This window comes from Perognathus longimembris, chromosome 24, assembly GCF_023159225.1.
Source record: "Perognathus longimembris pacificus isolate PPM17 chromosome 24, ASM2315922v1, whole genome shotgun sequence".
In the NCBI taxonomy this organism is placed as follows: Eukaryota; Metazoa; Chordata; class Mammalia; order Rodentia; family Heteromyidae; genus Perognathus; species Perognathus longimembris.
In genome coordinates this window covers 14,388,440-14,532,618 of record NC_063184.1, presented here as the reverse complement: position 1 = coordinate 14,532,618, position 144,179 = coordinate 14,388,440, and the positions used below count along the sequence as shown (strand labels likewise).

The window sequence follows — 144,179 nt, the reverse complement described above, 5'->3', positions numbered from 1 at the left end:
ATGTGTAAGGTATAAGAAAGCAAACTTTCCACTTTCATTTCCCATGATCACTCCCTTTCACAAGCTGTTGTTTAGTAGAAAATGAACAGAGCTGACATGATGAAGTTTTAGAACTGATAAAGGACTTCCACGCCTATTTTGATTTTTCAAAATCAACTCATATGGCACCTTGAGATACTATTCTGCTCCCACCCCATTCCCTTAACCCAACCTTTTCTAAAGGACAAGAGAAGTCCAATGTTTTGGTTTTAATTCTGCATGGCATTCGTGCCAATGTGCTACCTCAACTGCATCTTGGGATGTTATTTCTAATTGTGGAAACATACTTTTTTCTCCTAAGGTATCTGTAAGTAGAATCTGGTTGGTATGAGGCTGTACACAGTCATCAGGATGAAATCTACTCTGTCCAGCAAGGTCTCAAGTCCATCCTATTCCAGATGATGAGGAACAGTGTGAAGAAGAGACAGCTACAGTCATGGTGTATGCTTGTCATGAGCTCCACTGAGCTGGTTGCTGTTGAATGCTACTCAAGCATCTTACAACAGCTGAAGAAGTGCGTGAACTTTTGCTACACTCTATCCAAGAATATACCCCTAATGGCAATCAGATCACACCAAGAAAAATGAGGAATAAAGTTTGAGAGGTACTAAATAAAACATGGAGGAGAAAAACTCATATCAAGACTCTTAACTCAAGGTCATGTATGCGGAAAGCTCACAGAGCTCCTTCTGGGTGCCAAATTCAGTAGCCTGTAGAGTTGAGTATTCACTCTCGAGGGAAGATTTAACATGTATCCTCCCTTTAGCTTTGGGTAGCAAATATTATCATCCTAATTTAAAAGACAAAAAAATTATAATGTTAATTATTTATTTGGTTTATGTGGTACTGAAGAATCAAACCCAGGGCCTCGTGCATGTGAAGCAAGCATTCTGCCACTAAGCCAAATTCCCAGCCCCATGTTTCTTAATTCTATTTGCACTAGTACAATGGGATATCTTCAAAGGGGTAATTCCTTTTTTAAAAAATCAGATATTTATTTCTCATCGTTTCAGAGGCTAGGATGCACCAGATGAAGATGGCAGTAGGCTCCATTTTTTGTTTAGTGAGGGCTGCCTTCTGCTTCCTAGTAAGGTGCCTTTGGGTTGCATTTTGTGGAATGGAGGATGCTGCATCCCCTCATAGTAAAAGGATGTATGAAGCATCTTTTATAATAGATTCTTTATCTCTTATCACCCTTAATCCCATCCACAAAACAAAGAAGAAGAAAAGAAAGAATTAGACTTTCAGGCCTAATCACCTACTCAAGGCTTCACCTCTTCATATGATCACATGGACAACACTCAAATTTGGGATTTAAATCACAGTAGACTCTTAGAAAGGTCGAGTGACTCATTCAGGTGTACATGCTCACTCAACTTGGTGCACCTACTAGAAATTTAGAAATAGCATTCAGCATAGATTTTTGAATCCTGACTCTAACCTTTAAAAGTTTTGCAGGGCACTAGTGGCTCACACCAGTAATCCTAGCTACTCAAGAGGCTGAGGTCTAAGCATTGTGGTTCAAAGTCAGCCTCGGCAGAAAAGTCTGTGACTCTTATCTCCAATTAACCACTAGAAAACTGGAAATAGCTCCATGGCTCAAAATGGTAGAGTGCTAGCCTTGAACAAAAAAAATTCAAGAACAGTGCCCAGGCCTTGAGCTCGAGCCCCATGACAACAGAAAAAAAAAATATATGTAGCTAAGTGCAGTTGCTCATGCATGTAACACTAGCTACTAAGGAGGTAGAGATGAGAAGACTGAATATCAAAGCCAACCTGGAGAAAAGTTCACAAAACCCTCTTAACCAATAAAAAGCTGGGCAGAATGGTACATGCCTTTTGTCTCAGAGCAACATAAAGGTCACAATCTAGCCCAGCATGGGCAAAAACTAAGACCCTACTCAAAAAACTAACAAAAATAGCCTGGTGGCAGTGGCTCACACCTGCGATCCTGGCTACTCAGGAGGCTGAGGTCTGAGGATTACGGATCAAATCCAGCCTTGGCAGGAAAGTCCTTGAGACTCTTATCTCCAATAAACTACCCCCAAAAAAGCTGGAAGTAGAGCTGTGGCTCAAGTAGTAGAGTGCTATTCTTGAGCAAAAGAAACTCAGGGACAGCACCGAGGCCCTGATTTCAAGCCCCAGGACTGGTAATAGACAGAGAAGGAGGGAGGGAGGAAAGGAGGGAGGGAAGGAGGAGAAGAAAGAAAGAAAGAAAGAAAGAAAGAAAGAAAGAAAGAAAGAAAGAAAGAAAGAAAGAAGGAAGGAAGGAAGGAAGGAAGGAAGGAAGGAAGGAAGGAAGGAAGGAAGGAAGGAAGGAAGGAAGGAAGGAAAAAAAGAGAAATTTTGTCCACAACAGTTCAACACAATCTGATTCCTCTTACTAAGTTCAACTTTCAAATAGCATTGGAATGACTCCATGAGAAAGATCAAAAATCCAGTGCACTGATTTCTATCTTATAATGTAAAGCACTCACAAAAAATACAAATTTAAAGATTCATTGTGTTGCAAATTGTAGGGAAAGAGTAGCCATTGTTTACTGAATTTATGGTTCTAGCTAAAATAATACCTGATATTTGATGCTCTGGTGCTTGCTCATCAAAGGGACTTCTTTTAAGGTAAAGCTAATTCTTTTCAGATTTGCATATTAGGTTCTAAATATTAAGGGGATAAGGTCCAGAATGAGAAGCTATGACCTGGGATAGCCTACACTGATAAACTCCCAAAACGTGGGGAGGTAATTTCATTGGAACAGCAATGTATCAAGTTGCCGTCAGCGTTTTATGCTTACAGCTAGTTAACGTGTTTACCAGGCATAGGCTATAAAGTATACATGACTATCTACCTGTGGAGACAAGAAATGTACAAAAAAGCATGATTTGCCCAAAACAGTTTAGGAAAAATATGTGCATACATGACATGTTTGACAAGGCTGTCTGACACAGCTGCACATGGATACAGCTGTGTCACACAGAAGAGTTTTTTTTAAACACAGTCCAAGAAACAAACTGTTAAACTTTTCAGCTGTTTCTGTAACAAGTAATGTGCGAAACAGACATGTTTTCCTACTCCAAAGTCTGTCCACAGCCTTGAACCTCACTGTGTGATAGCACCCCACCCCCTGGAGTAGCAAAGCAGGGATTAAGTAGGGAACTGGAATGGGGTGGGGTCAAGGATGGGTTGAAGATGAGGGATAGGGTGGAGTAAGGCATTATCTGGCAGTCAAACAGTATGTGACCAGAAGTTATATGTTCACCATACTTACTCATTTCAGAAAAAACTATTTATCATGTCTCACAAAGTGCCTGCTTATTCTCTGGGAGTTCACTTGCGTTTTAAGCCGTCTGCTAAATGTCCAATGGTCATACTGCTTTATATTCATGATTAGACAGGATTGGCTGCGGGAAGATAGCAGCGCATCTGTTTTACATTTGAATACCTACAGACCTAGGTTGTGAATACCTCTGAGTTCGGAGGCTTCCTGATTATCCAAAACTTGCTTAGATTGAATGAATATTGCATGCTGACAAAAGAAAAGATATTTGAACTATAATGACTCCCACACGGAACATGTTGGATCTGTTTTCTAACAATTTTCTTGATTCTCAATTCATTTTTTTTCTATTTAAAAAAAGTGATGCATCTTTAGACAATTTCCAGGACTAGCCATATAAAAAAGAGAATAGGATAATAATGGCCAGGGATCTCTGTTGCATTAAGTAGAATAGAGAATGTTACTTCCTACCTATCAAAAGTGGTGGTTGCAAAGGGTCAGAGGTTATAACACATCCAACTTAGAGAAATGTCCATGTATGATCACACCTGACCTCCTCTTCTCCAAAGTAATGAAGATGTGCCTCATTTCTAATCATTCTTTTTGTATTTTTTGTTTCATCTGCTTTACTGATGTCACCAAAGAGGAGACTGTACTTTTAAATAGAAATAGAGCCAATAGGGCTGGGAATATGGCCTAGTGGTAGAACACTTGCCTCATATACATGAAGCCCTGGGTTCAATTCCTCAGCACCACATACATAGAAGAAAAAAAAAGCCTAAAGGGGCTCTGTGGCTCAAGTGGTAGAATGCTAGCCTTGAGCAGAAAGAAGCCAGGGACAGTGCTCAGGCCCTAAGTTCAAGCCCCAGGACTGGCAAAAAAAAAAAAATAGAACCAATAAATTATAGCCATATTCCCCAGGAAGCTGTAGTGATTGATATTAGCTATCTTGCTGGAAAACAGTGTATAAAATTTTCCCACTGCTGTAAAAAGGAGCTCCCTATTACCTGATTGAGTAGTACTAATTTAGCATGTATTCACGGTTAAGAACACATCATTGGTGGGTTAGGGGATTCCTACCTATCTTAATTATGCTTGTGCTAAGACAAAGTACATAACTAACCTAAACATGCCCATGTGGATTCATACATATCTAAATATGTATGCCCATTATGCAAAGCAAAGCTCTCAATTAAAGGATCTATACACAGCAATAGGGTGAAATTAAAACATGGAGGCAAGATACCATGCTATAAAACCAGAATTGTATTTCTAAATTTTTAAAGTCAAGTCTGAGTTGTCACGCTAGAAATAAAGAAATGCAAGTTAAGAGAACCAAAGACTGTGACTGATCTGCATAAAACTGAAATTAACATAACTCATTTTTGTTAGATCTGGAATCTTATAAGTCCTCCTTAGTCTATTACTTTATTAAATATCTTTCAAATCTTACTAAATGGCAGGCAAGGTCTTCAGCATTAGTGATACAGTGTTACACAACAGACCAAGACCAGATCCTGAAGAATCTTACCATTTAGGGAAGTAAACAGATACACCGGGGATGCCGGGTAAATAATTAGACCATTTCAGATCATGATCATAATTTGAAGAAAAATACAGCAGAGCCAGGAAGCATAGAATCCCAATCTTTCAGCAGAGACTAAATGAAGTCAGCCTGCTGGTTGGTGTGTAAGGAAAAAAGTGTGCCAGAAGGAGAGAGAGCAAGTATGAAGAGTGTGAGGCAGACAAGCATGGTGTGGTCATGAATCAATGAGGTCAGTGTGGCTGAAGAATAAGAGATAGAGAAATGTGAGTAATAATAGTAATAATAATAGGAAAGTTAAGAGAGAACTGGATGATAACTTTTTAGGATAGGGAAGATAAGAAGGGTAAAATAGCAAAGGAGGAGGAGAAGTGGGAGAGGAGAGTACAGCCTCCCAGAAACCTAGAGAAGAGAGTTTCCAGAAGGGAGAGATGAAGCACTCCAATGAAACTCTAGGACTCAGCTACAGGACCTGCACAGTGGCATTCTTTCAGCGGAGGGGGTGGAGATCTTTTCCATGGAGTCTTCCTTAATAAGAAGCAGAAACAGAGAAGTAGTTGAAGGGGAACAGGATATCAGGATAGGTATGTTTTTCTAAGATGGGACACAATAAATGGCCAGCAGAAGATAAATAACAAAGATTATTATGTTATTGTTACAATAGAGATTATTTATTAAACTGCATTATTGTGCAAGTGTCCTACATACACAGACTCCCACATACTGAGTTATTGAGTAGTGCAAAGTCAACTTTTGATTCCTCTTCTCCTTTATCCTATACTCCAGAACCAACAGAGTTAATTTACCCCCGAGGGATACTTAATGCAACAACAACATATATTATTATAGAAATCCTCACAAGTATACCACCTTGACGAGTAACTTTGTATTCCTCAAAGTTCTGTAGGGGAATGGAGCCCATACAAAGTATGTAAAATGACAAGAAAAGATTTATTAGATTGGCTGATACAACCAGACGTTGGATAGATAGTTCCACAATGGTGGAATTGGAGAAACCCATGACCAATCTAACAAGCGGGACACCTCAGAACAATGGGGACCAATGACATAGCTCCTTTCAGCCTGGCAAGCCTAAAAACTTCCTAGAGCATAGCTGGTGTGAGTCTCTATTTCAAAGGTTGAAGAATCTGGAGTCTGATGTCCATAGCAATAGCAGCAGCAAAAATCTACCCACTCATGGAAGTCAAGCATGTGTGTGCTTAAGAGTTCTTCTTCCCTTATTTCTCCAGCCAGGACTCAACCTATTGAAGGTGCAGAATAATTAACTGCTGTAGGTAATAATTTGCCTGATTTATCTATTTGTAGAGTAAGGGGAGATATGCCTAATTGTAAAACCAGTGGATTTTTTTCATTGCCACACACTTCAATATCATGTTCCAATCTCTAAAGAACAACTATAGTATTACAGCCCTGTATTTATCTTTGCACTCATTTTCTGAATATTTATAAGTACTTCATATGTTAAGAACTTTACTAGGGACTTTGTTGTTCCTAAAATGCTGGTAGGTTGCTATTCAATTTTGTCTTTCTACTCTCCTATGCTTATCCCTTTGCACTTTTACCTTATTTTTCAATTATGCACAAGCCAGTATCTCACAAAGAACAATCATGGCCCATGTATTTTTTTAAGTTCTATGTGAAACAATAAGTCATATACATTTGAGATTGATGTGTGGTGACCACAGCAATCAAGATGCACAATGAACATTCACATCATTAGGCTTTGAACCATCTTGCAGGAATGTTTATAGAGATGACCATCTTATAGAACTCCATTTCCTCCCATGTAAGGCTTGTCAAAATCCTATGAAATTACTGCTCCAAGCAGCACATTTAAGGAGTACTAACCTAGATTACTATCTAGCTTATCACTTCACCAACTTGTCATACTCCTTGCAGCAATATGCAACTCATGCTTAAAATGTAATTACTCAAGTGTTTATAATGCCATCATTTCAAAATGCCAGGCATGTCAATGAAAAAATAAAATATTAAGTTTTATTCTATGCTTAGAAATTGATGTTTCCTAAAGGAAACTTATAAACATAAAACCAGAGATAATCAGGAGGCTATCCAAGCTATGCCAGACACTAGCATGTTACCTTGGGCTTCCTGAGCCTCAGTCACTTTATTTGATGGCATAATAATTAAATTAGAGTCCAGTGTCGGTGACTCATACCTATAATCCTAGCTACTCAGGAGGCTGAGATCTGAAGATTGCAGTTCAAAGCCAGCCTGGGAAAGAAAGTCCATGAGACTCTTATCTCCATTTAATCACCAGAAAAACTGGAATTGGTACTGTGGCTCAAGTAGTAGAGTGTTAGTTAAGCTGAAGAGCCCAGGCCCAGTATTCAAACCCCCACGACTGGCAAATAATAATAATAATATATGTAAAAGATATTGTGCAAAAAAGAAAGTATATTTGTCAACAAAAGAATCTTAAATTAGTTTTAAAAGGTAGATAGAGTGTCTGGCATACAATGAGCTGAACACAAAGCAAAAGTAATTTCCATTATTAATTCAGTTAAGTGTGCTTTGATTTGGATTACTATCGCTTTTCAAGCTTCCTTCCAGAACAGTGAGCAGTAAGTCTCTCAGTCCTCAAGAACTCATTTCTCATTCAACTAGAGCTGGGTAACCCATGAGAGCTATTTTCTGTTGGATGAAACCATTCCTTCTAAAAGAATAAAGGGATATACACAATATAATTTTTGCCAGAATGAAAATGTGAGAAATTATTAAATAGTAAATTCATCCTATACAAGACTTGAATGTCTCTGAAACAGTAGTTTTAAAGTAGGTTCATCAGGAAACTTTTACTCCTAGAAAGTCAGCCAGAGTAAGTTCTAACAGTACAGGGATTCTGGCCAGGAAGAAAAAATCGACTTTGCTCATCTGAAAACACAGATTTGAGCTCCAGGCAGCATCCCACCGCTGCACCAGTGCCAGCGCCGGCACAGCGCCCGGCACAACAACCCACACTCCGCGCGGCTAAAGCACTCAACAGAGACCAGGGAGAAATCCTCCAGATGGCGGCTGAGCACGGACGACCTGAAATCACAGAGAAAGCGTGAGTACCCCACGAAAGATATTCTCACTCGCGCCCACAGAGCAGCTTCTGGAAGGCAGCCCTTCCCCCACCGCCAGAGCAAAGCACCATCTTTGCCACTGGCATAGGGTCAGACCAGATTGGAACTAAAGCATGCCTGGAGAAAGCGAGGACAAAGGAGCCATCTTTGAAAATGGCAAGAGGGACCAACCAGTGAGAGCCAGCTCCGCCCAGGAGAACGCCTCCTGCCCAGGCAGGAGGCGCATCCTGGGACACGGCTTAGCCAGAGGTGCCCTGCCCTGCCCATGGGAATTTCTAAATTTAAAGCGAAAGCGACAAGCAGCTACTGGCAGCACAAAAACACCAGACAGGGGAACAAAGAGTTCCTGAGAAAGTTAAACAGTCCCGTCACAGAGGAAGCCCAATTCCCAGCCCCAAACAGAGCTGCTTTCCATAGCCACCTCCGCCAAGGAGGCCGCCCCGCCCAGGAGGGAGGAGCCTCCCCAAGGCAAGCAACTCTCAGCCGGGTAAACCAAGCCAGAGGCGCCCCACCCTGCTGAGTCCACAGCCTATTCAAAGTCAGGTGTTAAAGGCCCACGGTCCCACAGCAGACAGAGGAGCTACGGTTCCCGAGACTGCTCATGTCCCCATCTACAGAGGACGCCCAAGGCCTACCTGCAAGCTGTGGGAACCACAGAGACCTAGGATTGCACAAACACGGGAGAAGGGTCAGAACAGATCCACCCCCTGCAAACTGAAAGCACGTCAAACCAGCCAATCAGGAAAATAGACTGCAGACCATCGCAAGGAAACCAGAGTCTGGGGAAAGACCCACCCAAACAAGGAGGACTCCATTTTTTTTCTTTCTTTTCAAACATTTTTAAAACTTAAAAAAAATTTTTTTTTTAATTTTTTCACTTCTGAAACGTCGTTGGGTTTTGTTTTTTTGTTTTCCATTTTTACCTGTTTGTTTTATCAAGTTTTTGTTTGTTTGTTTATTTTGGTTGTTCGTTTTTCTGGTTTTTTCCTTTTTATTTTTTTCTTTTTTAAAGTATGTTCACCAGAACTGGGTCCTCAAAGTGGGTCAAAGGCCACCGTGGAGTGAGGGCTGGAGAAACGAACTTAGGTTGTAGACAGCAGCACCATTTTCATTCAGGTAGTTCCTCTCGCATCTGTGCATACACTGTGCTCTACATCTAAAGGAATACTTGAAACCCTTGCCCTAAACGAAGATGATTTTGTCATTACTTACTCAACTATAATGCTATCAGTCAACAACTTTGATTTAAATAATTACTGAAGCTGGACAGAAAATCAAATTACATCCCTCCATGGTGGCACATGCCACTAATCAGCAAGAAGGATGAGGCAGGAGGATCAGGAGTTCAAGACCAGCCTGATCTACTTTTGTCTTTCTTCCCTAGGGTTTTACCCCTGATATCACTGTTATTGATTTCAGTACCCTGGGTATTATATATATGTTTATTGGGACTAGGGAAGGGAAACATCAAAATGGAGAGACAAAGGGTAAAAGGTGAACCAATGCAACAGCAATACTTAACAAAACTATATGCTCTAATCCAACTGTACAATTCATGGTGGGGAGAGAAATGGGTGAGGAGGAAGAAAAATGAGGGAGGAGGTAACACATTTGAAAAGAAATGTACTCACTGCCTTACGTATGAATTGTACCCCCTCTGTACATCACTTTGACAATAAATAAATACAGAAAAGGAAAAACATTAAAGTACAAACACAATGCATAGTCCAAGTTGTATATGACATTGAAGGGAGACTCAACAAACATTCCAAATTGTTTGTTCATGAAACATCCTATTACTGGGGACATGAGTAAAAATGTACCTAGCTGTCTATCTTACACACTCTCCTATACAGTAATAGGATTTCCTCCTCCTCACCAGTCTCCAGTGTAATGGTGAGCTAGAAAATTAACTCTAAATTTCCTCTTCTCAAATGCTCATAACTCATCTAACCCCTGAGGGAGAAATTCACACACACTTTCCCAGACTGAAGGCCATGTGATTCTCATTGTCTTTAATAGAAATCACACTTCTCAAATCAAAAATAAAAAAAGGCTTTAGCAATTGAGGTATCCACATTTCCATAGCTAACTCTTGCTTTTCATTTCCTCTGGGAGTTTTGTTTTTCCTCCATGAAAATGTTGGGAGATATTTATGGTGTGTGTCCACAAACAAGATACTCTGTAGCACTTCCCTGAACTTCTTCCATTGTAACTGAGCAAAGCACTAGGATTCCCCAGTCCAGGGGGGCCCTGATTCCATTTAACAATATAGGACCAGGCAGGTAATGATGGACAGGCATAATCATGGAGGTTTACAAATGCTTGTGACTCCTTATGTCTAAACTTTTTCAAATAGAAGAGGTCTTTTAGCCTCAAAAATACTCATATATTTCCACTTAAGAATCATTGTTTTTGGTTTTTGTTGTTTTTGTTTTTTTGTTTTGCCAGTCTTGGGCCATGAACTCAGGGCCTGAGCACTGTCCCTGGCTTCTTTTTGCTCAAGGCTAACACTCTGCCACTTCTGGCCGTTTTCTAGATATTAGGTGCTGAGGAATTGAACACAGGGCTTCATGTATATGAGACAAGCACTCTTACCACTAGGCCATATTCCCAGCCCCAAATAATTGTATTTTTGACGCAAAGAGGCATAGGAAGTGTTGTGGACAGTATTTGCATAGCCAGAGTCCCTCCAGAATAGTGGTTAGCAATTCTGACCTGTTATGGATAAATGAGCACTGAAAAAAACAAACCAAAGACCCACAGTGTGTGGTCTCTAACTTTTGTAGACCATGCTTTATGGGTAACCTTTCCATTTCCCCAAAGGGCTGATACTTTTCAACATTTTGAAAACATCAGTGTTAACATTGAGTTGGCAGATGCAACCTGACCAACTATTGTTTGGTACCTTTTAATAAAATTATTGAAATGCAAAGAAAAATCATTATATTTTAGAAACCAGAACATTGAGAAAAATACATCATGGCAAGAACACACCATTGATTAAATATCTTTATTAATGAACAAATATTTCCTTAATTACCAGAATAGGCTTATGAAACCATCATGTTAAGCAAAATAATCCAAACTCAGAAAAACAACTAAGTTTTTCTTCGTGTGTAATTTAGATTTAAATTGTTTTAAGACATGAGATTAGAAAGGAGACAATTTGAGGAAGAGGAAACTGTTCAGCAGGGATAGGGAAAGAAATAAGAATGGCAATGGGGGGAATATATGTATGACCAAGATATATATGATTGTATATGTGTGAGATGTGGAATATATCATATGTTCTGTCTCATATATTCAGCACTCTGAAATTGTAGCATCTCCATACTAATTCTAGACACACACACACACACACACACACACACTTACCTTTTCCTTAACTGGTAATTCTAATTCTAGGCTTAAGACCATGTATGTTAAATATACCTATAGTAGCTTTTGCAATAGTAATAATAGCTAATAATTACTGTATTATGCACTGTTCTAAGTGTATCACCTTATAAAGGCAATGTACAGAGGGGTTACAGTTACACTTAAGAAATAAGCTTGTAAACAGTGATCCCCTGAGGAATATTGTAACTGTCAAAATAACACACTCTGGTTGAGCCCAAGGACCTAAGTTCACATACAGGCCCTGCACTCCAACAGCACCTACCAAGAGACATTGGTTTTTTGAGTAATATCTTCCTTTGCATTAATGATGATGTTTTTTGCTCAGTGCCTCAGGTCTTTCCATTTGACAAAATTATCATCTAAGAACTAAGTAAAGGGACACAGCCTCATTGAGTGACAACATTGAATGGTCAGCATTGGCTTTATTAGTAAGTAGTACTAACTACTAAGATTGTCAAGATCATCTTTTGAAGAAATTAGAAACACACATAGTTTTCATTGCTGAATTGAAGGGACAGAGCTGGTTCAAAGAGAGTTCCCAATTTTTTGAAAGGTTATTATGAACAGGATTAAAAAAACACACACACACTACTAAAAAAATGTTGGCACTGCCCCCCTTGAAACAAGTTAAAAGACCAAATAAGCTGAAATGTGAATCCCATCACCCGGGTGCTCAGCCAGCCAGATGCTTGCCCAAATCCCTGAGCCGCACATCTGCTGCCTTACTCCTGCCTTTCAAGCCTGCAGTGTTTTCCTTTGATTAACTCTCCAGTCTACTCACAGTACTCTTGGTACTTGAGACTGTCCCAAGGGTCCAAGAAGGGAGTCATTTTGTGTGGACCTTCGAGAAGAGGTGGATGAATTAGCCCATTGGAGAATTCTTCTCCCAGAGCCACAGGATCTAACAATCAAAATCAACAAGAGGCAACAGAAGATTCCATTTTAAGGGTGCACTCAATAAAAGGAATGTTTGTTTGTTCATTTTGCCAATCCTAGGGCTTAAACTCCAAGCTTGGGTGCTGTTCTTGAGCTTCTTTTGTTCAAGACTAGCACTCTACCACTTGAGCCACAGCTGCATTCCTGCATTTGTTTGTTTGTTTGGTAGTTTATTGGAGATACGAGAATCATGGACTGTCCTGCCCAAGCTAGTTATGAACCTTACTCCTTAGATCTCAGCTTCCTGAGTAGTTAGGATTACAGGCATAAGCCACTAGCATCTGACTAAAACATACTTCTTTTAAATCTCAGCATAAACACAAAACAGATGTGTAGCTTTTATTTTTTAACTCTCTGAACTCTCTTTTTTTCCTCTTAGTCATGGGGCATGAACTCTGGGCCTGAGCATTGTGTCCACCTTCAGCTCAAGGCTATCACTCCACCACTTTATGCCCTAGATCCACTTCTGGTTTTCTGGTGATTAATTGGTAAAAGAGTCTCACTGCTTCTCCTTCCTGGACTGGCTTTGAACCATGATTCTCAGCTCTCAACCTCCTAAGTAGCTAGGGTTACAGGCGTGAGCCACCAGCAGCGCCTGGCAGGAAATTTTACTGTTTTTGTAAAGGTAAAGTACAGAGGGGTTACAGTTACATAAATCAGATAATGAGTATGTTTTGGGACAATGTCACCCCCTTCCCCTCCAAGTTTTTCTGTCCCAATTTTCTGAGAATGGGGATTCTCAGTGTAGTATCCAGTGAGTACCACTGCCACATTTCTTCACCTTTGTCCCTCTGTTTCTGGCTTCCAAAAGACCAATAAATGAGCAAGCAAGACAAAAAGAAAAACAAAGGATAAAGTCTCTTATTTCCATATCCCGGAGTTCATTTTGATAAATATTATTTTGTATGATCAGAGGCACATAGGGCACATAGGTATTGCACCTTTGTGTGAGGCAGGAATTTTGAAATCTCACAAGGAATCAGGTTTCCAGGCAGCTTACTTGGTTAAACAAGTGCAGAGCTGTCTCAATAGTCTCACTGATATCCCTTTGTCAAGGTTAAGAAGAGAGAGCCTTAAAGGAAGCAAGGGATTCAGAGGAAGATGGCTTCCTAGCAAGTTTCTTTCTAAACTCAATACTGTTTCTGTGTGTGTGTGTGTGTGTGTGTGTGTGTTTCTGTGGGGCACTGGCTTTCAGCTTTAAGAGGCAGTCCTAGCTGGCCCGCCTCTTCTCCAGCCCTGGGGCCGCATGGCTGCTAGCCCTGCCTGCCTTCTCCGGGTCTGGAACTGGAAAGGCGGCTCTAACCAGCCCCGCCTCCCACCTCAGACTGCGTGTGCACCAAGATGGCCGTGGGTGATGAACCCAGAGGCCATCCTGTTGGCTGTGAAGTCCGCCCTTAGGAGAAGTCCCATGATGTCACCTTTAGTGGACAGCCCAACCAGCCTATCACAGCGCCTAGCTAGCCACTCTACATCCCTCCCCTTCCTGGCGTCATTCAGCCTATAAATGTGATTGTTCCTTATTAAAGAATGGGAAGACTGCGTGACATTTTCCCCAGAATTGTCTGTGTGTCCTGCCTTAAATGTAAGGGGCGGGGGGGGGGGGGGGGGGTGGTTTCGCTGCTCCGCCTCTTCTTGGCTAGTCCCCGCGGGTATGATATGCTCCCCGCTCCTCCCGCGAGTTAGGAGGAGCACTGGGGGCTGAGTATCCCGACATGGTTCCAGTACTGGGACTTGAATTCAGGGCCTGGGTGTGTCACTTAGCTTTTTTTCACTCACCACTGGCACTCTACCACTTGAGCCACAGATACATGTTGGATTTTGCTGGCTAATTGAACATAAGAGTCTCATGAATTTTCCTACCCAGGCTGGCTTCAAACCTTGATCCTCAGATCTCAGCCTCCTAAGTAGCTAGAATTATAGACATGAGCCACTGGCAAGCAGCTACTGTAAAACTGTGTGTGTGTGTGTGTGTGTGTGTGTGTGCCCTTCCTGACACACACTTTTCTTAACCAGCTAGTCCATTTCCCGATTAATACCTATCATTTATGGGGCACCAGGCCAAATTTTTCTAATATGATTCCTTTAAATCTCATACCACCACAGGAGATAATTCTTCTCTTCTTGTTATGAAGATCAATGGAAAGCCAAGGCAGAGTGGAACAAGACAAGGTGGGAGGTGTAGGTGAGAACCCAAGAGCCACAGAACGTTTAAATGCATTCTAAAAGCAATGTGAAATTGCAAAGATGCTAACTTATCTGGTTCCTAATATATTTCTGGCTGCAGTGTGAAAAATGAATTAAAAGAGGCAAATACGGAGAAACATTAGAGACTTTTGCAATAGTCTGACAAGACAGGGTGGTGGCTTTGATGATAGTTCTCAGATGGCTGACTTTATGTTAATATGGGCTAGGCATTGTGGTCCCCACTTAGGTGGATAGTCTACATATGTGTTTCATGGGGGTTCTGGATAAAATTAACAATAGAATGGGTAGACTGAGTTAATTAAATTCTACCCCTAACATGAGTGGGCTCAAATAAGTTGGAGACCCAAACAAAATGAAAAGACTAACTCTTCTTTGTATAAGAGGGCCAATCTCTGACCTGAGTGCCTTCAAGCTGGGATATTGGGGTTTTCTTACCTTAAGACCCAAACTTGTCATGAGCCTTGAGCCTGCCTATCTAAATGGAACTGGAACTGAACTATCCCATTGTGCTCCCAGGGCTCTAAGTGGCCAATGGTAGATGCTTTGAGAATTGGTTGGCTCTTCTAATTATTTGAATCAAAAGTGTAAGTGTATGGATCTTCTTGTTCTGCTTCTCTGAGGAATCTTAAATGATGAGAATGAGTATGAAGAGATATGACAGGATGGAGATTTGACTTGAGAGTAATATGAAGGCGATGAGCCATTAACAACCCTCCAAAGTTAGAAAGTGAATAGACACACAGATACATAGGAGATTTCCTCAAAGCATGTTACCTCTGTACAGAAGGGTATTCTGCCACTCTCCCCAGAAGTAAGGGAGTCACACCAGCAGAACAGTCTGCTCAGGTTTTATCCCAACCCAAGGGGTGACATCGTCCCTTCTCTATGTTGCTAAGGAGTCTGGCTCATATTTTCTTTACAGTTGGTTACCAGAGTTCTGGGGTGAGTACAATGAAGTTAGAAAGCACTCTAAACACCAGTGAAAGGTCCTTGGGGGTGGGGCATGTCCTTTTGGAGGCATGGGCACACATCCTTCTCAAGACTGGCTGGGAATGGAGCTGGAAATGGACACCGTTGGAGGAGGTTGGTAAAGTCAGTGGAAAGTTCCCACTCAAAGTCTATTCCTTAACTCTGTTGCTAAGGACTCATACCCTTGACATGACTGACTGGTTACACACAACAAAGATGAGAGTTACAAAGGAAGGCAAGAAGCAAATAATTCCAAGAAACATCAATCCCTGGAAATATTAGTACAGAATGGTGACTGGTTACAAGATGGACACATTTTAGTTTGACAGAAAAAAAAATGGCTCTCACATGAGGAATAGTGTTCATATTAGCATCTTTAAATAGCAAAGCTCTATCTTCACCTGCCAGTGAACATATATTCTTAACCCATTGCTTTAATGATATGAAAGAAAGAACTTCTGGCCAATCTTCAGCAACCATTTCCTATGTCTGTCACTCTGAAACCTCATCTGACATCTCTCCAAAAATTAGGAAGTAGGGGAAGTATGTACTATTGCTGCTTAATGATTAAATATTACCCGACAAAAGGCCACAAGCTATTTCTTCATTTATTTCACAATCAAATCCCACAAAAGCTTGAACACAAAATCGAAGCCTCAAGCAATTTCTTTCTTGCTATGCTGTTTAAAAAACTATCACTCCCTAAAAGGCCACAAAGACAAGTGACTTTGTGACTGGCCATGAAGATAAGACATAGCACAGTCTCCAAAGCATAAGTGAGTGAACAATAGAACGTAGGCCCTCCATAAACCAAGAAACATGCTCCCTTTTGGAAACTACCCCTGTACATGCTGACAGACATGTGGCATAGTCTTTTCGATCATGAAGAAATTTCTAGTACCATCCTATAAACCTTTTGTGAAATGAGTCAGGTCTTAATTCAGGGAAGAGAGCTACTGCTGCTCCCTTGGGCTCTTCCTTTAAAACTTAGTCATTTGAATTTCATATCTCAACAGGAGCAGCTCAAAAAGTAGCTACATCAATTTTTAAATAGTAATTTCAGGGAAAAAGTACTACTTCTATCCTCTCAAAACACTTCACGCTTCACTAGGAGTTAAAGAGAGATAGAGGATGATTCATTTAGCCAAGAATGGAAAAGAAAGAAAACTCAGAAGCTAGGATTTCTCAGACCATGAGTGTGTTTTGGGTTGTGTTGTGTTTACTCTTGGAAAAATGTGGTATCCCATTTTTATTTCTCAAAGGGCTTTAAATGCTTATTAAAAATGTTCTTTGAAATCAAATAGCTCTTTAAAGGCTGTATTGTGATGATTTGATTGTAAATGAATGAAAAGCATATGGATGTAGTCACACATGGTTTTAAGGAATTACAGGCAAAAGTGTCTAACAAGACACATTAAGGGTTCACCAAATTCAAACATTTGAAAGAAGAAGTCACAAGAAAGGGGAAAGCAAGCTGTGTTTTTCATTGAAAGACTAACCAATTAAATACTTGTAAGTTAAGACTTTTCTGATGGCCATTAGATATCAGTATGTATCATTTCTGGAACAGCCCAGTATTTCATCATTGGTAGTGTTCTAGTGTAACTAACCACCCCAGTGTACAATTATTTGGCCTTTATTACAAGTAAATGTCGGGCTGGGCATATGACCTAGTGGCAAGAGTGCTTGCCTCATATACATGAAGCCCTGGGTTCGATTCCCCAGCACCACATATATAGAAAACAGCCAGAAGTGGTGGTGTGGCTCAAGTGACAGAGTGCTAGCCTTGAGCAAAAAGAAGCCAGGGACAGTGCTCAGGCCCTGAGTCTAAGCCCCAGAACTGGCAAAAAAAAAAAAAAGATAATATGTACATATCCTTCATATTGACATTTTCCCTCTTGTTATTCCTTATATCTGTACTTTTTCTTTATAAATTTGGCTACTGGTTTTTGTATTCTAATAAATTTTTCAAAGAATCAGAAATATTATATGTTAATTTAACCTGCTGTTTCTCTATTTTTTGCTTCACTAAATTCTAATTTGCAATTATTTTCCTTTTCCTTATACTTTCTTTTCATTTGTTTGTGTTTAATTTGTCTGCTTCCATTATTTTTATTTGTGTTTATGCAAGTGTTTATTTGTCTGATCCTTGCTTTGAATCTGTCTCGCAGATAGGGAGATGTAGTATTTACTGTTATTATTTTCCTGAAATGCTATAAATTCTTTTTGTGTTTCTCCTTTCACTCAAGACTTGTTTAACCAACCCAGATGCCCCTCAGTAGACGAATGGATCAGGAAAATGTGGTACATATACACAATGGAATTTTATGCCTCTATCAGAAAGAATGACATTGTCCCATTTGTAAGGAAATGGAAGGACTTGGAAAAAATTATACTAAGTGAAGTGAGCCAGACCCAAAGAAACATGGACTCTATGGTCTCCCTTATTGGGAATAATTAGTACAGGTTTAGGCAAGTCATAGCAGAGCATCACAAGGCCCAATAGCTATACCCTTATGAACACCTAAGATGATGCTAAGTGAAATGAACTCCATGTTATGGAGACAATTGTCATATCACAGTTGTAACTATTTTCAACATCCCATGTGTATCTGTAGCTTCTATTATTGATGATATTCTTGTATCACCTTCCTGTGGTTGTACCTACACTATCTCTGTAATCTTATCTGAGTATATTGGAAACCGTGTATCAACTGGTATTAGAAGTAGGAAATTGAAAGGGAATACCAAAATTGAGAGACACAGGGTAAAAAAAAGACAAACAACTACAAAAGCAATACTTGCAAAACTGTTTGGTGTAAGTGAACTGAACACCTCAGGGGGGAAAGGGTAAGGGGGAGGTGGGAGGGGGGTATGAGGGACAAGGTAACAAACAGTACAAGAAATGTCTCCAATGCCTAACATATGAAACTGTAACCTCTCTGTACATCAGTTTGATAATAATAATTTGGAAAAAAATAAAAGACTTGTTTAATAAAGGGATTTTAACATCAAAATATAAGGATCTTTTTGCTTTTTTACTTTATATTTCTAGCTTTATTGTATTGCAATTAGGAAAAATTATTTAAAATGCCTCTCCTTTATGGAACTTACTGATGTTTTCTTATGACCTAAAATATGATTTATTTTATTAATGAAACATGCAGGCTTGAGATAATGTCCTCCTGTATCAGTGTGTTACATCCTATATATTTTAAACCATCTGCCTTATTATTTATGTTCCTTGACTGTTCTGTAACCTTACTTTCTTCTTGTCCACTCAACCTATTATGTTTTGAACTCTAATCCAGTGTGTATGTGTGAGAGTGTGTGTATGTTCCTTCTTTTATCTCTTGAAGATCCTGCTTTATAACCTTGAAAGTTGTGCTATTTAATACATACATGCTCACACTTACCTTGCCTTACACATAATTTTGTCTTTAAGTATTGAAAAATGGTTTTCTTTGTCTTGACTAACGTTTGAGCACAAAATATACTTTTTCAGAGCAGCCTGTCAGGTTATATTTTGCCTTCTTAACTTCCACTGATTTGAGTATCACTGTAATAATCAGCATAAAATTGAGATTATAGTAAAGCCTTTTTTCATAAATAAGTTGAGCCTGATTACATTTATTGATAATATTTATTTAAACAGTTTGATTTTGTTGCAATTACTCTACAAACAAGCAGAGTGAGAGTGCAAGGCACTTAGTTTAAGCCTCCCAAAAAGAAAAGCAGTTGATTTAGCCTCACGGTTCTGGCCCAAGTTTTGAGGAGAGAATATAGACTTCTTTTTCTTGTTTTGTTTTTCTTTTCTTCTTTTTTTTTCTTTCTTGCCAGTACTGAGGTTTGAACTCAAGGGCCTGATGCTCGCTCTGCTTTCTCACTCACAGATGGCTCTCATCACTTGAACAATGCCTCCAACCCAGCTTTTTTGCTGGTCAATTGCAGTTGGAGTCTTGAGAACTTTTCTGTGTAGGCTGGTTCAACATGATCCTCCAGGTCTCCACGTTCTGAGCAGCTATGATGATAGGAGTGTGTGACTGGCACCCAGTGTGATGATGGATTTCATATGAGCAGAGCACCAAGTCAGGGCAGATGGTGAGAGATTAGAACTGTATTTGGGGAAGAGGAGAGAAGGCAAGAGGAAAATGGGTAGAGAAAGAGAGAAACTTCTGGTCTCTCTTCTTTGTTTTTTTTTGCCAGTCCTGGGCCTTGGACTCAGGGCCTGAGAACTGTCCCTGGCTTCTTCCCGCTCAAGGCTAGCACTCTGCCACTTGAGCCACAGCGCCGCTTCTGGCCGTTTTCTGTATATGTGGTGCTGGGGAATCGAACCTAGGGCCTCGTGTATATGAGGCAGGCACTCTTGCCACTAGGCTATATCCCCAGCCCTGGTCTCTCTTCTTAATCAATGATGCTTTTTGATTCTACCTAATCCTAATTACCTCCAAAAAGCTCTACCCCATATATATGTGTATATGTATTTATGCTTATGCATATATATGTATATATGTATATATACGTATATATGTATATATGTGTATATATATACATATATACATATATACGTATATATACATATATATACATATATATACATATATACATATATATATATATATATATATATATATATGCTTCCACTGCTCAGCTTTCAGGGTAAGCCACAGACTTTCTTATCACATGTGGATGGAAGATATGGCTACTGATGTGTCTGTGTATCAAAACAAATCCATTTGTTACATTCTGTGAAAATGGTAATAATAAATTCAAGAATATCTATCACATTCTTTGTGGATTTCATTCAAAAGCCAAGTAGCGGGCTGGGGATATAGCCTAGCGGCAAGAGTGCCTGCCTCGGATACACGAGGCCCTAGGTTCGATTCCCCAGCACCACATATACAGAAAACGGCCAGAAGCGGCGCTGTGGCTCAAGTGGCAGAGTGCTAGCCTTGAGCGGGAAGAAGCCAGGGACAGTGCTCAGGCCGAGTCCAAGGCCCAGGACTGGCAAAAAAAAAAAAAAGCCAAGTAGCTATACCTTTCATCCACATGTGATAAGAAAGTCTGTGACTTATCCTGAAAGCTGAGCAGTGGAATTTAGATCTCGCATGCCCTGAGAATATGCCTGGGCTCTGTCTGTCTTCCCTCTTCCTGGATGATTCCTTTGCAATGTCCTAGCGCGGTCTAAGGTCCTGAGAAGGTGACTCTTGGCAGCGAGCTGCATGGGAGGATTGGAGGACACTCCCACAGCAGATGTGTGCAGATCCAGCTTAAATGCCCTGAACATAATTTCTCTGCACTGCCTTTTTCCCAACTATCCAAAAGGCCCTGCATTAGAAGCTCATACTCAAATTCCCTTTCAAGAGCTCATTATTTCTATCTGAAAATAAGTCATCAGAACCACAAAATAGCCAGAATCAAATTGCTAACCAATAGAAGATAAGAGAAAAAGAGGTGATCTATGAAAAGGGAGAGGATAAACTATTAACAATATAGTTAAGGGCTGAGAATGTAACTTAATGGTAGAGTGCTTGCCTAGCATGCATGAATCCCTGGATTCCATTCCTTGGTACCACATAAACAAAAAAATAAATGAAATTAATAAAAGTAAAAGATAAATATTGTTTTAAAAATATACTGTATAGTGTAGAAATAGAAAAAATTTTATCATCTCTGCTGTTGGTCAAAAGTCTTTCTTCTAAGATTTCTTTTCTAAGCCTTGTTGGTCAAAGTCAGCCAGGCTGACATTGATGGCTCACACTGTAATCCTAACTCCTAAGGAGGCAGAGAACTGAGGATAGTGATTCAAAGCCAGCCTGGGCAGGAAAGTCCCTGAAACACTCATCTCCAATTTACCACTAATAAGCCAGAAGTGTCATTGTGGTTGAAGTGGCAAAGTGTCTTGAGTGAAAAAGCTAAAGGACAGCAGGCAGACTCTGAGTTCAAGCCCCAATATTGGTGTCTGTGTGTACACATGCGTGCGCACACACACACACACACACACACACACACACAGTAATATGGAAAAAGAAGAGGACTGGAGAAACAAGCATCACACTTAGAAACAGATAAGGAAATTAATGAATTTCAATGCCAAGACTGAAGAAAACACTTGGATTATGATAATCAGCCTTTCTCAAAATGAAAATGCTTTGATTTAATCTTATTTGTATTTATTCTATCTTATATTGCTAAGTGAAAGTGCTGAGTTTTGCATGAATCTCCAAGTGAGCTGAAAAGGATCCTGTGTGGACATGAGAAATACTTTCATCTGGATTATGATAGGAATTGAGTCTCAACATAATAAAAATGTTCCTACAGCCCAGGAACTCGTAATCCTAGCTACGCATGAGACTGAGAATCTGAGGCAGGAAAATGTGTGAGACTCTTATCTCCAATAAACTCTGAAAAAGCCAGAAGTGGAGCTGTGGTCCAAGTGGTAGAGCACTAGCTTTGAACAGAGAGAAAGAGAGAGAGAGAGAGAGAGAGAGAGAGAGAGAGAGAGAGAGAGAGAGAGAGAGAGAGAGATTAGAGATAGTACACTGAGGACCTGAATTAAAGCCTGAGGACCAGCACCCCCCCCCCCCAAAAAAAAGAAAATTAACACAAACAGTGGGAAGAAATAAACTTTTATGCAAGGAAAGAGGGAAACCTAAACAAACAGCATTACAAAATGTTTCACTATTGCTTTTTAGCCAGTCTCTATTCATGATGCCCCTGGCAGCTTTGGTGAGAGACTCTGGCACTGAATGCTTTGGGGCTTTGGGTGAGTATTAAAAGTGTGTGTGTAGGGCGGGGGGCGGGGGGGTCCTCTCCCAAGACCTCCATCAGCAGGAATAGCATCAATCCTTGCTAATCATCCCAGCATTGAACTGCCTTAAGCAGTACAGGTGGCCAAATCGAGATGAGATTCATAAATCACACATCCCTTCTATTCCTGTGTGTTCTTACTTATTAATCTGTAATTCTCCTGGCTATAAACTGTTCCTTCCTAGCAAGGATATGCCATGATTTCACTGGCCATTCTTATTCATTAGTACCAGCTGTCTAGTAATGCCCGAAGGTATCGGAAGAAATATGTGTAGATTCTTTTTACCATATGGCTTGTTAAAAGCCAATGAAACTCTTTCATGTGTGCCGGGGTTTGGCCAGGCACAACGTGTACAGAGCAGAGTCAGGCAATGTGGAATGGGGATGAAGGCTGCCACAAAAGAAGAGCTCCTTTCTCTTCATCATCTTTGACTTAGCTTTTTTGTACCTGGGTACTGTGAATGTCGAAAAATATCTTAGACAATGTCACCACTGTGGACTTAGAAGCTGTGTTCAAAGGCCCAAACACTGAAAAGCAAGAATAATAAACTTTTATTTTTGATGAAAATAAAATCTCTGAAAGTTGGAAGAGTGTCTCAAGTGGTAAAGTGCTTATTTCTCAGTTCATATCAGAAAGAAGAAAGAAAGAGGAAGGGAGGGAGAGGGGAGGAAAGGGGAAGGCGAGATACAAACAATCTGATGAGTCTTTATTAATTTGGGGTTATTAATCATTTTTTTAAGAAAAGGCCCAGTCTAATACTGAAGATAGAATGACCAAAATAACAGTTACTTTAAAAATAGACATTGTGCCAGGCACCAGTAGCTACTTGAGGACCAAAAGTCCATGAGACTCTTATGTCTAATTAATCACCAAAAATAACCAGAGAGAAATCTGTGGCTCAAGTGATAGAGCACTAGCCTTGAGCAAAAAGAAGCTCAGGGACAGCACCTAGGCCCCGAGTTCAAACCACAAGACTGGCCAGAAAAAGAAAGAAAGAAAAGACATTGAAGCTCCATTATCTAAACAAATAATTCAGATAGTCATTACTTATTCAGACACACAGACAACATTTACCTGCATGGGATGTGGAGAGGAGCTGGGGCCAGAATTTGGTGTTCTCCATCATCTAAGGATGAGGAAGGTCATGAAATGCCCTCAGGCCATGGTGTTTGCTCTTCTCATGGAAAGCAGAGCTGTTAGACAGATCACTAAACTTGCTTCCATTGAGGTCCCCATGTCCCTCTAGATGAGTTTGAAAGACCTATCAAAAGCACACAATTTCTTTGTTCTTGTCATTTCTTGGCCTCTATATAAGCAGCTCCATTGGTCAGGCTAGAGAAGGAAATCCGAGGTGTTTGTCTTTCCATTTTCCTCTGGCTATACTAGGATAACATGTTGTTCCATAGAGTAACTGTGGGAATCTAGAAATAGTCCCCTGCCCCTCTCCCCTTCTTCCTTTCCTGAGATAGAATCTGATTCACCTCCTCCTAAATCTGGGCCTAGCTCTCAACAACGCTCACAGAAGAGACACTAGGCCCATCACCAAGGCTGGAAAACACAAGCAACTCCTACTTCTGAATTCTTCAAACACACCAGGGAATACAGACATGGTATAAGAATCTTCATTTCCCAAAATGGCCATACTGGATGAAGAGCCAAGCTAGTTATATGCAGAGACTGCTGAGAGAGAAAGAGACATACAGAGGAACAGACAGACAGAGAGAAAATATGCCTGGTCAGTCTCCAGCTGCTCCAGCCAAATCTAGCCAGGGCCCTAGATGTGGAATGGAAGTCATTGTGAGCATCTGTTCAGTTGAGTGCTCTAACGGTGCCAACCCCATCCAGTACCTGACCACAACCATTTCAAGACCCTAGGTAAGAAATGGCCAAGCTGAGTACAGGCAACCCACAGAATCTTGAGAAAAGATAGCAAATGACTGCTCCTAACCACTAAGTGTATAGTGTCTTGTTAACAGGAGTAGGTAGTGGGAATCATGGCATTTTCCCACAATCCCAGTGAAATTGTCAAGAGTTGAATTCTGTACATTGGAGCTGTGAACTATAATGGTCCGTAGTCAGGTACCTACTTAAGTTTGAGTTAAATTAACCTTATATTTAACCTTCCATTTCTCAGCCACACTAGCCACATTTCCCAGGCTCAGGAGTCACAATGGGTAATGGATACCATACTCTGCAGAGCAGATTACAGAAAGGTTCTAAATACAAATTACACACAATCAACCCATAGCTCTGTCCACACTTTGCCAAAAGACCTCTAGCTGAACTGAGGAAAGAAAAGGTAATCAAGGCTTGAATTTGAACGAAAGTTGGTGGCCTGGCTCCCCCGACTCATTCCTATAATCTTAGCTATTTAAGAGGCTTAGATCTGAGAATCAAGGTTTGAGGCCAGCCTAAGTAGACAAATCTGAGACCCTTATCTCCAATTAATCAACAAAGAGCCAAAAGTAGAGCTGTGGCTCAAGTGGTAGGGCATCTACTAAAGTCAAGGAAGACACCAAGGCCCCTGGTTCTAGCCCTGGTATTCACACACACACACACACACACACACACACACACACACACAGAGAGAGAGAGAGAGAGAGAGAGAGAGAGAGAGAGAGAGAGAGAGAGAGAGAGAGAGAGAGAGAGAGAAAGAGAGAGAAAGAGAGAGAGTTGGTAAAAGTTAGCCAGGTAAAATATATCTACTCATACATTTTACAAGGAAAATATGAGTTTTTGTTAATTACTTTCCCTTGGCAGTAACTGATCTCATTTTGTCACTGATTGTGGGACAGGAAAATTGGCACTTCGCCTGGCAAAGCTGAGATAGGCATACCGCTGTGATTGAACAGGACATTATTCAGAATTCATGAAGGCTTTTGCCTGACAGAATCATTAAGATAAGTCAACTGAAAAGAACAGTGATCCAGTATCTTGGCATGAATCCATTAAAAAAAAAAGTTGCTTTTCTTTATGAGAGTCCCTTTGTTTCCTGGTGGAAAAATCTGAAGCTATACAATGTATATGTGTATATCTGCATAGGAGACATACAGGAGGAGAATAGACAGCTAGGCACCTAGACACTCAAACCAATTACATATATATGACTTGCATTTATATATATATATATAAAATACAGTTATATGTGGATATGTATATATATATATGTCAGATGTCATCAGAGGCAACTTAATGGTTCTTTCCTTAAAGAAAAGAACCAAGCTACATAATCTCAAAAATGAAGACTTTCTAACGACATTTCGGATGAGAATACAGTCTAAATCATGGTACATGAGGTTATAAGAAACAGGATATGTCAGGTTCTCCTGTGTGGGCCCTAATAGAATTTCTACATGTGCCTCCCTCGCTTTCTTTTTTGCTCTCAAGAATGCTGTTTCTCTTTGTACAATGAAACCTCCAGGAAGGCTGCATTTACCCTTTGTGTTTGGATATAAGGTGGGGGACGGGGATGTTACAGCTATGTAATACCTGCAGGACAGCTTTGAGATCTGTTTGGCGATATGATGGCCACACTAAATTTAAAGGGACATCATTTTTATGTAAGCACATAAAAAGTCTATCATCATCTATATCTTCTGATTGGAAGCCACTTTTGACTCGTTAAAATAATGTTCCACAGAGTAGGGAATGGTAGGAAGGACATGATAAAGGCCCGAGCCCCATCTTCAGAGCCACAAAGAGACAGGAGGCATTGTATGCAATTTGTCACAGCAACCAACAAGCTTGACATACATATTTCGATGTCACAACTATCAAATCTCTAAGGATTTTTTAATCATCTGTTTCCATTCAAAGCACTTGTCCCTGCAATCAGGCATAGCAGATAACAGCAAGCATGCTCCGGTTATTTAGAAAATGAACTGAATTAGACAATCTTAGGTATAGGCCATGCAGACCTTTTTATGGTTCTGGTTGAATACATAAGTACCATATTTTTATATTAAAATCATTCCCTTTTATTTTCTCCTCTTGCCCACATTTCAATTAGAAGAGGTTTATATGATAACCAAAAGAATTGCCCTGCAACTTAAAAAAAAGATTCTTAAATACCTCTGAGCTTAAACCAGGCATGGAAAATTTTAACCTAAAAAAATCAAATTTGGAGAAAGTTGCTAGCAGATGAGGACTGAAGTTATAATGAAAACCACATTGTATAGATACTCTTATACATGAGTCATCACTGAAAATGTTGTGTTATACAGATAGTAAGTTTTCTCTACTGTGTGCTCAAATGTACTGTGATCAGATATAGGAATTATCTTGAAACTGTCCACTAATGTTTGCAAAATATTTTAACCTTCATAAAAAAAGATATTATCCTTCCCTCTACAAAGCATTTAGTATAAATTTGTGGCATTAAATTAAATTTGTATGCTATTATTTTAGTTAGGGATACACTTACCAGTACTACAATTTGAGTCATCTTTTTCAACTTCAAAGAAAAGCTCTAGTTTCCTTAAACTGTGCCAGAAAGATGCTAGATATGGAAGCAAATATATTTAAGTTAAAAATCAATTTTTTTAATTTAGTAAATCATTTGTGTAGAAATATATGTTGCTGGTAATATAGAAATCAACACTACCAACATAAATCACCCAGCTATTTTCAAAGGACTTAGCCCTCAAAATGCTTCTTGTTGGGTTGGCATTAAAGAGCTATATACAATTCTGTTTTTTCTTTGTTTTTGTGCTGATACTGGGGCTTGAACCTCAGAACCCAGGTGCTGTTCCTTAGCTTTTCCTACTGAAGTCCATTGCTCTACCACTTGATCCACAGCTCCATTTTCCATCTTTTGCTGATTAATTGGAGATAAAAGTCTCATGGACTTTCCTATCCAAGCTGGCTTTAACTCAAGATCCTTAAATCTCAGCCTCCTAAGTAGCTGTGGTTACAGGCACAAACCTCTAATGCCTGGCCAATGCAGGAGTTTTGTCCAGTTATTACTGTTACCTCTTCAGCAACAATAATAACTCACACAATTGCTACTAAATGGGTATTTGCTGTAACCATGAGCAAACTGCTCAAAATGCACTGGTCTTTTCACAAGTTGACCATAAAAGAAGGGATTTGACTCCCTTCCAGCCTCAGGCATTTTCTTATAGCAATGGAAGGATTAAATATTGCACTACTTTGGGGCTGGGGTTAGGTTAAAGAACTCTGGAGTTTAGGGAGAATAGAAATAAAGAAAAGTAACTGTTATGGAACAGTACCTGCATATCTACAAATATAAAATGTTCTTACAGACCACCCAATGATTGTAAACACTCAAATACCAGAACTTAATCAATTCATGATTGAGTAATTAAAATAGAATCTTGTACAGCCTTGCTCCTCAGAACATGTCCCTGGCGAATGTTTTGTGGTAGAACATCTTTTGGTTTTAATATACAACCTTTAGAGAACATATGTATCTTTCAACACAACTTATTCTGGCTGATGTTTACGTAGAAAGGATTTATATTTATATCCCTAAATCTCATCACGATGTTTTAACCAAAATGATGTGTGGGCAAATTCTGTGATTCTAAAGACTATTGTTAAATGCCAGACTCCACATACTTAAAAAATAATGTTGAAGAATGGTAACAGAGAGAAAGTGCCCATGTGTATTTCATGAAAACCAACTGCTCATACCCATTACTTTTGTTTGGTGATAAGGAAGCAATATTGTAAGCACTTTCTAACCTATTAATATACATAATGTCTGCCTTAGTTCCACTGAAAGAATATGGTAAAAAGACAGTGAGACATTATCCTTGTGGATCCATGTGCCATATTATAACCTTGTAGTCAATAATAGGATTGCCTGAGAGTTGACACAGCTGTCTCCCTCAGCCTTGTATATAGCTAAAGAAGAATTCAGACAAGACACAAAATGCAGTGAAAGTGAGAGGAAAGTCTATTATAAAGGGGTTATGTTGGCCTGGACACTTGCCTCTGTGTGCCAAAGAGACATGATGAAGTCCAGGCCCTGGAGGCTCATATTTATGATCCTAGCTGTGCAGGAGGCTGAAACCTAGAGATTCACAATTTGAAGCCAGCTCAGAAAAGTCCTCAACCCTTCTCCATTGTTGGTGGGAGTGCAAATTAGTACAACCACTTTGGAGAACGGTATGGAGGTTTCTCAAAAAGCTCAATATAGACCTACCCTATGACCTAGGCATCTATCCTGAACAGCAGCTCCCAAGATATCAAAAAGACATTTGTACTTCCATGTTTATCGCTGCACAATTCACAATAGCCAAAATATGGAAACAACCCAGATGCCCCTCCACAGATGAATGGATCCAAAAAAATATGGTACCTATACACAATGGAATACTACATAGCGATTAGGAATGGTGAAATATTGGTATTCGCAGGGAAATGGTCAGAACTTGAACAAATAATGTTGAGCGAGACAAGCCTAGAACACAGAAAACAAAGGGGCATGATCTCCCTGATATATGACTGTTAAGATGGGGTGACGGAGAGACAGTAGAGACCAGGTCTGTGAAACCAAAAACTGCTTGTCAAATGGTATTTCCCACAGGATTGGGTCAGCGACCCAACATTATGTAACTAAAACCAAACAACTACTCAACATATAAAGGTCAAAAACTGACCTCTCAGTGAAATACAATAGCTCAAAAGCTATGTATGTACGTTCATATAAGACTACTGTCGACATATTGTCTAATATCGACATTACATTTAAAGCCCTAGGCGAATTTTCTTGGGCATAGGCCACGTGGCTACTGTATATGTTCTTGGTACATTGTGTATTGTATATATGTCCACCTGACCTAGGGAAGGGAAAGAAAAACAGGGTGTAAGATATCACAAGAAATGTACAGACTGCCCTACTATGTAACTGTACCCTTTTTGCACAACACCTTGTCAAAAAAATTGTGCTTAATTAATAAATAATTACAAAAGAAAGAAATGTATCCAATGCCTAACCTATGAAACTATAACTTCTCTGTACATCAGTTTGATAATAAAAATTTGAAGAAAAAAAAAAGAAAAGTCCTCAACACTCCATCTAAAAAAATAATAAAAAAACACAGGCTAGAGGCATGGCTCAAGTGGTAGGGCACCAATAGTGAAAGCAAGTGATGCAATCGTGATGTCTTGAGTTCAAACCCTGGGAGAGAGAAAAAGAGAGGGAGGAGAGAAAAACAGACAGATACAAGCATATGATGAAGGTCAGAGAGAGGTAATATTTGGGGGCTTGGGTGTGCCTTGGGCAGACAGTACTTTGGCTCATCTTCAGATATCTTCAGGTATAAACATGTTAGTTTTAACTAGAAGGAAGAATTAAGCATTGAATAAGGGGTATGCATAGTCTCCTACATCTGGTTCTCTGGGTTCCTGAGTCCTTGTTATAGCTGTCTTCACTTTAAGTGAGCAGTCTGCTTCCAGTGTGCAGCCTTCTCATTAGAGGTCATTGTCCTTATTTTGGGTGTTCTATTCTGCAAGGTTCTTCTCCTCCTGAGGGGTAGTTTGGTCCTTTCTCATGGAACATTATCTATCAGACTTCTCTTCCCTGGAACCCAAGATGATTGTCAAGTGACTACAGAAAAAAAAATGGCTCAACAACAAATACAAAAACTGGATACAGGCATGTTAGTTTATTCATAGGTACAAATAAGGAGTCAGTGCTCTTGTGCAAAAACTGTTTTTGCCTCTATTATAGATACACTTCAAATAGTCTGAAAGTGAGTTGTCTCTAGGGAGCAGATAGCAGCAGCAGCATTTGGGGTTCAAGTACTTAGGGGATGCCCTGTAAACAGTTCCTATCCCGAGGATGAGTGTGCAGGGCTGATATCACCTGTGTGTAAGAAGTTGTAAATACAGCACAATGTTTTCTCTCTGAAATTTTGTGATCTCTTCCTCCTAACATCACCAGTTATGTCTCTTAGCTAGCTAATATGTCTTCCTTGAAGAACTGGAGGTCTTTACGTATTGTAGGCTGTTTCAATATTTTTGTCCATCTTCCTCATTCATACTAGCCGTTGCCTATCAATGTCACAGCCATCTTTGAGTAAATACATTTTATGATGTACAAACATTGTTTGTACATCATAAAATGTTTGTATTTCATTTACAGTACCCGTTATTAAGCAACATACGACCTTTACCCCCTGTGGAAAGCAATAGAGAATAAGATCCTGGTCCCCATTTGCTGCACAAAACCTGTGAGTTTCAGAGACAAATTAAAAAGGTTATGGGGATTTTGTTCCCATAACTCCAGTGGCAGCAAAGATTTACTAGAGATCACCCAGGCCGAAGAGAATGTGCAAGTATCCATTTCCTTTCTTACACCCTGGAAATCAGCAGGCTCTCATGGTTTCCTCATTGGGGGACTTGGTTCCATTGAAATGGTGATTGCCCAAGGATAAACAAAATCTCAAGGTTGCTCCATTTTTCCTCTTCCTGTCAGCAAGCACAGAGCTGATGAGATGTGCAGGAAGACCTCTGTCACGCTGCCAGACTCTGGGAGAGGATTGTGGTGTGGTAACAAATGTTGGCACAGATGCTAGGTGCCAGGACTGGGAAGTCCAGAGTCAACTTACAAATGTTCCATTTACCCTGCAGGGAGATTGCATGAATGGTGTCACTACAATAATACACAGTCTGTTTCCTCTTCCTTCATGATCAAAATTGAACACACAAGTGTGGACATGGCAAGATACTCCTGTTTCATTATGAAACATATACCATGTCACCATAGAATAAGTAACCAGGATTTCATTTCATGGGAGTTCTAATTTATGCCAATGTACATATATGCACACATGCACACACACATACATCATTCTTCACAGTTAAAGGGAAAATAATAATAATAGTAGAGGGATGTCTATTTGCAAATATGACCTGCAAAAAGGATAAGCCTATCATGAACCAATACATAAACATATCTGCCTGAAACATGTAGACAAATAAGAAAGGCACTTATTTCCAGATATCTGTACCTTGCAGATGCAAAAGGTTTTATGTCTCTGCTTTAAAATCACATACATATGATCTAGTGGATCTGATGAACAATCACATTTTAAATGACCTCATAGCAAGGAAGCAAAATAGCTAATGGCATCCATTTGTAATATGGCAAAGGGAGTTGCTACAAAAGTTCTTTCTAAATATACAAATACATCACACTGGGTAAAGGTAGTGACAGTCTAGTAGGAAAACTTATCTCTTCACAAGGAAAAAGAAAGGTTTTCATAGGTAGATAAGTGAATACGCACACATGAACACAAGCAAACATAAACACATGGGTGACCTTGCAGTGTGAAAATATGAAGCAAAGGGGCTGGGAATGTGGCTTAGTGGTAGAGTGCTTGCCTAGCATATATGGGGACCTAGGTTCAATTTCTCAGTACCATATAAACAGAAAAAGCCAGAAGTGGCGCTATGGCTCAAGTGGTAGAGTGCTAGCCTTGAGCAAAAGAAGCTCAGGGACAGTGTTCAGGCCACGAGTTCAAGCCCCTGCACTGGCAAAAGAAAATATGGAGCAAATATTCAAAGTATAGCTATCTCCCATATGCTGGGTGTCAGTTATCTTCATATTAAAAGCTGGAACACACACACCAACCTTACTTGTTCTTTTCTTACACAAGCATTCAAATTAGTGATATCTAAACTAATGTTGATACTTAAATATTTTGCTTATTTTCTTTTTTTGAAATGAGAGCCCAAATATAAAAACCCCTTCAGTTATAGGAATGAGGGTGGAATCCATTTTAATTGTCATATTTAGAGACACCATTTCAGTAAAAATGACCAACTTTGCAACTACAAGCAACAATATAAATAAATATCATAAGCATAACCAAACACTAGAAGTCAGAAAAAATCCAAATACTCTGAGTGTATTTATACATATTTATACATTAAAAGCAGGAAAGATGAGCTCTAGTATTTAAGGATGTATGCATCAATGATAAATCTATTAATAAAAGAAAGATGTGATTTTCTTTGCAAAGAAGGCAGGCTATATGGAGGACATTTTATTACTCAAGGGAAGTGCAAAGAAATTAATATTTGCTCTGTAATAAAAAATAATCAGAAATGAACTGTACTGTTAGGCATCTTTTTCTATTTATATATCTCACTGAATATTGTTAAATATTGAGAAAAATAATTGTGGGTACAATTACAGGTAATAATCTTTTTTTTTTTTTAGCTAATACTCTCTAATACTAATTCCAGTAATTCTACCTTGACAAATCTACATATGGACATCTATAATCTGTGTGTGTGTGTGTGTGTGTGTGTGTGTGTGTGTGTGTGTGCTGCTACTAGACCTTGAACTCAGAGCCTGGGTTCTGTCCCCTAGCATTTTCAAGCCTGACACTCTACTATTTGAGTCACAGCTCCACTATTGGCTCTTTTTTTTTTTTTGGCCAGTCCTGGAGCCTGAGCACTGTCCCTGGCTTCTTTTTGCTCATGGCTAGCACTCTACCTTTTGAACCACAGCACCACTTCCGGCTTTGTTTATGTGGTGCTGAGGAATCAAACCCAGGGCTTCGTGCATGCTAGGCAAACACTTTACTGCTAAGCCACATTCCCAGCCGCCACTATTAGTTTATTTGCTGGTTAATTAAGGTTAAGAATCTCTCTCTAGGATAGTCATAGCACTCCATTTTATAAAGCAGCAGTTGACTTATTGTATTTATTTAGGTACTGTTATTGGAGCTTGAACTGAAGAGTCTCCTACTTCTGTTTGGGCTTTTCCACTCAAGGATGGTACTCTACTACTTGAACCATGCAAACTGGTTCCAGTTTACTCAATTTTGAGTGCAAATATGAGGAAAAATGATGGCATTTTATTTGTGCAAGCAACCAATCACTATTTATCCAGCCTAAATCAAAAGGGAAAGAAAAATGAGGGTGTAAGATATCACAAGAAATGTATTCACTGCCTTATTATGCAACTGTACCCCTCTGCACAACACTTTGTCAATAAAATTTAATTTAAAAAAAAAAAAGAATCTCATGGACTTTCCTTTCCTAGCTGGCTTCCAACCATGATCCTCAGATCTCAGTCTTCCAAGTAGCTATGATTACAGGTGTCAGACACTCACAACTGATAAACATCTATAATCTTTTTAAAGACTTGTCCCTAATAATAGCCTCTGAAAATGAATATAATCTGAAGTCTAACAGTAATAACATGAATTAAATAAGTAATGTTTATAAACTAGAAGTTCTTATTAGAAATACACTGCCACATTTTAAAAATTCCATTGGTGAAAATAAGACTTGAATGATATACATAAAACATTAAAGGTGAATTTGGATATGGAATTATAACAGATTACTTCTTATGGTCTTTTACCTGATTTCTCCATTTTTCATTAATAAGCATGCATTATATTAAAATTTTAATGCACAGCTGCACACAATGGGAAGATCTTTTATATAGTTGTGACTTCTGTATAATTGTGTATACTTCAGCATGCAATTTGTTGGTGTTTCAAAAGCCCTAGTCATTCAAAGCTTCCTATGAACCTTACAAAGAAGAATGATTCCTTGATCAAAGGAAAACATGGAGGCACATAGTGTTTAGATAACTTGGCTTAAGTCACATATCAGCAAGTGAAAGGGCCAGATTTTTGAAGTCATTCTTGCCAATTTTAAATTCTACAGTTAACGTCCATTAAATGATACCATACATCTCTGTGGGATTACAGCAACAAGACTGGCTACAAATAAGCATAGCTGTAACTAACTTCCTCTTTAAAAAATGGAGATAACAATGTCCAATGGTGAAATCAGGCACTGCCAAGCTGATGCCACGCTAGCCGGTGACGATCAACACTTTGCAGAGGACAAAACAGATGTCAGTGAGAATCTGCTGAGTACAACCAAAGAATGCATACACACACATGCGCGCGCCCACAGTCATGAGTTCATGAAACCTATATAGCTTTTCCACACAGTCCAAGCTTCTGCCTGCAAGAATAGGGAATATGATGAAAGAGCAATAGACTTTCACCATCTGTCTGAATGGCAATAAAAATATTGCTTGATGACAGAGAATACCAAGAGCAATGGTTTCTTTTGCTTTTCAATCGCCAGAAACTTCACAATGGAGGCAGTAGAAATGGCCCCTCTTTGGCTGACTAGAAAAGTATCGTGTATCTAGAAAAGTAGAAGTCTTCCAGAGAGTTCCTCAAGACCTGTGCATAAGTCCCAACTGCCCTTTTGATTGTACAAAGGGAAGCTGAAGGCTCTCTGCAATTGCCCCTTCCCTTGCATATTCCTGATGCGCATGGATGAAAATTGAAATATGTGATGATGAAAAAACCTGAGGAGAAAGCTCTAGGCATGAGACCAACCTTTTTTGCTCAGCACTTTCCTGGCAAGTAGATATGAGAGAACAAAGGAGACCCTAGAAGCCTTGAGTTGCTCCTTGCCAAGAAGCTTCTAGCACAACACACCAGGCCAGATCATTTATCCATTTGGCTGTATTTTAACTCCTGGCTCCTAATCCCAAAATAGACACTTTGGATTATGAGTATGAACTTATTTATATTGCCTCCCACCCACAATCCTTTCTTCCTCCATGAGACTGAAATTCTGGCTTAAATCTGGTGATATTGGAATGCTACAAATTTAAAAAATAATACTTGGAATCCCATGTCGCTGAATGAGCCAACTGCGTTGTGCTGTGGCACAGAATTGGGGGACCAGGCTGTCATCCTTTCCCTTCACCTAGCCCTGAGCAATATCACCCAGCCCTGGGCCCCATCAGAGGGGCACAGGCTCTGAACATGAGATACAGACCTCCGCCCAGAGTTAAATGAAAGACTGTGAATCAATTCCTACATGTCAGAAAGGATGAGCTTACTACATTTTATCTTACCAAACCTTAAATTTCTCTGAGTACTTCGGGTTATAGATGAGATTTAGAAGTGACTTTCCTAAACACATCTGGCTTTCACTCTTGTTGGAGAAATGGAGCATTTGACTTGCTTGGGTTGGTGGAGTAAGCATTCTACCATGACTACCACATCATAGCTATCAGGATGAGCCGAAAGGCAGGATCCTCAGCATTTGGCCAGAAGATCCCTTCCTTTCTCATGTTCTGTGTGTCTCAGGTACCTAAGCTCTTTGACAGGGACTTTAAAGAGAGTCAAACTCCAAGTTTCTATGCTGTGTTTCATATAAAATAAAGAAGTCACCATAGAACTCTTCCTCCTAAGCTTAGATAAAAACAAAAGTAAATGAGAAGTGGAGGTATGGCCCAAGTGGTAGACCACCACCTTGCAAGGGGCCCTGAGTTCAAGCCATGCTACCAATAGAAAGATATAGATATATACATAGATATACTATACACACACACACATATATATATATATGATGTGTATAACATATATATCTACATCATGCCTATAATCTTAGCTATCTGAGGATCTTGGCTCAAATCCAGCCTGGGCAGGAAAGTCCATGAGATTCTTATCTTCAATTAACCACCCAAAACAGCCATCAGTGAAGATTTGGCTCAAGTGTAGAGTGTAAGCCTTGAGTGAAAAAGCTAAGGAACAGTGCCCAGGCCCTGAGATCAAGTCCTAATACGAGCACACACACAAACACACACACACACACACACACACACACAAACACACACAGAGTAAATGATGTGGGTGACACTAATTAAACAGGAATTCCTTTCTGATGCCTTGTGTGGCCCCAACATAGGAAAACTGATTTGACATATGAATTCTGAGCTGGCACAATGAGGAACAAAATCCTGACGCTGTTTGTTTAAGTAGCACAAGTATTTCAGGCTCATAAAATACAAGTGCGTAGTAGATGATCTCTCTCACTCTCATTTTCTTATTGTCCTAATTTCTATACTTGAATGTTTTATAATTTCTCATATGAGTCCTCATTACTGAGAAACATCTATCTCAATTTCTTTTTTCATTAACAAAAGCAATAGTTAAGCCAGACACCTGTGGTCCACACCTATAATCCTAGCTACTCAAGAGGCTGAGATCTGAAGATTACAGTTCAAAACCAGCCCAAGCAGGAATGTCCATGAGACTCTGCTCCTCAATTAGCAACTAGAAGCTGGAAATGGAACTGTGGCTCAAGTGGTAGAGCATTCACCTGAGCAGAGCAGCTCAGCAAAAGACCTAGATTGGCACAACAACAACAAAAAATATGATTTATGTGTGTATGTTTGTGTGTGTGGTACTGAGGTTTGAGCCCAGGATTTTGTTCATGAGGCAAGTGCTCTACCACTTGAATTATGCCCCTTATTTTGTTTATTTTGCTTTTGAAGCATGTTCACATTTCTACCTGGACCCAGGTTGGCCTCAAACTTGAGAACTCCACCTCCTGAGAAGCAGAGAAATTTTTTTAAAGTTCTGATATAGATTCGTTAAATGCTCAATAATCTAACTGTTCCTGAGAATTCAGGGCAACTCCATGTCCTTAGCTTTCCTTGAAGTGAGATTTGAGTCACGTGATCCATATTGACCGAAGGAACAGACATGGCCATGATGGCAGCCATTTTTATTCCAGAAACCCCTGCCTGAACGCCCTGGCTGGAACTTCTTATCCTCTGTGATCCAGAGGACCAGGCATTGAGAGCAGTGGTGTCAAAAGATGGAATGATCTGCATTTACCTGTAGACTGCAGAGGGTACAGGAAGTCACTTAGTTGGTACTAAGCTACTCATGTGGAAATTGTTCTTGTAGTTGGCACTTTTGTGACATTTTCTTTATTTTCTTTAAGTGGTACTAGGATGTGAACTTGGGGCCTCTCACTTGTAAGGCAGATGCTCTACCACTGGAGTCATGCCTCCACTCTTCTTTTTTTCCCCACTGGATTTTGTTTCAGGGAAGGATCTTGCTTTATGCCTGAGCAGGTGTGGACTGCAATCCTCCTGTTTGTGCTTCCCCACTTCACAAGGGACAACAGGCAGGGGCCACCTTGCCCACCCCTTGGTTGAGATGAAGTCTCAGGCATGTTTTTGTCCAGTGCCGACCTAGAGCTAAAATTCCCTCATAGTGCTTTCCCAAGCAACTGGGATTACTGGCTTGAGCCACCATGCCCAATGTGCAATTTGCATTGTTTATCCTGACTGTGGGGTTTTAAAAAAAGTCATTTGCTCTGCTTTTGAGGAGAAGCAAGCAACAGACAAAGAAATAACAGCTTTGAAACTCTATCAAAGGGTTATACTATGTTTCTGGTTCAGGCAAAATTCCCAGTATGACTCTTTCATAGTCATTCCTGCTGCCATGCATATGCCTTCTCTTCTTTTGAAAAGATGCCAACCCCTTTTACTATCTTGAAGCTTAAGTGGGAACCCACCTTCTCAAAAAAAGAAAAGAAAAGAAAAGAAAGGGGTGGAGGGTGGAAAGCATATGTTCATAACTTAATACACGTAACCTGTGAATGTGACCTTTATGGGGAAAGTGGTCTTTGCAGATGGAATGAAATTAATGATCTTAAGATAAAGTCATCTTGGACTGCCCAAGAAGCAGGCTCTTAAATCCAATGAAAAGAAACAGAAAAGGAGAAAGCAGAGGCAGGCTATGTGAAGGAACTGAATATCAAAGGGATGCAGTGAGAAGCCAGGAGCCCCTAAAGCCACTAGCAGCTGATGGGCAAGGAAGGCCCACCCCCTGGAACCTGGAAGAGAGGGCTGCTCTGCCAACACCTTAATGTCAGTCCTGACTTGCCACGCTGCAGAATATGCTTCTGTTCCTGTCAAAAGTCACCACGTTTGTGGTACTTCTTTTACAGCAGCCCTTAAGGATGCTAACACAGTCTCTACTGCCCCTAAAGATGAACCAAAGACCAGGCATTCTTGCTTATATGCCTGTCACCCCCAGGTTACATGGGAGGTGGTGTGTAGTATGATCAGAGTCCAGGCTGGCTGGGCAGAACACGCAAGCCCCTGTCTGTAGAATAAATAAAAGCAAATGAGAGGGGACATGGCTCAGGAATTGAGGAGGCAGAGGAGGAGGAGAAGGGGGAGGGAGAAAAGGAGGAGAGTGGGAGAAGGAGGAGGAGGTAAAGGAGAAGCATTGAAGAGAATAGCACAACATCCTTAGTTTCTGGTCTTCTGAAGACAACCTAATGTTCTTCAGTCAGGATGAGTTTTTTCCTCAGTCAATATTAGAAATATACCAGAGATGACCAAAAACAACCTCAGAGAAACACGTAGTTTTGGTTCCTGACTGTTACTCTCTCACACCTTGACTAGCACACAGCTTCCAAAGGCTCGCCTATTTTCTGTTTATCAAGGTGGAGCTCACCCATCTTTCAATCTTTCCATCCCATGCTTGCCTTTACTGCAATTTTCAGTACACATCCCCACAAATGTGTTTCACAACTTTACTATGATAAACCATACATAACTTAACATTTTCCATTTTAAATATCTATAGGTTATTTTTGTTGCAACATAATATCTAAGTATAAGCACCACCACTTATCCACATTAAGCTTTTTTCACATTTGTAACATTAAACTGTAATATCTTGGGCTGGGGATATAGCCTAGTGGCAAGAGTGCTTGCCTTGTATACACGAGGCCCTAGGTTTGATTCCCCAGCACCACATATACAGAAAACGGCCAGAAGGGGCGCTGTGGCTCAAGTGGCAGAGTGCTAGCCTTGAGCCGGAAGAAGCCAGGGACAGTGCTCAGGCCCTGAGTCCAAGGCCCAGGACTGGCCAAAAAAAAAAAACAAAAAAAAAACTGTAACATCCTATCTTCCCCTAACCCCTAGTCCCTGGAAATTATTGTTATGCTCTCTGCATTTGCCTATTCTAGATGCTACATATAATTTAAAGTATACAACATTTGTCCTTCCATAACTTTTTTTAATCCAATTAGCATAATTTTTTTTTTTTTGCCAGTCCTAGGCGGTGAACTCAGGGCCTGAGCACTGTCCCTGGCTTCTTTTTGCTCAAGGCTAGCACTCTGCCACTTGAGCCACAGCGCCACTTCTGGCCATTTTCTGTATATGTGGTGCTGGGGAATTGAACCCAGGGCCTCATGTATACGAGGCAAGCACTCTTGCCACTAGGCCATATTCCCAGCCCTCAATTAGCATAAATTTTTGAGAGGGTGTATACTGAGGTTTGAATTCAGGGTCTACAACTTGCTAGACAGACACAAAAGCATAAGCCCAGCACAATGTTTATAAAGTTCATCTATGCTGTGGTATAGGTCTGAATCGCATTCCTTTTTAAAGCTGAATAATATTCCATTGTATGTTCATAATATTCTCTATGCATTTGTCAGCTGATCGTATCTAGATGTTTCCTGTCTCTACCATAGGTCTATACTGAAAAAGGCTTCTTTGAGCATTGGTGTATATTTTTGGTTGATCTTATTATGAATTATTTCAGAACACACCTAGGAACTTAAAGATGAATCAGATACTGAATCTATATTTAACTTGTTTTAACTGACTTTTTTTTTTTTTTTTTGGCCAGTCCTGGGGCTTGGACTCAGGGCCTGAGCACTGTCCCTGGCTTCTTTTTGCTCAAGGCTAGCACTCTGCCACTTGAGCCACAGTGCCACTTCTGGCCATTTTCTGTATATGTGGTGCTGGGGAATCGAACCCAGGGCCTCATGTATATGAGGCAGGCACTCTTGCCACTAGGCCATATCCCCAGCCCCTGACTTTTTTTTAACTGACTTTTTTTGTTTGTGTTTTGGATGGTGCTGAGATTTGACCAGGAACTGTGTTTACTAAACAAGCACTCCACCATTTGAGCCATATTCCCAGTCCAAGTACTTTCTATTTTAAATGAATTCTGATTTTCTGCACTGTCTCTCAGAGTATTATCTTTTTTTTTTTTTTTTTTTTTTTTTTTTTTTGGCCAGTCCTGGGCCTTGGACTCAGGGCCTGAGCACTGTCCCTGGCTTCTTCCCGCTCAAGGCTAGCACTCTGCTACTTGAGCCACAGCGCCGCTTCTGGCCGTTTTCTGTATATGTGGTGCTGGGGAATCGAACCTAGGGCCTCGTGTATCCGAGGCAGGCACTCTTGCCGCTAGGCTATATCCCCAGCCCTCAGAGTATTATCTTTATATTGAAATTTTAACATTAGTAGTCCTGATTTTCATAAATATATACACAGACATACTTCATTATGTTTTAAACTATACTTCAATAATAAACCACAGTTTAGTAATTTGTAATGTTACTGAAATTTTGTTGTTGTTATGCCAGTACTGGAGTTTGAATTCAGCCTAGATGCTGTCTCTTAGCTGTTTTGCTCAAGGCTGTTGCTCTAACATTTGAGCCACAGATCCACTGATAGCTTTTAGGTGGTTAATTGGAGATAAGGGTCTCATGGACTTCCCTTCCCAGGGTTGGCTTCAAACTGTGATCTTTGATCCTCAGGTCTCAGCCTCTTGAGTAGTTAGGATGGCAAATAGGAGCTACTAGGACCTGACTGTTTTAATGACTGTCATTTTTTTTTAAATGCAACAGATAGACCTCTATGTAAAAACTACAGGATTGGGTCTGGGAATGTGGCTTAGTTGTTGAGTGCTTGCCTAGCAGCATGAAGCCCTGGATTCGATTCCTCAGTACCACATAAACAAAAGAAGCTGGAAGTGGCACTGTGTCTCCAGTGGTAGAGTGCTAGTCTTGAGCAAAATATGCTCAGGGACAGTGCCCAGGCCTTGAGTTCGAGCACCAGGACTGGCATTAAAAAAAAAAAAATAAAGGAAGGGAGGGAGGGAGGGAGGGGGGAGGGAGGGAGGCAGAAAACTTACATGATTGGTTACAAATCCTGAGCTTATTTTCCAGTTTCATCCACTACTTTTCAGTATTTGTCTTCGTATATACCCCTAGTAAATTTCTGTCTATTATAAGCCCATTTCTTTTTAAATAAATCAGAAAGGATCATATTTTTTTCTTATTACCAAATCGTTTTAAAACACACTAAAAATTTTTGGCCAATTTCATACAGAAGTTTCAGTTTCCAACACTAAATAGCTTAGCTATGAGAAAAATGTGTACGTGACATATTTGCATTGTTGAAAATCAAATCACATAGCAAGGGAAATATTTTCAAACACTGGATTTCCAATGCTTTGTTCAGTGCAGGACTGGACTTTGCAAAACAATTACTTTCTCATTCATTGTGAAAGCAGCACTGAGGACATGGGGAATGGAGAAAGTATGTTTGTACATTTAGAAAACATTTAGTGGGTAGAAGCACATACTGACAGCAACCTGTCATCACAGAAAAGGAAGCAAATTCAGAACATTTGTGTTTTTGTTTAAACAAAATATGCAAAATACATCTCAAAGTCCAACAATTCTTCAGTACTTTGCTATGAGCAATGAAGAGGAAGTTTTGTAGTACAAAAGAATTTCAGTCTCTTCTCGCCTCATTGCAAGACCTACATTGTGGGTTCTAAAGTTTAGTGCAGAAATCTCCCCTGTTCGGTGGAAAGGGGCAACCATCCAGGTCTGGATTACAATCACTGAGCACATAAGGGGGTCATTCTCAAGCTCACTACTTGGAGAGGATCCCATTTTTAATAAACTAGGAAAATGACCAGGATAATCTCTCCCACCTAACATACTTCTCTGGGTCGTCATACTCCCATGGCACACATGGAAAGACAGAGCTAAGTGCCCCTCCCCTGAATCACTCAGTTTTTTGGCAGCAGTACCACATGCTGGGGCAGCAGACCATGCACCCTTCTGCATTCTCTTCTCAGGAAGGGGATCCTGAGAACTACAGACCCCTGATTCCTCCAGAGCTCTGGATTTATTGGGAATCTATACTTTTGTCCAGCATTAGTGTGATTCTGTTCCAACACGTCATCTGATGACCTCCACAAAACCCTTGAGTCTGGAAAGGAGAGTGGAGCCCCCTCAATCCATTATGAGATCAGAAAACATACATGACACGGGGCGCTGATGGCTCACTCAGGAGGCTGAGATTTGAGGATCATGGTTCGAAGCCAGCAGGAAAGGCCATGGTGACTCTTATCTCCAACCGACTGCACAGAAAAAGCCAGAAGAGGGGTTGCGGCTCCAATGGGAAAACGCTAGCCTTGAGCAAAAGCTCAGGGAAAGCATCTAGGCCCTGAGTTCAAGTCCCAGGACCAATGCAAAAAGAAAAAGAAAACACATGTGAATGTAGGTTTGCTCTGAGTAGCTTAAAATGTGTGCCAACTTTGCAGGTTCCCGAAGACCTAGCTTTGGTTTTTGTTGGATTTATGATAACTACCTTAGTTTCTCAAAGCTTCTGTTTTCCTACCTATCAAGTTTACTTAAGATAAGCTGTGCATACTTAGCAAAGAGAACCTGAGGTACAGTCATGTTCAAGTATTTATCATTCATTTCATTATGACATTGTTTTCTTAAGCATCTACTTCTCTCCAAGAGCTTAGATTTCTGGACATCTCCAAATCCTTAGCTGTGTTATACACACACAGAATCTGGAATTGACTAAACCATGGGTCCCCACCCCAGCTCCCCCAATTGAGAGCTAGTCACTCCATTTTAGAATCCGTGAAACTGGGCAAAAGATATGGCGCCTGTTGCTATGGTTCCAGGAGCAAAGAGTGGAGTGGAGCTGCTCACCTCACTGGCTACCAAAGCCAAAGAGGGAGGGGTTAGGGTGCCAATGAGCAGAAGGTCTCTCATCAGGCCCCACCCAGTTCTTAGAATCTCCACAACTTCTCAGTAGTGCCAAGCTGAGGGCCTGGGGTTTACCATGCGGACCTTTAGGGGACAGTTGGGATTCCAGACTACAGCAGAGGCCCCACCCCAAGGGAAACTGGCAGTGTTGCTTTGTGTTCTATGAAAACAAGTTGTGGGGGGGAAAGGTCAACAGTGAGAGGCTTGCATTGAGGCCTCTGTGCTGAGCAATTTGGGGGGAATAAAATGTCCATCTACCAGGAACTGGTGGCTCATGCCTATAATCCTAGCTACTCAGAAGGCTGAGATCTGAAGATCGCAATTTGAAGCCCACTCCAGGCAGGAAAGTCTGTGAGACTCTGATCTACAATTAATCACAGAAAAACCTGGAAGTGGCACTGTGGCTCAAGTGGTAGAGTGCTAACCTTAAGCAAAATGGAACTTAGGGACAGCGTCCAAGCCTAGAGTTTGAGTTCGAGGACTGGCAGAAAGAAAAAGTTCCTTCCCCTCATACTTTTAACCTTCCCTTGTAGTAGGAAAGTCATGGAGAAAGAGATGGAAATGCTCAGGGATGGGGAGGCCACTTGGCCCAAAGAGTAAAGTGTCCATAACCCTTGAAACTAAATGGACAATAAAAATCTTACGCCACTAAGTGAGGTGGGCCATGCCTGTCATCGTAGCTATTGTCAGGAAGATCAGACAGAAAGCTCTCAAGAGCCCATCTCAACAGAAAAGGCTGGGCACACTGAAGCTCGCTTATCATCCCAGCTACCCAGGAAGCGAAAATAGGAGAACTCAAGTCTGGGCCAATCTAGGCATTAATGGAAGACCCTAATCACAAAATACCTAAAGTAAACATGGCTGCATGGAAAATGGTTCAAGAGGTGGAGCACCTGATTGGACAAAATCATCTTAACATGATGTGAGCCTGTACTGGCTTCTCCTCTAGTATTGCGAGGTTTTCTGCAGGATCAACTTTGAAGTAAAGATGTGTAGAAGTACCTCATAGTGTCTACTAACTTTTCCTGTTCAAATTTAAAATCCCAATCAATTGATCATAATTCTTCCAACTGGGGAGATTTTAAGGAATTCCTGGAAGGAATCCAGATAAACAAACTGCAAATCCCTAAAACCTTAAGAGTCTGAAATTAGCAGAACATTTTTTGTTCTCTTGCTTTTGTTAGTGGTGATCTTACTGTTCTCTAAATAATTCTATGAAATCCCTTAGGATTTCAAGAATCCCTGACACTTCTTCGTAGAAATGCTCATTTTGAGCATTATTAACAAAGGAGAAATCATTTATCAGCCTCCTCATTATCTCCCTCTAAATCTTTAGGGGAGGCTAGATTTTCTTTTTGCCTCAATCCAGAAATCCAGACTGGGAGTTAGGTGGACAGGACTTTTGGAACAACTTATATATTTGGAACAAGACTGTGGAATAAGGGAATGGAATCCGAATGGAAATGAAACCAAAGAACCTTGCAGGCCCTCTGAGAAATATACACTACACATAAAAGAGGCCTGGTGGGCAAATACCTCCTTGTGTTGGGAGCCAACCCCACTCCTGGATCCACATGTGCTAATAAAGACAGGCCAGATGTGGGAAGCATAACTTCCGAATTTTTCCTGATAAAATATTTGACTGCTGACTTCCAAGAGATAGATCTAATTGTTGTCCTCATGGATGGAAATAAATCTCCAATCTGTGGTCTTGATTATCATAGTGGAATAGGAAACTGACAAATTAAGACACCCCATTTCTGCCAAGATGATTGCACTTTCTTTTCCTTCCTCCTTTAAAAAAATAAATATTTTTTCCATTCACTTCCCCAGCTGATGGATAGATAAAAATGCCATTTAGATTTCCAAGACCACTTGGCAGGGGAGGTTTAATGTAAGGGTTGAATGTATTAAAGATTGATTTGGACTTATTTTTATGAACTAGGAAGAGGGGAAGTAAAATTTCCACCTATATACGATTTGGAGATTAAAGAAATACATCATAACCTGTGAAATAGTAGAAGTTATTGGTTGCCTTTACTTTGCTCTCTTTCTGGAATACAGAAGTGGGTGGCTAATCCTATCGTTATGGAGGTCTGGAATCATGTTGTCACCATGTCCCTCTCTGGGGGAACTCGAGTTTGGGGTCACAGTGCAGACTAGACTCAGAAAGAACAACTGCCTGGTGAAACTCACAGTTACTTTTTAGACCACATTTACTGCAGTGTTGTTAATCATTTCTTTTCTTCAGATTTTCCCAGTTTTACAAGTACAGTGTATTGAAAATATGCTATATACATTCATTATCAAAATGGAATAGCATGTGTCAAACACTATGAAAATGGAGTTGGTATGCTATAAAGGGGGCAGGGACTTCACACATATTTGCCAAAGACCATCATAAAAGCCAGGCTCTAGTGGTTCAAGCCTGTGATCCTAGCTACTCAGGAGGCAGAAAAGTCCTTGAGATTCTTATCTCCAATTTAACCACCAGAAAACCGGGAGTTGTATGGTGGCTCTAAGTGGTAGAGCACTAGCTTTGAGGGGAAAAAAAGCTTGGGGACAGCACTCAGGCCCTGAGTTCAAGCACCATGACCAACTCCCCCACTCCCCCCAAAAAGGAAAGAAAGAATCCATGACAAAGACTCTGCAATGGGATTGGAGGCATGGGTTAGTGGTAGAGTGCTGGCCAATGAGCAAAAGTCCTGGTCTCAGACCTGAAAAATCAAAAACCTCTACCAAACCACAATATTGCACATAAAACAAATACTTTTACAATGATATCTACCCAGCAACCGCCCCTTCAACCTTGAACGGACACCTCAGGCTAAAACCTGATCACTTTTTTACCTTTAAAAATGTAGCTCCCTTTTTCTCCCAGAACATGTCCAGGATATGCATACCCCAGATTACCATCCCTTCATTCCTGAGCAAAGTCATTATTCTGGAGATCCAGTGTCCTTGCCATACATTTTAGGTTGACAATGCTGTTTCTAGGTGACATGCCAGCGGGGGGTGGGGGGAAGAGGGGGGCGAGGAGAGGAAGGAGGCAGTTTTGGGATTTTATGCTTCATACTGTAGCTGGAATAACAGGTGTGCACCTCCATGCCCACCTTTGAAATGGAGTCTTTTGAACTTGTCTGTCCAGGCTGACCAGGAACTACTATTCTCCTAATGTGCCAGGCTCTTGTAGAGCTGGGACTGCAGACATGCAACACCATACCCAGCTCTTGGCTGAAAAGGGTTCTCACACACTTTTTGTTCATACTGTAATCCTCTCTGGCCTAGCCTAGCAAGTAGTTAGGATTACAGGTATAAATCCAAGAACATGACTTTTCCTACATTTTCCTAAATAAAGCAATAATACCCATCTACATGCTAGATCTTGATTGGATCATTCCATAGATATTCAAGAACAGTAGAAGCTGAGCACAGTAGCTCACACCTCAAAGCCAGACTGGGCAAAAGTTTGCAAGATGTCTCAGTCAATAAGCTAGGTGTGAAGCACATGTCTTGTCAGTCCAGCTATTCAGTCAGAGTAAAGAGAAAAAGTTCAATGCAGGCCAGTGTGGGAAATAAACTTGAACTCTACTTGAAAAATGAAGCCCAAAGGGCTGGGGGCATGGTTCAATGGCAGAGCATCTGCCTGACAGGCACAGGAGCCTGAGCTGAACCCAGCCATACTAACGAGAGACATGGTTGGAGAAAGTATTCAGTATTTAGGTAGACTAAGAATACTTTACTATTTTCTTACTAAACAATATGCAATACAGGCTCACAGTGTTCTGAATTTCACTGTGTGGAAAAAAAAAAAAGCCTGGAGGGCAGAATGCTGTACCCCTGCCACATACCTGTAGTTTCCTCCTCTACTGGGCATTTTTCACAAGGAGGAAACATTACAGAAAGTACCATATAAATAAGAAGCCAAAAAAATTAATTTTATTGAATAAAGGAATTTGTCCAGAGCTTACACAGATTGTAAGAACACTTTAGATTATAAGAGCTGAAAGATCATTAGCTGGAAGGCAGAAAAGAAGCAGCTTACATTTTTAATGTAGAAAAAAAATTAATTGTTACAGATGTCTTGTAAAATTCCCAGAAACAAGTTCTAGCCAAGTTTCTTGCTTAGTGACTTTCCCCCCTTCTCTTTCCTAAGTAAAGAAAGTGACATTCTATATATCACTAGTTAGAACTAATAGGATAGCTTGAAAAAAAAAAGTTATGAGACAGAGGCATAAATATAATATAAAAAGACAAGATTTAAAAATCGTATTGTAAGAATATTAAGTAGAATAAGTGGAAAAGATACATTAAAACCAGCAGTGGGTTACATAGTTCAAAACAGAGCTTATAAGGCATAAACAACACAATAGCAAGTAAAGGAAGAAGATAAGTCTGTTTTAGTAACACATCCCAACACGCACACAACCACAAAGAAATGCCACGAGTGGCTCTGTGGTCCCTGTGGTACTCTGTGAAGTGTCACAGGTGGAGTGACAGGTTAGCCATCTAAGCCTTCTCTAAGGACTTATAGTACTCCGTCAACACAGTCCAAGCCTTGGGAGCCATGAAGCCTTCTGGAGGTTTCTGTCCTTCTCGGGCAAGTTTGCGCATTCGTGTTCCTGAGATGAATTCAAAGTCTTCATGGCTGAAAGGAGAAAATAAAATGAAAGTTTGAGGCAGTTTACTGCAAGACTTTTTTAAAAAGCATTTGTTCTCTCTGTGCTTATTGGATTATTAGACTAGTTCAATGGAAAAAAGTATCCATCTGATGTCAATTTTGTCATTCAGCAAAATATCACATTATTGAATATTATCCAGTTTTAGAACTAGGAAAAAAATTCTTACAGAATTTTTTTATTGAGATCATTGTAGAATCTTATGAAACGGGAAGGTTCAGAGTGAGATAAAAACATGAGTATGGTTAAAGAAGGAAGGGAGTCTTAAGTACATGGGAAAAGAAAATAAATGTCAAGGATGAGAGAAGAGAGGAGGGAAGTCACAAAAAAAGGAGGGGGTAATGAGGGAGGAGGTAACAAATAGTATAAGAAATGTACCCATGGCCTTATGTATGAAACTGTAACCCCTCTGTACATCACTTTGACAATAAATAAGTAATTATTAAAAAAAAAAAGGAAATGAAAAGGAAGAAAAGCCAATAAAAGGGTCTGGGATACAGAAGGAGGGGCTCTAACAAGGAGAGGGGAGAGAGAAGGATCCAGAAGGAGAAAAAGACGGATGGTTACAGCTGGATGGGCTCAACCTAGCACAGATGGCAGGCTGCCTTGTACAGATGAGAAGAACCTGTGTGGGAATCCATCTGTTACATAGTCATCTTTGGGCCAGAGATGCTAAACCTCGGGGTGGGGCTGGGCAAGCAAAGGCTGACCGGAAGTGTTGTGTGGGTGTGCATGAAAAGGTTCTGTTCATCTTGCCAACTGTATCTAACAATGCTTTCTCTAAAAAGAAAAACTTAGGAGAAAGGAAGGAAAGGGGTGCCCCCAAAGAAATGTACTCTGTACCTGGCAAATGTAACTGTAACCACTCTGTGCATCACCTGTATAACAACTTAAAAAAAAATCGCTCCCTCCAGCCTGATAGAAAATTGCTTAGCTTTGCTGAGAATCATTTAATTAAATACTGATTGGATGTTTCACTTATCCGCTTCCTAAATGAGTTTCACTGGGGGAAACTATGACCTGAAAGCTTCAGGGCGAGATAAATTTTAAACCTGCTTAGTTTCAGAAATAGAAAAAACACGCAACACACATTAAGTGCTTGCTCTTGATGATAGTAAGAAGGAAGCAGGCAAGCAGCTTGCTGGACAACTCTGCCTGAACTTTTTGATTAAAACAATGAAGCCAAACCAATTCAAGTCCTTTCTTTGCCCCAGAATGCCAAACGATCTGAAATCCAGAAGGCTGCCTGCATTCCTCGTGAAATTGCTTTTCTAAACCAAGGTCCCTGGGCACCTCTTTCCCTGAAGCTATTTCACACTCCATCTGCCCTGCATGCCACAGCATTTCTTCACCAAATGACACAAGTTTCTGTTTCCACATGGTACGGGTTCCACTCCGCCCAAAACACATTTCCTTCAGCCTCACTCTGGTGTGTCTTTCCATCTCTGTTACGTAAGGATTTTTACTTCCCATCAGAAGCTAGGCTCCAGGTCTTGACACAAGCACCATGATACTCTATAATGAAATTTCCTAATTTTCGCATGTAGCACTACATCTTTAAATGGTCATCATTTTGCAGAAATAATTCAATCAAATAAAAATTGAGAAACTTCTGGCATGGTTTTAAAAATGAACTCTACAATGTTACCTATGAATAATCAGGAATTTGCCAGAAGCAGAAAGGGCTACTAAATAAAGGACTTTAGGCTTTCTCTACAAAGAAATTCTAATTAGGATCATTTCATTGCCCTGATTAACCAATCCTGCAGGGCACCTGGAAAAAGAAACACAGGCATGTTTGGGGTTTTTTTCCTTTTTCAGAACCACTTGGTTACAGCTTCCTATAATCGACAGCAGACAGAATGCAAGTTCTTAAGAAACAAAGGGGAAAGGGTTAGAACAGCAGGGAAGGAAAAATAGAACATGACAGCTCACAGCCTACGTGGAACCCTCAATAAACACACTAACCACATGTGGCCAGCATCTTGACAAAACCCACAGTGCAATGACTCTTGGCCACTTGCTGACGATTTTAAATCTTCACAACCATCTGCTGTCCCTCCATCCACATACGTGACCAGCAGAGCCACAAGCTCAAGCTGTTCACACGGACGAGAGCCAGGGTGGGCAGATGGCCCCGCAATTGTAGCTTTTGAAGGTTCACATTCAATTAGCCCAGCTTCTTAAAGATCCTAACTAGATGATAAGTCATTCAAGGAAGCCAAAAGGAACTTCTCCTTCAACAGAACTATAAAACCAGTGGTGGTAACTGATAAATGAATCTAGTGAATCATTTGGGAATTCCAATTACCTGTTCATTTAATGTGAAGGAAGGTTATTTAGAATATATTAAAATACTAATTTTGTTGTTTGTTGCACTAAGGAAGAAACTCAGAGCCTCATGAACATTAGGTACTATATCCCAGCCCAAGAATTCTGAAGTCTGAGATTTAAAATGTTCTCTTTGAAATTAGATGGATAGTTATTTGAAGCTTTCTTTCAGAGAATTAAAAAAAAAAAAACTGGGGCTGGGGATATAGCCTAGTGGCAAGAGTGCCTGCCTCGGATACACGAGGCCCTAGGTTCGATTCCCCAGCACCACATATACGGAAAAACGGCCAGAAGCAGCGCTGTGGCTCAAGTGGCGGAGTGCTAGCCTTGAGCGGGAAGAAGCCAGGGACGGTGCTCAGGCCCCTGAGTCCAAGGCCCAGGACTGGCCAAAAAAAAAAAAACTAAGTACTAGCTGGGAGCTGGTGGCTCACGCCTGTAATCCTAGTTATTACTCAGGAGGTTGAGATCTGAGGGTCACGGTTCAAAGCCAGCCTGGGCAAGAAAGTCTGTAAGACTCTTATCTCCAATTAATCACCAGAAAACTGCAAGTAGCTCTATGGCTCAAGTGGTAGAGCACTATCCTTGACTTGAAGAGCAGGGATAGTGCCCAGACCCAGAGTTCAAGCCCCATGACCAACAACAACAACAACAACAAAAAAAAGCACTGCTTGGTATCTGCTTGGTATGGCAATTTTGACAAATATTATTTTCTAACCTAGATCAACTGAAAATATATGAAAAATTGAATGATGTTGAATCTACTTAACCAAATTCTTTGATTCATCATGCCCATCAGCACCTATATTTTATAAAGGCTACTGAACAGCTCCTATTAGATATTCAGTGAACAATGAAGTCCCAGAGTCTTCCTAAAGTGACATCAAAAACTGACTCAATATCCTTCACCGCAAGTGTCATGAAATCTACAACCTATCATAGAATAACACAAGGGGTATGAAACTGTAACCTCTCTGTACATCAGTTTGATAATAAAAATTTGAAAAAAATAAAAGAATAACACAAGGGTTTTAAACTGAATGGCAATGGGCAGGTCTGAAAGGAGCCATAAATATTCTATGTGTAGAATTTAGAGCATCTGCACTTTCAGATAAAAAATCTACATGTCTGGCAATGGTGACTCACGCCTAGAATCCTAGCTACTCAGGAGACTACAATCTGAGGATCGCTGTTCAAAATCAGCCCAGGCAGAAAAGTCCATGACATTCTTATCTCCTGTCTCCAATTAACCACCAGAAAACCAGAAGTAGTGCTGCAGCTCAAAGTGGTAGAGCACTTGCCTTGAGCACAAGAGCTCAGGGACAGCACCCAGGCCCTGAGTTCAAGCACCACAACCAACAACAACAAAAAAGGCCTACACCATTGTACATCTTCTAGAACAAAGGCTTTGCTTACTCAAGAATGGACCTTGTCTTTTAAAAAGCTACTCTCAAAAGCTTTCAGATAAAGACTTAGTAGGGTTTCCATTGCCATTGCTGCCAGTAGCAGAAGATTTACAAAACCATGATAAATTTCACACAACATTCAGTTTAAATTTGATGTATGAGTGATTAAAATCCTTTCTTAAGGCAATGGTGTTTCCACAATGTGAGTACACACACTTATGCTGATTCTTCCTTATATATTCATAGTTGTATTCCAGGCTCTAGTGAAAGGCCAGAAGAAGCAATAACAACTTCTCTACTATCTTCCAATCAGAGCAACCTCAAAGACATCTGGTATACCATGATTATTTCTGTTGCTTAATCACTATCTTTTTTCCCCCCTGGACCTCTAGAAATATACTGAATGTTAATAATACTCACAGAGTATATAAGCATTTTAGTAGCTATATATGAGTAAAGTTATGAAAATCACTACCTCATTCATTAATGAATATAAACCTTCTTTACAGGAGCTCTTCTTTTCCTTTCTCTGCTAATTTATTTGGAAAGATTCAGAGATAAAATGAATGTTGCCTTGCTTTTCACAATTAATTTAATATTGAAATAATAAAATCATTATTGTTTTTTTTTTTTAAAAAAAAAAAGGTTTCAGATGTCCAGTCATTTAACTCTTGAGTATTTATTTGCTAGGAGACAATGGCTAAATTCAGTTGTGCTACATTTTCCTCTTTTCAGACTCTGTGGTCTACTGGGAGGAGCAAAGTATTGCTCAAGGTGTTACTTCCTGTGTACTGCTTTTCACTGAAGATAGGCCGTTGTATAGTCTGAAAATGTATGCTATGATCTGGGTCTAGAGTACCTCCCAAAGGCCCAGGAAGGCATGGTTCGGTTCTCTGCTTGGCACCTGGGCAAAGTTGTGGAAGCCTTTGGCAGGTGGAGCCAAGTAGGAAGTTTCAAATACATCACAGCCAACAGACCATGGGCTGAAACCTCTAATGCATGAGTCTAAATAAACTTTTCATCTTTTTAAGTTGATTATCTCAGGTGTTTTTGTTACAGGAATCAAAATTTGACTAATACATTCCTAGAATTTTGAAAAAAAAAATGATAGTCCAAAGAATTAAATTATCAAGAGTTACACCAGAACTCATGTACTGAATTCTAGAGAAAAAGAACATTGCTTTTATTGTATTCATTAATTTCCTTTACTTTTGTCTCCAGGATTTCTGTGTGCACTATTTGGTTTTCTGTTGTTTAGACATATGTTTATTATAATGTTTTATACCATCACTGTTTATTCAAACCCCAGCACTTTTAGTATGCTCAAAATGCCCAGTTCAGTTATAAATATAATTGTAAAAGAATCTGTAGAGATTAAAAGAATCTATTTACCCTATGGAATGACAAACTAATCCAGAAGAATGTAAGTCTCCAAATAGGCCAATCTTACTATAATCCAAAAATCCTTAACCATGATGACTTTTACCATCTTATGTCCCTTCTCCAAGCAAATAGCCTATCATGCGCAGCATGGCTGAAAAATGTTGCTAAATAGCACGCTAAAAAAATGCTAGTTTATATTTTTACAACACATGAATCCCACCCTTGCCAGATCTGAACAGAGCAACATCTATTGGCATAGACAGACACGACACTCGATGTTTTCAGGGGAAAGGACTAGGAAGAAATTGTGAAGCAAACGATACCTCAGTGACACCTGAGGGCCTGAGTGTGCCATAAGGAAGCCATTTTGCAGCATAGGAGAAGCCTTCACAAGGTTCATCAGTCAACGCTGCCCTGCACATGACAACCACAAGAACCTACAGCTCAGTGTCATACCAAACCCTGAACTCTGGAGCCACCAGAACCTTCACAGAGAAATTCACATCCCACAGAAAACATGCTCATGAAAATTAACAATGCAAATTATTAAGTAGGACCCCGATTCTATTAGAAACTCAACTAGGAATAAGAGCAAACCACACAAAAAGAATGGCATTGGTGAATTAGTTAACTTTTGTCATCACTATGTCCAAGTTATCTGAAAGAACAATTAACGGGAATATTTACATTGGCTCACAGCTGCAGAGCCTTCAGTCGTAAAGAAAGAAGGGGACAGGGGAGGAGCTCGCATCACTTCGGACAGGAAGTGGGGAGACAATGACAGTGACAGTGAGCTACTTCCCCTGAAACCAGGCCCCTCGCCCTATCTTTCATCACCTGCCTATAACGCCATCCTATGATGACTCTATCAAGAGATTAAAAGAGCCATTACATCAGAGCCTTCTTGATCTAATAACCCTCTCTGGTAACACCACCACAGACACACCCAGAATACTGTTGAATCTCCACATTAATGAGGCCCAGACTTGGGCTTTTTTCTGTCTCATCTAACACTAGGAGGCCATGAAAACGAATGCTCACATTTTCTAGGTCCAGTAGTTACTTCAATGCTCAGCTTTTATCAAACTCAGCACTCATTTAAGGGTTTGGCACTATGGTCCTTATTATTATTATGGCTCTTGTCAGGTTCATAGCTCATTTTTATTAAAATATTTTAATATATTCAACCTTTTAGTTAATTGATAGGAGAGTGAATCTACAAAATTAACCTGTCTCTTTACCAGAAACTTGAACATATATTCAAAAACTTGCTTATATATCAGAAAACTTACTTCTATCCAAGCTGCACTGTGACAACCCAAATCTTTTAAAAATGTTGACCTATTCCAATTCTAACCTTTCAAATAATTGCCTTATCTGGTCCTTGACTATCTCATATCCCCCATTTATTCTATTGTTCTTCCAAATCCCTTTAAGGACTTAGCTATACACTGTCCTCTTCCCTAGAATGTTATTCTCTTTTTCACTTGTCCAGGAACCCATCCCTGATACCCCAGACTTGTCCAGATCTGAGTGCCAGCAGAGTTAGCTACTCTTCTGTTAAGCACTCATCACTCTAGAATTTGGGGGACAACAACAACCTCTGGCAGTTTCCAACTACAGGTTCCACTTCTAACTATGGTATGTACGTAAAAAAGACACAATAAGTAGTGAATAAATGAATAATGCACAGCCAAGTCAATGTTTTACATTAATTTCAATATATCAACCTCAATACCAAATCAATCATAAAGTATGACGTGTAATCTGATTTTCAGAAATACATGTTATCCCTAATTAGAATTCAAATATATGATGGAACAAAGAAAATAATGTAAGTGATTTAAAATTAGGTCTTATCTGTTAATGCTCATGAAGTAGCTCCCCCTCAATAAAATATGTGCAACACTTACAAAAATATGAGATGATGCCATCAATACATCCATAAATATACAATCAGGCTCCACAGAAGGAATATGAAAATTAAAAGACACCAAAGCATTTTGAGCATCAATAGAAAAGACAGTTCCCTGACATCCTATCAGAAAGCTGTGTATTGCAGACCATGTGTAGCAAGGGAAATAATGAAAACACACCGGAAATCCTGAAATAGTCATTAAGACAAGACTTGGAGGAGAAGACTGAACTATAAAGGAGAAGATGAACTGTAAAGGATGTTAAGTTTTGTATAATGTAAAAACAAGTACATTAAGAAATTTAGTTCTTGGAAGTATTCTAAGAGTAAAGGATACCAAGAAATCTAAGCAGAAAATGCCCACTAGTGTGGTAAACAGAACTCAAAAATGGCCCTGATCCCCTTTACTCATTGGTGTCACCATTGCTGAAAAGCAAAATGGGCTTTGCAGATGTAATAAAGTTATTAATTGCTTGAACTTTTAAAAAAATCATAAAAATAACCTAAGTAGACCAAACTAAGCCCTTTAAAAGCGAAACATTTTCTCAGCTAAAATCAAAAGGGAAGTCGGAGAAATTTGAGGCATGAGAGCAATACCATGCAAAGGAGATTGTACTACTGAGAGGCAGGGTACTGCAGGGAAAGGGCTACAGTGATGCCCCCCACCCTGCAGCAGCCAATAGCTTCTAAGACTGCTGGAACCCCAGCTGTACAACTCTAAAGAATAGAATCTCCCAAATTCTTCATGGAAATAGGCCCTCATAGAGGAACCCAGCCTGGCCAAAGAACACAGGCAAGCCTACTCAGTCTTTTAACCTAAAGAGAGACAACAGGATACATCCATGTCTTTTGTGTTTTTTTTGCCAGTCCTGGGGATGGGACTCAGGGCCTGAGCACTGTCCCTGGCTTCTTTTTGCTCAAGGCTAGCCCTCTGCCACTTGAGCCACAGCACCACTTCTGGCCATTTCCTATATATGTGGTGCTGGGAAATTGAACCCAGGGCTTCATGTATTTGAGGCACGCACTCTCGCCACTAGGCCATATCCCTCCATGTTGTTTTAAGATGGTATACTTGTAGAGATTTGTCTCAAGAAGTTAGCAACTGGGAAACACCGACCCATAAGCTTAAGAGTAATCGGTGAGCTTTCCCATGAAAAGCATACAAAAGACGGGGGGAAAGTCTTGAAAGATGCGCACAATCAAAAAAGAAAAGAAAGAGGGCTGGGGATATAGCCTAGTGGCAAGAGCGCTTGCCTCGTATACATGAAGCCCTGGGTTCAATTCCCCAGCACCACATATACAGAAAATGGCCAGAAGTGGCGCTGTGGCTCAAGTGGCAGAGTGCTAGCCTTGAGCAAAAAGAAGCCAGGGACAGTGCTCAGGCCCTGAGTCCAAGGCCCAGGACTGGCCAAAAAAAAAAAAAGAAAGAAAGAAAGAATCAGAGTATCTCAAAGCTTGCAATATCTTCAAGAATATGCTTGTATAGTCCTAAAACTGTATTTTCTTGAGCACCCGAGTATAGCTAACATGAATCTCTTTAACTTCCTAAATGTAAACAGATGATTATATCATAGCTGCTATCAATAATATCTTGCCTGAAATCTTCATGAAATTTCCCCCCCTAAGCCTTGTCTTACACTAGTATTTAATCAAATCAAAAGCTACAAAATCATTAATTACATAAAAGCTGGAATTGAGTAACATCCATTAATCAAACAGAGACAACCTCATATGTGCATAATTAATAACTGTGTTTTCTCACTACATCAAAGACTATCGCCTTTCCACAAAATTTTAATCACTTTCCAACATATTCCCATCAACTTAATTATATTTGAACACAAATACAAAAAGCTAGAAAACTATGGCAGTTTTAAAGCTTCCCAAGTTATAACTTATTAAGATTTGGTAACCCAAAAAAAATTCCAAGGAAATGAGCCACTCATGTAACTAATATAGAATTCATCTCTGGAAAATCTTATGAGAACTGATGTAATTATTTAGTTTTGAATGATTAAAAGAGAAACTTAAAGCAATACTATACAGATTTGACCAAACATCAAAGTTATCAGGGGCTTACAAACACATCAGTCAACTATATACAGATGGGTTTCTGTGGTCCTGTATGTGACTAAACCAGCTGACCATGGTCGCAAAGGAACCACCGTAAAGAAACGTACCAATCAAAGAAGTGTAAGAGAAATGCTCAAGTCCTTTCTCACTTGGCTTTGCTTTCATAATGCAATAAAATGGAAACTCATCTAAGTGTATCCAGCCTCTGGCAGGATGATTTTATTTCTCTCTCCTTACTCCTTCTTGCTGCTATCTAACTGACCTAATGTGGTTCATGATAATTCTCAGACATTATGGACATAATGTCCATAACTTCTTGAATGAAAACTAAACAAATAAGTGAGAAGTGAAAGGTCTTCCATGTCAGCATACTATATGACACCATGCGTTCTATAGATCTGGGAGAAGGCATTGTTACCCTCCCTCAGGGATTCTTACTGGGTAGGACTCTCCACAGACTAAGAAAATTAGACTCTTCCATGGTGGCCTACAGAAATTTAACCACAAAAGGGCAGATTGTACCCAAAATATTTCTACTTTCCTTCATAATGTATATTTCAAGGCTTCAATCACTTTTGTGGTAATACAGTTAAAAGTTTACTATAATTGCTAATGTTTTTCTTAAAATTCTTGTTTCATAAGCTTAGTGGAAAAAGTCAGTTAATAACTCCTGGTATACCACTTATATAGATGGTGAAATGATAGTGCATATATACAGAAATGCCTGCATATAATATATATACATACATATGTATGCATATATGTATGTATACACACACATACATTTTTAAAGCTAAATAAACCCAGTGTGATTTAGAACTATTCATAGGTGCTGGCAAACCTGATTTTGTATATAGATAAAAACATTCTGGCTAGTTGCAAGTTTTCTCTTGGTATGGCTCACACATGTCCTGGCATCTGGGTCACATGTGAATCTTCAGCAAGCAGACTAGAATAGCTCCGATCTTAAATTCTACACCTAGACCAGGAAACAGCAAGGAGTCCTTTTACACTGCCTGCCCCAGTTAAGACTCTCTTTTCTGTTCCTTAGCTTTCCTCAGACTTTCTTGTATTTTAGCTACAGTTCATCACTCAGAAAAGCCTATTATTAGCTAAAAGCGTACTAGTCTCCAAAATTATGAATCTCCTTATATGAGAAAATAAGCTCTCGAAGCTCCAGTGGCAATAATAGTATTTTTTTAAACCAGACAACTTATCTGTCCCTAAGAAATTAAATGGGGAAAGAATTCTGAGTCCCTTTAGGCAAAAGAATACTGTTTTAGTCTTTAAAAGATTTCATTCACTTTCTTGTCTTCAAGTATGACAAAATGGACCACATCAAATGAATAGGTTGGGTCACAGTGAACATTATTCTTTATATGGAATAATTGCCAATTTGAGTGCAAGAAGAACAAGAGCTTGTAGAGTAAAAGGTTCTAGGCCACAGTCGGTTTTCAGTCAGGACCTCAGTAGAATTAACACTCATAAAATGGAAAATCAAGCATGTTTTATGTATTTACACTCCTATGTATAAACTCCTATGTATAAATGATGTACTAAAGGTTGTGAGAAGAACTACACCCTGACATAGTGGCGTGCATCCCCACTCCTCAGGAGGCTGAGGCTGAGGGAATGACAAGGCTAAGCCCAGCCTGGGCAACACAACAAAAACCCAATCATAACGAACAACAAAACCCTACAGATTCTGAGCCAGGAGGAAATTGCCTGGGCCACTGCCATCCTTCCAGAGATAAAGAAACAAGATGGTAAACACACATCACCTCACACAGCCAACACTGGAGTAGAGCTAGTTACCTAGGATTCTACCGCATCACAATTCACTTTATACTTACAGAGTGTAATACTTACAGATACTCTCCTCAGAGAGTAACAAATATAGTTCTGTCAGTGAAAGGGAGATGAATAAATACTTATTCCATCAATGATTACTTATTCCATCAATGATTTGTACTTAAGATTTGGCATCAGACATAGTGGGCACAGAAATATCAATACTGCCCCCTTAACAACTACCCCACAAAAGTCCTGAAGCAATAAGGCACAAAACAGATTCAATTTTCATTTCTACTTCTAATTTCTAGAATGAGAAATTAGTTTCTTCACCTGCTTTTCTCTGAACTGAGTACCAAAAGCCTGTCATCAGAAGAGTTGTAAAAAGGAGACAATAAGCCAAGCCCTGGGAGCAGACTGACTTGTCCCCAAAGTGTCTCAGAGAATGTAGAACTTACTGGTCGGAGTCATAGTAATCCATGCGCTTCTTTTTCTTGTTGTAAGCTGCAACTCGAAAGGGAACTATTTCCAGAGTGATTAGGCCAGGAGCCATAGTCAGCACCTTGGCGCCATGGGTTGGTTCATAGAGATCTTTTCCTGTTTCTGGGTGAGGCATGCCAGCAGGGTCTCTTCCAACAATGTAAAAGTTAGCCCCTGCCACCATCCGTGCTCTGCAATGCCACTGAACCTAGAATGAAAGTTGCAGATTAGATGACTAGGCTTTTTCATTTTGTACTGGGTACTTGGGGCCCCTTTTGAACTCAGAACCTGGGCATTGCCTCTTAGTTTTTGCGCTCAAGGCCGACACTCTACCACTTGAGCCACACACAGCTCCAATTCTGGTTTTTTGGTAGCAAATTGGAGATTACTATCTATCTCATGGACTTTCCTGTCAGGGCTGGCTTTGATCTTGAGGCTCAGATCTCGGCTTCCTGAATAGCTAGGATTATAGGCATGAGCCACAATGCCCGGTGATGACTTTGTTTTTATGTGCAAGAATGTGAAGGAGTAAATGGATAATAAGTGCATGGGATGTTCATTACCAAACAACAGAAGGCTTAATAAACTTAAATGCATCCTCTTCAAAACCCAGAAACAAAATTACCCCCCAAAAATGACATCCACAAATGTATGTGGATATATATGTATTTATATATTATGTACTTAGAAGAAATATGTGAATATACTTATGTGTCTGAGCGTGCCTTTATACAACTATGAAACGTCATTTGTACCACTCAACATCCACTCCATGAAGTTAGAAGTGACAGCAGTGTTTATACCTTGGAGGAAGCAATTATGAGGAGCTCTGGAGATGATGGAAATGTTTCAGGAAATGTCTGATCTGAGATTCAGGTGCTAGGTGTAAATTCATAGAGACATGCACACTTAAATCTTTTCTCTATATTACACTTTCAACAGGTTAAAAAACTACTAGAAAAAAATGGCTTAAGCTATATGCTTCCTTACATAAGCTAGTACTGAGAAAATCATGTAATTAAATCCCTACTGTTCAAGAGGATGTTTATCAGTAAACAGCCATCCCAAGCTAACTTCGGAGTCTATGCTTCCACATTTAAATCCATCATTTAAAAACAAAAATTAAGCATAGTGGGAACTTTGAAACTTCAGAATCATTTCCAGTTTATTTGAAAAGAGCTAAACCCTCAATGGTTAATCAATGTAGTCAAGAAAATTTAGGATAAACCCAGACATAGCTCTCCCTTTGGTGTAAGATTGGGATTCATGTGATCCTCACTGTACCAAATGAAAATAAGGCATAAACCATGACTACTAGAAATGCATTGCCAGACATTGTTATTGGCTTGTTTTCATTTTTTCTATCTTGATAATTTCTCTTGTATCAGGAACTTGCAGTTTTATGAGCTGAGTTTAATAAAGTGAAGGAGTACAAAGCTAATGTCATACCCCACATTTGACTTGGTCCAAACCTGAACCAATTTGGTTTCACCTTTTCAAGTTGTTCCTTTTTTATTTCTTTTTAAGTTGTTTTTTACTATTATTCACTCCATACTTTCAAACAGCATGCATACACTGCTTTGTCCCAACCAGTAAAACCTAGGTAATTTATAATACAGACATTATTCTCCTAGCATTTCAATTTGGTGCTATAAAAGATGATACTTGAAAAAAAAAAGATGATATTTGGCCCTTGCTTCTCATTTCATTTATTCAACACAGTATTACCAATATTTTTAGTAAAATCACCTACAAAATAGGGATTACAGTATTTCTCTCCGAATTTTAAGGGAAATAAAGAGAATGTGATAACTTGGAAGTACCTGGTATGTAACAAATATATAATAAGTGTTACTTTATTATGCTTCCCCTCTTCATGCAACTACCTCTTTTCCTAGAGTTAATGATTGTCTTGATGTTTTGTTTGGTTGTGGGTTTGGAGAGGGCAGGGGGAGCAGGGGGGGAATTTGCTTTGTTTTCCACATACTTGTTTCTATTTACCTTGGTCTTCTTATCCTTCTTTGTAAGCACATCATGGTTTACTTCTCTTTCCATCCTCTCTTGAAATGCAGCTATGTAGCTCAAGTCTAGCCAAGGAATACAGCCAAAGTGATATAGGCAACTCTTCCAGATGTGGCCCCTAAAAGGCCTCCCTGGCACTCTTCTGGTTCTTTTCTACTACCTACCAACTAAACAGAGAAGACTCCTCACAGTCCTATAACTAGATTTTTTTTTCCCTACTACACCTCTAATAGTTCTTTACTGAGCTATGACAGGTTCTATAAGAAAGAGGACAAAACAAGATGCTAACAGGTGCTTGTTCCCTACATATTACTTTATGCACCTCTGCCTCCATCTACTCAGATCCAGCTATGCATAAAAACTTTGGTCACTCTCAACCCCTACACAGAAAGTACACACTGAAGACCTCTGCTAATTCAAACTCAACTTTTATCAAGGAGTTGGTCAGAATCTTAACCACTTTGCAACTCCCTTCCAATGGAAAATCTTCTCTGCCCCATGGAAATTAGCAGCCACTATACTGAGTTAAGTTAAAAGGCAGTTTAAGTTCTCTGAACTTAAGTGAAGTTAATTTGCTTATTAAATATTTTCATCTATCATTCCAACACCAAAAGGTTGGTAAACTGGAAATGACTGACTTAATTCTAGTATGTCAGGAAGCTCTGATCATTTAACTCAAATCCTCTTACTTTTTTAACACAAGAGAAGAAGCTGGAGCCTAGAACAATTGGTGACCTTACTAAGGTCACTGAGCAATGGGCAATGATCAGCTCTAATTTTGAGAGAAGAGAGGGGCAGCAGACAATGAAACTGTTAGGGGACCTGGTAGATGTGAGGAATTACATTTTCAGGTCACAGCAATTCATAGTTGTTCATTTAATGCAAATGGATACACAATCCAAATTTATAAAAAAACAATCAATTCATGGACAAATGATGATAGAGCACCATTAACCAAATGCATAAATAAGCTAATTCAATGTACCCAAAGCCCATGTAAGATCTTTTCATTTATTCTCCAGCAATGTTTGTTTGTTTTTCAAAATAAATAGTAGCAAACATGATCAAGTTTCACATTTTACTACAAAGATTTCAGATGAGATTTTGTAAACCTGGGTGTTCCACACAAGAAACATGTAACTAAAATAAATAAGCAGAAGAATCGTCAAAGACATCCAAGAAGGTCAAAGCCACCACTACAACTCAGGAGCAGATGGCTTGAATAATTAGGCTCAGATCTCAAGAAGTAATATTTCTGGGGCTGGGAATATGGCCTAGTGGCAAGACTGCTTGCCTCCTACACATGAAGCTCTTGGTTCGATTCCCCAGCACCACATATATGGAAAATGGCCAGAAGGGGCGCTGTGGCTCAGGTGGCAGAGTGCTAGCCTTGAGCGGGAAGAAGCCAGGGACAGTGCTCAGGCCCTGAGTCCAAGGCCCAGGACTGGCCCTAAAAAAAAAAAAAAAAAAGAAGTAATATTTCTGTAGGCCACTGGGAACTCGTGCCTAGTGCTTATAGGAAGGGCAGGTTTATACTGTACCAGATACCCTACTTAACTGTCCCAGATACTGCTATAAAACATAACCTAATTAACAAATCTACACAGGCATTCATTGGGCAGTCTTGTTCCTCTTGTCCTGTTCTAAGGTATGTGCTCACAGAGACTCCATTTCTACAAAGGAGTCTTTAACACTGCATCATTTTCGTGATGGCAAAGTGTCAACTTCCAACAATGCATCTCCCCCATTAAAGTTAACTAATAATCTTCATTAGCATTTTATAAACCCAAGACATAGATGTTCATGTACATCCCCACATACATCTTACTTTCAGCACTTTGCTGCCATTATAGGTCTTAGAAAACCTTATGTATTCCTTAAAAAATAGATTTGGTATTTAATGATATGAGACATGATGATTTTCCTGTATTGTAATTAATTACTCGCAGATTTTTAAAAATGTACATTCATAGCACCATTTTAAGCATTGGAAACGTAATCTCTCCACCATATGCTCCCCTATCCCATTCCTAAAATGGAATTTGGGGATCAAGCAATTAAATCTTTATAGACTGGAAAATGAGGAACATCCTGTTGATAACCAAATAGTCTTAACAGCTGTTCATTGTTCTGAAAAGCATTTGTGCTAAGGAAACAAATCTGGTACCAATGCCTTCTAAATGACCTACAGAAATAACGATTAAAGGAAGAGTCATTGTTTTTATTTTATTATTACGAGTTGGCAAATAAGTATTCCTGGCAGACTTTTTCCTGATGTCACTGGAAAAGCTACAAAAAAATGAGGGTGTTTTTTTTATTACAAGAAAATTCTTCTCTTTAAAGGCAGCAAATAAGTTAAACACACAAGCGAGGCACTAGACAAAAAGAAATGGACAGTTTCTCTTACAGCATTCAATCTAACAGCTATATCCTGCCAGGCAATAAACACTGATGATCCATTTCATAGCTCCAAATATTGAGAAGTTTACTAGAATTGCTAAAGTTTATCCCTTACAAGTTCAGAAAGTTAAAACAGCCTTTTTCTTCGGTACCAGACCTGGGGTTTCTTGACAAGAATCAAACCTCTTAGCTCCTAATTTATACTCCTGGCAGAGATTACAGGAAGATACAACTTGAAGGTGTTTATATACTCTTTCCTAGAAACCCTGCAAACTCTTGAGTAGGTACCCTGAGTGCTAACTTCTCTGTCCTCTCTCTGACTGCCAAGGACAAGGCTATTTCGAGGTGCTGGGCCGTGATGAGCCCTGGTGGAAGGAATATGCCTGCCTTGCAGGGAGAAGGGCGGTGCAGTAGGGTGGGCTCTGCCCAGCAGTGTCTAAGCCATGGAGTTACAGTCCCAGCTTGGTGTCTTGATGGCTTTAAATGAACAAAGACCATGTCCTTGATCTAATTCTAGTCAGGCAGCTTTGCATTTTGTAACCTTGGCTTTGGGTGTCCATCTGTGATGGATCTAACTACCTCTCTCCAGAAACAATCTAGATAAATCTGTCTATTGAGCTCCTTAACCTTTGCCAGACATAGGTGGCTACTCCTAGCTACTCAGGAGGTGGATATCAGCAGGATCAAGGCCAACACAGGTAAAAAGATTGTGTTCACACAAAAAGTCATAGGCCGAAATCTTCATGCCAGTATTAATGTCCACAGCAAAACACTGGGCAATCCAAAGGCCAGTTGATCCCAAGAGCATTCCCTAATAAATCTCTTGAATCCAATCCCTGTTCTTGGTCTGTTTCCCAAAGATACACCATCTTCAGCACAAGTGGACTGGGTCTGTGGCCCTGGACATGAGAAAACAGATATAACTCAAAGGGAGTAGAAAGAAGAGGGTTTTTGTTTTGTTTTTGCTGTTGTTGGTTGTGGGGATTGAACCTGTGGCCTGGGCACTGTCACTTAGCTTCTTTTTGTGCTCAAGGCTAGTCTCTACTATTTGAGCCACCACGTGTGTGTGTGTGTGTGTGTGTGTGTGTGTGTGTGTGTGTGTGTGTGTGTGTGTGTGTGTGTGTGTTAATTGGAGATAAATGTCTCATGGACTTTCCTTCCCCAGCTGGCTTCAAACTGCAATCCTCAGATCTCAGGCTCCTGGAGCCCTGTTTAACATTTATCTTTTCTAGGTCTTGTAAGTTTTTCTTCACAAACACACCTCATTCTGAAGTCATAAGACATAAAAATCTTCCCCATTTAGCCAAAGAAGGCTGCCTAACCATCTGAAATATTCTCTCAAGAGAATATCTTGTCAGGCACTGGTGGGTCATGCTTTTAATCTTGGGTATTCAGGAGGCTGAGATCTGAGGATTGCAGTTTGAAGCCATCCTGGGTAGGGAAGTTCATGAGACTCTTATCTCCAATTAACCAGAAAAAAATAGCTGAAAGTGTACCTGTAGCTCAAAGTAGTAGTATACTAGCCTTGAGTAAAAATAATAATAATAATAAGCTAATGGACAGCACACAGGTACTGAGTTCAAGCCCCAGTACCAGCATAAAGAAGAAAAAAGAGAGAGACTATCTTTTTGCATCACTGACTATGGTATTACTTTTCTATCTGCTACTCTCACCTTTGGTTTCGTTTTGTTTTGGGTTTGTTTTCTGGTAGTTTGTAGAGCTTGAACGTGGGACATGGGCACTTCCCTGAGCTCTTTTGCTCAAGGCTAGCACTCTACTACTTTGAATCACTTCCAGTTTTCTAGTGGCTAATTGGAGATAAGAGGCTCACAGACTTTCCTGCCCAGGCTGGCTTTGAACTGTGATCCTCAGATCTCAGCCTCCTGAGTAGAGAGGATTGCAAGAGTGAGCGTGAGCCACTTGTGCTCAGCTATATTCTCCACCTTTTTAAAAGCAGTTTACACAGGCAAAAATCATGAGACCCTACTGAAAAAATAACTAAGGAAAAGAAGCTACAGGCCTGTCTTAAGTAATATGGCTCCAAGTTCAAACTTCAGCAGAGCCAAAAATAAATATACACCTAAAATAAAATAAATTATTTGCATCTGGCTTAAAATTTATTTGGGTCATTCTTACATTAAAAAACATTCATCCATTAAGTCAAAAGAACTTTAGACCACCCTTAAGATGATGATGCAATGTTGTCATCAGCACTAATAGAAGAACTAGTGGAACAAAACTGCTACTTTGCTTCCAAAACAATGAGTTCTTTCTTAAGATACAAGAACTAGAAATCATGCTGGTCTCTAGTAAATACAAAGGGTTATTGCTAGATGAACACATAACACTAACCAAAAGAATAAAACATGAGTTTTATCTAACATGGTAATTTAAATGCATTATTTAGGCTGGACAGATATAAAGAATTGAGTAGATTTTAATCATTACTGCTGTTTTTGTCTGTTTTTCTTGGATAAAGAGGTAACAGAGTACGCAACTTAATAACTAAACAGCAATAAAAAAATTTTAGGCTTGAGCTCAAATAATAATCACATGGCCTTGAATTCTCTTTTAGTTTTGTTTTTTGCTAAGAGGAAGATATCATATTGTTTGCACCATTAAATTCCTTGGATCCTTTAAAACCAAGCTTGCCTCTCAGATAAATCTAAGTGAATTCATCTCCCTTTAAGGCAGAGATGAAAAGGAATTCAATAATAATGTGCATTCCATTCTTGAAAACTCAACAAGAAGCTGGCTGGGAATTTCCCACCCATTATTTTTGAGGTCACTCACTGATGTATTCATTCATTCAACAAATATTTACAAAGAAAAAAAAAACCCTACCCTGCCTTGAAGCTAAAACTTAACTTTCTTCTTCTTCTTTTTAAATATATACAGATATAAAAAACATCCCAAATATTTCTTTGGAATAAGAGTAGAATTCCAAAACTCTCCTCCACCCCACCCCATCCAAGAAGTGATTTTACTTCCTAACTCAATTATGTTCCATTATACATCAAAGAACAGATGAAGACATCTTCTGAATACTTTTCTGAGACACTGAATGCATTTTGTACTGGAAGATGGACACAAGCTTCTAGGGACCAAGGGAAGAATGCTAAGTTTGGAGATGGAAAGTTCACACCAAGTGAACTCATATGTTAGAAGCTTGGTCTCCACTTTGACACGGGAGGTGGTAGAAACTTTAGGAGGTAGAGCCTAATGGGAGTTGTTTGGTCATTAGTGTCACATCCCTTAAGAGGGATAATAGGACCTCGGCCCCTCTCAGGACCTCTCTCCCTTCCCAGCCTTAACATGAATGGTCTGGTTCCACTACACACTTCTTCCATGTGTGCTGTCTGACCACAGGTTCAAAAGCAACAAGGCCAACTGATGATGAAGTGTGTCTGAATCTATGAGCCAAATACACCTTCCCTGTTGATAGTCTCAGGTTTTTGTCATAGTGGCAGAAAGCTGACTGACCTAGATACCATGCTTCTCTTCTCAGTGATATCCCTTTAGCTCTTGCAAAATTCAGTAAAAGCAAAATCAAGCCAGTTCAGCCTCAGGACCTAGTACTTTGTTAAAGGAATAGGATTAGTTTTGTATGCAATGTACGTTGTAATACAGGTAGTGGCCTGTATTATACCTTCTTAGCCTCACCCAGACTCTGTCTATAGATAACTGTCCACCTCCCTTATAGCCGGGACCAAGAACCACAGAAAACTCTCCCCACCTTCCCCTGCCAAGGAGGCTTGGGGGATACAGCTAGAGAACATTCCTGACAGCAAGAGTACTCAGATCTGTCCCGTGTTTGGAATAGATTTTCCCATCAGAGTAAAAGCAATGCATCCAATGGTAATATAAATATTGTAATATGTTAACAGGAATAAGATTAGCACAGCTGCAGTGACCATTTCAAAAAGCACTCTACCTCAGTTGGTCCAGCATACATCATGGGGGATGGAAAGATGGCCACTACTGTGGTTTCAGGATTCAGTATCCCTTCCTCCAACACAGCAGCATGCTGTTTCATGCGCCACATCAAAGGAACATCGTCATCCTTTGTCCAGCCACCCAGAGGATGAAGAAGGAGGACAGGGCGCCGGTAGCCTCTCTCTAGAAGTTGCTTGTGGGTATCCTGCATTAACAGAGCGTGCCCATTGTGGACTGGGTTGCGTAACTGAAATGCAAAGACAGCATCTGCAAAGAGAATTTCCATTGTTAAGGATTTCTGAAACTACCTTCTACAGGATAAACAAGTCTTCCTGAAGCTTGATGTTTAGCATTAAGCAAACATTTGCATGCTCAGACTTAGACATGTGTGGAAGTGTACACAGCTTTATTCTAGACCATCACAGTATACATTCTACTGTACATAATTCTTACATGCTTGAAGATATGCAATGTAATAATCCAACATTTATAATAGTCACTCTATGTATCTACAGGAAATGAGAATAAAGGCCACACTGTCTTTTATACACTAACATCTCAGCTCAACTTCTTATACCACATATAAATTCCTGGATTGTGATTCAATGACCCACCAGATTCATTCCGCCACAAGAACCAAGATGATACTGTTTTATTAAAAAGAGACAAAACGGGGCTGGGGATATGGCCTAGTGGTAAAGTGCTTACCTCGTATACATGAAGCCCTGGGTTCGATTCCTCAGCACCACATATATAGATAAAAGCCAGAAGTGGCGCTGTGGCTCAAGTGGTAGAGTGCTAGCCTTGAGCAAAAAGAAGCCAGGGACAGTGCTCAGGCCCTGAGCCCAAGGCCCAGGACTGGCAACAAAAACAAAACAAATAAACAAATAAAGAGACAAAACAATAGAGATAATGGTAGTTGCAAACTTTTACTAACTTATCCAAGTAGGCTCATTATGCTGAGCTACTTAATTAGCTTTGGTTGGCTTGAACTTTATTTTGTTTTGTGATACCAGGTTTTAGATGATGGTTTAGTAATGGTGCTCATATCCCTTATGCATATGGTTGCTACTGATCAAACAAGGAAAACTGAAAGATTAAATAAGGTGATTAACTACATCCTGCTTATATCTCTGGCTTCATTCCTCCATGATGCTTGCTGTCAAGAGACTTTGGGCAGAAACCATGGTTCTTTTGGGATACAGAGTAATTTCAGAAAGCGGGAATAATCCATTTAGATAAACTCTGTATTTACTGTCCTCAAAACAATTGGCACACCATGCCACCCTGCTAACCCAAGTCTGACTCAGAGAAGAACATCTTCGTTCCCCTAATAGCCAAAAAGGAGACAACTTCTTCAATCAGTTTCTATTCCAACTCTCTCCAAAAGCACTGGAAGAATGCTACGGTACAGGTTTCAAATGGTGTTTTTTCCTTCTGCCACATCCTATATTACCTAATGTTTACAGAATTATTTTTATTATTGGAAGTCCTTAGTTGTGTTTCTTGTTTTTATTTTCTGTCAGTTGTAGGGCTTGAACTCCAGGCCTTGAGCTTTTTCACTTGAGGCTAGCCCTGTACCACTTTCAAACACAGTGCCACTTCCAGTTTTCTGGTGTTTAATAGGAGAAAAGAGTCTCATGGACTTTCATTCCTGGGCTAGCTTTGAACTGTGAGATCCTCAGATCTAAGCCTCCTGAGTAGCTAGGATTACAGGCATGAGCCACTAGTCCCTGGATCCTTAAGCCACAATTTATAACTGACCAAAACTTCCTTTTCAGCTAGGAAATAACATTATGTACAAAGCACAGGAATGCCTTAATATTAAATATACAAGTATTTAAAATTATTCAGCCTTGAGATACAGGTGATAGTATTGAAAAGCTTGTTTAACAAACACAAGGCCCAATCTAATCCCCAGAGATAGATAGATAGATAGATAGATAGATAGATAGATAGATAGATAGATAGATAGATGCTAGGTAGATAGATAATGGATGGATGGATAGATACAGTTAGCTACAGATAGATATAGATAGATAGATAGATAGATAGATAGATAGATAGATAGATAGATAGATAGATAGATAGATACAGACAGATGGATGGTAGATAGAATGTAGAAGTAGGACAGCAGGGATATGTCTGAGAAGCATCCTCTTTGTCAAATATAGAAGGTGCAGGCAACTAAACATAAAACCAAGTCCAATATTATCATGTTGAACACCCAGTTCAGGAGGACATTGGTTATCACATACATTTTTTAAGTGTAAAGTGAAATAATCATTAGTGGCCTATAGAAAATTAGCCTAACAGGACTGTGCAGGACTGACATGGGGGTGGGGGAGTGGAAAGTAAGTTGGCAGAGTACAGAGACAAAAAAGTAATGAAAATATTTTTACATATATAGCTGCTATGATGTGCCACCACATAAGGCTCTTCCCATCAATTTCAGAACCTCTCTAACTCAGTGGTCTTTACAGTCAAGAAAGCCCACTGACTTTGTAGATGGGCTGGGGATATGGCCTAGTGGCAAGAGAGCTTGCCTCGTATACATGAGGCCCTGGGTTCGATTCCCCAGCACCACATATACAGAAAACGGCCAGAAGTGGCGCTGTGGCTCAAGTGGCAGAGTGCTAGCCTTGAGCAAAAAGGAAGCCAGGGACAGTGCTCAGGCCCTGAGTCCGAGGCCCAGGACTGGCCAAAAAAAAAAAAAAAAGAAAGCCCACTGACTTTGTAGAAAGCACCCCTAAATATCCTTCCAACATCTCCAATCATTCACATAAAATATAGCCTGCAATTCAGCAACTCCACAAAGCTTTGTCAAATGTGTTCAGCCCTGTACTGCCGTGAGCTAGTCTGAAAGAAATTATGTAAGCTTTTCCTTTTGTAATCAACGGGACACCAACACTCTGAGTATAATAAATGCTAACAGGCCCTTACTTGGCTTAATTCGTCCTCCCCAGGATATTGGTCATCATCAGGATTCAAAGAATCAACCATCTGGAAGTATATCGCCTTGCAATCAATGGTGGGGATATGTCCTACAAACCTTCCCATCCCGCCAGCTATGGAATGGCCTAGAAACAGCAAAACTGACTGCACGAATGTTGTACACAGGACCTACATCAAAATATTTCCAACATCAGAGGAGAAGAGAGAAGAAAAGGTAAGAAAAGAAGGTAGGCAAAAGTAAATAAACAGTAATCTCGCTTTTTTTCTCCTAGAGCCCAGCAACACATGAATTACTGGAATCCTAAAAGAATGAACAGGAACAACAAAGTAAATTCCTTGATCTGTTGCTTATTTGTCTTAGTCTAAAGTGGAAAAGCAAAAAAAAAAAAACAAAACAACACTACAAATCTTTGTTGTTTGACATCAAGCTAAAAACTGGCTCTCAGATACTTAAACCAAAGCTCCAATCACTCATTGTGCAACCAACTCTCCAAATGACTTAAAATGCCTGGCTACCAAAGAAGTGTGCAAAAATAGATGTAATACTAAAAATGTCTAATTACCAATAATAATTCCATGATAAGACCTCTTTACAGTGCCAATAATTAATTTATTGACTATCAACTTCAGATACAAATTCAAATTTTGTCAATAAATACTAAACTAAGGTAATCTTAGCAAGTCCTCCATTACATGTGCCTGTGCTGTGTTCACCAGAAAAAACGTACAGTTCATTGTAATAAACTTTCTTGTTGACTGCAAATAACAGAAGAGCCACAAGAAATCTGTTACAGTTCAACTATGGGAATGTAGCTTAGTGGTAGAATGCTTGCCTTACAAGCATGAAGCCCTGAGTTCAATTCCTCAGTACCACATAAACAGAAAAAGCCATAAGTGGTGTAGTGGTTCAAGTGGTAGAGTGCTAGCCTTGACCAAAAGGAGCTCAGGGACAGTGCCCAGGACCTGAGTTCAAGCACCAAGACTGGCAAGAAAAAAATAAAGGGAGAGAGAGAAATCTGGAGATAGATGATGACAAGGTTTCAGATCAAAAACAGGGTTGAGGACATGAGCTCATATATTTGATATTCTCATAGACAGAAAACAGCTACCGGGCCAGGTACCAGTGACTCACCTGCAGCCACAGGAGGCTGAGATCTGACAATCAGCTTAGGAAAGTCCATGGAATTCTTATCTCCAATTAACTACCAAAAAAGCTGGAAGTGGAGCTATAGCTCAAGTGGCGGAGTGCTAGCCTTGAGCAAAAGAAGCTCAGGCCCAGTGCCCAGTGCCTGAATCCAGGACCAGTAACAAAAAACAAAACAAAAGACAGCTAGAGGAGATATCAAAATTTTATTCTCACATGACAGCATTCTAATAGGAAAGTGATGAGATGGGAAAAGATGGGTTTGTATTAATGTTGTCATTTTCGCCATTAGCCAGTATCTTTTCAGGATGGAAACTTTTTGTTAGAAGCCCTTTCCCTCACATCTGAATGGCCAGAACTGACCCTAAGTCATACACTAATGAGAACTGGTGGCATTACTGACATATATCAATTATTACTCATTTATCAAATAGGCCCAATTCATGTCAGCAAGAAAGAAGAAAATAGTAACCACCAAGTGTAGCACTCACTCAGAGAAGTTCCTGGATATTAAGTCAATATTTGCTTCAACTTCAGAGAAAAAGAATTAATAAAGTCAGAGGGCAAAAGGGGTCCCACCCTCTAATCTCAAGAGACCAAGTAGGAATGTGAATGAATGAGGCAGAGTGGGCAGGAACTATAGAGCACAGATGTAAGTGACTCATTTGAGGCCTTGAGTTCAAGCCCCAGAACCAACACACACACACACACACACACACACACACACACACACACACACACACACACCCTGGTGGCAGAAAGGTTGAGCTGAAAGTCCTGCACTGAAGCCAAGCATGGTAATACATACATATCCTCCCACCACTTGGGAGGCTGTATGCCATTCTTAGCTATGTGAGAATGTCGTTAAAAAAAAAAGTCTTCACTGGAACACATCAAAATGTATAAGACAATAACATCTAAAATGTCCCTTCTTGTCATACTGCTCCATTTCATCCAAACTTAGAAATGATGCAAAAGCAGTGACTACTGATCTATTCTTAAACAATTTTCTTTCTGTTACTATTTAATGTGTCTCTGTTACTATTTAATGTGTATATCCTAGGCTCCTCTCATATTGATTTATGGGTCCTCAGCACCTGGCATGCTGGCATACACAGACACACAGCAAACACTGTTTAAATGGAGTAAACATCATAAGAGTTCTGTTGTTTCATTACTTGTTGCTAAGGAAACCCTCAGCTGATATAAGACATCCTGTGATATAAACAGATCGATGTCAGTGAACTATCCAAATAAATTCTGTTCTATGTTCCATTCAGTTTTAACATAGGGGTTTTATAATAAGTAAATGGTCCATTTGTTATTTGCCATCCACTTTCCATGATGTTAGATAGTTACACAAATACAGCAAAACTACACTGGTTGGTTTTGATTCCCAACTTTTCCTCACATATTCCATTATGACATGTACCTTTCCTTAGCTCCAGGTTAAACATTAGAAAAACACTTCTGGAACTTTCTTTCCAAGGAGTCTCTTTAGGTCTTACTGGGAGTACATCTTACCAGCATTCATATCTTTAAACTTCTGCTTGAGCTCAGTAGGAGTGAGGCGATACTGATCAAGCCCATCATGCCAGTAAATTCGGTCCAGGACTTGAAGATCTCCTCCAATCAACCAATCTCCCTGCTCCATGACCATCTAATGGGAAGACATAGCAGATAATCTATTTAAACAGAAAGCAACATTTCAATAGAGATGAAAATCCTCTTGTAAACTAAATACAGCTGTGAACTACTCTCCATCTTAAAGGAGAGTAAACGTGTTGTGATTACCAACTGCATTAGGATTACACATATTATAGTATTAGAAGACACTTTGTCATTTCTTTTTGAAAAAATTTTACACAAGAAAGTCAAAGCCATCTCATTGTTGTTGAAAGTTAATTAGCATAAGTTTGTAACCCCAGATCACTCACACCTCTATGTTCCTAAACTAGTAAAGCATGAATGACCACTGACAAATTCAAATTCATCCTTACTTTTCAAATTCATTGACAAATTCATCCACACGATCTCAAATTGTACCCAACTTCACTAACTTCCTTTCCCTTCATCTGAAAGGAGGAGTTGGGACCCTACCAGACCTGATCACTACCACATTGCAGTACAGCTCATCCTCTCTCCCATACTGCCTGCGTACCCACAATGCACCTCGCTTCTTTTACTGCTCCAAGTCTACAGAAACAACTCCCAGAACTTTGACTTCAATGCTAACATGCCACACACAATACCTAAAAAAACAAAGCACTTTGGAGAGACTAATTATATTTCTCTACTTTCCCATCAGAGGGGGGAAAAAAAACATGGAAACATCAGAAATGATTAAGCCACCCTGGTGGGCTCTCCTGGCAGCCTGATCCCACATCCGCCTTCTAAGTTCATCATCCATTTACGCCCCACCACTAAACTCCAAGTGCATAAACAGTATACCAGGGTGGCCCTGCCCTAGTTTCCAAGTTCCAGCACCCACTTCAGTGCTGGAATTTTGTAGATCTTTTGCGAAACATGTGTCCAAAGCAGGGGGTTAGGAGTGTAGCTAAATAGCAGAGCATAGACTGTGCATATGTAAACCCGTGTTTTGTGGAGGTTTCAGGATTTTTTCCAGTTCTGGGGTTTGAACTCAGGGCCTGGCACTGTCCCTGAGCTTAAGGCTAGCACTATACCACTAAGCCACATTCTCAGACCAGTGAGCCCCAGGTTTAAGCCCCAGTATACAAATAAAAAAGAACTAGAAAAAAAATTGCTGAATATTTAATTGAGCCAAAATGATTAGGTCAGCTTTTTACACTACCATAAAATCCAGTCAAAATTCTGTAAACTATTAATAATGCAGTGGAAGAGCTAATGAACAAAACAATGCCCACATTACAGCACAGATGTCACAGGAAGTCAAGATAAACATAGCAAGGTGTATTTAGGACCTTAATGTAGGGGTGGTTTTTGCATGTTGTTCCCCACTGTCTGGCACAACGTTCCTCTTTCCTGTGCTCAAAAAACTCCGGGTTGCGAAGAATAGCCACGCGGCGGCCCTCGTACATCAGAGCAAATGCTGTGCAACCATCTAGCCTCTCCTTGTCCTCGTGAGTGGCGGTCAGCACGATAGGCACTGACAAGTTAATGACACCGCCTGTGGGCACGAAAGAACAAACACACATAGCTTAGATTGCTTAGTAGGCCTCACTACCATTCATCTTCCTCTTCCGTGGACACATTTCTAATTCTAAAAGGCTCATGCACCCAGGGACAGCCTCACTTAGAACTAGACACAAAAAATTAGAGGCAGGAACAAACTTGTTCAGAGAGAACAACAATAATCTGTCACAACCAAAAAAAAGAACCAACATTGTATAGTGATACTTGCATGACAATGTATCAAGTTCTCCTTGAAGACCACTTTTATACAGAATTACAAAAGTAATAAAAAGCACTGCTTACCTAGGAGGCATCATCAGGGTTATGACTAACAGTACCAAAAACACATTGTGCATCTCATTATATGAACAAGGCACAGAACTACATTTCAGAAAACTTGAATTCTTGTGAAAACAGAATGAGATAAGGAATTATACCTGAGGAGCCAAGTTGAATAAATATATTTGAGTATTCTTAGAAATCCTTGAAACAGGAAGAAAAATACTCTAAAAATTTGTGGTGGTTGTTGTTTGCTGGTCTTGGAGCTTAAATTCAAGGCTTGGGCACTATCTCTGAGCCTCTTTGTGCTCAAGGCTAGAGGCTCTACCACTTGAGCCACAGCACCACTTCCAGCTTTTTCTGAGTAGTTTATTAGAGAGAGAGACTCACAGACTTTTCTACCAGGCTAGCTTTGAACCACATCTTCCAGTCTTACCCTCCTGAGTAGCTAGGATTACAGGCATGACCCACGGGCACCTGGCTTACCTTGACAACTTTTTCAAATGTCTTAAAATAAGAGGAGCTAGACATGGTAGCACATAGGTCCTAGGTACTTGAAGGCTGAGGCTGGAAATTTTAAATTTTAACCCAATGTAGGCAGCATAGTGAGTCGGCAGACAGTTGTGACAACAAAGTAAAGCCCCAACTCAAAAATAAATTAAATAAATAAATAGAAAAAGGAGGAGGGGGGTAGGAGGGTGGATATGGGAGAGGGAAGGAAGGAGTGAAAAGGAAAAGAACTAGAAAAAAGTAGAAGTCAGAATGTTCATTTCTACTTACATCACCAAAGGGCATAAATATAAAAAGAATTTTAAAGGACAGTCCCCTACAAAAAGGAAAATTATTGCAAATGAGTATCTAAGAAGCAACAAGGAATCCTTAGGTGGGGAAAAAAACTGAAAAATGTGTTTATAAAGGTGAAATTACATCTACTGCGGGGGAAAAAGAAAAAAGAAAAAAAAACATGGTATGAGATCTCTGCCTGACTCGAGGGCACAACCGTTGCTTAGGAAGAGCCTTGAATTTAGTCTTTTATTTCAGGCTTCCTTGACTTCCCTTCAGAAAGCTGGATAATGGCTTTAGGATGGCATGCTTTGGCATAAATGTCCCTGGGAGGGGATCCTTTCCACAGGGACCAGGGAATAACTTACCTTAAAAAGCTACCTCTTTTAAACATGTTCCCACTACTATTTACAAACAGTACAAACACCTGAAACTATATAATGCCACTTCCATACCCAATGTACCTTGGAATGTAAACTACCTTACCATCCAGAAGACAATCAAAATGAAGGCACTGCAAGTACTCCCTCTCTCTCATGAAGCCATTCAGAGGGGTTGCCCACCCTTCTGCCAAGACCTGCACCCACTGCATGTCCACCTGGAAAATTACACATGCATTCAGTTACAACCCAAGTAGAAAAGTCTTTTACGAACTTAGTTTTGAAAGTAAGAGCAACACACATTTTAAAGATGGTTTGGATTATACAACTCTAACAGAATTAGAGCACTAGGAAAATCCATATTTTCCTGCTGAACTTAAATAACATTAAGCCTCTGTGTTTCTGTTTTTAAAGTTATTATTTATTTTATTGTTATTATAAAGGTGATATGCAGAGGGATTACAATTTCATGGGTCAGGTAATGAATATTCTACATGTTTCTAATAAAGACAGTCTCACCTAAAGCATTAACTCTCTAATTTTACTGTGTATCATTTGTGCTCTGCAAGGATTGTTAAAATAAAGATTGTTTCACTCTCAGTTTTTAATTCAGTAGGGCCCAAGATTTTTTATTTTTCTCATTTCCAGAAAATGCTGACAATGAAGGACTGCAAACTATACTTCAACAACCACTGTTATAAACCAAAAAAGAAAAAGAAGAAGAAGAAGAAAAATAAAACCTTTAAGTAAAATAATTTACTGGGTTGGGAATATGGCCTAGTGGTAGAGTAGCTTGCCTTATATACATGAAGCCCTGGGTTCAATTCCTCAGCACCACATATATATAGAAAAAGCCAGAGGTGGTGCTGTGGCTCAAGTGGTAGAGTGCTGGCCTGAAGCAAAAAGAAGCTCAGGGACAGTGCCCAGGCCCTGAGTTCAAGCCCCAGGACTGGAAACAAAAACAAAGTAATAATAATTACGACCTCAGACAAGCTGCGAATGTAGCTTAGTGGGAGAGTGCTTGCCTAGCATGCATGAAGCCCTGGGTTTGATTCCTCAGTACCATATAAACAGAAAAAGCTGGAAGTGGTATTGTAGCTCAAGTGATAGAGCACTAACCTTGAGCAAAAGAAGCTCAGAGACAGAGCCCAGGCCCTGAGATCAAGCCCCAAGACCAGCAAAAAAAAAAAAACAACAACAACAAAAAGACAATCTTAACGAAGTACTCTTCATTTTATAAAGGCCATTAATTCTTGAATTTTCAGATTTTCTAACATATCAGAATTTTTAGAACAGATGAAGTGTGCATATCCCTAATATAAGCTTTTTAAATCAGATAGCAGTAGATCTGTAATGAGAAAAAGATGACAACTAGACCAAAGAGTGTGCAATGAAATGAGTGTCTCCTATTTATTCCCAAAGCATTATGACCAATGTGTTCCACTGAAAGTATCAAATAATTGAAAAGAATTTCCCTGATCCAACTCCCAGAAGAATTGGTTTTCACAGAGAATTTTGTTTCACTTCAAGTTTTCCTCTGCACTTCTTTTCTAAACCTTTCATGGAAACTGACTGGTATGTATTGGAATCCCGTGTTGCAGGGTATCTAACTGAAGCAAAACATTATTGTTCCTGCAAAACTCCTAGGTGGAAGGAAGCCTTTGCCTCTGGTGAAGTGTTTGGAAATGTCTTGTGAGTAAGAGCAGAAATGGCAGGGTGTCTTCTAGGTGTACAGCCAACAAACTTAATTGAGGAAAAGGCACAGTTAGAAAAAGCCACTGTGTTTCTGGGCATTATGGTCTGATGGGCCAGGGTTCCTTCAATCAGTCTCATTCTCACTGTGTATGTATGTGTGTCTGTCCATTCCATGCAAACCCAGTCAGTGACAAACAAGTTCCTTCACCACTGCCAGCTTCTGGAGCTACTCTGCTCTATACTCCTCCTTCTACCCTGTATTGGGTTCTGGTCAATGACCCAGTCACATGAAGTACATCACCTATCACCAATCTGAGCAGCCACTCAGGAGTCTTCCTTCAAGTCCAAGAAGTGGTGTCTCCCTTCTCTACTTTCAGATTTGGTATTTCCTTGGGTGTTTTGGCTTTCTGTTGTCTTACTAGAAAGGCTAAAAAAATCTAACTTCCAATCCTTTCTGTCCTTACTTCTTAATCTCTCTATTTCTAAAACATTCATAAATGGTACAACTTAATTCTCTAAGATTTTAAAATAAATTATGTGTTCCATTCTCTTCACACTTCATTTAACTCAGTAATCTTTTATTGTGAAAGGCACCTAATGGTATCATTAGAGTTAAGATATTCAACAGAACTAGTCTTAATCCATGAATTATTCTTAATATATGAAAGGGAGAGACAAATGTTGGGCAGGAGATTAGGAAACATATTTAAAGGAGACAATGTTCATTTTAATTATTATAGATTAGTATTTCTTAATGTTTTAGAACCCATTCTCTCTCTTAAGCCTAAAACTCTCACACAATCTTTGTTCTTTGATATTTCAAAATAAGCACTACAAGTAAATCAAAGCCATAGTAATGTGGGAATCGTTTTTCACAAATTAAAACATTGCCCTTCCCTGGAAATTATGATATATACCACAACACCATCACCCCCATTACTTCCGCCCCAGCCTCAAACACAGACACAAGCCACATTTATCAAACTAATGACTGTATAGAAGTACCATTTAGTTTGAAAGGCAACATAGAGCTTACTTTATTAATTTTCAATGCTGGTAATGTTTCTGCATCTGTTTTTGCCAAGTGAAGTTTATTTTCTGGCACATACAGTTCTTTCACTTCATAAGAGGCATCCACAGGTACTATATCCTACATAACAGGAATACAATTAAAGGTTAGACTCAAGAATTTCAACTTCTCTACAAAGCACTTTAATGAAGAAAATCAGCACTTCATGTAGATATGTATACATGTATATATATGTATATGTGTGTATAATATATATACATACATACATACATACATATATACATACATACATACATAGGATCTGCTGCCTGTGATGGCTAACCTTTAGTGTTAACTTGATTAGATTGAGAAATGCCAGATTCATGAAGCACACCTCTGGGTATCTGAGAGGATATATAAGAGACAATTAAATCAATTAGATCTCTGACCTCTGAATGGCTTACTGTACTGCTGAATTCAAATTCTGCATAGATTATTTGGAGATGGTGAACTCTGGCAGAGGGGCGAGGCCTAGCTGGAAGATGTTGGTTTCTGAGGAGTGTTATTGCCTGGTACTGCTTCTCTCTCCTTCCTGAATGCCATGAATGCCTGAATGCCTGCACTCCCATCATAGACTGAGTCTTTGAAACTGTACAGAAAAAAAACATATCCTTCTTCCTTTGTTATTCTCTCAGGTATTAACTCACAGCAGTGAAAATGTTGAATATGCAGTGTTACCCTCGACTAATTATCCTAATGTTAGCTGATCCAGCATGGGAAGGCTGAGGCTGAAGATACTGTAGGCTCACTGAGTCCCATGCTGAGAGCTTTTGGGTCTGCCTGCTAACAGGTCCCCAAAGGCACTGAATAACTAGATTCTGAGCACTCTGCCAGTCCCACGCTTAGTAATATTTCTGTAGAGATCCTCAGGCTCTAGGACTTGTCTCTAGCCAGAGAGAAATTACACACTTTTCAATATAATCACTGAATAATAATGGTCATAATTCTCCCATCAAAATACCTAGAAATGGGAGTTCAATTAAAAAATAAGATCTGATCATTTGGTGCTTGAAAAAAGGTGCTTACCAACAAAAACAAACATTGGCTTAGGGTGAAAGAGTAGAACAAAATCTTCCAAGCAAGTCGGCCCAGAAAGCAGACATAAGTAGCTATTCTCATATCTAACAAAGTACATCTCTAATCAAATTAGATCTATTAGTCAGAAGAGAAAAAGAAGACCGGGGCTGGGAATGTGGCTTAGTGGTAGAGTGCTTGCCTACCATGCATGAAGCCCTGGGTTCGATTCCTTGGTACCACATAAACAGAAAAAGCTGGAAGTGGTGCTGTGGCTCAAGAGGTAGAGTGGTAGCCTTGAACAAAAAGAAGCCAGGGACAGTGCTCAGGCCCTGAGTCCAAGAGCCAAGACTGGCAAAAAAAAAAAAAAAAAAAAAGAGTCTCACAAAGAAAAAGATCATTTCATATTAATAAGAGGAAAAGAAGTGACCTCAAATACAATGTAACAATTGTAAATAAAAAAAACAAAACTAACTTGAAACTTAATTTTATATGTTCCTTTATCACTAAAGTCACATTTTTACTCATACAATACAATATATATTCCAGCATATCTCAGCTTTACTCCCACCATCAAGAGTTGAATTAGTGCTACTTCTGAGTGGAGCACTCTGTGCTCAAGGCACAAAGCTGGGGCTATGCACAACAGCGCAATGTGCTCACAGATCCCTGACTCAACTTCCCTTGGAGACACGGTCCAAATGAGCAAAGCAAAGTAACAAAAGTTTCTCTAGATAATGTATACAGTTTCCTTCCAACCACACTAACTTACAACACAAATATACAAATAATTTATGAGCAAATCTAAGTGTCTCCAAAATAACAAATTTGAAAACAAAAAGGGTAATACTGATGCTACAAGCCTAACCAAATAATTTCAGATGGTTTATGCACAAATATCATGATCCAGTATGACGATAATTTTAATTAAATCCTGCTTTATATATAAAGTAATCACTTTGTTTTCATGATAATGGGGAAATCCTTTTTTGTATTTTATTTTTGAGTCAAAATGTATTTTTTCCTTGGAAACAGCTCACAAAATTCCCTTTTCAGATTCCTGTCTAGCAACATATTAAGTAAAATTTAGCTTGATACCATAACCACAAAATTCTCCTAGTATGTAACCAACACCAAAACAGAAACTCAGGAGGCTGCTGCTATATTGCTCTTCTAGAAAGATAAAGTATTTCAGGGGTGAATGCAGACATATTAGGACAAATCAAGGAGCACAAAGAGTGTCTGCTCAGTGGAAGTGAGTTCTACACAGATTCTACGTGTATAGACAAAAGAAGTAACTCTATCAGGAACGCCAAAGAATCTTTAAAATGCAAATACAGCAAGTTTCCAGTACATTCTACAACAAATCTGTTTTCCAACAGTACCACTAAACATCCATAAAGAATAAAATCAATTCCAAGTGAGACATGGTATGTGGACAACAGAATTCCAAGCCCTGACCTGTGAGCTATTCATTTTATTTGAGATGCCTTCAGAGTTCCACTTAGCTATTAGAAGCAGCAATGAATTTTTTCTTCATCTTTTCCATACAAAACCCTTTATTTCAGCAAATTTCAAATCAAAAAACAGATCACAGGTCAGGCCAGAAAAAAACATCTTTATTAATACCCAGACCCCTCACCTCCCATCTGAGAAGTTGTAGTCCTGGCACATAAGGGTATCAAGAGCTAAGGGATGCTCTTAGCAGTCTTGAGCAGGGGTCTATAAACAACTTAACTCCCACCATTGGTGAGGGGTAAGTTCTAAATGTGGTAATTCCAGACCATTTAAATATTATGAGTTTTAAATGTTAACTTTAAAATGTAACATGGGTACTATTTTTTTTAAGATTGTACATCATCTAAGATCTAACCTAGTCTGTGCCTATAGTCTTAGCTCAGATAATTGCTTTCACCTGGAAACTGGCAGACAGCACAAATAACATTCTCTACAAAAAAAACAGTAACTCCTCATGTTTAACCCTTCCTAAGAACTCTGACCGAACATGTGAGCACAAACACAGTGATTCCAAAGTTAAAAGTTTTCCTGTAAATTATTCTCTGCACCTTTTCTCCACAGCCAAGTCTGCTCAGCAGATTTCAATACTAGCGCTCCTTCATATTTTTATTCAACTGTTGTATTTCTATCATCTAAACTTCATGCATCCCAAGCATGAACACAAATGACAGTCTGGCAACACTTTAAAACTGAGCCTGTTTTTTATGTGTTGTATAAAATCCATTTAGAGCACTAAGCCATCATTTTGTTAAAAAAAAAAAGAAAAAGAAACCTTTAAATAATTTATAAGCACTAGTAAATCTAGAGTTCCTGGTAAGATTAAAAACCAGTATTTAAAATATCACTTTAGATTAAAACCAGCAAGAAGCCTACTTCCTTATGTCATAACAAACTGAGTTAAAAAGAAATCCTAGCAGGCCATCTAGTGACCACTCAAGGGTTAGGGGAGGTTTTTACACCAAACATACTTGTTATTTGTTAGTGTTTCTTACCTTTTTTTTTTTGTCAGTTGTGAGGCTAGAACTGAGGGCCTGGGCGCTGTCTCTTGAGCACTTTTGCTCAAGGCTAGCATTCTATCATTTGAGCCATAAATTCATGTCTAGTTTTTTGTTTCTTTTCTTTTTTTTTTTTTTTGGTCGGTTGTGGGGTGTGAACTCAGGGCCTGAGTGCTGACCCTAAGCTCTTTTGCTCAAGGCTATAGCACTCTACCACCTTGAGCCATAGTGCCACTTTCGGTTTTCTGGTGGTTAACTGGAGATAAGAGTCTCATAGACTTTCTTTCCTGGTCTGGTTTTGAACCTTGAATCCTTGGATCTCAGCCTCCTGAGTAGCTAGGATAAAAGGCACGAGCTACTGGCACCTGGCTTTACTTTCAGGGTTTGGGGTTGTTTTTTTTTTTTTTGTTTTGGGGGGTTGTTTCTCTCTCTCTCTCTCTCTCTCTCTCTCTCTCTCTCTCTCTCTCTCTCTCTCTCTCTCTCTCTCTCTCTCTCTTTGGTTCTTAATTGAAGATAAGAGTCTTAGGAGGGCTTAGAAGATGACCTAATGGTAAAGTGGTCACCTCGTACACATGAAGCCCTGGGTTCCATTCCTTAGCACCACATATATAAAAAAAGTCAGAAGTGGCACTGTGGCTCAAGAGGTAGAGTGCTAGCCTTGAGCAAAAAGAAGCCAGGGACAGTGCTCAGGCCCTGAGTCCATGCCCAAGGACTGGCAACAAACAAAAAACAAACAAAAAAACAAACAAACAAACAAAAAAGAGTCTTAAGGAGTTTCTTGCCCAGGCTGGCTTCAAACTGCAATCCACAAACCTCAGCCTCCTGAGTAACTAAGATTGAAGGTATGAACCACCACCCACCAGTGTCTTCTACATTCTTGAATAAATGCATGCCAAATAAAATGTGTTAAGAAAATGAATGGGCAGAGTATATGGATCAAGTGGTAGAGTGCCTGTGTAGCAAATGTGAGACGCCAATACCATCAATATATATACAGAGAGAGAAAGAGAGAGAGAGAGAGAATGAATCTCCTCAAGACCATAAAGATATGACAGTATACCAAAGTTACCATGGTAACCAAAGAACTCATTGCCCTAATGCACAGCATGCTGAGAACATATCTTTCATGGACAGTGGAATATTTTATCTTTCGTACTAAAGGACATTAAATAAAGAACTCCAGGTAGAATTCATTTCAGAGGAATCACTCCAAAGTAACCCTGAGTACCAGAGAAAGCAAGCTCTACTTGCTACCATTATATCCATGGATATAGCACTATTAAACAGCTTCATTCTCTTGAGATGTTCTAGGCCATACTACCCTCTTCTATACAGTAGAAAGCCATGCTATACACTGGGCACAATGGCTTAAGCCTATAATCACAGCTATGCCAGAGATATAGTTAGGAGGATTGTTGTATAAATATAGGTAGGAAGATTTGCCTAGCCTAGGCAAAAAGTGAGATTCTATTTGGAAAATAACCTCAAAAACAAAGAAGGTGTGGGCCAAACGATAAAGTACTTATCTAGCTAGCACAGGCCCTGAGTTCAAACCCCACTACCACCAACAATAAAAAATTTGAAAAATTCATAATACAATAATATTATAGTAATGGTATATAACAGTAATATACTAGTAATTATACTAGTATACTAGTAATATACTAGTAATTATAATCATGGCTGGGATTCTACTATTAGGCATTTTTGTGGTAAAATTACTCACAAAAAGAAACACTGTTTGACCTTGAAGCTTTCTGAGCTTAACGTTGACTGGGATCTATCACAGGTTGCCTATGTTCAACATGGCCGAAACACAGACAAAGTAACACCTATGGGAAACTCTTGCTACTATAAAGAATTTAAAGTATTTATATTACTCAATACTAATACTATCCTTTTTTGGAGGGGTGGTTATAAGGTGTTTATACTTCTCTGATTTGTTTATTTTGCATTTCCTTACCCGTTCCTGTAGAAGTTCCACAACTTGCTGGACACAGTCATTAACATCACAGGAGTCTGTCTTCAGCACCAACTCAGGGGCTTCGGGCTTTTCATATTCAGAATCAATCCCAGTGAAACCTTTAAAAAGTACCAGATGATATTGGGGGGAAGAGATTAACATTTCTTCAGTGCAAATCCATGTTGAAGTTACTATTTATGCTTCCTCTCAGCTACAGTGTTATGATTTCAACTAAACTTGTGTTTCCTCTTTAAGCACACACAGACAGTTCTCACTACTCACTGTAGGGACAGTCAGTAAAGTTGACACAAAACTAAATCAGTGAACACTGAATCATTGCTCTTCAGTAAGACAAAAGGTTAGGTTCCTGCCAGACTGGCCACAACATGTTGGTCAACAAACCAATTCTAATGCCTAAACTGTCAGTGACAAAATAAAGAATGAATACCACTGGGTAAATCTCCACGGGAATAAAGGCCCAGACTTAAATCTGTACCTGACAAGGTTCAATGCAGAAACTGATATGCAGGTCTATAAAAGCCTTAGTCAATCTATCCATTATACTCACAAGGACTATCTGTGACCAAACCAAAGTTCTGCAGGCTTCTGTGATCATGTAAGACGTGTTGAAGTAAGACAATCTGACAGTACAACTATTACTTAAATCATAAATAAGAAGCCTATTACATCATCAAATAGATTCCATAATAAGATGTGACCAATGTAGGTATCGGCTACTCTTCAGAATTTCCCAACTACATATGTATTACCATGTAGCCGCTGTGCCGAGATAAGTTATTACTGTCCGACTTCCCTAACCAACAACACACTGCCTGTCTACCTTAAAGAGCCTATGTCATAAGGGGGAGGGGGGAGGGGGGTATGAGGGACAAGGTAACAAACAGTACAAGAAATGTATCCAATGCCTAACGTATGAAACTGTAACCTCTCTGTATATCAGTTTGATAATAAACACTTTAAATAAATAAATAAATAACAAAAAGAAAAGAGCCTACGTCATTCTTAGGTAAGAATGCTCAGCAAAAATTCAAAACCACTACTATTAGGTACCATTAATGAAAGCATTCAAAAACATATGCTTATTCTATTTCAGATTTCTAAGCACCACTGAAGTTATGAAAGAAAATTTTTAAAAAAATGCATTCCCAATATTCCTGGTAGTACTCACTTGTGTACAGAAAACAGAAACTGGGAAGAAATAAGTCTAGTTAGAACAGCAGCTGTGCAGATGATTCTGTGTGGCTATACAATGCAATGGCCAGGGCCCACCCCCACAACCCCGCCAGTCTCACAAAGAGGTTGGTCAGTAATTACACAAGTTCCCAAGGTAACATCAGTACACAGCACAGCCAGGGAAGCCATTGGTTAGAAAAGCTGGCTTTAACATTATAGAAATCCAGAGCTTCTCCTCCTAGCTAAGTGATCCCACAGGTATTATGATAAATGTATGCTGTGAGAAAAAAATACTTATATTCAAGTAAATAATTATAACTACTTGATCATGATATCACATTTAGGGAATCATGATTTTTCAGAATGGGATACATTTATACTGCCCAGTAAATGTTATATGCAGGTCTATTAAAGCCTGAGGTCTCATAATCTATGCAATGATATACCTAATCTGTTTGTTCTTAAGTGACTGCCAACATAGTGTTTTCTGAGAACTTGATAAACACCACTCTGACAAGTAAATTGTGTGTGTGTGCGCACACAAGCATACACGCGCTAGTCCTGGGGCTTGAACTCAGGGTCTGGGTGCTATCCCTGAGCATTTTTGCTCAAGGCTAGCATTCCACTTGAGCCACAGCTCCACTCTGTCTTTTCAGAAGTTATTTGGAGATAAGAGTCTCATGGACTTTCCTGCCAAGGTTGGCTTCAAACTTCAATCCTCAGATTTCAGCCTCCTGAAGAGCTGGGATTATAGTCATAAGTCACCAGCACCCAGTTGTAAGGCAGGCATGGTGGTACATACTTACAATTCCAGTGCTCAGAAGGCAGAGACAAAATGATAGTGCATTTAAGATTAGCCTGGGCTACTTGATAAGACCTATCTCAAAAAGTAATGAATAAATAACAAAGTGAACAACTCTATAGTCAGGGACTCTAGCACATAATAAACCTAAAATAAACCAATATATGAGAATACACGCACATACACACACATATTGTGTATTCTGAGGAATACATCCAACACTTAGAAAAATGAAAGGAGGCTGGGAATATGGCCTAGTGGTAAGAGTGCTTGCACTGTATACATGAAGCCCTGGGTTCAATTCCCCAGCACCATATATATAGAAAACACTAGGGCTCAAGTGACGGAGTGCTAGTCTTGAGCAAAAAGAAGCCAGGGACAGTGCTCAGGCCCTGAGCCCAAGGCCCAGGCCAAAAAAAAAAAAAAAGAAAAATGAAAGGAGACTAGACAAACACAAACACACTCCCAGCAACAGGGCACAAACTAGAGTGACTCAAAGGTCTTTTGGGTTTGGTCTTATTCATCTCTGCATCCCAGCCCCAAATAATATACCTTGCTAATATACCCTGCTCTATGTGCTTAACATCCTTTCTTCCCACTCCTTTCATCTATCCAATAAGCATTAACTATATTTGTGATAGGTATGATGCGGGCCAGCAGCAAAGTACTTTTTGTTTTGTTTTGTTTTAGTGCCCACATTGGGGCTTAAACTGAAGACCTGAGTGCTTCTGTCCCTGTGCTTCTTTGTGTTCAAAACGAGTGTTCTACCACTTGAGTCAGAGGTCTACTTCTGGCTTTGGGGGAGTAATTTAGTACAGGTAAGAGTCTCATGAACTTTCCTTCCCGGGCTAGCTTCAAACCACAATCCTCAGATCTCAGCTTCCTGGGTAGTTAGGATTACAGGTATGAGCCCTCAGCACCCGGCTACCATGACTAAGTTTTTAAGATACAAAAATGCCCAACATTGTGTCCATGTACCCAAGTTAGTTTATTCCAGTCAGCACCAATACATGCTTACAAAAAGAATCATAACACTAAAGTAGGTGGAAGGTTTTAACGCGAGGGCCCCAAACACACCATGTATCTTCTATAAGCTAGTTGGCTACAAAAAGCCATGCATTGGAAGAAGTCACCATCATGCTGACCGTCATCAATCCATCAAAAGTTCCATTTTGAAGAGGGAAAGAATGACAAGAGCTGAACAAGGGAGGGCAGGGCATCAGCCTTGCCCAAAGACCTACAAGTCAACACAGAAAGAATATGCCTCAACTGCTGAAACGTTCGCAAGTCCGAACCCAGAAGCACACAGATTAACAAGGCATTTTCAGGGCTAGGAATGGAAGGCACAAAGCACCCAGCGGCTCCTCAGAGGAGCACAGGTCATCACAGCCCCTGAAGGGAAGTCCACGAAAAGTGATCTGCACGAATCAATCATCCCTAAACAGTGTTCACGAAGTGACCTTTTAATTTTCAAATGTCAGCATGCTCTCTGCTCCCAGTAAATAAGTAACAAGATTCATGTGAAAGAATGTCTATAAAATAAACAAGATGACTCATATCAAAAGCACAGCAGAGACCAGCTCTAAATTTCTCCTTCAATGTCTCGTATTCATCACAGTTAACACTGGGAGTATACCATTGAAATCTAAAGAGGAGGGAATCGGTACTATGCTGATTCTCAGTCCTACAGAAGGAACAGAGGCCCATCCCAAATGCTATGCGATAAATAAGAGAAGTCTCATCCTTGTCAGCTTATAATTCAGGTATTTTTCCTAATCATTATGGGACGTCCTATACTTTCACCCCAACAAAGACTATAGAGGAGATTTCAGCTGTTAATCCAATGCTAGGACACTACTTTCTATCAGGCAGGATTTCACTATCTCTTGAGGTCCCAACTCTGATTTATAAGCAATAATAACCAATAATACTGAGCCCAAGAGAACACTGTGATAACACCCATCTCAAGTGTCATGTAACACTCTCAATCTCTAAAAAGATGGTTTGCCCACTACATGAAAAGAGCAAACATCAGCAGGGCACAGGAAGCTCCTAACGATAATTCTAATTACTCAGAAGGCTGAGATCTGAGGATCCCACTTAGAAGCCAACTGGGGAAGGAAAACTGGGGAAACTGTGAGACTCATCCCCAATTAATCACCAAAAAGCCTGAAGTGGAACTGTGACTCAAGTTGTAGAGTACTAGACTTGAGCAAAGCCCTAGTAAGGACACAAAAAAAGAAAATCTCAAATATCTTACTAAACACAGAGAAAATGGGATAAAATTATCACTTGCCTTTAATTTCTCCTGCTCGTGCCTTTTTGTAGAGTCCTTTGACATCCCTCTGTTCACAAACATGCAGAGGAGCATCAACAAACACTTCAAAGAAAGGTAGGCTTGCGCCTTCGTGGATTTGCCTTGCGTTGTTACGATCCTGGAAATGGTAAGATTTGGATAGAAGCAATAAAATATGATCACACAAACTGGAACTGCCATATTTGTATCTAAGAAAAGAAGACTACACCTCTGATAGCGAAAAACATACCAGGTCAAAAGTTAATGTATGTTTTAAAAATAAATTGAAATGAACAAAGAAATCTAAGGTGTTAGGTTAATCGTCACTCTTCATAATACATGTACAGGTATAATGTGGAATAAAGCCAACATGAAACAAGGGATGTGCCATAAAAACTGTCACCTTTTTTTATATTTTTATTGTCAAACTGATGTACAGAGAGGTTACAGTTTCATACATTAGGCATTGGATACATTTCTTATACTGTTTATTACCTCCTCCCTCCTTCTCCCTCCCCCCTCCCCTTTTCCCTCTCCCCATGAGTTGTTCAATTGATTTACACCAAACAGTTTTGCAAGTATTGCTTTTGTAGTCGTTTGTCTTTTTACCCTGTGTCTCTCAGTTTTGGTATTCCCTTTCAGTTTCCTAGTTCTAATACCAGTATCTTTCCTTCTTTTTTATTTTTCTGGCCAGCACTAGAGTATGAACACAGAGCCTCCTGCTTGTAGGAGCTCTAACACTTGAGCCATGTCCTCAGCCCTTTTTGCTTCAGTAATTTTTCAAATAGGGCCTTATGGCTTTATGCTCAAGGCAGCTCAGACTGTCACTCTTTTACCTATGCCTCCTGCCTAGTTGGGATTACAGATCTGTCTACCACATATGGTCCAGCTGCTGCAATGGGGTCTTGTTATTTTTAACCAAAACAGCCTCCAACTGCAACCCTACTGATTTCCACCGCTGGAGTCACTGGGATTACAGATAATGTGCCACCATAACCAGCATTTTCACCTAAATTCTATGGGAAACCTGAGCCAAAATTCAGCTAGAATGCAAATGGCAAATGGCCAGTCTCCAATATAATGTTTAATCTCAGCTGGCATAAAGGCAACTTTATACACACACACAATCCTAAGGTGGTTTATTTCCTTGCTAAACACAAGCCCCCCCAAACCATGTCTCCTGTCAAACACTGCCCAAGCTTTACCTTTCCTACACAACTCCTAAACCCAACTCTTCATCACCCTGTCTAAAACCCCTCCACCCCATCACCAAGACACACTCTCCTTTGAAAGTCAACCCCTGCTTCTGTTCTTAGTCTGGGAATGTCACCTTGCTGTTCTCAAGTGCAACCTGCTCCTCCACACTCTACACCAAAGCACAGTCAGTATTTTTCAAAGCTGGTCTGTGCCCCTCTTCCCCTCTTCTAATTTTCCCACATAGTTCAGGTTAGCATTAGCCACCTTTCTCATGGGCGCCCAGACAAATCATGCCTTACTTATTTCCTTTGTTACACTTTAAACTGACAATATATTGACATTGATCCCAAAGTTTCAAGAGAAAAAGTGGTCTTCAGGAAACTTTCTTTGTAGGACTACTGCTTCGGGTCAATTAAATGAACTGTGTGAGTTATTTGTAACTCTTACAGGACATTTATTATTACTGTTGTTGTTTGTTTTTGTGCCAGTCTTGGGGCATGAACTCAGATACTAGGTGCTGTATTTGAGCTTTTGTGCTTAAGGCTAGCACTCCACCAGTTGAGCCATAGCTCCACTTCTAGCTTTTTGGTGGATAATTGGAGATAAGTCTCATAGGCCTTCCTGCATTGGCTGGCTCTAAATCATGATCCTCAGATCTCAGACTCCTGAGAGTCTGAGATCTCATGGCATGAGCCATGAGTGCCCAGCTCAATTTTTATTTTTAAAAAGTTATCTCTGTAGCCATTAAAATGTGTTTCTGCTACTGTACTAGAAATGTGCTATTATGTATTGTAATATTAAATACTTATCACATAACAGTGTGCTGAGCATGGCATAGATAACTCATTGACTCCTCAGAGCAGCCCTGTAAGGTAGAAATCACCTGGGTTGAAGAAAGTTAAGTGAGCTGAGCTGGCAGAGTTGATGACTTAGCTTATTTGTGTCCAACTCCAAAACCTCCACTCGAACCACTGTGTGTTTGATATATGGGCTTCCTTACAAAATAATCTGTTGTAAGTCAAGAGTAATAACACAGAAAGAACTGGTAAGGTCTGAAGGCCGCATAGCACTATGGACAGAGTATGGTCAGAGAGACACACTGCCTGGGTACAAGTCCTCATGTGAGTCACTCACCTGTCTCTGGAGACAAGTCACTCCTGTGAGGACTTGTGACTGAGCAATGAACATCTTACTTTCCTCCCATCTACCTTCCATACTGCAGGATGAGAATCAGGTGTCAATTCACATGAAGAGCTCTTCACAACACTTAACAGTACATAATGTGGACAGATGACAGATATTACACTGTTAGCATTACTGCTACTATGAGAAGCACCAATGAGTTAGGGTATTATAAAATGGTGTGTTAAGGTACAGTATTGTGAGCAACAAAGAGAAGGACCAACAAAGCCTGAGGGAGGTGGGGAAATATTCAAGAGGAAAAATCCCTAACCTCAACAAAGTACATACAGAAACATGAACAGAAGTAAACTGATGCTGAAAAGAGAAAGGTAGAAGGGAAAGGGGTGCCTACTAAGCAGGAGAAACAAATCCTGTGTTAAGAATCCACATGACTTTCCTCAGAGGAATACAGAAAGTGACTTGATATTGCTGTGGTCTTTAACATAGAGGCTGTGTTGATAAGAGCTGGGACCAAAGAACTATGAGGAAAGAAGAACTTGGAACTTGGAAGAACAAGTGTAAGACAGATTTTCCCTGGTCTGTGATAGCTGTCAAATATTCCCCAGTAGACTCACTGAACTGAAAAGTCAAGCTAGGGGCTGGGAATGCGGCTTAGTGGTAGAGTGCTTGCCTAGCATGCATGAAGCCCTGGGTTTGGTTCCTTAGCACCACATAAACAGAACCAGAAGCAGTGCTATGGCTCAAGTGGTAGAGTGCTAGCCTTAAGTAAAACGAAGCCAGGGACAGTGTTCAGGCCCTGAGTTCAAGTCCCAGGACTGGCAAAAAACAAAACAAAACAAAAAAGTCAAGCTGACATTGACTTGAACTCAACGATTTGTCTGTCTTCTGAGTTTCTTTACAACGGATTTTTAGCAAAACTAGATTTACTTTAAAAAATAGAGCACAGTCAGGCAACTGTAGCTCATGTTTATAATCCTAGCTACTCAGGAGGCTGAACTCTGAGGATTAAAGTTCAGAGCCAACTCAAGCAGATAAATCCATGAAACTCTTATCTCCAATTAAACAGCAAAAAGCTGAAATTGGAGGCATATCTCAACTGGTATAGCACTAGCCCAAAGACTGGCACACATACACACAAAAAATAACAGCACATAAAAGTTCCAGGTTATTTAAACATGGGGTGGGGGGAGGGATTTAGCTACACATTCATATTACATTATGTGCTTTGCCTATTTTCGATCAATGACATGAGAACAGAATGTCCCAAACACGTACCTGAGTATAAGGTGATATAAAACTTGTGATACACACTAAGCCAGCATCCGCAAACAGCTTAGCAACTTCCGCAATGCGCCGAACGTTCTCTTCTCTATCTTCAGGACTAAAGCCAAGATTTTTGTTGAGACCTTGACGAATATTGTCGCCATCCAAGGTGTAGCATGGAATGCCATGACAAACCAAATACTCTTCCAGAGCCATGCTCACGGTGGTCTTCCCTGCCCCAGACAAACCTACACCGAACAGCCAGACAACATCCAGGTGGACAGTTAGAGAAACAGCTACTGAGTAATGTAGACTTTTAATAAAACAAGCTTAATCATACTCATTATATTCATGTTATTACACATGATAAATATCTAATGGTCATACATTAACTTATTGATCTTCATGCCCAAAGGTATCCTAGCAATTGCTGGAAAAGTTCAAAACTCAGACATTCATTTGGTTGTCTTATTAGCATTCTTCTAAAGCTACATACCACTTTTTTATTAATAGTCATATTTTATCTGATGAAGGGAGAGATGCAAGGGGTACAAGTAAATGAAATTATTATGAAGTTACCTTCTTATTCCAGGATGGTCACTCCTCACAGACCACCATAATAAAAGTACCAATTTATAATGCTATAAACCTTAAGAGAACACTCTCATTTCCACTCACACCCCTCTCCAGTGGTGATTATTCCGTAAATAACAAGAAGGAAAAAGCACCTGGGTTCACTAATGCTTTCCCAGCTTATTGGGTACTTAGAGAAATTATAGCCAGGGTAGTTACAAGGCAAGAGACAAAGTACTAAAGTCTACTATATCAATGCTCTTAAAGGAATCATGGTAGCAGAGAAGGCTAACTGAAAACAAAACATAGAAGATGGATATGTTGAGAGTAGGGTGCCAGCTGCTTTACACAGTACATATTTATTTAATGAGTACCATGGATTGTCATTCCCAAAGATGCTTAGAGTCAAATGTCTAATTCTATGAACTCTTCAACAATATGACTCATTTTCTGGTGCACATAGCCCAAGTGGTAGAGCACTTGCCTAGCATGTATAAGGCCCTGGGTTCAATCTTCACAAAGAAATAAAAGGAAGGGAAGGAAGGGGAAGGGAAAGGAGAAGGAAAAGGAGAAGGGAAAGGTGAAGAGAAGGAAAGGAAGGAAAAATGAAACACAGTCTAAAGCCCCACCCTTGAATCTGGGCTAACTGAATGAAGTCCTTTGCCCCCCCCCCAAAAAAAGTAATAAAATGATGATTTGTAACTTGCAGGGCTAGAAAACTAAGGAGCTTCCCTGTAGTCTTTTTATTTGGGAGATGCAGTTACTAAATTCTCTGAGGCCACAATGATAGAGAGATGACAAGTGTGTGTGTTAGCTGAGGGAGTCAGCCATCTCAAGACTTAAGAAAGAGGCAGTAGTTAAGGCAGGAATAGGATATCAATCATAACAGACAAATCCATCCCTGGACAGATCACAGGGCCCCCACAACAAACCCACATATACATGGAGACCTGATACATGACAGCTAGCACTATAAATGGAAGAACAGATACTCTAATCAATACATACACTTGGGAGAACTGATCAACTATATGGTAGCAGGTAGAAAATGGATCCCAACTCCACACCACAGACAAAAATCAACTGCAAAAGATGGCATCAATGAGAAAGGAAAAACTCAGATAGAGGAAAAGAAAGAATACTCAGGCACCAAATGGAAAAAAGAAAGTTTCTAAAGAGAAGGGAAAATATGACTAGCCTCATACTTCTTCATAACCACATTAAATGCCAAGAGAAAATGAAATACTGTTTTAAAAATTCTAAGACAGAGAAAGTATGTCACCCAATCAAGCTGTGCAAAAGACAAACAGACGTTTGCAAATATAAAAATTAAAGGACTTCAGATCCTACCAGAAGATCATCTTAAAAGACTACTTACCAAGGAAATACAAACTCTTAGATCTTTATCCTAGTTAAGAGATCCTGAGTAACCATGCCATAATGAAAGAACTGGCTGTGGGGATGGAGTACTGAATCAAGTTAATTATATAACTAAAACATAGAGAAACTTGATACAAGAGAAGGCATATAAGTGTTACAAACCTGAAGGACATAAAAGCAACAATTTAGCAATTTAGATAAGACTTAAGAAGGAAGGGTAGGAAGAATGTGGAGTGCTATGAAACTGAAACATGCAACTTAAAAAAAATTGACCATCAAAACAGTTTCTAGGACTGATAAATTCAGAGCTGACACAGACACTGGAAATGGGGACTCTCTCTCACCACTGTGTGTGGTAAACTGGAATACAATATCAGTGGGAAGTGTGTCAAGACGTACTACAGTTTTAGATATATCCTAGATGTGAAAGGATTCATCATTTTTAAAGCTACTTCAAAAACTGGAATCGCGTAAGATATCACAAGAAATGTACACACTGCCCTACTATGTAACTGTACCCTTTTTGCACAACACCTTGTCAAAAAGATTTGTATTCAATTAATAAATAAATTAAATTTAAAAAAAAAACTGGAATCGATTCACCTTCTTACTATCCTGCCACAGCTAACCACAAAGGGAGATGGTAGAAAAAGCAACACAGGAATATTCAGAGACTAAAGCAGAAGCTGAAAGACAGACACCGATTCTATGAACCTCCTATCACTCATTCTTTCTCTTTGTATGGTTTACACTGCTAGCATCTTGAAACAGAGCACATGTCTTCTTTGCACTCAAAAGTTTGGAGCATTTAATGCAGTACCTACTAAATGGTAGCTTTAAAACAGTCTGTGGCCTTTCTATTCTACTTCATTTAATACTACTGCTATAAAAGAACAACAGGAATTACATCTAACTGTACTGTAATTACACTATGTCAGTTATGTGGTGTTCTTGCAGGAATAAAGCTCATATTTAAATATGCTTACGAATACTGGGTTTGTGGTTTCTTTGTTTTGGAGGAGGTTTTAGGGATTTTTTTTGTTGCTGTTTTTTTTTTTTCTCTTGACCTTACCAGTTAGCCAAACTGTGCAACCACGAAAGCCACCTCTAGTTCCCACCACCTGACCTCTCTTGTTCCTACTGACATGGTGGGCTTGATAGGTGACATTAGTTGCTCTCTGCATCCCCTGGGAAAAAAGAAAACGAAAGGGAAGAAAAAAAGAGGAAAATTGTGATTCACTTGAGTCCTTTAAAAGGCAAACACAAACTCCTTACCAACATACAGTTAAACATACCCCTATGTAACCTACCCAAAGCAGGGGAAGAGAAAAGATACATTATTTCTGTTTTCTTTAAAGTACAGATATGTTTAGTACTTTACATGTACCATATAATTTAATCCTCATAGGTACGTACTCTTACCATTATGGTCTTACAAATGAAGAAGTCAAACTTGAGAAAAGTTAATTGCCTGAGATCCTATAACTAGTGAGTAGTGGAATCGAGTGCCTATTCCTTTCACACATTCATTCATTCATTCACTTACTTATTCAAGAAGCATGTACTGAGAGGCCCAACTAGTATACTAAAGTGAACAAAGATCCTCACTCAATGAGCTTACCATCTATCAAAAGAAAATGTAAATCAATAAAACTTATTTATAATATCCAGTAGTAGTAAGTACACTGTGTAAGGGCCACAGGCATTGCTGAAGTGGTAGAGTATCTGCCTAGCAAGTACAAGATCCTGGGTTCAAAACCCCAATGCTACCACAAAACAAAAAAATAGGAGGGAAAAGGAAGGAAAAAAGAAAGGAAGGGAAAAGGAGAAAGGAAAGTTAGAGAAGGAGAAGGGAAAAAGAGGAGAAAGGAATGTGAAAGAAAGAAAGAGAAAGGATGTATACTGTGTAAAAATAAAACAGTGTAAGAAAGGAGAGATCAAAGAGTGCCACTTTCAAAAGGGCATCAAGAAGGAGACCTGTGGCCAGGTGCAGGTGGCTCATGTCTATAAGCCTAACTCAGGAGGCTAAGATCTGAGGATCACAGTTCAAAGCCAGCATGGACAGGAGAGTCAATGAGACTCATATCTCCAATTGACCACCAAGAAGCTGGAAGTACAGCTGTAACTCAAGTAGGAAACCACTACCCTTGAGCAAAAACTCAGGAACACCCAGGCCCTGAGTTCAAGCTCCAGGACCAGCACAAAAAAAAAAGAAAACAAAAGAAAAGAAAAAGGTCTGAGAAGGTGGTAGATATGGAGCCCTTCTGTGAGCTGAGGGAGGGATATACATGTAGCCATCATGAAATAATAGGGGTAAAAAGTAAAATGCAGGGCTGGGAATGTAGCTTAGTGGTAGAGTGCTTACCTAGCATGCATAAAGCCCTGGGTTCAATTCCTCAGTACCACATAAACAGAAAAAACCACAAGTAGCTCAAGTGGTAGAGTGGTAACCTTGAACAAAAAGAAGCTCAGAGACAGCACCCAGGCCCTGAATTCAACAGGCCCCAGGACTGGCAAAAAAAAAAAAAAAAAAAAAAGTGAAATGCACTAGTTATAGCTTGATGTTCTCCCCAGTTGCTTCTATTTTTTTTAAAAAAAGTATAAAATTGCTGCACAAGACTCAAACAATCTGAGCAGACTTTCCTTCAAAGAAAATATACAAATGGCCAGTAATGACATTAAATGATATTCAGTATCATTATCCATCAGGGAAATGCAGACCAAAACCACAATGAAGTATCACCTCACACCAGTAAGATAGTTATGATAGTAAACAAGACCAGTAACAAATACAATATAGTTTATATTTGTATAAAAAACAAAGCTACAAAATGGAATTTCATCACATTCCTTCAACACATTGAGGGGAAACTAGAATCCTTATACATTTGCTTGTGGGAAAATAAATTAGTACAACCACTTTGGAAAACAGCAGTTCCTTAAAATGTTAATCACAGAATTACTAGATGACCAAGTAACTACCCCCACTTACTAATATGTACTCACAAAGTACAAAACCATAATCTTGACACTGGTAGCTCACACCTGTAATCCTAGCTACTTGGGAGTCTAGAACAAGGGAAACATCATGGCTCAAGACCCAACTAGGCAAAAGATCCTTTCCCAACCAACTGTTGAGCACAGCAGCCTAGACCTGTCATCTCAAGCTATGTGGGATGCTATGATCAGAAGATCTAGTTCCAGATCAGCCCAGTCTTTAAACAAGACTCCATCACAACAAAGGAAAACTGGATATGGCGGCAAGTGCCTGCAATTCCAGCAACAACAAAATTCCTTAGCAGATCTTGGTTTAGGCACATACTTAATCAGGAAACAAGACCCTATTTTATAAATATCTAGCAAAACAATCGGGCTGGAGGCATGGCTCAAGTGGTATGGAAGCTACCAAGTCTGAAACCCAGAGCTGAAACCCCAATGATGAAAAAAAAATAAAGATAGAAAAACACATTACCACACAAACTTATACATGTGTACTCATTCACAAACATCAAATAGTGGAAGTAATTCAATTGTTAACTAGTGTTATGACTCTTTAGTTTTCCAGATTTCTTCTTGTTTAATGTCGGTGTCTGCACACTGAAAAGTAGGGACTTATTTCACTCTTTGCAGACTGACTTTGTCTGGGAAACCACCTCACCAGTCAAGCCATTTGGATCTGGCAAGCCACTTGGCATTGTCTGTTGACAGGCTTGCTGCTAGAATCCTTGAATAGGCTGACTTGGAACCTGACTTAAGCCTAGAGCCTGGAACATGGTAACATGGCTGGCCTATCTCACAAGTAGTCCTGGCAACAGAACAGGCCTGGAGCTTCAGCCTGGAAGGACTAACCAGGTGCTATGATGGACTGAGTCCTGGGGCCCACTTGTGCAAGTTCAGTGCCCAAAGCCATTGCAGTCAGACTGGCAGTGTGGCAAGCCTGAAGTCTAGAGGCACAAGGTCCTTGTTGATGCTGGGGTGAGCTTGGGGGTTGCTGGCAGGACCGCCCAGTGCTACATCTTATTGGCATAGGCTCAGTGTTAGGATCTGAGGCAAAATTTAGTGTTTACTTCCCTCTCCTCTCTCTCTCTCTATCTCAGGCTCACAGAATCAACCTCTTTAGTATCTCTATCTACCAATCATCTTGTAAGGAGGCGTATTTCCAAAAAGTTATACTTTATAGAGTTAATACCTGTTGGTAAAAGGCTGGGCACTTTCTAGTGTAATGCTAGCTGTAATGCTAGCTACTCAGGAGGCTGAGACAGGAGGATACAATTCAAAGCAGGAAAGCATGTGAGATTCTTTGTATCTAATTAATCATCAATTAATTACCAAAAAGCCCAAAGCAGAGCTGTGACTCAAGTGGTAGAATGCTAGCCTTACAAAAAAAAAAAAAAGGTCACAGCATCTTCACCATGAGTTCAAGCCCCAGGACGAGCACGCACACACACACACACACACACACACACATACACACACACACAATATTATTAACAATGCTAATAATTATTTGTGAACAACTATAACATAAGAAACTAGACCCAATTCTTTTCAATAAACTGATGAAGCAAACGAATCTAACCAGCTGTGCATATGCAAGAACTTAAACAAAATTGAAGTTCCAGACAGAGACTCTTGAGGAGGAGAATTAGCTCTATAGCTTTAACTCTCAGCCTTGCAGCCTGAGGAGCGAGGCCTGTGCAGGAAGCTGAAGAGGAGGGAGCCACACTATTATACTGTCTACACCCGCAGAACCTGTTTCACTTGCTCTGTCTGTCTTGGAATGTATCCAGATTCTTCCGCTCTTGGGCAAGAGGAAACCTGTACCTAATATATCTTAATTTGTTTGGGCCCTATAAAATATTTTCTGCTCTATTTTTTATTAAATTAAACCAGAAGGGATAAAGTTATCTGATGAGCTATAAATTGCTGAGATTTATGGATAAGAGAAAACACAAGACAAGTAGTTTAATCATTAGAAAGAATGCACGTTGGTTGTTTCTTGCCTGCTACACTGAAAAAGTTTGTGGCAGCAAACTAAGAAGGGTTTTTTTGTTGTTTATTTGTATCTTTTTTTCACACTTAAAATCAAATGAGGGATGACACTGTCCAAGAAGAAATGTATTCTTTACCTGACTTATGTAACTGTAACCATCTGTACATCACCTTTATAATACAATAAAAGCAAATGAACCAAATGAACAGCTGCATTTCAAGGCAAGTGGCTGAAGGAAATCACCAGACCTCACAGCAAGGCAAGGAAGTGAGTGAGGGGTGGGAGTGGGACTGTAAGACAGGGAGACTTGGGATGCAGGATACGATGCAAAGGACAGACCAGACAAACTGACTCCTTAGGCTAGCACAATTCCACGTTGCCAGGGAAAAAAGGTATTTGGAAGAGTCCAGTAGCTGCCACCAACACAGCTCTACAGCATCACAAGCCTTGAAGCTCCACTGGGGGAGTCACCTGGCGTTCCCACAATACCTCTGCTTTAGAAAATGAACTCTGTATTGCCTGTCACCTCCTCCGTCTCCAGAGCTACTAGAGCCTGATGCCATCTTGAAAACAGAGCCACTAGTAAAGAACAGAAATAGCTATGCAACACCAGCATTTTCGCCATGCTCACACAAATGGCTGCCATGTCATAAACACAATTTGACTCAGCTGTGCAACAGTGACCTGGAATTGTCCAACTACACAGGGCAAAGAGTCCACTGCAGCAGGGGTGCCACCCTCAAGACATGAAGAACCAAGGATTCTGTACCCTGAGGTCTTAGGCCCATCCTCTGCCCATGGCCCCAGCCTCGCACTGCTGCCACTAGCGCACACCACCGCAGGCCCTGAGAACCCATGCCTTCCATCATCTACATTCCCAATGCCACAACTATCACTGTGGCCAGGATCCTTGCAATCCTGCAAGGCCTGAGGATATACCCCAGAGCCTACAGCCCTCCAGCACTGCTCCCCAAACCAGTGCTGGAGGCCTAGGTGCAATCAGCATTCTGTATTTCCCTCCCTACATTTTGAGGTCATCCACTCCTGGCCATTTTGATCCACTGAAATCTACTCCACTTACTACCTCCACAAACACCTGTGGTGTGAACCACTGAGATGCTCACAGACACCAGCAAGATGGACTGTAGCTGAGGCACCGATATAGAAATTAGCCGTGGACCCACACAAACCCAAAGCCAAAGAGCTCTACCCAACCAGCATCCTTCCACCATCTACAGAAAAAGTCTATTCCCACAAAGGTTATGTTATTTTATTTAAAGGACAAGAGCACGCTAAAACTTTGATATCCAGAAGGGTCCTAGAACCAATTTCCATGGACACTATGCAGCAATCATACTTAATAATATGATTTCAAAACAATTCAAGAAGTAGCCTTTTCCATTTTGCTATTGATATGGAATGGGTAATGATGTGTGTCAAATCAAGAAATAGCCAACGATAAGCTAGCAAAGGAGAAAATTCTAAATCAATTAAGTTTTTATTTTCAACTACTACTTTTTATAGTTTGGACTTCAGTGGTTTTTGTCTTCCTTTTTCTTACTCAAAGCAAAAATTAAACAGTTTCTCAACTTCAGCACTAAAGACTTTTTAGACCAAACAATTCTTGGTTTAAAGGGTTGTCTCGTGCACTATAGGTTGTGTAGACTACCCTGGCCTTTACCCAATAGATGCCAGTAGCACTATCCTCTCAAACACACAAATGTAACAACTACAGCTGGGAATATGGCTTAGCATGCATGAAGCCCTGGGTTTGATTCCTCAGCACCTCATAAACAGAAAAAGCCAGAAGTGGCGCTGTGGCTCAAGAGGTGGAGTCCCCAGGACTGGCAAAAAATAAAAAAAAGGGGGGGGGGAAGAAATGTAACAACCAAAACTGCCTTCACAATCACCAACCATTCCTAAGAGTGGCAAAAACCTCACCTGCTTGAGAACCACTGGGCAGCTAACCATGTCTCAAAATTCAGTGTTAAGAGTCAGTTAGGTTGGGAAGATCACGAACACTTCAGTGACTATGTGAAATGGAGACTCACACTGCTCGGTGTCCTGCCAAAGATAAAATTGCAAAACTGGCCCCAAACTGAAGTTGTCTCTCTCTCTCTCTCCCTCTCCCTCCCTCTCTCCTTCTCTCTTTCTCTGGAATTTCCTCATTCTGGAAAGAAAGTAAAATTTCAAGAATGTAGAAATGGACAGATAAAAAGTATTTTTAAAAAAATGCAGCCACCCCAAAGTAACATTTAACCTCCACTGTCCAACTGAGTTTTCCTGAAAGGATGCTATGTTCTACATTGCCTGCCCAATTCCTGGGGTCATTAACCACAGGTGTAGCACCTGAGCTGTGGTTAGTACAACTAGAAAACTGATTTCTTAAAAAATTTAACTGAATTTAAGTTACCACATGTGACTAGTGGCTACCATACTGGATAAACATTGCTCCCATCTTCTTCTTTCTAAGGCATTAGTCAGCTTCCCATGACTATAATGAAACTAAGGAGAAGGAGGAAAAGGTTTTGTTTTACTTAGGGTGGTTTTGGCTTTGGTTGGTTGTTGCATGTTTCTGAAGTGTCAGTCCATGATTGCTCTGCACAGGTTTGGGCCTGTGGCAAGACAAACCATCCTAGTAAGGAGTGATTAATAGAGCAAATTGCCCAGTCACTCACCACATGGCAGCTAGAAATCAGTTTTGAAAGGTGCAGAATCTCAATAGTCACTTTTAGGACCTACCCCCAATGACTGGACCCATCTCTTAAAGGTTCCACCACATCTCAATGGAGCCACAGGCTGTTGACCAAGAACCTAGTACATGTGCCTTTTAGGAACAACAATACAAACCACAGCATGAGTCAACACAGCAGGTATATTCTTCTGTAGGACTGAGCATTCCCTTTTGTTTAATGAACATCTCCTAGATTCTATGGGAAGAACATCAATACCTGACCCTGACCACAGCCCAGCCAATGCACTGTATTCCACCTCTGCATTTTATTGCACTTCATGCCATCTCCGTCTTCTCCACACTCCAGAATGGGCTACTGAACTTCTCTGAAAGGAATCTGACAGTGTAAGAGAACAAATTGGTTGGGAAAAGGAAGACTGGTAAAAGGAAGAGATAGCTCCATCATGTATTTGCTTATTAACTCTCTCTCCAAGTAGAACACAGAATCCATGAGAGCAGAACCTTTCTTTCTCTCACTACACCCACAGCAAGTGGAAAAAGACACAAAGTAGCTCTTAAATAGTTGGCTAATTAGTAATAATTACAGGAATAGTACTTGTGTGCCAGAACCATGTTGCTTCCAATATACTGACTTATTAAACCTCCTTGTGACTCTGAGGTATGTATTATTTAGCTTCACTATGTTTCATAATCCCTATTATGAATCCTCATTATTGCAAATGAGAATATGGAAGCCCATAGGACTTCAGGGAATATGCCCAAGATGACCTAAATGATTAAGTGGAAAACTACAATCTGAATCCTACCACATATACAGTTTATCTCCTTACTGAAGCTGTTGGAATATATTAAGTTATCTAAGGATTTTTAATATCCAAAGCACACAAGCTATTCAACAATCTGCCCTCTATCTCCATTCTGTCCTAGCAGGAGCTCAGCATAGACCATAGACATAAGACATCTAGAATAAATACGATTCACACATACATGATAATAGCAGAGTTGGCATCATAATGTAGTGAAGGACAAGAATTCAACTCATGAGGAGTGAAGGTGTGATTAAGACAGCCAGGTGTTGCACAATGTTGAGGTAAAATAGCCCAAGGCTCTGAAGATTTCTGCCTCTAATAGTTACAGGCTCTGTTAAACCCTGGCAGGGCAGCTAGGCTGAGCCACAGAAAGGTGCAGCGTGGTAAGGCAGACACTGGGCAGAAACACTGCATGCTTCAGAAGGTCATGCCAGGTTGAAGACCGGTGGGACACATGGGCCCAGCTCCCCAATAAAGGTAGTCCAAGAAGGGCTTTCAGCTCAACATGATTCTGCAAAGCAGATGAAGGACACCTGAGTTACCACTGATGAGCTGAAGATTTCCCCAGCCCAGCAAATATCACCACCAACAAAAACAGTTAAAAGCTGGTCCCAATGGAGAAGAATTAATCCAATAGAATCCATTGTCAGACTGAGATACTAGGATGTTCTGATGGCCCTTGATTTTGCTTACTATCCTCTATCTCTATCTCTATCACTATATGTGTGCCCACATATACTCATATATATGAATATCAATGCCATATATATATGAAGACATCAATTTTACATCTGTCCAACTACAAAGCATTTCCCAGTGCCTCAGCAGCATTACAGTCTCCTACCTCTTGCCATTGTTTCCTATAATTCCTTGATCTGCTCCTGAGCAGGAGATAGCATCGAAAGCTTAGAATTTGGTCTTGCATTAACTCATTGTATAGTCTCTTATTCAAATTTCATCATCAGTTCTTCACTTCCAACTTCCACCTGACTCAATTTCTGTAATGTTGGTGTCTTCTGTCCCTACTCACTCACTGAAACTAAACTTAGCTGAGATGTGCAGTAAGTGTAAATAGTGTCCTGATTTGGAAGTACAACCAAAACAAGGAATTAGCTTGTTAATAATCTTATAAGTATTAAAAGTAGTATTGGGCTTATATTTGTATTTTTTTTCTGTTGTTTTCTGTTTTCTTTTGCCAGTCCTGGGGCTTAGACTCAGGTTCTGAGCACTGTCCCTAGTTTCTTTTTGCTCAAGGTTAGCACTCTGCCTCTTGAGCCACAGCGCCACTCCAGACTTTTTTTTTTCTGTTTATGTGGTGCTGAAGAATCGAACCCAGGGCTTCATGTATGCAAAGCAAGCACACTACCACTAGGCCACATTCCCAGCCCCTTAAAAAAAAAAAAAAACTGATGTCTTCATGTATATAAAGCCCTGAGTTCAAGCCCCAGGACTGGAAAAAAAAAAAGTTTCAATTTATCTGCTCTGCTCCTCCCACTTCCTTCTTAGCCAGTTTTCACCTGCTCACACTGGGCCCATCAACACATTACAGTGACATTGATCTAGATGTATTACATTCATAACCTGCTTTGTTAAATGGCAACACCTTTGTGCAACTACTTAAAGATAATAGATAAGTATACTTTAAATATACTTTAAATAGTGTTCATGTGTCTGATATACTTCATAACTAATTGGCCCTTCCTTTCCCTTCCTATAACATTTTCTAGTCTCCAGGACTTCCACGGCTCTAATGGTGTCTGTATTTCTTTGGCAAACTGGTCTTACCAGATAACCAATTTTATCTTGTGATGGGAATAATAAAAGTATATGGCTTCTTCACACTTGAACCCATCAAATGATTTAAGTCTGTAAAAAGGTAGGTGTTCTATTAAGCAGAGTGAAGACCTACAAGGCTCAGAAAATAAAGAATTCTATTCCCATTAAGTCTCCTACAGTATCGTGTTTTAACTCTGCCATGAAATAGCCACATAACCCAGCTCCACCCAACCTACTTCACCTTATCTCCACTCCCTAACAAAAACTCTCCACAGTAGTCAAACAAGTCTCTTCTGTCAAGTAAATAATTCTTACACAAGCTTTCAAGGGCCTCAAAATATCTGAATTCTTCTCAATGTAATGAAACTGCCTATGGCATTCAGTGTGGTCGGTAAAGACATGTCCATCATCTCAAAGCAATGGTGCACACCTGTTAAGCCTAGCACTAGGGAAGCAGGATTGAGAGTACCAAGACCAACTGGGCCATATAGAGTTACCATGTTTCAAAAAGGAGGGGGCCCTGGGTATAGTAGTATATGTCTTTAATCTCAGCTATTCAGGTAGTGGAGGTAGGAGGAGGGAGTTTTGATGCCATCAGGGCAAAAGTGAGAGACAGTTTCTGAAAAATAAGCTAAAAGCAAAAGCGTGTGACTTAAGTGATAGGCTGCTTGCCTGGAAAGGCTCTAAATTCAATTTCCACTGAGGGAGAAAGAAAAGGATTTATTAGATAGCGAATGCCACTTGCCATTTACAATTACAACACTAAGGCCATGGGCAACAAGATGGCACACACTACATTCCACATTTTTCATCTCCATGTCTACAGTAGTCCTCCACAAAGAATACACATTTTAATTTAGCAGGTGGAATAATATCTAATGAGTTGTAGATGGTGTAGACAAAATTAATAATATCTAATGACTTGTAGATGATGTAGACAAAATTATCTGCAAATACCCGAGTTGAGTCAGCTTTCTTTCCTCAACCAAAGTAACAGGAGCAATACTGAGCTTGGGTTTCAAGGCAGCTCGTTTCACCACTCTCAAATTCATTATCGTCATTGCTCATTAAAAAAAAAAAAAATCCTGGGCAGGACGCACTAATGCACCCTTGATCAAGTGAGATTCAAAGCAGCATGACTTACTTGTTCAGGCCACCCTGACTCTCAGGTGACTTGCTTGTTCACTCTACCCTGACTGCCAGGTGCCTGGTACGCTGGCCGCTGAGCCGGACCCGGAGTCAGTGACCCGGACAATGTCCTAACCCACCTCTTCTCTCAAGGGGAAAGAAAGGCAGTGAAAACCCCTTGCTCACAGCCACACATTTGGTAAGGAATACACTTCCCCAAAGGGCATTTGCCTGATACTGCTTTTCTTTTCTTTCTTTCTTTTTTTTTTTTAATTCTTTGACTCACCGAGGGCACGTGCTGATTGGTTAATAACACTGCATTCTTCAAGGTTCTGTCAGACTGAGAAAGAAAACTTTCCATCCAAACCTAAAACCAGGGTCTTTCCAGACTCCAAAGTTGGGGCTTCCGCCACCGAGGAGTTTATCATCTTGGCTTTTAACTTAGCAAGGAAGAATCCCAGAAGGAAGCAACCTTCTGGAGACACACACAGCGCACAACCCCACGGGGTCAATCGCTGCCAAACGTTATAAACCATTAGTCTTCCCATACCTGTCACTACCCATTGAGCCTTTAAACCTCGCCTTTTTCTTTTTATTTTTCTGGTCAGACATTCCAGTTTCTAACAGGGACACAAAGGCCCTCAGTGGAAGCCCGTCTCCGCTCATGAATGGCCACATTGTGGAGCGCTCTCTCCCCGCACCCTGAAACTCGGCGATGGGAAGATGGATGGAGATCGACCCCGACCTAGGCCAGGAAAAGCCGGGTCTTGCAGAAGGAAGGGCCGGGCCTCGGACTTCGCTGCAAACACCACCACCCGGCCACCTCCGCTTCCACCCGCGCCCGGGCCGGGGGGGAGGGGCGGGGGGCGCAGGGACTCTGTGGGAACCGAGGCAGAGGGGAAGGGGGGAGTTCTTCCCACAGCCCAGGATGGGAAGGCGCTGCAGGGCCCAGATCGGGACCCCCACCACGCGCGCGCGCACACGCGCGCGCACACACACGCACTCACCCTGCCATCGCGCCACCACCCACCGTCCCCGCCGCGAGACGGCGCGGCCCGGGTGCCCACCCCCAGCGATCTCCCGAGGATGCTGGCGAAAAGCTAGGGGCTTCCCGGGACCACCCCCACTCCTCGCCCACTGATCCCCTCCCCCCAACTCTCCAGCCGCCCTCGCTCACCCAGTTCTGCGCGTTCTGTGTCAAGTTGCTCAGCTTGACTTTCTTGCACAGGCTCCCGGGAATCTCCATAACCGCAGAGCGCGCGCGCGGACGCCAGGGCTCTGCGCGCCCTCGGGGTAGCGGGAGGAGGGGGCGGGAGGAGCAGGCTGGAGGGGCGGGGCTGGGGCGGGGCCAAGCTCGCGGCGCGCACACGCGCTCGGGCTCGGCGACCCCACTCGCGCGCCTTCTATGCACCTCCGGTTAGAGGGAAGCGGAGCCCAGGTCAGATCGGAGGAGCGGGACCGAGTTCCAGGCGCGCGCACACGCGCGGCCCTCAGGGACCTAGAAGATAGGTGGGTGGAGGCAACCTGAGGCAGGATCTGGAGGCGGAGCCTCAACGCCCAAACCCCAGGGAGCGCGCACGTCACCCCCGACGTTGAGCATGCGCAGAGGGCCGGAGCGAGTTCCCCGGCTCTGCTGCCTCCACGTCGTGCACGCGCCCGCGGAGCTGCTCAGCTGAGGAAAGGAAGATGCTGACGTGGGCTGCTGCTCGTCAAGCTTCTTCTGGACCATCCCACAGCAAGGCTTCCTATAGGTCCTTGCCATGTGCTCACGTCAGCCTGGCCAGGTTTGAAGTATATCCCAGCCTCGTTGAGGTAAGAATTCATTTACTGAGCAACTCATTCTATACGTGTTGTGTTCTTCATTTTTAATTCTTCCCAAAGCCCCCCCCCCCCCACACACACACCAAAAGTCAACACTGGGATCCTTAATATCAATAATCAATTTCTCAACTGGAATTAGCGATCATTGGTAAGGTGCTCCCTTCCCCAATTGGAAACCCCACTTCGTGTCAGGAAATTTTGGTGTCATGTTTACCATGGACTAGGCCCAGAGGGGCTGCTAATAGAGGACAGAGATCCATGGCCCTAACGTGCATGCCCCCCTATGAAGGACATTCCAAATTCACCAGTTATTCCACGGCCAGTTCATGGGCCCCCCCGGGGGGGAGGGGGACTTCCTCCAGAGTTGTCTCCATTCCCACCCAGCCCCATACACTAAAATCACTTTCCCCCCATCTTGTCACCAAGACAAGTTGTTGGCAGTTCTTCCCCTCCGATAACCCAGCTGCACACACACACACACACACACACACACACACACACACACACATCACCAAGACCTGAGGCCATTGCTTCCTACCTGGCATATCGGGGCCCCATTTGTTTCCCTGGCATTGTCTCATATTACACTTCCCCACCCCCACCCCCATATCCTGCCTGACTCACTGAACAAACCCCTTCTCCTGCCACCTGCAACATTCTAACTGTCCAGATGATACTTCTAAGATACAAATCTGAACTTGGTACTCCACCACTTTAAAAGGCCAGGGAGGCCTTTTAGCTTTACTGAAAGCATTCCTAATTGGAGGATTATGTACTGTATACAGCTGAATTTCCATTTAATTCTGAGTTCTGCCAATAACAGGAATGTTCTTAAAAGATGATCCCAAGCTTCAGCTATTTCTCTAAGAATTGTTCTTCCTTGTTAGAGGGAAATGGTTCTTAAATATCACAATCAAGGCTCTAGGAGTATGTCACTGCTTTTCAGATGATCCTTCTTTCTGTCTTTTTTTAAAATAAGAATTCCCCATATTTATTTGAAGTTGGTGAAAGACTATTTTTAAGATAAATATATACAGTTGTGTTGATATTGTGAAGTCAAATTCATAGGTCATGAAAACAACTTTGAAATAGTTTGTCAAACCAAAACTAGCAAACACCATTAAGAGAATGTCAAAAGAACTCAGGAATCAACTTTTAAAAGTTTGGTCAAACATGACACAATTAAAGCCAGGCATGGTAGCACATGCCTTTAATTCTAGCACTGAGGCATGAAAATTGCAAGTATGAGGCCAGCTTGGGCTGACTCAAAACAAACAAATGGCACAATTAGACCACTAATGAAATAATTGCAGATTGTTGAGATGTGTTTAAGTCTTTGTTTAAGGCTATGTGTTTATAAAGCTGATAATTTAAGAAGAACAAATTCTTGGAAGTTGTATTGAGCCACCTCATTGGGAAAACTAGTAAATACAAGAATTAAATATTTCACCCCTTTCTCAACATTATCTGCATATCTGGTGCTCTCAGTTAATCCAAACTCAGAAACTACAGAAATAAAGAGGATTTTATTAGAAGTCTTAGGAACTTTCAACTCAGGGGAACAGGTAGGTTCAGATAGCTCTGGGTTGGTGTTCCAAGAAATATAAGGGAACTGAGATTTCATATAGTCTATTGAATGTTGAGGAGGAACAGAGCTATGTGATAGTAAACAACAGAAAGTATGTAAACAGAAGGATAATGTCCATTATATAAGAATACAATAACTTCTTGATAGGTATCTTGAGACCCTGGGCATACTGTAATTGTGAGTTATGCTGATCATCTTAGATACTTACAGTCAAAGTGAAGTGACCAATGTTCATGTTTCAAGCCAAAGCTGGAGACTTGCTTTCTAATGGCCTCTCAAGCCCATTTTGAACAACTCAAAGCGGGATACTGGTGGCTCATGCCTGTAATCCTAACTATTCAAGAGGCTAAGATTTGAGGATTGTGGTTTGAAGCCAGCCAGGCAAGGAATGTCCATGAGACTCTTATCTCCAGTTAGTCACTAAAAAACTAGAAATGGAGCTGTGGTTCAAGTAGTAGCATGCCAATCTTGAGCAAAAAAGCTAAGGAAAAAAACATACTCAGGCCCTGAGTTCAAATCCCTGTAATGGCACAAACACACACACAATTTTTACCACAATTCTCTATTCATTTTTACACAGGACCTTATTTATGAAATACAATAGGATTACTTGACAGTAACTCTTGATGTCATGACAGTTGCCATCATAACCACGCTGGCTACAAGTGACTAACAGATGGGAAGTGTATAAAGTGTGATTAAATGGATAACTGGATGATTCATGTCTTGGTAGGATGGAGTGAGATGATTCAGTGTGCAATTTAAACTTTAACTTATTTCTGTAATTTTTCACTTCATGGTTGACTATTTTGACAGACCTTTTCTTCCCTGAAGGGATATTATGACCTATGTCTGTCATAAGACAGACATTGGCCAACATTGGCCAAGACTGTAGCTTGCTATATGTCACAAGGATAGCTAGCCACCTAACACACTGTCCTCACTAAGAACTAATGTCAGCTCTTGTGATAAGTGCCCAAAACCAATGTTCTCTTGGCTGTAAGGCAATTTACCTGAATTCCTCACTTCACCTTGAAACTCTTGTCCCCCTCTGCCTCCTTGAATATGACTTTGGTCCATGCCAAGACAGTATTCCCATTGCAGTGTTCTGCTGTTTCCAATTAAACTCCTCTTTGGAGAAGATTCCATTTTTATTTATGTCAACATAGAATAGTCCGTTGCTTCTCCAAGTTCTTTGGGTGGAAAGACCATTTTGCTGAGAATGCAATGTGTTTTCATTACTTAAGAATGATGACTAACTTCTAGGCAAATTTCTACATGCTTAACTGTCCAAGATATTTTTGGTTAAGTAAAGTAAGTGGATTTTTTACACTGCAAAATCCTTACTACTTTTGAGTATGTTAAGAAGCCCATGAAAAGGGCTACAGTTTATACTGCCTCCCTAATTTACTTTATTAATTTATTTGTTTGTTTGTTTGTTTTTGCCAGTCCTGGAGCTTGGACTCTGGGCCTGAGCACTGTCCCTGAGTTCTTTTTTCTTTGCTCAGGGCTAGCACTCTGCCACTTGAGCCACAGCGCCACTTCTGGCCATTTTCTGTATATGTGGTGCTGGGGAATCAAACCCAGGGCTTCATCTATATGAGGCAAGCATTCTTGCCACTAGGCCATATCCCCAGCCCCCTAATTTACTTTAGTGCCCTGTAAAAATACCTCACACTCAAAAACACAATTGAGGATCCAAGGAATAACATTGCCAAGAGACACATGGATTATAAATTACCTATGTGGGACAAATTGTGTGACTATCAGGAAGTCATGCCCAATAAACTTACTCACAGTGAATGCATTTTTAATGTAAGACATGGAGAGCAGCAGTTTAAGACCCTACACATTTTGTGTTGCTCTTTTGTCCCTTGTATACAGGACTTGGTTCTATAGAGGAGAAGATATGAGCTCTTACACATCAGTGCTTTTGAGTGGCTGGTTTGAACTGAATATGTGAGGTTTCTAGAAGCCCACATCACAAAATTCAACCTATCTTGACTTATTCAGGTATTCCAACATCAAAGGATGAGGGATTATAGGAGACTGAGCAAAGCACCATGTTTATGTGGTTTACTTTATTTCTGTAGAGTAAATAATTAGTATCTCTAAACTCAAAAAAGGGTAATGTGTTCTAAGGTTACAAGCTTATTTTTATGTTAGGAATTCATAATTTCCTAAATGCTATTGACATTTGTTTTAGCACTAACAGATTTGCCTCTTACAAACAAATGGTTATCATCAGCTCATTTGTTTTCTTAGTTATTTCCGGTATGAAAACATTCTGACTTTACTTACTGTAAGAAATATAAGCAATTAAATTATTTTCTTTGTGATTAAAAACTTTATAACTTTCCTTATATGGTTATTAATTATTACTGATAAAGTGGTAATATTCAAAAATAAGTAAAATTATTGAGGTATCTATAAATGATATTATGTTTCCTCAGAAAAGTCATTTCTGAAGCAGACATACTTATCAGTATAATTTAGGAAAAATACATTGTAACATATGTAATAGTATTGATTGCAAAGTAACTTTTCCAAAATAATATACATTTTTCCTTACTTATAGTTGCCTAAAAAATTACTTCAAACCTAAGAAAAGCAATAACTTCTTACTTAGATCCATGAATTAATGAAAAGCAGGAAAAGGACCTGCCAACCCCACAACCATTTGTCTTTGAGCCATTCTCTCTATGGACACTTGGCAGTCACTTTAGGTTCTAGGACAGCCAGAACGCCTGGTCAATAATATCTTCATGACAAGGGACAGAACCACCTCTCAGGAACAGCAGCACCTTCCAGAAGAGACCACCCAATGAGGACAATGACCTGTAAGGAGGAGGCTCCCCTCAAGTTAAGACAGCGACAACAACCACTCAGGAACCCAGAGAACCAGATCTGAGATAATGACCACCCAAGCCACACCTATACTAGGATGCCTTATGCATACTTTTTGCCCCTACCCCCCCCCATTCTTCTTCTATTTAAACTTAAGACTCACATCTGTACTTCAAAAAAATGGTAGAAGAACTGAAGTACCATCTTCCTGTGACCTTCCCATGCTAAGAAATAAATCTGCTGTCTGCCCTTCGTCATGTCTCTTCATTTGGCATATGGGGATGGATTTGACATGCTTCTCTTCTAACAGACTCTCCTATCACTGTCACTACATTTTGTGTCTTGCCTGAAGTGTCTCTTTCTGAATTCTTTTCTCCCTAGATATGAAGACAAGGTAGATAGCTATGTTGACTCTCCATTAACACTACCGTGCTATGCTTAGTATTTTATCAAAGGAAACAGATCATTCTCACTAAATTTACATTTTTCTTAGGAGAAAATATTGCTTTTTTTCAGAGAGAATATTTTAAAATGCTATAATTGAGTCTCTCAGGAATCTGGGCCTGAACATGGTAGAGCATGTCTATAATCAGAGCACTCTGAAAGCCAAAGGAGGAGATCATGAGTTCAAGCCCAACTTGGACTACATAGCAGGACCCTGTGTCAAAAAAAAAAAAAATCTGGTTCTCTAGATGTGTTTCTGCATAAACACAAATTGACAAGAGTACCTAGGGCAGTTATAAGCACTATGACACATTGAAAAGCAGGAAGTTTTTCTTTAGTGTTCCACATGCTTGTCTTCTGGGGTTGTTTTTTTTTTCCTTACACATTAACTTTGTGGTTCATTGGGTGTGATGTAGGTATTTGATCTGCTGTCTACATGCTGGAGAGCCAACTTGAGTCCAAAGACTTGAGAACTAGGGATGTCTGTCTATCTCTTAATCAAGTCTGAAAGTCAGAGAACCAAAGGAGTCATTGAGTTAAGTCTGGAAATCTGAAGGGCCAGGAACAGGAGGGCTGATACTCATGGCTGAAGAAGAGAGTGAATTCTCTCTCCCTTTTATTTTACCAGTAACAGAATTGACTGATGCCCACCTACATTGTTAAGAGTGGATCCTGTATATTGAAACTGTGATTTAACTGTGGATCTCCTTTTTTTTTTTTTTTTTTTTTTTTTGGCCAGTCATGGAGCTTGAACTCAGGGCTTGAGCTCTGTCCCTGGCTTCTTTTTGCTCAAGGCTACCACTGAGTCACAGCACCACTTCTGTTTTTTTCCATATATGTGGTGCTGAGAAATCAAACCCAGGTCTTCATGCATACAAGGCCAGAACTCTACAACTAGGCCATATTCCCAGCCCCTGTGGATCTCTTTAAGAAACACACCTATGCGGGGCTAGATCTAGAGCAGGAGGTAAGCGTGAACGATGCGCACAGGAACACATGCCGGTAGGACAAGCTTGAAGCAGGTCTCGTTTATTGTGGCACAGATCAGGAATTGTATAGCCCCCAGCACCCCAACCTCCTGAGTCCTCCCCGGCCAATCACCTAGCGGGGAGTTGATGTAAGGCACTAGTGGCGGGCACCGATTGGTCCCCCGGGGGAGTGTGGGGAGCGTGGACAGATCGTGGCCGGCAAGCCGGGCAGACGTGCCTGTGGGCTACGTCTCCATGAGCAGGAAGTGTTCTACTGCTACTCCAGCTGACTCAACCAGACCTGACCAGCTCTACCCACAAATTCCCCCTTTTCTTTTAAAAGGGCCGTCATTATGGTAACCCGTTGTTGGAGGCGTTTTTGCCGGGAGTGCAGGCACTTAATAATTCCCAGAAGAATAAGCCCTAATAGCACAAGGCCTCCCCAGATAACCAGAGAGGATGGCGAAAACCATTGCTGTAGTTTTTTAAGCACATCTTTTAAAAAGGAGGCAGTGGGAATAAGCTGTATAGTGGTCTGATTTAGGCAGGTAATATCATGCAGCAAGCGTTGGGTAAAGTTTAAGTACTTAAGGGACCAAGGGCCTTGGATGTATTCACTAGGTTCAGTGACATTGGGCACGGGAGTGGAAAGCTGACAGACAGAAGTAGTCATAGCATCGCACAGTCCTCCTTGTTGCAGCCGAAGAAACATAATCTGTTCTTGGAGCAAGTCTATTTGTTGTTGGAGTACAAGAAGGCCTCCTTTAAGATGATTGGCAACCTGCAGATGCTGCAGCTGTATGGACGACAGCTGAGGAATGAGCTGGTTTATCTGATGCATGGTGGATACCCTCTGGGACAACGATATAGCAAGCGGTGGTAGCGGAAGCCACTGAAGCGATGATTGCTGACATGATTGCAATGATCAATCCTATTGCTCTCCTAGGGAACGGATGAATCAGTTGAACCTGGGAAAACTGAGAGTCGTTAGTAGCCAAAACAATAAACGGGGGAACACGTACCAAGCCTGCAAAGGGATATGTGTCATTTGGTTGCCAGTGATTACTGAGGGTGCAGGTGTCAGAAGAGTTGTCTCCTAGACAAAAAAAGAATGGGGCTCTAACTACCACCATCCCTGACATTTGGTCACACGCAGAGTGGTTACAGCGACAAGTGTTGGCCAATAGAAAAGGAGACAGGTCCAGGCAGGAATGTGATGAACAAATGATTGGCATGGGGGGTCCTAGGTCCCCCAACCGCCCTCCTGAAGAGTTATAAAACTCCTTTAGATTTTGAGGTTTGGGATTCTCCTCAGACCCATTGTATATAGCCAGGCGTAGGGACGAAGTGAGGCTCCCAAACATTCTGCCTTGCCAGGAGCTGGCACAAAAACTAATCACTAACTCCTCAAGAGGAGTGGAAACATTGCTGAAACTATTAAACTTCCTACGGGGACATAACTGCATATGGAAAGGTATGTCAGTAGCCTGAGTGCAATTTTTTCCAGTGGGGCAAATAGGGTAGGGTCCTGTGTAGTTCCACCATCCTGTCCCATGAGTCACTTTGGCGAGGGGGATAGTACAGCCATCAAATTGTCTAATTGAATCATTTGAAAAGCAAAAGGAAATAGCCTCCCACCATGCGAAGGTGAGGTTTGTCTTTTGATGCCAGAAGGCATCTGCTGAAAAGGGGAGGCCGACCGTGCCATTGGAAGAAAGCATTTGAGGGAAGATGGTGGTATCTTCCCCTACCATCATCAAGATTTGAGGGCTGGGTACTAGTGTTATCTTACCCTGCCCTGCAGCAGATTGAGAATTGGCTGTAATAATGGCACACATCAGGAGGAATAGAGTACCATGCCCCGGGTCTGGCTCCAGGGCCATAGCTTGAGCCTGTTCTACCAATCCCTTTAGGTCTCTCCAGGTGATGGCATAGGCTCTAGCTCAAGGTCTGTGCCTTCTCCTCCTCGGGCTGTCCAAGCGTAGTCGACGCATCTCGTTTGTGGGTGGTAACGGCTGGCCGGACATCTCGAGCTGGAATCCAAACAGGTTTGTCGCTCGTGTCTGAAAAGATACAAGCAAATCCTCTCTCCTGTGCCATTAGGGGAGCAGGGCCTTCCCATTTTCTTGTGATGGGGTCCCTCCATCTGACCATGGGGACCGGAGTAGGTGACTTCAGGAGACCCCAATGCAGGGCTGCCGGGGACCTGTGCGTGGTAGGTGCAAATGTCAAAATTTTTTTTACTATGACATAATAGTTTAATTGTGTTTGGGGGTCTTTGAGTCCTAGCCCCTCCATTTCCCCCTTTCCTTTTAAAAGGAGGGTCTTGATTTCCTTGTGACTGCATTCAACAATAGCTTGGCCTTGTGGGTTATATGGGATACCTGTGTGGTGTGTAATGTTCCAAAGGGCGCAAAATTCACGAAACTGTCTGGATGTGTAAGCAGGGCCATTGTCTGTCTTAAGGGTCCAATGAATGCCCATAATTGTAATGGCATGTAAAAGTGATTTGATGGCGTGCTTTGTTGTTTTACCAGTTAGGGCTAAGGCTGTTATAAAGCCTGAGAATGTATCTATGCACACATGGATGTATTTTTGCCTGGCAAATTGGGGAATATGGGTTATGTCCATTTGCCATGTGCCATTGGGCCTAAGGCCTTGCGGATTTGTTCCCATGGGTTGTAGTGGTCCTAAGGGTAAGAGAGGCGCACAGGAGGAGCAGGACCGAATCATGTGTTTGTATTGTTGGTGCGTTAAATCAGGAAATAACTGTTTGATAGTGGTTGTTGGTAAATGGAAGTGACCATGCAACGCTCAGGCCTGGATGTATTGGTCCATGGATGTATTGGTGAGTAACATGGCTGGGGTGACAGCATGGTCAATAGCCTCATTACCAGCAGCTAGGGGTCCAGGGAGGTTAGTATGAGATCTAATGTGTTGAATGTACCAGGGTTGGGCACAATTGTCTAGTACAGTCTGAATTTTGAACATTATTTGTGTTTCATCATGACCATCATCTCTTAATAAGGCTTTAGGAAGAATGGCGACAGTTTGTACAGTATATAGACTATCAGAAAAAATATTAAGAGGTTTATTGGGAAAGGATGTAAGGGCAAGTAATATGGCTAGTAATTCAGCAGCTTGAACAGACAGGCAATGCTGTTGAAGCACATATTTTTTAGCGTCAGCATTATAAAATCCATAAACAGTTTTGCTAGCATCTGTAAAAAGCACAACGGCCTGAGGGATGGGTTTCCCTTTTGGACGGGGAGGGCACCACCATAAAAGTGGCAGCTCTTGGGTAACTCTTAACATAGGGTTTTTGGGCATGTGATTATCAATGCTAAAATAGTAGTGGATGACCTGTAAGGCTAATTTCTCTTTAGTTGTCAGGAAATTAACGATGGTTTTTTCTATGGGCCAGATAAGATGGTCTGGGAATCTACCATAAGTTTGATGGCAGTGTTCCGCGCCTTTTATGGCTAAATTGCATAGCATGGTAATGGGCATGCTAATTTTTGGTAACTGGGAAGTGGCAAGGTGTATTCATTGTAATATACCATGGGATTGTGTCAAGGCCGCCAACAGGCCATTATTATTTATTATAATTAAGGTGATTTTTTGAGTGACATCTAAAAATACCAAGGGGGTCGACCATAATTGGTCAGCAACCTGTTGTAGAGCTTGCTTAGCATCAGGGGAAAGTACACGAAGAGAAGTTGGGTCAGAGAGTCCCTGAAGTAACTGAAACAAAGGTTGAAGTTGCTGGGTAGGGAGATGCATAAAGTCACGCACCCAATTGATATGCCCACATAATTGCTGTAGTTCAGTTAAAGTATATTGGGGCTTAATAATAATACTAGGCCAATTTGGGGTAATTGTTTGATCTAAATGGTATCCAAGATAAGCGTAAGGGGCTTTAATTTGAATTTTGGGGGGGCAATATGGAGGTCCAGCACTGCAAGGTTTTCCTTGAGTTGTGTTAAGCAGACTTGCATGGTGGCAACATTTTTATGTGCCAACAGAATGTCATCCATATAATGGACGCAAAAGCATTTAGAAAGTAAAGGCCTGATAGCATGGGCAACATACATCTGACAAAGAGTAGGGCTATTTTTTATTCCTTGAGGGAGAACTTTCCATTGATATCGGCGAGTGGTAGCTGACAGTTAGCTTCCCACACCGAGAAGGCAAAATATTCTTTATCATTAGGGTGTAAGGGGATAATAATGGCAACATGTCAGCTTTTGGGTATTGCAGAAGGGTGTGGGAGTCCAGGTTGGAGCGTTCCCATCTTTTTTATATGACTATTAATGGAACGTAGGTCATGGAGGAGTCTCCATTTTCCTTGAGCTCTTTTTTGGATAACAAAAATAGGAGAGTTATAGGGGCTGGTGCTGGATTCTATGTGCCCCTTTTTCAGTTGCTCCTCCACTAGAGCCTGGAGATGGGGGAGCTTTTCAGGAGAAATAGGCCACTGTTCGACCCAAATGGGTTGGGTGGTGTCCCATTGGAGTGGAATTGGCTCTGGTCGTGCAACAGTGGCCATTAGAATTGGGGGTACTGCAGGTGATTAACAGCTTGATCTGTTATGATGTCCTTATAAAAGGCCCTATCATCTATTGTTAGCACAGTACCCATATTAGTAAGAACATCTCTTTCCCAAAGATTGCACGGAAGGCCAGAGGCAACAAGAGGCTTAAAAGCCCCGCTGGCCCCATCACAGTCTTCCCATTTAATAGGCCACTGGACCTGGAGGGAGGCAGCTTTTCCACTGACATTCTGTAGACAGGGGCCAGGAACTAGATTCCATCCCAACCCCTCGACCTCCTCCTTTCTAAGGACTGTACAGTCAGCTCCAGTATCAATGATGCCTTTAAATTTTGTTCCATTTATTTTAAGTTCCATTCTAGCTTTTCCATTTTGGATAGGAACAGTCCTTAACACTTGGGGGGGGGGGGGTGGTTGTTGCCATTGTCCTCTTGGGGTAGGGGCTGAGGACTGCCCCTTATCTAGTTTAAAGGCTGAGTTTTAGAGCGGCACTCAGAGGCCCAGTGAAAACCTTTTTTGCATTTAGGACACACAGAAGGGGGTTGTTTTCTCTTGGGCGAGTTCCGGAGTGATGGGCAATCTTTCTTAAAATGACCAGTCCCGCCACATCCCCAACAACGTCGGGTTCCTGCGGTACCACGAGGGGGCGCTCGAGTATTGGCAGTCATAGAGGCGAAAGCCTGTGCAAGGGCAGTCATAGCATGAGTTGAGGTCCCCAAATCTCTTGTGGCCAAGATCCAGTGATCTCCCCATTTCGATCAGGGGCAATGGCCTTTCTACATTCCTGTGTGGCCCCCTCCCATATCAGGGTCCTGGCTAGTGCATCTTGGGCTCCAGCGTGGGATACCTTCCGGGCTACTGCCTCTTGAACGCGGGCAACAAAGTCAGTAAAAGGCTCATTGGGACGCTGTATGAGGGTTTTTAGTTGTTTGTCTCCTTCTTTAGAAGGGACTGAGGAAACAGCCCATAATGCACAGAGGCGTACTTGGTCAAAGTACTGCAGGGGCGCTGCCGCCTGTGCGACAGGAGAAGCATAAGCTCCCTCCCCCTTTAAGCAGTCAGGTCCACCATGTTAGCATTGTCTCCCCCAGCAGCTATATTTCGTGCGCTTTGTTGTTCACATTCATCATAAAAGGCAGCCTTCCATAAAAGGAAGTCTCCTGAAAATAGGGCTGCGCGCATTAAACTTTTCCAATCATGGTGACAGTTAAGGTCAATGCTGATGGTTTCAAGCATCTGTTGAGCATATGGGGAATGTAACCCATCCTCCCTGACAGCGGCCCGATATTTGTCAAGCACCTTTGGGTCATGGGGGTACCATAAATTAGGCCAGGCGGCAGTTCGGTGAACATTCACCTGGAATGCAAACTGGGACTCATCTATGGGCTTGGCCGCCATCACCACGGTAGCTGGGGGGCCCATAAACAGCTGTTGTATTACAGGGGGAACAATAGGTGCTTTCTCCTGGGTAAAATTGGATATGTCTTCCCAAGGATATAAAGTCCCCGGTGGGGAATTCCCAGGCTGGCCTAAACGGCCAAAAGAAGCAGTCGGGTGGACTTCCTGGGATCGATAGTGTGGGGGAGGCGGCTTGGCAAGCACAGTGGCTGGCACTCTGAGTCACAAGATGGAGGAAGTTGTTGATCCTCCGCCATCTTGCTGGCATTGTCTGTTGCGCCACAAGAAGGCGGAAATGCTTGAGCAGCTCCACCATTTTCTGCATGTTCTGCCTCCTCTCGCAGTGAGGCGTTGAATGCCTGCAAAGTTTCTCACTCCTCTCTCCCCGACAGACAGGCTTGAATTGCTACTACAATAGGATAAAAAGTCAAGGGCAGCTCAGTGCCTTCGCAGACTTCTTTTTTACAAGCCGCTTGAAGGACACGGGTCCAGCTGTCTGGATCCCAAATGGCCCTGGAGTCAATCCAGGGGCACAATGCACTTACTATTTCCCATATCAAACTAGCTTCTTTTTCTGATACTTTTATCCGCCTACTCCGAAGCAAGGCAACAAGTGCTCGAGATTGAGGCTCCCGCGCTGCAGGGGGAAGGTTGCCCATGGAGGCGCTTACCTTGCACTAGACCATCCGTCTGCCGAAAACACTGAAGCCCCACATTGGGCGCCACTTATGGGACTAGATCTCCAGTAGGAGGTAAGCGTGAACGACGCGCACAGGAACACACGCTGGGAGGACAAGCTTGAAGCAGGTCTCGTTTATTGTGGCACAGATCAGGAATTGTATAGCCCCCAGCACCCCAACCTCCTGAGTCCTCCCTGGCCAATCACCTAGCGGGGAGTTGATGTAAGGCACTAGTGGCGGGCACCGATTGGTCCCCCGGGGGAGTGTGGGGAGCATGGACAGATCGTGGCCGGCAAGCCGGGCAGACGTGCCTGTGGGCTACGTCTCCATGAGCAGGAAGTGTGCTTCTACTGCTACTCCAGCTGACTCAACTAGACCTGACCAGCTCTACCCACACCCCTATAGAAAATCAGAAATAGTTTGTCTAACTCTATGCGCCTCCTTTATCACCATCAAGTAGACATACAAAATTAACCACCACAAAGAATAAACCAGATAGAACAGAAAATAAAAACTGATGTAAGTTGTTTGGGGTTTTGTTGTTGTTTTGTTTTACCAGTCCTGGGGCTTGAACTCAGGGCCTGGGCACTGTCCCTGAGCTTCTTTTGCTTAAGACTAGTACTCTACTACTTGAACCTCTCCACCATGAGCTTTTGCTGTTTATATGGTACTGAAGAATCGAACCCAGAGTTTCATGCATGCTAGGCAAGCACTCTACCACTAAGCTACATTCCCAGCCTTTATGTAAGTATTTTTATCTCATCAAAACCTAAAAAGGTCATTTTATTAACATGAATAAAATTTTTACTTCCTTTTTTGTTTTTCTGAGGGTGTGTGTAGAGTATATTCACATTTGTATGTATAAGGCCAAATTTGGCTTTCTTTTGGACATCAAGGTAGAAGTACTATAAATGTCTATTAAAACAGAAGTATTCGAGGAAAAGTCTGTACTGAACAATGGACTGTATAGCCAATCAAATTAGTCAGGACTTTTGGTTGCAAGTGACTGAAACAGCTCAAATGGATTTGAAATGAAAGTGACTTTAATTAGTTAATAAATACCAAATAAAAACCAGAAAGCTACTTTATTGGCCTAAAAACCTGATAGCCTAAAGATGCTCAAGGAATACTAGAACCATATCTCTGTCTCCTGTCTGTCACCATTACTCTCCAGAGAGAGTCCTTACCAGGACTGTCAGTGTGGTCAGCAATAGTTCCAAGCTAGGCCCTAGCCTAACAACCACAACAAACAGAAAAGAAGTGCATTGTTAGAAAGTGTTGAGGAGCTATCTCATTTATCAATGGTGGATGTATCTACCTATGCTAGAACCAATCACAGCACTGAAGTAGGATGTGGAATGTCCTGATTGGCCAAACTGAGCCTTCTGGAACTCAATCGTCCAGAAAGTGAGCAGAGTTAGCTGAGTAAGAGATGTTATCCACACACAAATCAAGGTGGGGATGAATGAGTGAGGGAAGTTGAGGTTTCTTTAAGCACTGTAAAGAGGAATGAGTGCCTGACAAGGAACCTTTTCACATTAATCTGCTTAACTTGTTTCTTTCTTGAAAAGATTTCTTTCTGGGGGGCTAAGATATCTAGTTATTTATACTTGGTAGAATATCTTATCACTGAACATTTGATAAATGATATTACTGAGTAAAAATAAATCCCTTCAAACTTTATGAACAGCCAATATATTTAATCCTAATTCCTCATTCAATACACTTCAATGACTAATTGTACTAATTTCCTATCATTTCAAAGATTTGCTAGCTCACATTCTCCTTTAGCCTTACATTCTTTATTTACCCTACAGGATTCTGGGCACTTATCATTTTCTTTTCCCATTATCTGTCCTCTTTAATTACTGTCTTCACACATATAGACATATAAATCTTTCCTTAATTTTCAAAATACTACTCAGTTACCTCTAGAAATTCTCCCTTAGCTGGGAATAATCCTACATGTTTGTGATCTCAGCACCCAGGAAGCTAAGGCAGGAGAATCTTGAATTTGAGACTACCCTGGTCTATATGGCAAAATCCTGCCAAAAAGATAAAGGAGGAAAGATAGAGAGTAAGAAGAAGAGGGAAAGAGGAAGAGAGGGAAGAAGGAAAGGAAGGAGGAAGAAAGAGGAAGAAAGGAAGGAAGGAAGGAAGGGAAGGAAGGAAGGAAGGAAGGAAGGAAGGGAGGGAGGGAGGGAGGGAGGGAGGGAGGGTTAAAGGAGGGAGTAAAGAAGAAAGGAAGGAAGAAAGATTTTAATCCCTGATTCTGATTTCAAAAAGTGAAGGTTCTACTTTTTTAATCTGTCTAGACTACACTAGTTTTATGAGACTAATTTTAAAGGTGAACACTAGATGGCAGCATTTCTAAATTGTGCTATTTTTCTAAGAGGCCTGCTTAGGACAAATGCACTTGGGTCTGAAATGGGAAGCAATGCCTTTTTGTTTATTTAGATTTATTTGTGTTTTGAGGTTTCCCTGAAGATGTTTGTGCTTTGTTTTGGCTACTCTGTTGAAATAAAAACATTTTATTTCTTTGGATGTTAAAAGTTTTCTTGAAGTGTTAAAGCAAATAAACTTTTGGGCCACCATATAAAGGAACTCTATTGGGTTCCAGTCTTAAAAGTAAAGGATTCCCTTTTATATTTCCTATGATGTGAAGTTCTATATTTTATTATTTTTCTCATTTTAATTTTATCAAAATAAATCCTAACTGTGTACATATATTATATCATAGGAAGAAAGTTCTTGTGAGATTAGACATAGAACAAAAAATAAAAGGGTCAGCCAGACATAAAACTAGCCCAAAACCAAGGGGAAATGTGGAGTATCAATTCTTGATCAGCAAGCTCCCATGAAATATTCCCAAAGGGGACCCACAAAATTGGTCTACCTAGCCAAGAATTTCCTGGAGTCCTGGGTGATTTCCTGTGGTTTACTCAGCTGGAGACTGACTGTTCCCAGCAACATTTCAGCTGAGAGATGATGGCCACCAGATGGAGCCAAACTGTAGCGTGGACTTGGGTAGACTAGAATGAATGAAGCCACATTCCCCAAGAAGTGAGGACTTGCCTACTTTATTAATCTCATCCTGAAAGACAAGAAAAAATAAACCAAAGACAAAAGTTTGGAAGGAAAAGCAGGAAACATTATTTCACACACTAGATAATAGGCTATCTACAAATCCTTCCGTTGCATTTCTATAGTACAATAATCAGATACACACACACACAAGATAATTCAAAAAGAGATTCTATTTAAATACCTCAAAAACAAAAATCTCTAAAATAAATCTAGCAAAAGATTGAAGGCCTACCTATACAGAAACATCTTGTAGCTGGCCACTAGTGGCTCATACCTGTAATCCTACCTTACTCACTATACTGAGATCTGGGAATCACAGTTCAAAGCCAACCCGGCAAGAAAGACCCTTATCTCTAATTGACTACCAAAAAGCTGGAAGTGGAGCTGTGGCTTAAGTGGCAGAGCGCCATCCCTGAGAGAAAAATCCCATGAACAGCACCCAGGCCCTGAGTTCAAGGCACAGGACTAGGGAAAAAAAAAAAGAAATCCTTGTAAAAAAATGTGTAAGCTATACAGTGGACCTAAGTAACTATAGACATGCTGTGTTTATGGAAAGGAAGGGCTAATTTTTCAAAACAAGTCATTTCTTACACAAAGTGATTGGAAAAGCCAATGTAATTCTAATCAAAATATCACAAGAAATTTTTGTGAAATATAGTGAGCTGGTTTCTTCATGAAAAAGCAAAAATATCCATAATACTTGTGTTAGCTTTTTGTTGTTATAACAAAATACCTCTTGAAAGGAAGATTTTTGCTCATTGTGGCTTGACCCCACTGACTCAAGGTGAAATACAGGCACCATGGTGGGCTGTGTGGGGTGGAGCAAAGCTGCTCATCTTGTGGTGGCCAGGAAGCAGAGACCATGAAATAGGTGGGGGGTATAGCCCCAATGGTGTCCCCAAGGACCCACTGCCTTGAACTACGTACCTGGCTCCTAAGTTTCCATCACCATGTGCTATCCCAGGACGCCTTAACCAAGCAACAGTTTCATCCTCCCAACCTGGACTATTCTATGGACAATGTTCAGAAAAGTTGTTTCGTCAGCTGAGGACCAAGCCTTCAATACATAAGCCTTTGAGGAACATTCCAGATCTGCACTAATGACAACTCCAAAAAATGAGATAACAGACAATTAGATGCCAAGACTAATGAAACTAATAACATATAAAAAGACTTCAAGCTATCTCTCCATGAGTCATTTACTACAGAGACACAGTGAGAAGCACATCATTTTTTTTAAAATTGTAACTATTATGTCCCATTTTTAATCCATAATTGCATTTCACAAACCAAGCAAAAAAATCCCATATATTTGTTTAATACTATTTGGAGATTAGAATAAAGAAAACTTTTTATTTTTTTATTTTTTTTTATTTATTTTATTTTTTTTGGCCAGTCCTGGGCCTTGGACTCAGGGCCTAAGCACTGTCCCTGGCTTCCTTTTGCTCAAGGCTAGCACTCTGCCACTTGAGCCACAGTGCCACTTCTGGCCATTTTCTGTATATGTGGTGCTGGGGAATCGAACCCAGGGCCTCATGTATACGAGGCAAGCTCTCTTGCCACTAGGCCATATCCCCAGCCCCGGAATAAAGAAAACTTTTATAACTAAAAATATTTTATAGCAATGAGGTAAAATGTGATTCTATTTTCAAGTTACAATAATTTCTTTCCCTTACCCTAGAGTTAGATAAGAACATGCCTCTATCTATCTGCATAGAGAATACCTACGTGTTTTTCATTTCTAGTCTGAAAATTTCACAATGTCCCTTGATTTCCATCCATCTAACTTACTGCATCCCATCCAAATTCTTTTCAGCCTGCTTTTACTGCCTGGTCTTCCCTCCTGTAATTCTCAGTCTGTTTATGTAACCTCCTTTCCTTTCAACCATCCTATCAAGCACCTTCTGCTCAACTTCCATGGATCTCTCGGAACCCTGCATTCATAGGCTATACTGGCATTTAGGCTCTGGCTCAGGCTCTTAGCTGAATGAATACCTGGGCCCATGTTTTAAGGCATTTCTTACCACCATTCCAAAAATGTTATTATTTGTTGAAACTTTGGTGTTTTTAACTATTAAAACTTGAAATACTACTTAGAGAAGAGGAATTAGTTGAGAATGAAAGATACCTCTTTAAGACTTTCTCAGGGGCTGGGAATGTGACTTAGTGGTAGAGTGCGTGTCTAACATGCATGAAGCCCTGGATTCCTCAGTACCACATACACAGAAAAAGCCAGAAGTGGCACTGTGGCTCAGTGGTAGAGCAACCCAATGATAGAGTACCCAGGCCCTGAGTTCAGGCCCCAGGACTGGCAAAAGAGAAAAATTTCTCATGCAAAATGAAACTTAAACAAATGTTTGGAAAACTCCAGGATCTATACTGAATCTATCACATTGATATCACATCAATAATTTCCCAGGAATTTCTCAGCATTATAGCATTAAATAAAAGTCTATCTCTTTAAAGCACTGAGACTCAACGACAGGTACATAAACAATCTGTCTTGTGTGTTGGAAAAGATAAATATTAACTCAAGGTTAGTGATTGAGATTAGCCAGTCCATCTGATAAGAATTTACTTTTATATTGTTTCTGTTAATCAGTTAAAGATTATTGTTTTACTGTACTTATTCCATGAACAATATTATAATTCTAGAAAATTGAGACAGAAAAACAGTATCTCTACTTGTACCATACAAACTACTTTTTGATTTTTCATGTGCTCTCTCATTTCTTTCTTACCCAACATTTTACATCCACAGCTTCCACTTCTTACTCTAATTATATACCATGAGCATTTCATGTTGTAAGACCTTACTCTTTACATACAATCTATATATTAATGCACCACATAATAACAAATTTCTGTAATAGCACAATCATTTAATTGTGCTTCTATCATTACCCATTCTTCACTATTACACCATTCTCTCCTAAAGAAGGAAGATCTTTTTAAAGCACTGAGTCCCAGCAACGTGCACGTATATAGTTTATTAGTAGACTTTTCTTTTTCTTCTTTTCCTTCTCATTTTTATTAGCATGTGTTAATTGTACAAGCAGGTTTCATTTTATAGATATATATGTGTATATATATGTCATAATTTGTCATCATTACCACCATTTATAAAAATGTACTATTCTCCAGGCACTGGTGGCTCACACCTATAATCCTAGCTACTTAGGTCGTCGAGATCTAAGGATGATGGTTTAAAACCAGCCCAGGCAGAAAAGTCCCTGTGAGACTCTTATCTCCAATTAACCACACAAAAGTCAAAAGTGGTACTGTCGCTCCAAGTGGTAGAGCACTAGCTTTAAACATAATAGCTCAGAGACATCACCCAGGCCCTGAGTTCAAGCTCTACAATCATCAACAACAACCAGAAAAAAAAAATTCATAGCATAGTATTTAGAAAGATGCACAAGAAACTGGTGGCTAAGAGAACAAACAAGGAAGACTCATTTTATATTAGGTACTCTGGTGCATTTTGAATTTGTCTACTATTATATGTTAACAGCTCAAACATAATTTTAAAATCTTTAATGAACATATGTTGAACTTCTATGTTTTGGTGGGTTTGGGGGGGGTTTTGTTGTTGTTGTGAGTAATGGAGCTTGAACTGAGGGCCTGGGTGCTATCCCTGAGCTTTTCTACTCAAGGCCGGTGCTCTACCACTACTTTGAGCCATAGCACGGCTTCCAGTTTTCTGGTAGTTTGTTGGAGATAAGAGTCACATGGACTTTCCTGCCCAGGCTGGCTTTGACCCACGGTCCTCAGATCTCAGCCTCCTGAGTAGCTAGGACTACAGGCATGAGCCACCAGAATCCAGCCCCTACCTTAGTTTTAATGGTACATTGAAGCTTCTGCGCAGCTATTTCTCCTCTCCTGTTAACATAATCCAAGTCTGCTTGTTAGCAAATAATCTAGACATGTCTAAATTCTGCCAAATGTTTTCTCCTGGAAATAAGCGGGGGGAGGGGGGGGTGGGGAGGGGCGGCGGGTGGTTTTCAGCTACTATTAGTAATAGTCTTATCTGACCTTATTGGTAAAGCATTTTGATATTGAATTGAATGTTCACAGAAACAGGACAAGACAACAAATGGCTCAAAATAACTTTAGCCTTATAATATGATTTTTGTACTTACATCTGAATATGAGTATGTCTCACCAGCAAAAATATCTATACAAAAATTATTCTAACCAAAGAGAGACACAAGAATTGAATTTAATAAGCAATGGCAGCAATATGTCAGAACACACAGTTCTAATAGTGACAGAAATGCATTGATTTGAAAATCTGTACAACTAAAAGCCCATTCAGTGAAATATGAGCAATGAGTACTAAGGTAATGAGAGGAGACCTAGATTTTTATCTAGCATGTAAGGAACTTAGGGTAGCTGCTATTCTCTGTTAACATCAAATTAAAAAGCTGAATAAATGAAAAAAAAGACAAAAATCCTCTTTTTCTCTGTTTTATTTTTTTGAGACAGGATCTTACTATATACCCCAGGATGGACTGGAACTCAAGATTCTCCTGCCTTAGACTTCTGAGTGCTGAAATGATAGATGTGTACCACCATGCTCAGCTGCATCACTTCTTATATCCAACAGAGAAGAGCACAAGACAAACCACTGCTCCTGAGCCTGGAGGTACTGATAGATGGATACAGAGAATAACTTAATGGTATGGTGCCACCCATAGCAGAAACCGTGCAAGGATAATGTGAGCATCTCTGTTAAAATAAAAATTAAAGAGCTAGAGCATGGCTCAAGTAATGGAGTGCTTAAGGCCTTGAAGTCAAATCTCAGTACTACTGAAATAAATGGTTGAATGTGCTTCTCCTCACTATAATCCCAGCTGTTTGGGAGGCAGAGATGGGGAGGATCAAGGTTCATGGACACCTCAGGCAAAAAGTGAGACTCCATCTCAAAAATAAAGTTGGGCTTGGTGATTCACACTTGTAAATACATTAGGGTCCAAGGCCAGCCCAACCAAAAACTGCAAGATTAAAAAAAAAAGCCAAGAATAAATGAATAAAAGGGTTATTTGAGATGTGGTCTCAAACTTTTGCCCAGACTGGCCTCAAACCATGATCTCTGCTCCCCTTACGTACCTGTCTTACAGATCAAAATAGTCTTTTTAGCAAAGGGTTCTGGAACAACTGGAGACCCACACAAATAACACCTTTATGTCTGTCAACACAATTAATTCAAAATGGATCATAGACCAGAAGGTAAAACTGTAAAACTCCTAGAAGACAACAGAAGAGAAAACCTAGATGGCCTATGGGTAGTAGCTCCTCAAACATAACTGCAGAGTCATGATCAATGAAAGGAAGAATTCATAATTTGGAACTGCATAAAAATTAAACTTTTCTGCTGTTTTGGTAAAAGACATTGTTACAAGTGAAAGAGGAAGATATAAACTAGGTAAAAATACTTGCAAAAGGTCCCTCTGTTTTCTGTAATGTTATACAAAATCCAAAAAGAGCTCCTAAAAGTCAACAATAAGAAAACAACCCAGTTTAAACAAAACACCCACACAAACACTTCCCCAAGAAGCATTTCACAGGCAATCACAGGCATATGAGAAGATCCACACTTACAAGCTGCTCTGAGTTGAATATTGGGTTTGCAGTGATATAGCAGCCATGTGGCAGGCAGTAAGCATGAGGCCAGTTGAAACATTGAAGCCGAAGTTTTATAAGGAGTAATCAATATTGTTTACTTGATGTTAGACATAAGCCATACTAAAGAAATTTTTCCTGGGTAAAATATCCCATTTTGCCATGAACACAAACCCAAATCTAGGTGAGTCCTACTTGATTCTGAGACAGGTTTTTCCAGTACTTAAACATATTCACAAACCAGTTTGTAAATATAACACCAATCTCCAACAGTATTGGGACGGCATGCTCAATCTTCAGTATTTACTGAGCTGGAATTATTATCAAGTCACAAAGGTCATATTCACTTAACTACAAGCCAATTTTACTCAAATTAGGACTATCCAACAAAAATATTTCCTCCTTTTTTTGGCAGTACTAGAGTTTGAACTCGGGGCCTTGTGCCCTGAGTTCAGCCTTTTTACTTTAATTATTTTTCAGATAAAGTTTCAGTACTTTTTGTGTGCCGTCCTCTAACTGCAATACTCCTATTATGCTTCCCAGGTGTCTAGAGTTATAGGTGTGCACCATCACACCCAATTTGTTCCAACACAAATATTCTGATGGCTCTCTATGAATTGAATTCTGGTGTATGAGCTCAATTAAATTATGGTACCTATCAAAAGCTACCACATATGCATTTGTAATAAATAGAACAGTGGCTTTCCTGCTTGGTACAATTTTAAAGATGAGCTATTAAATCTGCCCTTTCCTTCTTACTCTTAATGCCAATATTAATCATTGTTGTTCCTGGATGTATTTGGGGGGTGTTTTTCCACATTCTCCCTCAATGTCCCTTCTCCCTAGGTGATGATTTCGTTCTTGTTGGTGGCCTTGTGTGTAAGCAAATCCAGCAGCCTGACCTATTGTCCACCCACGCTGACTCTGGAGGTCTCATGAAGTCTATGCTTACCTCGCTTTTCAGCATGACACTTCAGAATAGCAATCTTCCTATCTTATTCAATGTCACACCTTTTTCAATATACTTTCCTCATTGGCAGAGTTAAGGTCCCTGCGTGGAAACAAGATATCCCACTATCTGTGGAGCTTGCTTTTCTCAGTTCTTCAGAGGCAGTCCACCATGGGCATCCTTCTATTCCCACACCCCTTGCTAAAAGCCCAAATTGGGAGTCCCGGACTAGTTTCCCTCCATTTGTGCTCTCCCTGAGGAGAATGGATTATCCAGCTGCCAGTGGGGAAATTAAGCTTGTGTGGTGACTGAATTCCTCCAGACACAGGCTTCCCACTTCATACAAAACAAGGCATCCCCAAGCTTCGAAGTCTTCTCCCATGACAGCCCACTGCTGCACAGGCTCCCTGGGACCTCCTGCACCCTCCCATGACATTTGGGTCCCAGGATAGATACGGGCACAAGTATGCTGACACGTATATAAGTGCATGTGCAGTGAATAATGGCGTCCTTTGGCTCTGACCGTGAGGAGCCCCGTGTCTTCTTGCAGCCTTCCCAGAGCTGCAGCAACTCACTAACCAGTTCAGTAGCCTCCCTATCCACGCTTCCATTCTCTGCAGTTCCAGGCACCTGAGCCCAACTGTGATTTGGAAACATTCAATAGAAAATTACAGAAATGAACAAATTCATACATTTTAGGTAACTCTCCTTACAGGATATTGTTATAATGGTTTGATTATATTATTGTTGCTAGTCTCCTACTGTGCCTAACTTATGAATTAAACTTTATCAGACATGAATATATGCACATATCCACACATATACAGCATGTAAACACTATGTTTACAAGTGTATACTATATATGTATATATATATATATGTATACATACTATGCATATGTTCGACACTTGACAGGCCTCTGGTGCCAGCCTCCTGTCCCTCAGGTCTCTTCTCACTCAAGCTGCGTCTACTCTGGAGGAGATCCCTCCATCTGAGTGGCCCACCTGAGCTGCATCGGCCCAGGGCTGTAGCGAGAGGGATATCATCACTCAGAAACTCCAGCTGAGGGTACAGAATGCTGGCAGCTGTTTCAGGAACAGGTCCCTCATGGTGGCAGTAAGTGGCTTTAGCTATTCCATATTCTCCAACTTCACTTGCCAGTCATCCTCATGTCAGCGAATGTCATTGACCTCTTTGTCATCTTTTATTAAATCTCATTTTCTCCCCCTCCCCCCCTTTTTTTTCTCTGTTAATCATGGAACTTGAACTCAAGGCCTGGCCATTGCCCCTGAGCTTTTTTGCTCAAGGGTAGTGCTCTACCACTCTGAGCCACAGCTCCACTTCTGGTTTTCTGGTGGTTAATTGGAGGTAAGGGTCTCATGGACTTTCCTGCCCAGGCTGGCTTCGAACTGTGATCCTCAGATCTCAGCCTCCTGAGTAGCTAAGATTACAGGTGTGAGCTACCAGCACCCGGCTCTTACATCTCATTTTCATTCTATAAGTTTGCCTAACAGATGTCCTGGTTCCTAGTACCAAAGAAGTGGTAATCTTATATGATAATTGTTATTGTTTTCTTACTCCAAGCCAAATTATGATGTGGTGAGCACATGCACACCCGCATGCACACACACACGTGCACATGCATCCATACGTGTGTGCGTACACACCACTTTAGAAGCTCCCCATTAGAATCTGAAATATGAGCTTTGAGATAAGTCTTTAACTATAGATTACACATCAGTTCCCAAACTGAAAGGATCCTTCATTTATCTCAAAGTTGCCATGGAAATGCTAGTTGTGCAATATTAACCATCTTCTCCTAAGGGAACACTCATGCTTAGACATGAAATCTGTCTTCACTATACACGTATCCTTTTCCAACCCTACTTGAAAGCTATTCATTTAGAAGGTTTACTTAATCAATCTAGTTTGCAGCCAAGGCAGCCTCCTGTCCTGCAGGCAAAATTTGGAACAAGCAAGCAGAACATCAAAAAAAGAAAATACAAACTCAACCTTAGCAAAACAGCTGACAATAGCTACATAATTAAAAGCTAACACAATTATATCTACATAAAAGGCACAGAAAATACTTTTATAGACAACATAAACCAACCAAGCTGTTTTCTTTGCTCCCTTCTCTGCAATTGAAGAATTTCTGTAGTATGTAGTTTAGTGGTTGAGTAAGCTCTGGAGCCCGACCGTCACATTCTAATTCCACACTTTTCAGCTCTGGTCTTCTAGCCAAGATCTTCAACTTCTTTGGATGACTGCATAGCTGTGAAACTAATGAAACGAATACTTTTCAACCATTACAAATTAATACTCTTAGTTCCATAGGGTTGGTGCAACCATAAGCTGCATAATACAGATCAAGTGTTAGGGAAATGGAGGTGTGCTCAGGTACAGCACCAGCTTTGAGTGAAAAAGCTAAGGGATTGCTAAGGGAGAGTACCAGGCCCTGACTTCAAGCCATAGTACTAGCTCAAAAATAAATGTTGCAATGCTATTTGGCCTATAGAGTACATTTGCTAAACTATTGTTACTAGTACTAGCATGCTTAATAGTACAACAATGACAAGGTACTTTCTAACCTTTAATACTATTGTATTTCATTTGATTGTGACTCTTCATGTACTTTGCAAATTTTTCCACCTGAGTTTTCCAACTTAGGATGTAACATTAAATGAAGATCTTGCTCACATCTGCCAAGCAGCAAGCACACACCTTCTCTATAGGAGAAGGGAGGGAGGGAAAGAGAAGGGCAAATGGAGGAAGGAAATGAGGAAGACAGGAAAGGGAAAAGGGAAGAGGAAAGAAAAATATAAGAGAAGAAATGACAGGGAACAAAAAAAGGTAAAAGAGTGACAGAAAATATATACTCAGGAATAGAAAGCCAGCAGTGCCACCCATGAGTTCTGAGCATTTGGCTTCACAGGAAACGTCATTGTTCTTTTACTAAATGTATTATCTTATGCATTCGACACATATATTCAATCGAAACACTTAGGATACATCACAGACATGCTTTGTGGTGAACTTCCCAAAACTTTTCAGGCACTAGCTTCCTTTTGTTCATACCCCAATCTTGAAGTGTATGAGGGTTCAGGAGGATGAGGGGAAGAGCATAGAACTCATGGGAAAAAGGATGACAAAGTACAACAGGGAGCTCACTGGACACTGAGGAAAGTGAACTATACAAGTCGTGGGCAGAGATGGGAGGGTGGGACTGGAAGAGAGCGAGGGAACAGACGATACTGTACAAAAGGAAATGAACTCATTACCTGACTCATCTAATTGTAATCTCTCTGTACATCACCTCTATAATAACAATAAAGTAAATAACCTAACAAAAAACATGAGGAAAAATGGAACAGTTTATTCAAAGTATAGTTTTCAGACTTGTGATGACAAAGAATCTTCCATATGTAGCTAATGACCAAATAAGTGAGTAGTTAAGCTTGTTAATTTGAAAGTTTTATAATCTAAGTGGTGTAGGGGATCAAAGGGTACAAGGCCTGCCTAACAAACATGAGGTCATGAGTTCAAATCCTCAGTATAGCCAAAAAAATAGCTTTCTAATCTTAACAAGAAATAATAACTGTTATTCCACTTAAGATATAAAATTAAATTTTGGAATTGATTATACACAGCAATAAAATTATCATATCCATGAAAATTATAATCATGTCCACTAATAAATAATCACATATTATATTGAAATACAAAATAAATTCAAAATTAGTATTGATAATACATAAATTCAAATGTATTATTATTTAAGAAAATAAATTGGGTAGTCCAAATAATCTAGCTTGGCTGGCCAGATTTTTCTCTTAATAAAACCAGTTTTATCCTTACTTGGAACCTTATTAACTTAGTACTTCATTACTTGAAGTAACTTTTGTGCCATGATTTCTCAGTAATGTTCATTCCTATAAAAATAAACATTTCCTCTAAATTCTGTGCTCCATAGGAAAAGTATATCTAGTCATTGGATACATGTTTCCTTTTTATATTCTATGTGGGAGAGCTCTTTCTAAAACCATTCTAATTATTCACCTTATTTACTTTACAAGAGGAATCCAATTTTTGTGGCTGTTTGATTTACTCTGGAAAGAAAACTAGTGTTTTACTACAAAAAGACAACAGAACGCCCTTTAATTCTGGTGCTTTTTACCCTTAACTTATAAAAGCAGACCAGAAGTACAGAAGGAAAAAAATTAGAAGGCAGCGTTTTTAATCTTAGGCAAAACTCTCCTACTAACTCACTACAAAAATAAGGCTTTCTGAAAACATCACACTGAGAGCTATGATTTTAAAGCCCTTAATTTGACTTTGCTTTGCCTTTGAAGGGCAAAAAACTCCTTGAACTTTAAATAGCTTTTAAATTTTAACCCTACTCTCTCATTGACATTTTCAAGTCCCAAAGTCACTATTTGATCATAAATAGCATTTGTAAGCTAAGCCCCTCACTAACAGTGCACATGTATTTACCCACTTCCACTTCCAGAGCTAATTGCTGGACTAGTGGCCAAAGGGAAAGGTCATAATAAACCCAGTAAGAAGGGCAAAGGCAAAGAGAGCAAAACCCTACTAGCTCCCCAGTCTCTTTCTCCAACTGAATTCTGACATGAGCTTACAGTGAAGGAAGAAGATGAATGGAGATGCTCTTACATCCTTGGCTTTAAAAAGTTGGACAAAGGGTCTAGGCATATGGCTTAGCAGAAGAGTGCTTGCCTAGCATGCATGAAGCCCTGGGTTCAATGCCTCAGTATCACATACACAGAAAATGCCAGAAATGGCACTGTGGCTCAAGTAGTAGAGTGCTGGCCTTGAGCAAAAGAATAAGAAGCTCAGGAACAGTGCCCAGGCCCTGAGTTCAAGCCCCAGGACTGGCCAAAAAAAAAAAAAAAAGTTAGACAAATACCTACATTACTTTGCACAACAAACCCAGGTTATTAGATAATTGTAGTGATCACAATATGAGAAATTTGAATCAATGTTAAATTTCTGAAACATTTTGTTTGTATGATCGATTCCTAACCTTGGCACATATTGGAATCAACTAGAAAAAGCCTGAAAAGTGACCAAGAATGTCTGGGCATCCCCTTGACATCCTGGTTGAGTTGTCTTGTGGTGGGACATGAGCACTGGCTTTTCTTTTTTTTAATCAGAAAAGATAACTTTAATACACAGCCAAGGTTAAGACTCACAAGTACACATCTCACTCCATAAATATCTGAGCAGATTTGTAACCAAAGGAACCCGTTGTCTTGGCAACAGCAACCTTTACTAAAGACCTTTCTACAAGGCCAGGCAAGGGGCTAGGCTCTTGATGATATAAACATATTTGAAAACTGGGGCTTCATAATATACTTGCAAATCAGATTCCTCAAAACACAATATTTTTTAATAAACCTCTCATCCGTTTATTTGTTTATTTATTTATTTGCCAGTTCTGGGGCTTGAACTCAGGGCCTGAGCACTGTCCCTGGCTTCATTTTACTCAAGGCTCTGCCAACTTGAGCCACAGCACCCACTTCTGGATTTTTCTGTGTATGTGGTACTGAGGAAGTGAACCCAGGGCTTCATGTATATGAGGCAAGCACTCTTGCCACTAGGCCGTATTCCCAGCCCAAAACACAGTATTTTTAAATGCCCCCTCTCCAACTTTTTAAAGCTAAGGTCTCACTATGTAGCTCACTTGGTATAGAACTCACAATGTAGGTGCTGGCCCTTAACCTATGATCCTCCTTCCTTAGCCTCCTGAGTGCTGGCGTTACAAGTGTGGGTCAGCACAGCCCATATTTAACTGTAAGAACAATGTATTTGAAGTTAACTGAAATTATCTACAGATCAACCCTCCCTTTATTTCTACTATGAAAGGAATATACACCAACATATATATCTGGTAAAGCAACTCATTAAAAACAAGCTGCGGGGAGGGCAGGGACCAAGGTTGATTATGAAAAATAGATACATATGGCAATAATAACTAAAATATTTACTACTAAGAAAACAAGGATTGAGGGCTGTATTATCTAGGGCAACACTATAACAGTGAGTTCAAGACTGTTAAAATCCTTTTCAACTTGATTCTTAGCTAATTTGGAAATGAGAAATCTTGAGAGTAACAACAGCCATTGCTCAACTGTGAATACATGAAAAGACATCCTACAACATGAAGGTGATGAGAGACAAAAGCACTGGAAAAAATTAGAGGAAAATGCTAAGGAAACAGCTTAAGCTGGTACTTTATGACAGAAGAGGCTGCGTAACTGTGCAGAGGAACAAATGATGGGATGCTTTTGAACAACTAAACAATTTTAAAGATGAAAAACTTCCCAGCCTCCTCTACCAGAAATTCAGTGTGGTTTTATTTATCTTGGTATGTGATTGCTAAGGAATCTTAACAGTCATATTCAACTTTGTAAATGAAAATACACTCCTAAGGCATGTGAAAATATCTGTAGAATAAGGCAATTTAAAACAATGTTTCGCTTAGATCTATTTAGAGATTTCCACCACAAGGGAGCACTTTCAGGAAAACTCAGCACTTGACCTTAAAATACATACATCTTGGACTCTGATACCAGAATAATTAGTATTAACCACCATGAAGATCACGACATATAAAAAGTATTTGAGGTGGTACTAGGGCTTTGAATTCAGGGGCTTGCTTGTGTCAGTCAGGCACTGTGTAGCATTTGAACAGTACCCACTACCAAGATCATGCCGAAATGTTTAACAAAGATATAGAGAATTCCTTTTTTTAGTTTAATACACTAACCAAATACAAATTGAATTGCAAGGTAGGCAAGCAATTAGTCTTAGTCCCTAAAATCTTGTATCCATTATATTTCTAAAATGAAGCCATTTGGACAGGGCAAAGGGAAACTTCTGTATAACTAAATCCAGTGCATCATCACAAATTCAAACCTTCATTTAATAGGGAAATCATGGAAATTGTAGCAATCTTAAGATCAAACCATACAACATTCAACAACATTCCTCATGGTTAGTGAGCTTGTATCCATTGAACACATACTCATGCTGAGCCATGGTAAGTGGTTTCTATGCTGGTCTGTAGAAAATCACTACTGGAAAGAATTGTCATTTTCCCAGCATAGCCCATTCCTCCTTCTCAGCTCTAACAATAAACTCTGAGGAATAATACTGACCAATAAGCATTTCTGGTCATAACGTTGAATTATGTAATTATAATTCCTTTGTACAACTACTTAATTGTTATTAATCATAATAAACTAAAAAATAAAATCTGAATTGATACCAATTTATCTTCTGCTTCTTCTCACATTGGCAGCTGGATTCCAACTGCAAAGTATAGTGTCCTTTCTCTGTTTTGAAAAAGACAAGAGTCTTGCTTTGTAGCCCAGATTGACCTCAAACTTATACTCCTGCCTCAGTCTACTGGGTGCTGGGATTATTTCATATTACTTGAAGTACCTGGAGCATTTGACACTAATGATCACACTTTTTAAAAGAACTTGTGGTCTAATTTTATTTCTTCTCAAGTTAGATAAGTTAGATAAAGCTTAACTTCTAGTTAGAAGCTATCATATGGCAACCTATTTTCTATAGAAAACTAAGAAATATTGGAATCTACTTTTTCAGAGTAATTTTACATTGTAGTTAAAACCTTCCTGTTTCCGCCAAATCTAAAGTTATGGCTCCTATTCAAGATTACATATCTTGTTTAAGGTGCATTTTATAAAGTCAGATTTGTAGCTGTAGCTTTAATCTGTTTAGATTTTACAGTTATTGGATTTTCTGGGATCTGTAAAGAAGAGCACTTAATAGTGTCTTAGATCCTGCTGAACATCAGGATCATAACTACTATTATTTGCTTAAAATGGAAGATTTGGAGAGGATAGAAAATCACCACTGTGGTTAAATGTGGTTAAAAGATCCTTATAGTTTTTGTTTTAGTTCCAGTTTCTGGTGCCAGTCTGGAGCTTGAACTCAGCCTGGGTGTTGTCCTTGAGCTGCTTTTTGCTTAAAGCTGGCACTCTACTACTTGAGCTATCCACTTCAGGCTTTTTGGTAATTTGGACTCTTGGACTCTTCATTGCTTCAAACCATGATCCTCAGATCACAGCCTCCTAAGTAGCTAGGATTAGAGGTGTGGGTCACAGACACCCAGCCTTATGATCTTAAGGTTAAAGATAAGAGGATGTGGGAAGAAATGAATGACAGCAAGTAACCTTTGTCTAAAATCCTTAAGGGAGATTTCCTCATATAGTATTTAGTCACTGGCTTTGAATATGTGCCTATTCTAAAATATCTGGGCACCAAAACAAAATTCAGAAGCTACATCACAAATTCATGGCTATCAAAATGAGTTAACTATTCCCTGCTCATTTCCTTCAGACAGAACCATTAGGACTTGTGTTGGCCTTTGAAAATCAAGAGGATTAAATATGGCAGAATCATAAAAAGGGATCTCCAAGTCTCTCTCTCTCTCTCTCTCTCTCTCTCTCTCTCTCTCTCTCTCTCTCTCTCTCTCTCTCTCTCTCTCTCCCCTCTAAATAGTTCTTGGGACAATAAAGCTAAAATGGGACACCATATTTATATCTGTAACTTATATTTAGATTATATTTACCCAGAAACAATCCCTTTTCTAAACCAAGGATAGTAACAGAGTTAACTCCAAATGATGTTTTTTTAAGTGTCTAAATATTTACAAACATATACACACACAAACACACACCACATCTCAGAATTTTTTCTTTCTTTTTTTTTTTTACTTGTAGATTTTTTATTTTTTTTCAAATTTTTATTATCAAACTGATGTACAGAGAGGTTACAGTTTCATACGTTAGGCATTGGATACATTTCTTGTACTGTTTTTACCTTGTCCCTTTCCCCCCTCCCTCTTCCCACTTTCCCTTTCCCCTCCTGAGGTGTTCAGTTCACTTACACCAAACAGTTTTGCAAGTATTACTTTTGTAGTTGTTTGTCTTTTTTTACCCTGTGTCTCTCAATTTTGGTATTCCCTTTCAATTTCCTACTTCTAATACCAGTATACACGGTTTCCAATATACTCAGATAAGATTACAGAGATAGTGTAGGTACAACCACAGGAAGGTGATACAAGAACATCATCAATAATAGAAGCTACAGATACAGATGGGACGTTGAAAGTAGTTACAACTGTGATATAACAATCATTTCCATAACATGGAGTTCATTTCACTTAGCATCATCTTATGTGATCATAAGGATATAGCTATTGGGCCCTTGTGATGCTCTGCTATGACTTGCCTAAACCTGTACTAATTATTCCCAATAAGGGAGACCATAGAGTCCATGTTTCTTTGGGTCTGGCTCACTTCACTTAGTATCATTTTTTCCAAGTCCTTCCATTTCCTTACAAATGGGGCAATGTCATTCTTTCTTATAGAGGCATAAAATTCCATTGTGTATATGTACCACATTTTCCTGATCCATTCGTCTACTGAAGGGCATCTGGGTTGGTTCCAGATTCTAGCTATGACAAATTGTGCTGCGATGAACATTGTTGTGCTGGTGGCATTACTGTGATTTTGTTTGTGGTCTTTTGGATAGATACCCAAAAGTGGGGCTGCTGGGTCATAGGGGAGTTCTATATTTAGCCTTCTGAGGAATCTCCATACTGCTTGCCAGAGTGGCTGAACCAGTTTACATTCCCACCAACAATGAAGTAGGGTTCCCTTTTGGCCACATCCCCTCCAACAATTGTTATTGTTAGTTTTCTTGATATATGACATTCTTACTGGGGTGAGATGGAATCTCAATGTTGTTTTGATTTGCATTTCTTTTATGGCCAGTGATGTAGAGCACTTTTTCATATGTCTCTTGGCCATTCTCATTTCCTCATCAGAGAAGTCTCTTTGTAAGTCTTTAGCCCACTTGATGAGGGGGCTATTGGTTCTTTGCGGTTTTGTTTTGGAAGAAGGTAATTTTTTTAGTTCTGCATATATTTTAGAGATGAGGCCTTTGTCCGTTGAATGGCCGGTAAAGATCTTCTCCCAGTCTGTGGGCTTTCTGTTTATCTTGAGAGCTATGTCCTTTGCCGTGCAGAAGCTCTGCAGTTTGATGCAGTCCCATTTGTCCAACCTTTCTTTGATTTGTAGCCTTTCTGGGTCATTGTTAAGGAAGTTCTGTCCTGTGCCAAGGAGCCCCAGTGTTTCTCCTACTCCTTCCTTTAGTGTTTTCAGGGTGTCTGTTTTGATTTCGAGGTCTTTAATCCATTTGGAATTGATTTTGGTGCAGGGTGATATATAAGGATCTAGTTTTAGTTTGTTGCATGTGTTGAGCCAGTTTTGCCAGCACCATTTGTTAAAGAGGCTATCTTTCTTCCAAACTATTGTTTTAGCTCCTTTATCAAAGATTAAGTAGGCGTAGTTCTGTGGGTTCATTTCCGGGTCTTCAATTCTGTTCCATTGGTCTTCAGGCCTATTCCGGTGCCAATACCAAGCTGTTTTTATTACTATAGCTTTATAATACAGCTTGATGTTGGGAATTGTAATTCCTCCAGCACTGTTCTTTCTGCTTAGGATTGTTTTTGCTATTCTAGGTCTTTTATTGTTCCATATGAATTTCTGGATTGCTCCCTCTATTTCATTAAAAAATGGTGTTGGGATATTAATGGGTATTGCATTGAATTTGTAGATAGCCTTTGGCAATATTGCCATTTTGATTATATTAATCCTCCCAATCCAGGAGCATGGGAGGTTTTTCCATTTCCTTAGTTTTGCCAATCCTGGGGCTTTAACTCAGGGGCTGGGCACTGTCCTTGAGCCTCTCTGTGCTCAAGGCTAGCACTCTACCACTTCAGCCACCGTGCCACTTCCTGCTTTTTCTGTTTATGTGGTGCTAAGGAATGGAACACAGAGCTTCATGCATGCTAGGCAAGCACTCTACCACTAAGCCACATTCCCAGCCATCTTAGAATTTTTATAAATGTTGTTAGATTGCAATCTTGACACTTCCAAAAAGAGGAATACAGGTGCTTCCCTTCCCCCATCTTCCTACCAAGTTCCTAATCTAACTTAACCACCCATTTTTCAAGTTCCTCATGCCTCTTTTTAAACATTTACATCCCATATCCAGTTCCTCAGCAAATATTCTTGACTCTGCTATCAGCTCAGCATGTATGTATTCAGAATACAGGAGCTTCTCCCCTGCTCTCATTCCCTTGTCTTTGTTATTTGCTCACATTTAGTTTCCTGCAATGGCCCCGTATACCTGGTCACCATTTCAGATTTCTCTTCCCTGCATTATTTTCTCCTCAGCACTTAATTTCTAACACATTGTACTCTGTACTTACTGTTGTCTTTCTGAGTTCAGGAGGGTAAGGATTTGGGTCTGCTTACTTCACTGATAGACTGCTGACACTTAGCAGAGAGTAGATGATCAGTCAATAACAATTGGGAGTGGGAAGAATTTTCTTCCTCTCCATTGTCTAGAATGTTCTATCCTTCATGGCCAAGGTATTCCATTAACACCACACAAAGATGGGAAGCAGCAGGGGAAGTGAGGGCGCAATGGTTAGGGGCTTCACTGAAACGGACATGCATCATCTCTGTGTCTATTTCATAGGGGGGCATGGGCATAGTTGATTGTAAGGGGGGCCAGATATGGTTTGTATTCTTGTCTTGTAAGTCATGTGCCTACCTTTCCTGGTCTTTAAAATAGCTGATTTTATCCAGAAAAACAATGGAATTAAAAGGCTTTAGGATCTCAAAAGTGAATTATAGGCTAAAAGTTAACTGTTCATTAGTGTGTGAACTCAAGAGCATTCACAAACTATCAATCACCAATATGTTCACACATGGCCAAGGAAAATCCTACTTAAAAAGCTATATGAAATTCTATTTTTTATTACTCATTGCTTTAGACAGAAGCTGCTAAAAAAATTTGTTTAGTGCACCCAGCAAAAAGAATATTTAGAAGTAAAGGGGCATAGAAGAACTTTGTGTCAAAACTCCTGAGAGTATTTTTTTTAATTGTGACTAAGTTTTCTATATTTACCCCCTTGATTACCAGAATTCCTAGATTCACAAAATATTGGACTAGCTTTCCTCTTTTTAATTAAGAAACCTATGAAATTACCTCAAAAGAACTGGAGGATGAAGAGACATGGGATATGAAAAAAAAAATGTGTAAGTCCAAGCATGGATCCTTGTAGGAAATACAGACTTAGATATTCAAATTAACCAGGCTAGAAATAACAGTATTATGTTTTCCTTAAAGTAAAAAGATTTTTTAATCCTTTAAGTCTTAATCAGCTAGTTAATTCTACTTAATCCCTGCAGTTAGCAAACACAAGTTTATGTTTCATACATCCGGATATAACAAATAAAGAATTTACTAGAAGAATTCCTTCACCAAATAAAGTGTATCATGTACACTTTTTGATAGTTCATATCAAAATAGCAGAATTTCAGATTTTATCTGACATACTTGATTAATATATGTAAAATGAATACATAGGATGTATATGTTTGTCAGCTTTCTCTCTGTGTAACAAATACCTAAGAACAAACTTTTTGGGTTTGTTGGTTTATTTTTAATTTTGGAGATAGAGTCTTGCTATGTAGTCCAGGCTGGTTTTGAACTTGAAACTTTGTTAAAATAATTAATACTAACAGAGAAAAGGCTTATTTAGGCTCATGATTTCAGAGGGTTCTATCTAGACTCCATCGTATTGGGGCTGATGAGGGGGCAGAACAGCATCATGAGGGAGAGCCTCATGGCAGCCAAGAAACAGAGAGAGAGAGAGAGATCAGAAGAGGCTAGGGCCCCAATGTTCCAGTTACCAGAATGTTCCTAGTGACCTAACTTTCTTCTACTAGGCCTCACCTCCTTAAGATTCCACTTCCCAATAGTGTGGCAGGTTGATGAGCATTTGGGGACATTTTTGATCCAAACGATAAGAACATGAAAAACTAGTATTTTGTTACTATTTTTTCGTTACTATTTAGTTTTAAGTTTTACTAACAGAGGGACTGGGAATATGGCCTAGTGGTAAAGTACTTGCCTCCTCATATACACGAAGCCCTGGATTTGATTCCTCAGTACCACATACATAGAAAAGGCCAGAAGTGGTGCTGTGGCTCAAGTGGTAGAGTGCTAGCCTTGAGCATAAAGAAGCCAGGGACAGTGCTCAGGCCCTGAGTTCAAGCCCCAGGACTGGCAAAAATAATAATTACTGACAGAATTTTTGCACCATCAGAACTTCTCAGTTTATTGAAAAAGTTATTCACCTTACTGCTTTTAATGTACACTTGTTTTTATTTGTAAAAAACTTCACAATATACTGAGAGATGACAACAAATCTTTGTATAGTATGAAAATGTTAATAAGGTTTAAAAAATAAAAAGAATTTTTCCTGTTGTCAGGGAGGGACCATTCGGGGGTTTGAACTCAGAGCTTTGCTTTTGCTAAGTAGGTACTCTACCCCTCCAGCCATGCCTCTAGCCAGCATTCTCCATTTTAATAACATCCTGATCTACTGTAGCTGTAGCACAAAAGTGCCAGCACAAATGATTAAAATAAAAAAAAGCTCTGTATACAATCTAAATAAAATGGTGCTTCCTGTGAGGTAAAACTATCACTTCCCTCTATTAGTACTACTTGCCAACTAACAAGAAATCCTGGGACTGGGAATATGGCCTAGTGGCAAGAGTGCATGCCTCAAATACATGAAGCCTTGGATTTGATTCCCCAGCACCAAATATATAGAAAATGGCCAGAAGTGGCACGGTGGCTCAAGTGGCAGAGTGCTATCCTTGAGCAAAAAGAAGCCAGGGACATTGCTCAGGCCCTGAGTCCAAGGCCCAGGACTGGCAGAAAAGAAAGAAAGAAAGAAAGAAAGAAAGAAAGAAAGAAAGAAAGAAAGAAAGAAAGAAAGAAAGAAAGAAAGAAAGAAAGAAAGAAAGAAAGAAAGAAAGAAAGAAAGAAAGAAAGAAAGAAAGAAAGAAAGAAAGAAAGAAAGAAAGAAAGAAAAGAAATCCTTTTTAGGGTTATTTAGGGTCATTAGAGTCATTTCTGAAAAGATTACTGTTGTCTAAATGGGCCTTTAAGTTTCTTATATCTAAGGCAACTGCAAAGGACAAATTAAGTTTGAAACAAAGCAATGCAAAAAAGCAAAAACAAAAACATTTGAAGTCATTTGGACCCTAAGTAGTAATCAGAATTTAACTTGCTTGGCATTATGCAATTTTTATAGCTCAGAAGGGCTCACTTCCCTTGCACGCTAGCATAGAATCATTTGGATTTTCAAAGTGAGCCTCAAGGGGCAGTCAGTAATGAGAAAGCATTTCTGGAGTGCTGATCCACACTGGTTTTGTTTATTTCACATTTTACAGCTTGACCTTCTAGTCTAGATGCCTGAGGTCCAAGACTAGAAAGGGAGCATGCTGTCAGAAGCCCAAATTCACAATCCTGTGGCTGATAAGAAATTCTTGTTCCAACCTCACATGAACCATCTCTATGTACCTGACCTACATTTGCCAAGAACTTTTTAACCATTTTCCTTGGTGTCCATACTTCTAGCTGTCAAGTGGGTTACTATTATTTTTCCCATCTATTTTTTGAAAGATGCAACAAATAAGACAGAAGAAAGAAAAGGTGTTATTCTAGATAATAAGGCATCTACTAGAGTA

The 144,179-nt window shown here is 40.3% G+C and overlaps 1 protein-coding gene across 1 annotated transcript; it reads right to left on the bottom strand.

Moving 5' to 3' along the window:
- Positions 1 to 46,856: 46,856 nt before the first annotated feature.
- On the bottom strand, positions 46,857 to 106,855 carry Papss1 (3'-phosphoadenosine 5'-phosphosulfate synthase 1). The gene is made up of 12 exons (XM_048333385.1): positions 106,727 to 106,855; positions 95,221 to 95,335; positions 92,208 to 92,443; positions 88,593 to 88,731; positions 84,301 to 84,419; positions 78,778 to 78,891; positions 76,153 to 76,264; positions 74,394 to 74,599; positions 72,976 to 73,111; positions 67,351 to 67,619; positions 58,973 to 59,202; positions 46,857 to 47,587 (listed from the first exon to the last, which is right to left on the bottom strand). The coding sequence occupies exons 1-12, from the start codon at positions 106,793 to 106,795 to the stop codon at positions 47,449 to 47,451; spliced, it is 1,884 nt and encodes a 627-aa protein (XP_048189342.1). The 5' UTR covers positions 106,796 to 106,855; the 3' UTR covers positions 46,857 to 47,448.
- Between the last annotated feature and the right edge of the window lie 37,324 nt (positions 106,856 to 144,179).

Coding starts and splice junctions, on each gene's coding strand:
- Papss1 (XM_048333385.1), bottom strand. CDS start 106,795: ATGGAGATTCCCGGGAGCCTGTGCAAGAAAGTCAAGCTGAGCAACTTG. Junction 73,112..74,393: donor AAAACCACCCCTACATTAAG/GTCCTAAATACA, acceptor TCTTCCCATTAG/ATGGTCATGGAGCAGGGAGA. Junction 47,588..58,972: donor GATTACTATGACTCCGACCA/GTAAGTTCTACA, acceptor TTCTCCTTTCAG/CCATGAAGACTTTGAATTCA.